The sequence below is a fragment of the Eubalaena glacialis genome, chromosome 11 (genome assembly GCF_028564815.1).
Source record: "Eubalaena glacialis isolate mEubGla1 chromosome 11, mEubGla1.1.hap2.+ XY, whole genome shotgun sequence".
Taxonomy (NCBI): Eukaryota; Metazoa; Chordata; class Mammalia; order Artiodactyla; family Balaenidae; genus Eubalaena; species Eubalaena glacialis.
The window spans coordinates 98,383,723-98,527,901 of NC_083726.1; the positions used below are offsets into that span (position 1 = coordinate 98,383,723).

Consider the following 144,179-nt stretch of genomic DNA (forward strand, 5'->3'; position numbering starts at 1 on the left):
ACCAAAGAGGACCAGCTCATGAGGAAAGAGGAAAACCAGAAATGTGAAGTCCTGGAAGCCAAGTGAAGAAATTGTTTCAAGGAGGAGGATGAGGGTAATTGTGCCAACTGATTGTCAAAATTCTAATGATAAGGACCCAATAGACAAGGAATTGTGGAGCTTCAAGGGAAAGGAGGGCCAATTATTTGTGGTAGAACACTGAAGAAGAAGAAGGTGATGGCATCCAGAGCACTGGTTGAAGAATTTGCCTTAAATGAGTGAAAAGTCCCCACTTCTACAGAAACAAGAGGTAGTAAATGAAGGATGAGGGCAACTACTGGCAAATTTGTAGATGCAGGAGCAGGAGACTGAGGGAGTGCCAATCGAAGGGCTTCTATTTTCACCGAGAGGTTAGAAGTGAGACATCTTTTAGGATGAGGCTGTGATGTGTTTGGAGGCTTAGAGAGTGGAAAAAGTGACAGGTGAGAAGAGAGCTGACTAGAGAAATGAGAAGGCTAAGCAGGTAATGTTGAGTTTCCACGCGGGGTTAGAGATATGAATGCATCATCTAATTCACCAATTGATGTAATTGATGGATTTTCGCTAGCAAATATTTAACAGCTCAGGTGTTGGGACAGAGAAGACAGACAACAGAATGGCTGCACCAGTGATAGGTAAACTTTTTCTGTAAAGAGCCTGATAGTACATATTTCAGGAGTTTGGGTCATGTGGTCTCCATCACAGCTATTCAACTCTGTCTTTGTATTGTGAAATCTGTCATAGACAATATATAAATGAATAAGCATTGTTGTGTTCCAATAAAACTATTTATGGACACTAAAATTTGAATTTAATATAGGTTTCTTTAGTATTTATTTATTTAAATTAGTTAAAAAAAATTTTTTTTTTTGCCACACCATGTGGCATGTGGGATCTTAGTTCCCTGACCAGGAATCGAACCTGCACCCCCTGCAGTGGAAGCACAGAGTCTGAACCACTGGACCACCAGTGAAGTCCCTAAATTAGTTTTTATATATTGCAAACTATTATTCTTCTTTTGATTTTTTTCAACTGCTTTAAACTGTACAAGTAAATATTAGCTTGTGGGCCATACAAAAACAGGCAACAAGTGGATTTGGTCTGTAGGGACCAGAGTTTGTGAGCCTCTACACTAGACAATGTGACAGATTAGAAAAAAGTTGCACCCTTGAAGAAGAACTGCCCCAGAACTTTGAGTAGAGCCGGGGTTGGCTTCCATTTGTAGGGTGCACTTGTACAGTACACAAATGCACCTATGTATGTGATGGTGCTCACAGAGTTAGAGTCTATCCAATGACATGACAACAGGAAACAAAGCATGGGAATTGAGGATATCAGTACAACAATGGCTGAAGTGATGTGTCACTGCAGTGTAAGCTGGATAGGAATGGAAGTGAAGGTGGAAAGGGGCTGACAGACACCCAGGCAAGTGGGTCAAGGGCCCTTAAGTCTTGATGAACCCAAGGAACTGATGTAGTAGGAATGGTGAAAGAAGAGTTGGAAGGAAGATGAAAGTCCTAGAGTGGTGTGTTCGAGCTCAAGATTTTAGAGTGAAAGGTTTTCACATAATAACAGGATGTATGTGGCTCATCCAGGGGTCAAAGTCTGTGATGAGAAGGAAGGAATGACCAAGTTGTCAATAAGTGAATGTACAAACAAAGGTTAGAGGTTGCTACAGCTGATGACGTGAGCCATAAAGGAATAGTGAGGGTGAAAGCGTAATGATCTGAAAATGGTTCAGAGCCAGAGAGAAATCCATCAGTTGCCCTATCGTATGCCTGATAGTCCCTGATCATCCCCCTTCCAAAAATTAGCTCCCAACTTTTTGTTCCAACATCCCAAGGAATTAAGTCCTCCGAGATCCATTTCTTTCCTCCCCAAGAATTGGTCTGGCAGAAAAACAGCAGTGAAGAAACTTAGAGGCTAAAAGGTGAGGGAGTGGGAAAGCTGGGTAACATTTTTTGCTTCATTATATTCATATATTTCAATTCCTACCGGTGCTCCAGCTGAAAGTATCAGAGGCTTCTTAAACTAAGTATATGCCCAAACAGAATTTAATTTTCTCCTTGACACAGTCTCCCAGCTCTACCTACCTAAAATTTGCCTCCCCTTGAGTATACTCTATTAGTGAAAGGCATCACCAACCCTCCCCTGCCACAGCTCCTTTCTTGGTCCTCCTTAATCCCCAACTGTGTTGAGATCCATTGCTACTCTTCTGCTTCAGGCTCTCATCATCTCTTACCTGGATGATGACAACATCCTTTCAATGATCTCCCTAATGACTCTGCCTTTATTTAAAATTTTCATATATTGTTCATCATGGATTTTTTGCATTGTTTTTGATTTTTGAAAATATTGCATTAAAATATCATTGATCTTGTTGACTGAGTTTTTGGGGGTCTCCTTAAATGGTGCACACAAAGCAAGTGCTTCACTCACTTCACCCTTGTCCCAGCCCTAATTAGTATCTCTGTTCTTGTCTCCCACAATCTGTTTTCCATTTAGCGAGGGCAGCCAACTAAAATACATATGTAATCATGTCACATTTCTGCTTAAAGTTCTTCAAGGGATTCCTCTCAGGCTAATTCAACAAGACCTCAGTAAGCTCAGTCTTTTTCCAATTCCCGCTTACTATTTTAGCCTCTTTTCTAGATTTCCTCCTCCTCTTTTTCTCATCATCACGATGGCTAACATTATGTCTCAGTACAGAATGAACAAGTTGTTCTTAAAGCTTTCCATGTATTATCTCACTCTATATGATGAGGTAGGGTAAATACTATTATATTATATTATTTATTTATATATTATATTGTACCCAAAGACACTGAGCTATAAACTTCCACACCTCCCTTCCTCTAGGTTTTTTTAAGCCTTTTCCACATGTTTCCACTGCCTGGAAGGCTCTCCAATCTCCTTTTATGGTTACTTCCTGTGGTAGACTAAATAATGGCCTCCCAAAGACATCCACAGCCCAACCCCCAGAACCTGTTACTTGACATGGAAAAAGACACTCTGAGGGGCTTCCCTGGTGGTGCAGTGGTTAAGAATCTGCCTGCTGGGCTTCCCTGGTGGCGTAGTGGTTAAGAATCCGCCTGCCAATGCAGGGGACACGGGTTCGATCCCTGCTCCGGGAAGATCCCACATGCCGCAGAGCAACTAAGCCCGTGCGCCACAACTACTGAGCCTGCAAGCCACAACTACTGAGCCTGTGTGCCGCAACTACTGAAGCCCACGCGCCTAGAGCCCGTGCTCCTCAACAAGAGAAGTCACCGCAATGAGAAGCCTGCGCACCGCAATGAAGAGTAGCCCCCGCTCGCCACAACTAGAGAAAGCCTGCGTGCAGCAACGAAGACCCAATGCAGCCAAAAATACATAAATAAATTTATAAAAAAAAAAAAAGAATCTGCCTGCCAATACAGGGGACACGGGTTCAACCCCTGGTCCGGGAAGATCCCACATGCCGTGGAGCAACTAAGCCTGTGCGCCACAACTACTGAGCCTGCGCTCTAGAGCCCGTGAGCCAAAACTAATGAGCCCACGTGCCACAACTACTGAAGCCCATGCGCCCAGAGCCCGTGCTCTGTGACAAGACAAGCCACTGCAATGAGAAGCCCATGCACCGCAACAAAGAGTAGCCCCTGCTCGCCACAACTAGAGAATGCCTGCACGCAGCAAGAGAGCCAATGCAGCCAAAAATAAATAAATAAAATAAATTAAAAAAGAAAAGAAAAGAAAAGACACTCTGAGGATGTGACTATATTAAGAATTTTGAGGTGGGGAAATTATCCTGGATTATTTGGGTGGCTCCAATGGAATCACAAATGCCCTTACAAGAAGGAGGCAGGAGGATCAGAGTGGAAGAGAATGTGACATAGAAGTAGAGGTCAAAGTGATGCCGTTGCTAGAAGGGGGACGTGAGCCAAGCAATGCAGGTGGGCTACAGATATAGGAAAGGACAAGGAACCAATTCTCCCCTAGAGCATCCAGAAGGAATACAGCCCTGCTGACACCTTGACTTTGGACCTCCAATGTCCAGAACTGCAAGATAATAAAATCATGGGTTTTGAAAACTGAGATGTAATTGACATAGAACATTGTATTAGTTTCAGGTGTACAATAAAGAAGATGTGGTATATTTATACAATGGACTATTATTCAGCCATTAAAAAGAAGGAAATAATGCCATTTGTAAAAACATGGATGCATCTAGAGATTATTATATTAAGTGAAGCAAGTCAGAAAGAGGAAGACAAATATCATATGATACTACTTGTATGTGGAATCTAAAAAAAGTGATACAGATGAAATTATATACAAAACACAAATAGACCCACAGACATAGAAAACAAACTTATGGTTACCAAAGGGAAAGTGGGGGAGGGATAAATTAGGAATTTGGGATTAACATATACACACTACTATATGTAAAATAGATAACCAATAAGGACCTACTGTAGAGCACAGGGAATTCCACTCAATATTTTGTAATAACCTTTAAAGGAAAAGGATCTGAAAAAGAATAGACATATATGTATAACTGAACCACTTTGCTGTACACCAAAAACTAACACAACATTGTAAATCAACTATACTCCAGTAAAAAAAAAAAAATATATATATATATATATAAAATGATTCAATATTTGTATATAATGCAAAATGATCACCACAATAAGTCTAGTTAACATCCATCACCACACGTTACAATCTTTTTTCTTGTGATGAGAACTTTTAAGATTTACTTTCTTAACAATTTCCAAATATGCAATACAGTATCATTAACTATTGTTGCCATGCTGTACAAATGTGTATGGTTTTAAGGTACTAAGTTTGTGGCAACTTGTTACAGCAGCAATAGGAAACACTTCCACAGGGAAGCCTGTTTTGATGCCCCCAAACTGAGTTAGATGTTCCTCCTCAATGTCCTCTCCCCTCCCTGGCCCTGCCTTCCTCATAGTACTTGCCTTGCTGCATTGCATTTCTGGGCTAGGAGTATAGAGGAGCAAGGCTTGCTAACCACAGATGTCTCTTTGGCATGAAAACCATCAAGGCCCACAAGACTCAGGAAGAAACTTTGACCTTCCCCCAACTGCCTAAAAGAATTAGATAGAGAACCTGTTTCAGGAAGGGAGCTATCGTCATAGATAATTATGGTATGAACTAGTTGTGTAGACAGAGAGGAACGTAGCAAAGTCCGTTTGTTAAAATTTCTCTCTGGGTCTCATTGTCTCTGCATGACCCAGCAAACATTTGTTTACCAAACATTTGCTTTTCCATCTCCGTGTCAATTGCCTTCCTCCACTTTGAGGTCCCAAACCACTCCCCACAACATCCTCTTTTGTCTTTAGCTGAAGATGACATTTCAGGTGAGGGTTTCAGCCATTTGGGTGGGTTACTCTGTTTTCCTGGGTTTCACCCTCATATACATGTTATTAAACTTTTGTTTGATTTTTCTCCTGTTAATCTGTCTCATGTCAATTTAATTCTTGGACCAGCGAGAAGAACCTAGAAGAGTAGATGGTCCCACAGGGGACCATCTCTAACTCTAGACTGTAAATTCCTTCAAAAGAGATCATGCCACTCCTTTGTATCCCCAGAGCCTAACTTACAGATACAAAACTGCAGCTTAAGAGATTTGTTGAGTGAATGAATGAATGTGACTTCTCAATCAAAGAGGGCTGAGATTACGTGTCAACTGAAATAAAAACACACACCACTGGATAAACAACAAGGTCCTACTGTATAGCACAGGGAACTATGTTCAATATCCTGTGATAAAACGTAATGGAAAAGAATATGGAATATATGTATGTATATATGTATGTATATGTATATATGTATAACTGAATCACTTTGCTGTACAGCAGAAATTAATGCAACATTGTAAATCAACTATACTTCAAGAAAAGAAAAGAAAATAAAACATAAAAATTGTGAGTTAAGCTTTATTTGGGGAACTTACTGAAGACAATAGCCTGGGAGACAGCCTCTCAGAGAGCTAAAGTGAAGCAAAGTGTTCTTCACCCAAAGTGAAGAACCTGATAAGAGCTCAATGAGAGATGAGCAAAAGCTCTATGTAGGCTCTTCCTCAGCTCAAGTCAGCTGAGTTTCTAGATTTCACAAAGTGGGTAAATTATCTATTCATGCTTTGGAATTTGTGCATTGTTTAGAAGATTAGAAATCCAAAGATTTCCCAAAGTTTCCTTTATCTTATGCAGAGAACCAGGATTTTTAAGCAAAACGATTGTGACTTTTGTGACCACGTGCGTGATAGAGAACGATACAAAAAAAAGTGTAAAGCACCGAAAGAGCAAGGTACCTATTTTCTCCTAGATACTGTTTCTGTGGTTTCAGTTACCATCACCATGTGATGAGCCCATAAATGTATTCTTCTCTGTGGATAGGCTACACTCGAGGCGAGAAGAGAAGAGAGCTGAAATGAGCCTTTGATTCAGTTAATTATGATTGCTACTGTAAAAAGTATTTAAAAGAACTATTAAGTTTTAGCTTGTTACTTAATGAAACATCTAAACAAAAGCATCATATTCTAACATTGACATCAATCTCTAACTTATTTATTTAATTTGACCCCAAGCAAAAATTTTCCAGGCAAGTTCCAGATGCTGTTCACCAGCTATTTTCTCCTCACATCTTCGTTATTAAATCCTCATGCCTCATTACTCCAAGCCTGTAATAATTGAGGTCATTGACGAAGGTGTCCTCACTCTGCTAATCCCCGCTTATTTTTTCCCAAATTACTAATCTTCAGGGAATATCTCAAACCATCATTTCTATTTCTGAGTCAGAAAAACAAAAAGTGGAGAAAGATATGGATGACAAGGACTCTTGGAACATTAGACTTTAACGTGGGCCGTGTGACAATCTCTCCTTTACCTGGAAAGAGATAGATTTGATACACTGTCATTGCAAATTCAAGGTGCCCCAAAGCTAGGATTATTTTATTCTCAATACATAACTTTCAAAAACTAAAACAAGATCTAAGGAAAGAGTATGAAGGATGTTTTTGTCTTTGTATCTTTCTCTTTGTTATGAGAATTTTTGTGTACATGTGTTGAGGAGGGGGAACTTTCCCCCTCTACCCTTTTTGCATTCTTGTGGCTGGACTAATAATAAAATTGACACAAGACTGGTTAATAGGAGAAAAGGAAACAAAATTTAATTCATGCATATGGTGGACCCATAGAAATGGGATATAAGAAGTGACCAAAGGAGGCAGCTTTTATATTTTTTAGACAAAGAAACAATAAATTTGTGAGGAATTGACTGGACAAAGAAACTTAGGTTTGGGGTACCCAATTAGTAATCTAAACAGAATTTGGGCTGGGGGTAGTAAATTAAAGAAGTTGCCAGGTTTGTTTATACAGGCTTCTCAGCCCCAATTCCCTGTCTCTGGTGATAAGGGTGTCCTTCTACCTCCAGATGAAAAGAGGGCACCTTTCACATAAGCCATTTATTTCCTGCTTTCAGGGAGACAGAGAGGAGGGTCAGAGTGGCCCTATTGCATTGGTTGTTTCTTTTTTTTTTTTAATTAATTAATTTATTTATTTATTTTTGGCTGTGTTGGGTCTTCGTTTCTGTGCGAGGGCTTTCTCTAGTTGTGGCGAGCGGGGGCCACTCTTCATTGCGGTGCGCGGGCCTCTCACTATCGCGGCCTCTTTTGTTGCGGAGCACAGGCTCCAGACGCGCAGGCTCAGTAGTTGTGGCTCACGGGCCCAGCTGCTCCGCGGCATGTGGGATCCTCCCAGACCAGGGCTCGAACCCGTGTCCCCTGCATTGGCAGGCAGATTCTCAACCACTGCACCACCAGGGAAGCCCCTGGCTGTTTCTTAAGTAACTTTAATTCAAAATAATCAATATGCCATTGAGGTACATTTTGGGGCGGCCTACTCTGAACCCCAACGCATGTAATGCTTCAGTTAAAAGAAGCCTGCCTTTCAAGCCCCTAAATATAAAAAAATAAAATGTTTTAATTTGGTGTCACTTTAGGCATCAAGGTCACTTTACAAGGAAAGAGGCAACTAGGTCATGACAATGGGTCCTGACCGTAGATGGACTTTTCAAACTTTGGAGACAATTAAGGCAAGAAATTTCAGCAGCAGGTAGCTTTTGCCCTACTGGAATTCTGCCTGAGACTACCATGTTAGAGCTAATCTAACCCGCCATAGGATGGCAGGCCATCTCAGGAGACCTGAGACCTGTCGCTGACAGCCAGTGCCAAACTGTCCGTCTTGTAAGGCCACATTCCCCCCCGGCCAACCTACATGCAGCTACATGAGTGGGCCCAGCAAAACTGACAGAGGAGCCATCCAACCAACCCCCAGAACTGGCATAAGAAATCCTTGTTGTTAAGTCACCAAGTTTTGGGGTGGTCAAAACAGATTGGAACAGTTGAGGAAGACATCATGAAATTCAACTAAAAAGAAACAACAGGCCCCAAATGGAGTCATTTATGCTAAGTCCACATCACCAAACCAAGACTTAATACCTAACCTAATTGCTATCTCAACCCCCTCAGAATGTGACCTTTAACCAGTCAACCTGGAATTGCCTGTCAGCACTAATAGAGGTAATTTGCCCAATAGGTACTTTCTTTCCCCTTAGGAAGGTGACCCTGCCTGAAACTGCAGTCTTTGTTAATAATTTTCTGATTCTGACCCCCTTTTTGCCTTTAATAACCTTTCCTTTTCTGTAACTCAAGGGAGCTCCTATCTATTTGCTAGGTGGATGCTGCCTGATTACGAACTGTTTAATAAAGCCAATTTGATCCTTAAATTGACTCCACTGAATTTTTGTTGTTTAACAACATGTACAAAACTAGACTCAATTTTCTTGACTTTCAGAGTCCACTTTTTCTAGTAATAGTGCCTTCATTTCTATTCCATTGTGTCTTGAAACAGAGGCATGCTTTTTCCTTCATTTTCTTTATTTCCCTCTCTAATGTACAGTGTGTAAGTCTCATCAATTCTTCCTTAATAATTTCCTTCTCCATTTTCCCTTCTTTTAACACTGTTACCATGTTTATGTTAATTTAATAACTAAAGCACAGCAATGATTTTTTGTTTTTGATCTTTAGCAGTTCAGTTTATCCTGAATCCTCGTGGAGCTGTCATTGTAGTAAAATATTTCTCTAATTATGCTTCTTTCCTCCAAAAAATCCTTAAATGGCTTCCTTTGCTAACACAACACCGTTCTTGCTCCTTTGCTTTATTGATTGAATCACCTCCCTCCCAATTCTGGTTGCCATGTGTAGTCCTGGGCATAACCTATCTTTCTTCCAAGCTATCACTTTTCTCCAAAACCCCCAATTCCGGCCCAATAACACTAGCTATTATTTCTACACTATTCCATAAGCATTCTTTCTTCAATACTTTTGCTCTTCCCTGACCATTCTCAGATTCTTTTTTAACTCCTTTAATATTTTGTCCAAACCATGCAATTAACACCCACTATATAGTCATTTATTATAGTTACATTTTTCATATGTAATAAATGTTCTATCCACACACCTAAACTGCAAACTTCTGGAGATCAAGGTGCATACCTCAGACCTTGTATAAGGATAAAGTGTTGTCAGGGTAAAGAGTGATCAGTAAGGAGTGACTGATACTGAAGGAAGCAGTCAGATTTGGGTAGGTGGGCAGAGAAAGGGCATTCGAGAGGAACAAGAGGAACAAGAGAAAAGGCACTGCTTGTTCCAGAGACTGGAAATATGATATCAAATAAAGGGTCAATTTAATTCCTTAACAACAACAACAAAAGCAGGGCTCAGCTATTCTTCTTCCCCTTGCTTACTTTTCTCCAAGGCACAAGGGTGGTCATTTTTGCGTCAGGACTTTTGCACTTTTACACTTGTTGTGGAAAATATAATCACCAAAATAGAATTTTAAAATTACTTTGTTGTTTGCAAGAGCCGTGTTACAGGAAGGAAAGAGGGGGAGGGTTCATGAACTGTAGGCAAATTACCACCATACCCCAGTTCCTTAACATATAAAATTACAGGATCTATTTTATCCAACCCGCCCCCGCCCCCGCCATCCCCCAGAGTTGCCTTGTGGTTAGCAGGGGGGAAATGCCTCCTACACCCAGCAGGGTGGAGGAAGGGAGGGCCCTGTAGTCAAAAGTTCCTGAGAGCTCTTTAAAACGGGCACTGTTTGCATACATTTGCGGGTTTTTTTAATTTTTAATTTTTAAAAAATTTTAAATTTTTTGGCCACGCTGTGCAGCATGAGGGATCCTAGTTCCCCAACCAGGGATCCAACCCATGCCCCCTGCAGTGGTCCTAACTGCTGGACCTCCAGGGAAGTCCCTATCTGCATATATTCGAGAGGGTCACACAGTTGGTCCAGTAAAACACTCAGGAACCACCATTTACACAAGCCCTTAACTTCTCTAACAACTGATACGTAGTGCTGTAACCATTCAACAAACTCATTTATTCAACAATTATTCTCTGAGTACTAGAGAATATTTGAGATAAACACTGTTCTGGAAGAAACATGTCTCACAATAAACAATATACAAAAATTATATATGCAGAAGTTTTATGAAAGAGTAGGGAAATATACATACCATGAGAATACTGACCAAAAGAAAGCTGGTCTAGCAATATTAATATAAGTGAAATACACTTTCATGCAAAAAAATATGACTAGCAGTTCACTTTGTAATGTTGAAATGATCATCAGGAAGACATCACAATTTTATCTCTGTATCCTCTGAAAAACAGCCTCAATACGTATAAAGCAAAAAAGTTGACCGAACTGTAATGGAAAATAAATCCACAATCTTAATAGATTATTGGGGAGAAGCTAATTTCTTTACCATCTCTTCTCTCCCTACATCTTTGCATTGCGTATTCCTCTCCTTTTTACCTGATATTATCTTCTTAGAGAGCTAGTTTCAAGTTATTCTATTTACAATAATGCCTCCCTATTATTTTTTTCATTAAGTTATTATATAATTTAGACAGTAAATATGGTCTATTTTTGCTTCTTTCCAATAGAATACATTTGATCACATTTTTTTTTAATACAGCAGGTTCTTAATAGTCATCCATTTTATCCACATCAGTGTATACATGTCAATCCCAATCTCCCAATTCATCACTTCACCACCCCCAATCCCCCGCGGCTTTCCCCCCTTGGTGTCTATACGTTTGTTCTCTACATCTGTGTCTCAATTTCTGCCCTGCAAACCTGTTCATCTGTACCATTTTTCTAGGGTCCACGTATATGCGTTAATATATGATATTTGTTTTTCTCTTTCTGACTTACCTCACTCTGTATGACAGTCTCTAGGTCCATCCACGTCTCAACAAATGACCCAATTTCGTTCCTTTTTATGGCTGAGTAATATTCCATTGTATATATGTACCACATCTTCTTTATCCATTCGTCTGTCGATGGGCATTTAGGTTGCTTCCATGACCTGGCTATTGTAAATAGTGCTGCAATAAACATTGGGGTGCATGTGTCTATTGGAATTGTGGTTTTCTCTGGGTATATGCCCAGTAGTGGGATTGCTGGATCATATATATGGTAATTCTATTTTTAGTTTTTTAAGGAACCTCCATACTGTTCTCCATAGTGGCTATATCAATTTACATTCCCACCAACAGTGCAGGAGGGTTCCCTTTTCTCCATACCCTCCCCAGCATTTGTTGTTTGTAGATTTTCTGATGAAGCTCATTCTAACTGGTGTGAGGTGATACCTCATTGTAGTTTTGATTTGCATTTCTCTAATAATTAGTGATGTTGAGCAGCTTTTCATGTGCTTCTTGGCCATCTGTATGTCTTCTTTGGAGAAATGTCTATTTAGGTCTTCTGCCCATTTTTGGATTGTTTGTTGTTTGTTGTTTGTTGTTTGTTTTTTTAATATCGAGCTGCATGAGCTGTTTGTACATTTTGGAGATTAATCCTTTGTCAGTTGCTTCATTTACAAATACTTTCTCCCATTCTGAGGGTTGTCTTTTCATCTTGTTTATGGTTTCCTTTGCTGTGCAAAAGCTTTTAAGTTTCATTAGGTCCCATTTGTTTATTTTTGTTTTTATTTCCATTACTCTAGGAGGTGCATCTAAAAAGATCTTGCTATGATTTATGTCAAAGAGTGTTCTTCCTATGTTTTCCTCTAAGACTTTTACAGTGTCCAGTCTTACGTTTAGGTCTCTAATCCATTTTGAGTTTATTTTTGTGTGTGGTGTTAGGGAGTGTTCTAATTTCATTCTTTTACAAGTAGCTGTCCAGTTTTCCCAGCACCACTTATTGAAGAGACTGTCTTTTCTCCATTGCATATCCTTGCCTCCTTTGTCATAGATTAGTTGACCATAGGTGCACGGGTTTACCTCTGGGCTTTCTATCTTGTTCCATTGATCTATGTTTCTGTTTTTGTGCCACTACCATATTGTCTTGATAACTGTAGCTTTGTAGTATAGTCTGTAGTCAGGGAATCTGATTCCTCTGGCTCCGTTTTTTTCCCTCAAGACTGCTTTGGCTATTTGGGGTCTTTTGAGTCTCCATACAAATTTTAAGATTTTTTATTCTAGTTCTGTAAAAAATGCCATTGGTAATTTGATAGGGATTGCATTGAATCTGTAGATTGCTTTGGGTAGTAGAGTCATTTTCACAATATTGATTCTTCCAATCCAAGAACATGGTATATCTCTCCATCTGTTGGTATCATCTTTAATTTCTTTCATCAGTGTCTTATAGTTTTCTGCATACAGGTCTTTTGTCTCCCTAGGTAGGTTTATTCCTAGGTATTTTATTCTTTTTGTTGCAATGGTAAAGGGAGAGTTTCCTTAATTTCTCTTTCAGATTTTTCATCATTAGTGTATAGGAATGCAAGAGATTTCTGTGCATTAATTTTGTATCCTGCAACTTTACCAAATTCATTGACTAGCTCTAGTAGTTTCCTGGTGGCATCTTTAGGATTCTCTATGTATAGTATCATGTCATCTGCAAACAGTGACAGTTTTACTTCTTCTTTTCCAATTTGTATTCCTTTTATTTCTTTTTCTTCTCTAATTGCCGAGGCTAGGACTTCCAAAACTATGTTGAATAATAGTGGTGAGAGTGGACATCCTTGTCTCGTTCCTGATCTTAGAGGAAATGCTTTCAGTTTTTCACCATTGAGAATGATGTTTGCTGTTGGTTTTGTCGTATATGGGCTTGATTATGTTGAGGTAGGTTCCCTCTATGCCCACTTTCTGGAGAGTTTTTACCATAAATGGGTGTTGAAGTTTGTCAAAAGCTTTTTCTGCATCTAGTGAGATGATCATATGGTTTTTATTCTTCAGTTTGTTAATATGGTGTATCACATTGATTGATTTGTGTATATTGAAGAATCCTTGCATCCCTGGGATAAATCACACTTGATCATGGTGTATGATCCTTTTAATGTGTTGTTGGATTCTGTTTGCTAGTATTTTGTTGAGAATTTTTGCATCTATATTCATCAGTGATATTGGTCTGTAATTTTCTTTTTTTGTAGTATCTTTGTCTGGTTTTGGTATCAGGGTGATGGTGGTCTCATAGAATGAATTTGGGAGTGTTCCTTCCTCTGCAGTTTTTTGGAAGAGTTTGAGAAGGATAGGTGTTAGCTCTTCTCTAAATGTTTGATAGAGTTCACCTGTGAAGCCATCTGGTCCTGGACTTTTTTTTGTTGGAAGATTTTTAATCACAATTTCAATTTCATTACTTGTGATTGGTCTGTTCATATTTTCTATTTCTTCCTGGTTCAGTCTTGGAAGGATGTACCTTTCTAAGAATTTGTCCATTTCTTCCAGGTTGCCCATTTTATTGGCATAGAGTTGCTTGTAGTAGTCTCTTAGGATGCTTTGTATTTCTGCGGTGTCTGTTGTAACTTCTTTTTCATTTCTAATTTTATTGATTTGAGTCCTCTCCCTCTTTTTCTTGATGAGTCTGGCTAATGGGTTATCAATTTAGTTTATCTTCTCAAAGAACCAGCTTTTAGTTTTATTGATCTTGCTATTGTTTCTTTGTTTGTATTTCATTTATTTCTGCTCTGATATTTATGATTTCTTTCCTTCTGCTAACTTTGGGTTTTGTTTGTTCTTCTTTCTCTAGTTCCTTTAGGTGTAAGGTTAGATTATATATTTGAGATTTTTCTTGTTTCTTGAGGTAGGCTTGTATAGCTATAAACTTCCCTCTTAGAACTGCTTTTGCTGCATCCCATAGGTTTTGGAGGGTTGTGTTTTCATTGTCATTTGTCTCTAGGTATTTTTTAATTTCCGGTTTGATTTCTTCAGTGATCTCTTGGTTATTTAATAACATATTGTTTAGCCTTCATGTGTTTTTTTTTTTAACGTTTTTTTCCCCTGTAATTGATTTCTAATCTCATAGGGTTGTGGTCAGAAAAGATGCTTGATATGATTTCAATTTTCTTAAATTTACTGAGGCTTGATTTGTGACCCAGGATGTGATCTATCCTGGAGAATGTTCTGTGCGCACTTGAGAAGAAAGTGTAATCTGCTGTTTTGGGATGGAATGTCCTATAAATATCAATTAAATCTATCTGGTCTATTGTGTCATTTAAAGCTTCTGTTTCCTTATTTATTTTCATTTTGGATGATCTGTCCATTGGTGTAAGTGAGGTGTTAAAGTCTCCTACTATTATTGTGTTACTGTCGATTTTCTCTTTTATAGCTGTTAGCAGTTGCCTTATGTATTGAGGTGCTCCTATGTTAGGTGCATATGTATTTATAATTGTTATATCTTCTCCTTGGATTGATCCCTTGATCATTATGTAGTGTCCTTCCTTGTCTCTTGTAACATTCTTTATTTTAAAGTCTATTTTATCTGATATGAGTATTGCTACTCCAGCTTTCTTTTGATTTCCATTTGCATGGAATATCTTTTTCCATCCCCTCACTTTCAGCCTGAATGTGTCCCTAGGTCTGAAGTGGGTCTCTAGTAGACAGCATATATATGGGTCTTGTTTTTGTATCCATTCAGCAAGCCTGTGTCTTTTGGTTGGAGCATTTAATCCATTCACGTTTAAGGTAATTATCAATGTGTATGTTCCTATGACCATTTTCTTAATTGTCTTGGGTTTGTTTTTGTAGGTCCTTTTCTTCTCTTGTGTTTCCCACTTAGAGAAGTTCCTTTAGCATTTGTTGTAGAGCTGGTTTGGTGGTGCTGAATTCTCTTAGCTTTTGCTTGTCTGTAAAGCTTTTGATTTCTCCATCGAATCTGAATGAGATCCTTGCTGGGTAGAGTAATCTTGATTGTAGGTTCTTCCCTTTCATCACTTTAAGTATATTATGCCACTCCTTTCTGACTTGTAGAGTTTCTGCTGAGAAATCAGCTGTTAACCTTATGGGAGTTCCCTTGTATGCTATTTGTCGTTTTTCCCTTGCTGCTTTCAATAATTTTTCTTTGTCTTTAATTTTTGCTAATTTGATTACTATGTGTCTTGGTGTGTTTCTGTTCGGTTTATCCTGTATGAGATTCTCTGCGCTTCCTGGTTTTGGGTGGCTATTTCCTTTCCCATGTTAGGGAAGTTTTCGACTATAATCTCTTCAAATATTTTCTCTGGTCCTTTCTCTCTCTCTTTTCCTTCTGGGACCCCTATAATGCGAATGTTGTTGCGTTTAATGTTGTCCCAGAGGTCCCTTAGGCTGTGTTCATTTCTTTTCATTCTTTTTTCTTTATTTTGTTCCGCAGCAGTGAATTCCACCATTCTGTCTTCCAGGTTACTTATCCGTTCTTCTGCCTCAGTTATTCTGCTATGGATTCCTTCTAGTGTAGTTTTCATTTCAGTTATTGTATTGTTCATCTCTGTTTGTTTGTTCTTTAATTCTTCTAGGTCTTTGTTAAACATTTCTTGCATCTTCTCGATCTTTGCCTCCATTCTTTTTCCGAGGTCCTGGATCATCTTCACTGTCATTATTCTGAATTGTTTTTCTGGAAGGTTGCCTATCTCCACTTCATTTAGTTGTTTTTCTGCGGTTTTATCTTGTTCCTTCATCTGGTACATAGCCCTCTGCCTTTTCATCTTTATCTCTCTGTGAATGTGGTTTTTGTTCCACAGGCTTCAGGATGGTAGTTCTTCTTGCCTCTGCTGTCTGTCCTCTCGTGGATGAGGCTATCTAAGAGGCTTGTGCAGGTTTCCTGATGGGAGGGACTGGTGGTGGGTAGAGCTGGGTGTTGCTCTGGTGGGCAGAGCTCAGTAAAACTTTAATCCGCTTGACTGCTGATGGGTGGGGCTGGGTTCCCTCCCTGTTGGTTGTTTGGCCTGAGGCAACCCAACACTGGAGTCTACCTGAGCTCTTTGGTGGGGCTGATGGCAGACTCTGGGAGGGCTCACGCCACGGAGTACTTCCCAGAACTTCTGCTGCCAGTGTCCTTGTCCCCACGGTGAAACAGAGCCACGCCCCGCCTCTGCAGGAGACCCTCCAACACTAGCAGGTAGGTCTGGTTCAGTCTCCCCTGGATTCACTGCTCCTTCCCCTGGGTCCCGACGTGCACACTACTTTGTGTGTGCCCTCCAAGAGTGGAGTCTCTGTTTCCCCGAGTCTTGTCAAAGTCCTGCAATCAAATCCCACTAGCCTTCAAAGTCTGATTCTCTAGGAATTCCTCCTCCCGTTGCCGAACCCCCAGGTTGGGAAGCCTGACGTGGGGCTCAGAACCTTCACTCCAGTGGGTGGACTTCTGTGGTATAAGTGTTCTCCAGTCTGTGAGTCACCCACCCAGCAGTTATGGGATTTGATGTTGCTGTGATTGCGCCCCTCCTACTGTCTCATTGTGGCTTCTCCTTTGTCTTTGGATGTGGGGTATCTTTTTTGGTGAGTTCCAGTTTCTTTCTGTCGATGATTGTCCAGCAGCTACTTTTGATTCTGGTGTTCTCACAAGAGGGAGTGAAAGCACGGCCTTCCTCTCCACCCCTCCCTATTATTCTTTATTGTATATATACTTGTCTGAGTTACAGAATTCATTTACTTACATATTAATTTCTCCTCTACTGAAGTGTATCCCATGAGGGCAAAGATATGTTTCTCATTCACCATGAAATCTCTGGTTCCCTGAATGGTTTCTGCCACATAAAAATATTTGCTGAATAAATGAATAAATAAACAACAGTTAACAATTGTTGGATACTTCTGTGTTCTAGAAATTTTAAATGTGTTATTTTATTCTCCCGACAATCCTTAATTTTACAGAAATCCTTAATTCTCAGAGTAATTTACTCAGTCTCACACAGTTAGTAAATGACAGTTACTATTTTTTTTTAATTAAAAAAAATTACTTATTTATTTATTTGTTGGTTGTGTTGGTCTTCATTGCAGTGCACGGGCTTCTCACTGAGGTGGCTTGTCTTGTTGCAGAGCACGGGCTCTAGGTGCGCAAGCTCCAGTAGTTGTGGTTCGCGGGCTCTAGAGTGCAAGCTCAGTAGTTGTGGCACATAGGCTTAGTTGTTCCACAGCATGTGGGATCTTCCTGAACCAGGGCTCGAACCCGTGTCCCTTGCATTGGTAGGTGGATTCTTAACCACTGCGCCACCAGGGAAGTCCCAGAGTTAAGATTTGAATCCAGGGATATTGTCTTCTTGCAAGTCCTTGGTAGTCCATTGAACTTGGGAATCCACCAAAAGCTCTTCTTACAGAGGGGTACAACAGTTTATTCATTCAGTAAAAAGTGTTGAATTGCCTACTGTGCGTAATGTGCCAGATATGCAATGATGAGGCAGAAATGGACAGTGTTTGATTTCTCAGGGCTTATGAAGTATTAGGGCAAAGTCTTTAAACAACTACTTACATAATTAATTATTTAGTTACAATTATTTCAGTATCAGAAGTGGTAACTTAAAGTACTATGACACTACACCACAGGAGACAGTAACCTAATCTGGGAATTCAGGGAAGGTTTCTCTGAGGAAGTGACATTTAGAGTGAAACTGATTCCTACTCATCTTTCAGATTTCAACCTAGATGTCATGAGCACCCCAGACACAGGATGATAATTCATGGTAGAAGAAACTTTAAAAGAAAACTTTTATTATTTTTATGTATTTCTTGTAAGGGCAAAAAAAATTTCTCTTCTAGGTTCTTTGGCTGGTCTAATAATTAAGACAGAATAACAGGAGAAAAACACATTTAAATACATATGTACAGGAGCCCCTCAGAGACAATGAGACTCAAAGGAGGTCAGGAAATTGAGGCTTATATACCATCCTGAGCTGAGGAGAAGGGGGTAGGGGTCTGGGGCTTCAAAGGGGAGGAAGACAAGTCACAGGAAGAGAAGAGTGGATGTTTGGTAATCAGGTATTTGCCCCACCATGAAGGTAAATCTTTCAGATAGAAAAGTTATCTCTGGTAATAGCTCTCTCTCTGGGCCAGGCCCCCTATCTAAATTCTTTTAGACAGTTGAGAGAGAGAGAAAAGTTTTTCTTGAATCTGTTGGGTCTTGAATGCCTTCAGCTCAGAATAATCCACATATGCAAAGGGACATATTTTGGGGTGGTGTATTCTGCTTCCCTTCACTCCAAAATACCAAGAGTTAAAATAGCTATGACACTGTTATTATGCCTAAGAAACTTGATAATATTATCAAATTTCTGGTCAAAATTAAAATTTTCCTGATTGTTTCAGAAATGTTCTTGCAGTTGATTTGTTAACATAAGTATCCAATTAAGATGCATACACTACATTTGGTAGAATTGGTTCTTAAATCCTTTAAAGTATATAACATTTTGTCACTTTTTTTTTTTAAACAATATGTTTGTTGGAGAAATTGTTCTATAGACTTGCCCTTAATTTCGGATTTTCCTGATTGCAGCCCCATGATGTTATTTAACATGTTTCTTTGTCCCCTGTATTTTCTGTAAAACTGGTAATTAGGTATAGAGATTTGATCAGATTCAGGTTCAATTTCTTTTGGCAGGAATACTTCACAGATGTTGTACACATCCTATGGTATCAAATCAGGAGATATATAAGCCTAATTGTCTCTCCTTTTGTGATGTCAGGAGCCATTGATCACCATTGCATAAATCCAGGATTTCATTAGGGTTTGCAGTCTGGTAATATTTTTGTTGTTGTTTTTTAACTTTTTAAAATTGAAGTATAGGTGATGTAAAATACTGTATGCTACATGTGTACAATATAGTGATTCACAATTTTTAAAGTTATACTCCATTTATAGTTATTATAAAATATTGGCTATATTCCCCATGTTGTGGAATATATCCTTGTAGATTACTTTATACCTAGTAGTGTGTACCTCTTAATCCCCTACCCTTATATTGTTCTTCCCCCCTTTCCTTTCCCCACTGGTAACCACCAGTTTGTTCTCTATATCTGTGAGTCTGCTTCTTTTTGGTTATATTCACTAGTTTGTTGTATTTTTTAGATTCCACATATAAGAGATATCATACAGCATTTGTCTTTCTCTGTTTGACTTATTTCACTTAGCACAATGCCCTCCAAGTCCATCCATGTTTCTGCAAATGGCAAAATTTCATTCTTTTTTATGGCTGCATAGTTTTCCATTGTGTATATGTATATATATATATATATATACACACACACACACCACATCTTCTTTATCCATGCATCTGTTGGACACTTAGATTGCTTCCATATCTTGGCAATTGTAAATATTGTTATGAACATTGGGGTGCATGTATCTTTTCAAATTAGAGTTTTTGTTTTTTTCTGGTATATACCCAAGAGTGGAATTGCTGGGTCATATTGACAGTTCAGTTTTTAGTTTTTTGAGAAACCTCCATACTGTTTTCCACAGTGGCTACACCAATTTATTGATACATTCCCACCAACAGTGTACAAGGCTTCCCTTTCTCCACTACCTCACCTACATTTGTTATTTGTGTTCTATTTGTTGATACACATTCTGACAGGTGTGAGGTGATATCTCATTGTGTTTTTTTTTTAATTGAAATATAGTTGATTTACAATGTTGTATTAGTTTCTGGTGTTCAGCAAAGTGATTCATATATAGTTTATATATATATAAACTATAATGGAAAAGAATATATACATATAAAGAATATAAAGAATATATATATAAAGAATATATATATATTCTTTTCCATTATAGTTTATTACAAGCATTGAATATAGTTCCCTGTGCTATACAGTGCAGACTGGTAGTATTTTAATATTACTATTCCATCTTCAATTATGAACTGGAATACATCTATATAGAGAAACTTTCCCTGATAGACTATTCCCTCAGGTTATACTGAGGTGCAGTTCTTCCAGGAAAGGCAAGATAAATGCTTCATTCATTCTTTGTTTAGTTTCTGTCTTCAGAATAGTGTGTTGGTTTCCTAGCATTCTCCAAAGGGAACAATGAGGCTTTTTATTCTATTATTGTAAATATCACTATGACTTTTACAAATTTGAAATGTTCCAATAAAAGTATACATACATTGATGTGGTCCAAGAATAAATGTATGTATATTACATACATGTATACAACACCAATATTATTATTAACAATTTGATCACAGAAAACAGATTAAGATTTCTTTGCAGTAATTTTTGTCCTTAGGATACTTCTCAGTAGGGATATATAGACAAATTCCTATGTTGTAAAGACATTTGGAATAATTTTTTTCTATGTGATTAATCTGCCATCTTTCTACGTAATTAGGTTTATTTATTTTATTTTGATTTCAATTATTTTTTAAATTTTACTTTGCTTTAAACTTACATATTTCCAAAGTCTATGCTACAAAACAAGGTACTTTTATAAAAAGATTAGCTTCTTTCCTATCTCACACACCCTGTCTTCTCTATCCCCTCATGGCTAACCATTTTTATTAGTTTTCACTTATTCTTCGTTTAAAAATAATATATGTGAATACATTTCTCTATATTATTATTCCTCCCCTTCCTTAGATAAAAGATACCTGGTGTTTTATTTTTTTTCCTAAACATGTTTGTTTTCTAAACATGCTTGTTTTTCACGCTTAGCCAGTATATCCTGGTAATTACTCCACAGTAGTATACAGATACTGTCTTTATTCATTTTACAGTTGTGTACTATTTAAATATGCAAAATAACATAGTAGTTTATTCAGCCTGTCTTTTCATGATGGGCATATATGTTGTTCTTAGTCTTTTGCTGTTACAAAGAGTGCTATCATTTATAGCCTTGTGCATTCAACTTTCTGTGTTTTTGTTAGTGTTTCTTTGGGATAGGTTTCTGGAAGTGAGAGTTTTGGGTCAACACAAATCCATTTGTACTTGTCCTGAATATCACCACGTTCTCCTCCATGTGGGTTATGTAATTTTGCATTCCCACCAGCAATGTATGGTAATATCTGTTTCCCCACAGCCTTGCCAACAGAGTATGTTGTCAAGCTTGTGGGTTTTTCCCCACCTGATATGCAAGAAATGGCAACTCATAATGGTATTAATTTGCATCTTTTTTTTTATTATGAGCAGCTTTCTATATGGTCAAGGATCATGTGATTTTTTTTTTCTGTGAACCATCTGTTTCTATTTCTTAACCATTTTTCAAAAGCTCTTTTAGATGTTCTTTATACATCAGGGATAGTGCTCCTTTGTGATACAAGTTCCAACTATTATTATGTGAGGAGCATGTACAATTTTTCCTTTTCCATACAGCTATTCAGTTATCCCAACATCAGTCATTAAGAAATGGAACATGGCATTGTTTTGCAGCTGAAAGGGGACCACTGTAGTTGGAATAGGTCAGTGGGAGAGTCATGAAAATAAAGCTAATAAAGTTGGCAAGGGGTAGATTATATAAAATTTTACAGTACAGATTAGAAATTTTCATTTTTATCTTGGTAGCAGTAGATAGACACTGAGGAGTAGTATATGTCAGGGGGTTTTTGAGCAAGCTTCCCTTGGCTGGGGGTGGTGGCAGTGGGTCAATTTCTTTACCCAAGTTGGAGGCAAGACAAGCCACAGAGGTTAAGTAGTAGCAAAGGTCCCAAGGTATATAGCTGAATCTATACTTGGAACATTTATTCAAATCCCAACATCCTTAATATTAAAAGACATGTAGTTGACTTTTCTTGTTCCAATATGGTTCCCATAGGTATTGCTAAAATTTCAACTGGCCGCATCTGAATTGCAGTAGCTGTCTGCGTGGATGGTGCCTGTAATGTGTGAAGCTACTCCCTCCTGTGGGAAGCAACTCAACTACAGCAGGTCTAGAAATCCCTTATGCAACTGTCTGGAACAGACTGCATAGGCATCGTACCACAGTGGGCTATACAGGGATACTAGCCATAGATTCGGCTCACTTCTGTTCTTCCCATCAACTGCAGTAATTACTAACTGCCCCACTTGTTAGCACCCCTCCTCTAAATAGTCCACAGTGAGTTCAGCTTGGAAGCTGAATCTTGCTCAAGACACATTTAGTAAATATATATCTCTAGCTTTACTTTTCAAGGTACATTGGATACATTATTGGACAGCCCCTCTAACAAAACGAAAATATTGGAAGTTAACAAAGCGGTTGGGAAATTATGTATCAGTGTAATCCAGTCAATGTTACAGTCAGTGTCTTTGTGAAGATAATGGCCTATAGCAGCGGTCCCCAACCTTTTTGGCACCAGGGACCGGTTTCGTGGAAGACAGTTTTTCCATGGACAGGGGGTGGCGGGGTGGTATGGTTCAGGCTGTAATGTGAGCGATGGGGGGGATGGTTGGCGGTAATGCAAGCAATGGGGAGCGATGGGGAGCGGCATATGAAGCTTCGCTCGCTGGCCTGCCGCTCACCTCCCGCTGTGCGGCCCGGTTCCTAACAGGCCTCGGACTGGTACTGGTCTGCAGCCCGGGGGTTGGGGACGCCTGGCCTATAGCATCCTAAAAACTCTTAGTGCCACCTAACTGGCAAAGGAAAAATCATGTAAATATAGTGTTGAGTTAAAACTTTTAAGGGTCAGGTTTATAACTTGTAATGAACTGAGGTGAATTGGGATCTATTTCAGTTTGTATATACTGAAATGAAAAAATTCATTTGAAAAACAATCCCCTTGAAATGGAACAATCTAGCACTAGGTGATAGGTTAACACAGGTGGAGAATCATGGTTTGACTTTAAACAAACCCAACAAGGCAAAAATTAAATTAAAAACCCACTTCTGACGGATGCCCTTCTCTTTAAGTTCTGAACATTTTTACTTTCTTATGAAGAAAAGGGTCTGACAAGAATAAAGGGGCGTCACCTGGTCTTTGGCAAAAAACTCCCCTAAAATAGAGTGATGCAAATATATTCACTATTTAAAAACATCACTTTGGCTGCTTCACGGTGAATGGATTAGAGGAAAGCAAGAGTGGAAGTGGGGATACCAGTCATCCAGGTGATAAACAATGGAGGAAAGTAGATGGATTTGAGAGATGTTTAGGAGTTATAAACCATAGGACTTGGTGATTCACTGGATGTCATGGGTAAGGAAGACGAAGAGTCAAAGGTAATTGTCAACTGTGGCTAGACTTTTCCAGATAGACCTTAAATACACATAAATGGAAAATCTCTCAGCTTTGCAGTACAGACACTAATAAAGGGAGCTTGTCCTGGTGCTGGCACGATAAGAGAGTCAAGGCCTGTAGCCTGCTTATTACACTTGGGTGACATGGCTCACTGAGTGCATTGTTGGTTACTGACACAAAGCAATGTGTTCCACTTTAATAATCTAACAATCTGGAGAACATCTTACTCAATGTCGTGAGGATGCCCACCATCCACTGGGCTTGGCTTTATGAGATTCAAGGAAACCAATGGGAAGATGAGCCTACCTAGCTGCCTACTTGGCTCATTTTTATCCTTTATGCAGCTGATTTGCTGCTTTAGAAGTAAATCAGGGGCTTCCCTGGTGACGCAGTGGTTGAGAATCTGCCTGCCAATGCAGGGGATACGGGTTCGAGCCCTGGTCTGGGAAGATCCCACATGCCGCGGAGCAACTGGGCCCGTGAGCCACAACTACTGAGCCTGCGCGTCTGGAGCCCGTGCTCCGCAACAAGAGAGGCCGCGACAGTGAGAGGCCCGCGCACCGCGATGAAGAGTGGCCCCCGCTCGCCGCAACTAGAGAAAGCCCTCGCACGGAAACGAAGACCCAACACAGCCAAAAATAATTATAAAAATAAATAAATAAAAGATTACTATTAAAAAAAAAAAAAAAAGAAGTATATCAATGCAAAAGTAACTGAACCGAGTTCAAGTTGTCATTTGTATCTACCCTCAATCTTAAACCAGTGAGTCTCTGGCTTGAGCACTTGACTAGGCATCTGGTTACGCTACCGTTTGACATGGGGACCACAGTGGAGGAGAGCTGGGCCTTTTATTTTGCTGCTGTTGTTGTAACTGCTGTTGCTGCAGCTGTGTGAGAGGTAAAGAAAATAAATTCCGGTTTGGATATGTTGACTTTAAGGTCGCTTTGATATTCCAAATGGAAATAGGAACTAGGCAGTTGTATATATGGGTCCAGATCCCAGAAGAAAGTTGTGCGCTAAAGATAAAAACGTGAGAATCCTTAGCCAAACAGATAGAAATGGAAATTATGAACATGAATGAGATCACCTAGGGAGAGAGTATAGTCAGAAGCGGAGCAAGAACGGGACTCTGAGAGAAACACGTTATTTGTCAAGGACAGAGAGCAGGCTGGGAAGACAGATGCATATAGCAGAATAGGTAAGAGAAGCTTGGGAGACTGTTTCAAGGGGAACGTGATCAACTGTCAAATGCTATGGAGAGTCATGTAAAATGCAAACTGTCCACTGGATTTAGCGAGCAAAGTTTATTGATGGCCTTAAGTGAAAGCTGTTTTGGTATAGCGGTGGTAGCTAAAGCCAGATTGAAATAGTTTTAGGAGTGCCTGGGAGGTGAGGAGAGGACACCAAATATAGACAACCCTTGAGAAGCTTAACTTTGCGGGGATGGAGAGAGATTAACAGATTTTAGGAAGCCAGGAAAGCAGAGAGAGCAAAGTAGTAATAGTATATGTGTTAAATGTTATGTAAATTTAATTCCACAAACATTTGTTGATCACATGAGGGGCACAGGGCAGGGAACTGAGAATTGCAAGATGAAAGAGTAGAAAGCAGTCCTTCCCCTCAAGGTGCTCAAAGTTGAATAGGGGAGAGACAACTAAATAATTATGTATAAGGACAGTGCAATAACACATGTGCTAGACACAATGGTAGCATAGTATGTTTATTACGAAGGAGAACAGGGAAGACATTTGAAGTCACATTTAAACTGAGTTATGAATTCTTAAGTGTTTTCTCGGATGACTATGAGAAAGGTATTCCAGGCAGAGAGAAAAGCATCATTTACTGGAAAACTGCATACAGCCTTTAAAGAATATGGGTTCTTGGAATGGCATTGTCTAGATATAAATCCTGCCTCCAAAATTACCAGCTCTGTGACTTTGGGTAATGACCATACCTTTGCCAAGCCTCAACTTCCTCATCTATAAAATGAAAGCTGATAATTCCTATGTCAGCTTTTTAGGGAGGTATAAAAGCTGAGATGCACCGAATTCAGCAGCTGGTACACAGTAAATATTCAATATACATTAGCTCTTGTTATTACTGTAGGATCTAAAATGCAAAAAGTGTGGCAAGGTATGAAGCTAAAGAAGGTAATCAGGAACCAGATCATGATGGATTTGTCAGGAAATTCAGCATTGTTCCCAGCACTAATGAAAAGAAACTGGTGCAATTATTAGAAGACAAGCTGAAGTCAGGCTTAATTCCACCAAAAAAAAAAAAATCTTCAGGAAGCATCTTAATTATAATCTCCTGTTGATGAAGCCTAAGGCAACAGCTATGTACAAGTACCTCTCAGGCTACTAATTAGGAGGCTGAACTGCTAACCTCTAACTGTGCAATATGCAATTTTTTTTTTTTTTTACATTACAACATCTTGTAACACAATGCGTTATTTTCCATTAAGATTGTTGCTAAACTTCAGTTTTCTAATTCTTCTCTTTATATTTTTTGGTATTTAAAAAGAAAAACTGGTAGTATGGCAACGCTTTGATTTCAGTAAAAAAGCTCTTTCACCTCTACCACCAAAACAAAACAAAACACACTAGGATTAGCTGATCATGTACTATAGCCGACCTTGAGAGTATGGTAAGGGCATTTTTAAGTGTAGAGTTAGACTCCATAAAAAAACTGCAGGTAGATCTAAGGAAATTTGCATTGCATGTGGTCTCTATCCTTTTGTCATAGTTTGGATGGATAAAGGTTTCTCTAGTCCAAGAAGTCAGTGGTTTCTCTTTTAGATTTTTATTTTGAGGTAGTTCAACTTCCCACTTATGTAAGCAATATTCCTTCTGTAGAATAAATTTTTGCTTTGAGAAGATTAATCTGGGTCACCACTGCCTAGAGTACTTAATTTAACCTGTTGAGTAATTTTTTTTTTATTGAGGTAAGATCGGTATGTAACATTTCATTAATTTCAGGTGTACGATATAATAATTTGATATATGTATACACCACAAAGTGATCAACACAGTAAGTCTAGTTACCATCCATACAATTGACCACTTTCACCCATTTTGCCCACCCCCAACTGTCTTCTCCTCTGGTAACCACCAATCTTTTCTCTGTACCTATGAGTTTAGTTTTGCTTTGTCTGCTCATTTGTTTTCTTCTTTAGATTCCACATATAAGTGAAATCATACGGTATTTGTCTTTCTCTAACTTATTTCACTTATCATGATACCCTCAAGTTCCATCCATGTTGTCACAAATGGCAAGATCTCCTTTTTTTTAATGGCTAAGTAGTATTCCACTGTATATACATACACCACATCTTCTTTATCCATTCATCTATCAAGGGACACTTAGGTTGCTTCCATATCTTGGCTATTTTGTAAATAATGTTGCAATTCAAATGCATACATCTTTTCAAATTAGTGTTTTTGTGTTCAGCAAATACCAACAAGTGGAAGAGCTGGACCATATAGCAGTTCTATTTTTAATTTTTTGAGGAACCTCCATAATGTTTTCCATAGTGGCTGCACCAATTTACACTCCCACCAACAATGTACAAGTGTTCTCTTTTCTCCACATCCTTTCCAACACTTGTTAAATTTTCTTTTTGATAGTAGTCATCCTAATGGGTGTGAGTTGATATCTCATTGCAGTTTTGATTTGCATTTCCATGATAATTAGTGATGCTGAACATCTTTTCATGTGCCTGTTGGCCATCTGTATGTCTTCTCTAGAAAAATGTCTATTTAGATCCTCAGCTCATTTTAAAATCAGATTGTTTGATTTTTTGCTATTGAGTTGTTTGAATTCTTTATACATTTTGGGTATTAACCCCTTATCAGATATATGATTTGTATTCCCATTCAGTAAGTTGTCTTTTAATTTTGTTGATGGTTTCCTTTGCTATGCAGAAGCTTTTAAGTTTGATGTAGTCCCACTTATTTTTGCTTTGGTTACCTTTGCTTTTGGAGTCAGTCCAAAGTTTCAATGCCAAGACCAATGTCAAGGATCTTACTGCCTATGTTTTCTTCTAGGAGTTCTATGGTTTCAGGTCTTACATTCAAGTCTTTAATCCATTTTGAGTTAATTTTTGCCTATGGTATAAGATAGTAGTCTAGTTTCATTCTTTTGCATGTAGTTATCCAGTTTCCCACTGTATATTCTTGGCTCCTTTGTTGTTATTTAATTGACCACGTATCTGTGGGTCTATTTCTGGGCTCCCTATTCTGTTCCACTTATCTGTGTGCCTATTTTTATGACAATATCATACTGTTTTGATACTACAGCTTTGCAGTATAGTTTGAAATCATGGACTGTGATACCTCCAGTTTTGTTCTTCTTTCTCAGGATTGCTTTGGCCATTTGTGGTCTTTTGTGGTTTCATACAAATTTTAGTATTGTTTGTTCTAGTCCTCGAAAAATGGCATTGCAATTTTTGATAGGGATTGCATTGAATCTGTAGAAAGTTTTGGGTAATATGGACATTTCAACAATATTAATTCTTCCAATCTATAAGCATGGAATATTTTTCAATATTTTGTGTCTTATTTCTTTCACCAATGTCTTATAGTTTTCAGCATACAAGTCTTTCACCTTGTATTAATTTACTCCTAGGTATTTTATTCTTTTTGATACAATTATAAATGGGATTGTTTTCTTAATTTCTCCTTCTGATAGTTGGTTATTAGTTTAAAGAAAGCAACAGGTTTCTATACATTGATTTTGTATCCTGCAACTATAGTGAATTCATTTATTAGTTCTAACTATTTTTCCGTGGAGTCTTTCTTTATACAGTATCATGTCATCTGTAGATAGTGACAGTTTTACTTCTTTCCTTCCAATTTGGATGCCTTTATTTTTGAGTATTTTTAAAGTTAAAAATATCATCCCGATACCTTCATTTGGGAATTTTCCACTCCTGATGAAGCCAGTGGTATAATCTTTTTACTGGAATGGTTAATGCTGATTTTAGTATTTGATATGGCATGTATTGTTATTGCTACTTTTGATGCATGGTATGGAGTGATTTGTGTTACCTCCTGCGTGTGTGTGTTTCAACTTCCCTAATTTTTTTCTGATGGTCTGAGCTTATAAATTAGGCCTCATTTTAGCATGTTTATGTATATATACAATTGGGTCGATTCTTCAAGATGTTTAATCAAGCTTATCTGGTCCAATTTCCTATGGTAGGAGGTCCTGAACTACTGCCAGCATTGTAGGTCTTATCTTTAGGTTTGCAGATGTTTAATAACCACATTGAGATGATCTAAGAGTGCAGGGCAATTTCTTTCAAGCAGTGGCTTTGGATTTCAAAATTTTTTGTTTTTGTTTTTTCCCCCAAGATCTACCTTAACATCTGTCACCCAGTACACGTGTACATGACTGAATAGAGTGTTAACTGCAGAATAATTACGCGACTATCCGAGAGGTTCCTTAAATTTTTCACTCTGTTTCAGATATAAGAAAAACTGTTCCCTTTCCAGGTGGAAACCAGTTAAGCTGATTTCACGAACTACTAGTGGGTCGTTAAAGGCAGACTGAAATCGCTCCTCTAGCAGTCTCCGCTGCTGCTCCTTCTGTCCCAGCCTTTTGGAAATGCATTGCAGAAGTTACCGAGCCGCAGCTGCGCTTCGTTTCTAGAGGGTGGGCCGGTTTTCTTCCCGGGAAGCAGCAGGGCGCCAACCTACAGCTCCAGACTCGGTGGATGATGCGGGGCTCGACCCGTTTCCCTGCCTACCAGCTTCCTCGAAGTCCGTCCCGCCTCCTTCATCTGCTCTCGGCGAATTTAGTGCCTCCCCTGAGAAGTGGGCCGAGCGCCGAGCGATCGATGCCTCCTCCCCTCCCTGGGAGCCGCCATTTTGGGGGGAGGAGAAACACTCGTAGGGGCGGCTGCGGCTCAATGGGATGTTGACTGGCTTCTCCTCTTGCCAGCGCTGTGGAGCCGGGTCAGAAGCCTCCACCGGGGCCGCTCCTCCGGCTGCCTCTCCGGAATGAGGCCTCAGTTCCCGCGCAGGACGGCTCCCTTTTTCTTCCGAGAGTAAGTAGCGGCCGACGGCGCGGCGCGCCCCCGCGCGCCCTCCGCTGTCAGTTACCCCGCGCGCCCCCGTCCCTCCCCCGCCCCGCTGGGCGCTCGGCGCAGACTCGCTTGTTTATTTCTGCAGGAACCCAAGGAGAGGCCGAAGCCGAGACGATGCCTGGGAAGCTGAAGGTGAAAATCGTGGCCGGGCGCCATTTGCCGGTGATGGACCGAGCTAGTGACCTGACTGATGCCTTCGTGGAGGTTGGTGCAAGGTCCTGCCCCTCCAAACACAGGGAGCGTCGAGCCCTGTGAAGGATCTTAGCCACCTCGCCCGCTGCCTCTCAGCCCATTCCCCTGTCGACCGCCCTGCTGGGTGCCGTGCTTGTCCAGCCCTCCCTGGAGGGCTGCCTGCCGACACTGCAGCCCATGTGACGGGGGCACTGCTCGCAGGCGTCCGCGGCGCGCTCTGCCGCGCGGGGAGGCTTTTACTGCTCTGCCTGCAGGGTGACCCTGATGTCAGGACTCCTAACAGGCCACCTGCCAGTCAGGGCATCCCAAGGTGTGACCACGCGGCCACTGAAACACATACAGACACACACACACACACACACACACACACACCCTTCTTTGGTGGGGGGAGGGTAGCTAGCTTTTAATGCTACGGTGATGGAGATGATGTTTAAGAATGTAGATACCGCCCGTTATGGGCACTGGGGGAGCTGCAAGGCGATCTCCTCTTTAACATAGTATTTTCTGAATCATCAGTGTGAGTTCTAAGACCCAAGTGCAACACTTTCCTTCTCTCGTATAGACTGGTAGGTCGAGGAGCTGTTTCAGGGTGATTTAGTGCCTTGTGGTAGGAAGCCAATTAAGTGCCATGGATTTAAATTGCAAAATTGCTTTTTAAATCTAATGATTAGTTTAAAACTCATGCTAGTTAGCACAGGCCCCGGAAAGTAATAATCCAGAGAAAGAAGCCAAGTAAGATTGTAATAAAAATTGTCACGGTGAGCCAGAGCATTAGAACGATAATCGTTTGGGCTGTTAATGCTTAGAGTTGATAGATACATGATAATATACAGCCTGATTTCATATCAATATAAAATACTGTTGATGTTCCCTAAAGATTCTCTGACCTAATCAGACATTGCCATTACAGTTCTCAGGCTCAACTTCATTTTTATGTGAGAAACAGTTACTGGGTGTGTTCTTGGGCCAGATGATAGGTCATGGGGATACACAGATTGCCAAAGCCTAGTCTTTGCTTTCCAGTATCTCAGAGACTGACCCACACAGTTTAGGTTAATAAATAATAGCTAATATGTAGTGAGTCTCATTATTGCCAGGTCTGTGCTAAGTTTTTTTCAATTCTTAGTCCTTATAACAGTCCTGCTATTGTATTATTTTCCCATATTGTAATTGAAGTACCTGAAAGACGCAAGTTTTTTGTTTGTTTTTTTTTAATTTTGTCATCAAGGTACCCAAGAGGTGCAGTGGGTACACAGAAGACTTTTTTTGTTTTATTTAAAATTAATTAATTAATTAATTTATTTATTTTTGGCTGTGTTGGGTCCTCGCTTCTGTGCGAGGGCTTTCTCCAGTTGCGGCAAGTGGGGGCCAGTCTTCATCGCGGTGCGCGGGCCTTTTCACTGTCGCGGCCTCTCTTGTTGCGGAGTACAGGCTCCAGACGCGCAGGCTCAGTAGTTGTGGCTCACGGGCCTAGTTGCTCCGTGGCATGTGGGATCTTCCCAGACCAGGGCTCGAACCCGTATCCCCTGCATTGGCAGGCAGATTCTCAACCACTGCGCCACCAGGGAAGCCCCTGTTTGTTTGTTTGTTTTAATATCACATGGACTTTTGTTTCCAAGCAGTATATACATGTAATCAATCAAAACATATCTGAAAGGAACCATGAAACCTGAGAACTGCTATGGGAACTTGCTGGTAGATAGGAACCTAGCAAATTCAGGAACCACGGGAAAATGTTTTGAGATAACATTTGCGTTGTCAACCTCTATTGACTGTTTTCACAATTAAAAATATTTTATAACTTAAAAAAAAAGCCTAGGAACAGTAAATAATTTGCCCAAGGTCCCTTAACCTTGTAAATCTCCAAAGCCTAGTGGTCTGTTAATCCACCGTGCAAATACTGCCTCTCCAGACAAGATGATGAGTGTTTCTGTAGACTGTGGAAGCTTAATTCTGTCTCTGAAGGTTTAAGGAGGCTTCCTAAAAAAAGTGACATTTGAACTGGGCCTTGTAGGGTACCCAGGATTTTACCAAGCAGAGGGAACATCAGAGGCACAGGGTGGGATACACGGTGTGTTAGGAAACCATCTTAGTTTGGGATGTGTCTGGAGTCAAAGCCGATGTGTGCGTAGTGGAGGTTGTGAGGGATAAGGCTGGGAAGGTAGGTTGGCGCCAGCGCCCTTTTCTGTGTTTTTTGTAAATAGAGGGTAAACGGGGGAAGTTCTTCAAGCAGAAATGAAGTAAGATCATGTTTGGATTAGGTTGTTTCTTTGTAGAATGACTTGAATGGTGATGTTATCGATGGACTGGATAGATGAGAGATGAGGCAAGGAGATCAGTTAAGAAGGTGGTAAAATTACCCAGACAATATGTGCACGTTTAGAATGGCAGTGGGAATGGATTAAAGGGGAAAGATTTGAGGGACATTTCTTAGGTAAAATTCTCAGGCCTTGGTAACAAATGGCTTTTGCTGGTGAGGGAGGGGTTGGATTCAAGGGTGACTCATTAATTCCTTCTTTCAACAAATAGTTACTGAGTGTCTGCTCTTTGCCAAGCCCCATGCTAGTCACCGATCTAGCTGATGCATATGTGATGGTGAACAAAATAGACTTGGTTCCTGTTTTTATGGAGTTTATATTTTGGTGGGAGAGCCAGACATTAAAAAGTAAAGAAAGAGTACATTTATTTATTTATATTTTTATTTTTTATTTATTGGCCCTGTTGGATCTTCGTTGCTGTGCGCGGGCTTTCGCTAGTTGTGGCGAGCGGGGGCTACTCTTCATCGTGGTGCACGGGCTTCTCATTGCAGTGGCTTCTCTTGTTGCGGAGCATGGGCTCTAGGGAGCGCGGGCTTCACTATCAGTAGTTGTGGCTCGTGGGCTCTATAGAGTGCAGGGCTCAGCAGTTGTGGTGCACGGGCTTAGTTGCTCCGCAGCACCTGGGATCTTCCTGGACCAGGGATCGAACCCGTTTCCCCTGCATTGGCAGGCGGATTCTTAACCACTGCGCCACCAGGGAAGTCCCAAGAGTACATTTATAATTACAAGTTGTGATGAGTGCCATGAAAGAAAACGATAGAAAGAGAATCTCAGGAACTTTAGGTTGAATTATCAGGGGAGGCCTCCGAGGAAGTGCCAGTTAGGCAGAGACCTGTGGACGAAAAGGAGCTAGCTGCTTTTCACACAGGAGGAGCTGTGTTTGTGTGTGTGTGTGTGTGTGTGTGTGTGTGTGTCTGTCTGTCTGTCTGTGTAGGGGAGGGGCCGGGCAAAAGAGGCTAGAGGATAGGAGAGTCTCAGCAGAGGGAAGATCCTGAGGGTTTGCTTTGTTTTAGGAAGTGAAGGAAGATGTGTGTGCTGGCATGTAGTAAGTGAAGGGGAGAGTGCTGTAAGGTAACGTTGGAGAGTTAATCAGGGAGCCAGTTGTGCAGGATGCTAGAGGCCATGACTGAAGGTTGGATTTTATTCTCAGTTCAGAGGGAAGAAGCACTTGTTGAGATGAGCACTCTTGTTGCTGTTTGGAGAATGGACTGCAGAGGGGAAAGAGCTGAAGCAGGCAACTAGTTAGGAGATTCCATTATAGTTCAAAAAAGAGGCAGTGAGGGTCAAGGTGATGGTTTTGCTAGTAGAAGTGGATGGATTCCAGATATGCTTTGAAGATAGACAGTAGAGGATTTGTTGGTAGACTGGAGTAGGGATCAGGGAAAGGGAGACTGAAAGGTGATTCCTAGCTTTCTGGAGTCACTGGGGCAATTTTCTCAGTCTCCATAGGGTTGAGAGAGATTGAGTGGGTTGAGAATCAACTTCCATTTGGGCATGTTAAATTTGAGATGTCTTTGGTTCCTTTAATTGGAGTTGTCAAGGAGAAAGTTGGATTTGTGAGTATGGTGTTTTGAAGAGAGGTATGAGTTAAAAATAAGCTCACACAGGCCAGTGCTTCTCAACTCTGTGAGACCCGGTCCTGCCTTTATATAGCAGGTATTTTGAAATCTTCCCTCTACTATCTTGGCATGATATCTATAGCTAATATAACCTACCTATGCCCACAGTTTAAAAAAAATCAATATAATGCTCTAACTGTAATATGATAGAGAAATAAAAGTATTTTTTAACGTGTTTCAATATGGAAGTGCTTGTTAATGACCACAGAAGACATGAAGTAATCAGGTTGCGCCCATGATATTTACTGAGCCTTTGTATATATCAGATACTATACTGGCTGTTGTACAGCATGCTGGGGATAGAGCAGTGAGCAAAATGAAAGTTTCTGTAGTCACGGAACTTAGGTTCTAGTGGAAGGAAGGAGTTAATCAAAAAAATAGTTAAGTAAGAGATAAAGTATGCTAGATGGTGAGAAGCTCCCCATGTGGAGAAAATAAAGCAGAATTCAGGATAGGAAGTACCTCACCTCCATGTAAAATCACGTGAACATGACTGCTCCTCTCACAGAGTGAGACAGTTGTGTAGTTTTGGCATCTCGGATGGGCCTTCACTGCCATTGGTTATCTGATTTCCCAAAATACACTATAGTCAACTCATGGGAAAGAGAGTTGTCCATTAATTTTCACAGTGGTTGCATTTCTTGACAGTTAAAGTGTATTAAAACCCATCATAATATTCTGTCTATAAACCTGAGTTAGGGTCTAGGTAGGTTTTTCGCCCATGTGGCTATCTGGTGTGGATATTTGAAAGTCATGACATGAGACAAGTCTTCATTGTTGGGGACTGTCTCTTGAATTGCAGGACAGCATCTCTGGCCTTCCTTACTAAATACTATTATTATTCGTCCCCAAAACGAAACTTTTGAAATTTAGAAATTATTCGTTCCTAAATTTGCAAAGTTTCTCTAGAAGTTGGTTCTGTCCCTTTTGCAAACCATTGACTTAGGGGAGAGAAGAGGGAGCGAGAAGAGGGATGGATCCTTGAATGAACATGACATTAAGAATTTATTAGAGGTGGAGGACTAGGGGAAGGAAACTGAGATTGTTAGCCAATGGGTGGGAGAAAAATCTGGAAAGTAATGTCTCAGAAGGCAAGGGAGGAAGTTTCTAGAAAGAGGAAATCCTCAACTGTCAGATGGCACTGAGAGGTCAAGTAAGGGGACAGAGAAATCATTGGATTGGACAACATAAGGATGTTAAGGGTCCTGGCTTGAGGAGTGACAAGGACGGAAGCCCATACTGTAGAGATTTAGAGGGTTAAAGTACACGGGAGTAAGGAAATAGGAGAGGCATGAATAGGCAATTGTTTCAGGAAATATGGCTGTGAAGGGAGAGGAGAAATAATGTGGTATTTGGGGGGAGTATGCAGCTTTTAGTACTTAAAATAAGTTGGAAGGTATTAGAACATACTTGTGTGCTAATAGGAATAACCCAGCAGAAAGGGAAAGATTAATGCAGGAAAAAAGGGATAATGAAGGATTACAATATAATAAAGGGATAAATCTTGTGATATGGACTCTAAGTACCATATAAGCTCATAGGAAAGGGACATAATGAAGCCCGAGCTGGTGATGAGAAATCTTTGTGCTGGGCTTGAAAGATGGTGCCATTTCCATAGGCAGAGAGGAAAAGGGGGCATTTTTTGGATGAAGAGGATAAACGATAAAAGCAAAAGGATGGAATATAGCACATGTAATTGAAGGGAGGGTTCTTGTTGAATAGAAGTGGGAAATAAAATTTGGCTGGGTAGAGAGGATGTGGATTACTAAGTGGTCTGAAAACGATGGGGAGAAGTCTGTACAGCAGATGCTCTCTTAACCAGTTTCTACTAACTGCCTCATTACAGTGCCCAGTGCTCTGCATTTCTGCCATAAACACATTCTTGAATACCCCATACCGTTAGATTATACTCCAGTGTGCCTGCTTCTCCCATCAGTTGGCTGATATGCTTTACCAAGAGGCAGTTGCGTTTATTCCCTAACCTATTTATGCCAACACTATTTGTTATTGTTATTTATTTAAATCTTATACAAATCAGTGAAATAAGTGGGATAATGAAGTTGATAATGCTGTGTAAAGCATTATGGATACAGTTGCTAAAAATTGTTCTTGAATTAGATGAAGATTGTAAAGAATCTAGGATTCTCTATCCATAGTTATTTTACCAGTGATTTTAAGTTTTACCACATTTTAAAGAAACCCAGACTGGCAAACACAGATGATATGTTATGAGTGTGGTTTATGCAAAAAAGATGACACAGAACTGTCAACAGTGGACCCTTACTCAAAGAAGAGGCTTCAGTCTTACGATAAAAGATAGAGGAATGAATATTTATTTATATGTTTTATTTGAAAATGTTTACTGTTTGTATCATTTTTAATGATTATCTGATCTAACCAGATTATTTGATTGACTAATCAGATATTGGTCCTGATTGCGTTGGGGTTGAGGGAATTTCTACTATATATGATGTGAGGAGTTTAGGAAGTCAGTGAAGACCAAGTAGTACTTAAGGATGATTATTGTGGGAATCTCCAGGATGAACAGGATGGGATTCTGTACAAGGGGAGTATTAATCAAAATATATCCCAATATTAATGTGCATGTTACAAACTGTTCCGCTAAACTACATTATCATTTTGTTTATCCAGGAGCCTTTGAGGGAACAGGGAGAGGAAAAGAAATTAATATTTAATGAGCATTTTCTACCAGACATTTTGCTAAGTCTCTACATACATTATCCTGTTTAATGCTTACAGCAACTCCCCTTTTCAGAGGAGGAAGCAGCTTTAAATAACAGGTTAAATAACTTTCTCAAGGTAATTTAGCTAATGAGTGGGGAAAGAGACTGCGTTTACCTTACTAGGGAATCTTGTTAAAATCCCTGATGTTCTTTAACTAAATTGTAAGGCATTCATTTAATTGCTGAATAATAAAATCTCCTTCGAATTAAATAAGGCCAAATGAACTCTGATTCTTCTTTAGTAGAAGGGGAATCACCACAATGTTGGCAGAACATACACTCTAGCCTTTTTCTTCTTCTAAAATCTTGTCTTTTGCTTGTTTGTTTAGTATAGTGTGGGGACTATCAGATTTTTACTATATCTAGAACGGACAGTTGACCAAAAAAAAAAAAAAAAAAAAAAAATCACAGTATAGCACTACATTATAATGGGACAAAACTGAAGAGGGCTCTGAAATCATAGCTTAAGAAATGATATGCTGTTTTTGGCAATTGAGCCAAAATCCTTAAGTACATTTGGCTTTTGAATGGTTTTGAATGCTTTTATGAATCCTAACGACATTTTACTTCAAATAAAGCAGTTTTTAGGTAAATTAAACGATAAGTATTTCTTTGATATTTTGAATATTCAAATGTAATGAAAACTAGATAGGTAAATGAGCAGATTTCTTCCCAGGTTTCTTTTTCCTTGTTTCATTTCTTTAACATTTGTGATTTAAAAGTAAAAAAAAAAAAAAAATTATGCAAGTAATACAGTTGGCCCTTCGTATCCCTGGGTTCTACTTCCTCGGATTCAACCAACTGCAGGTAGGAAATATTTGGGAAAAAATTCCAGAAAGTTCCAAAAAGCAAAACTGGAATTTGTTGTGTGTGGCCGCTATTTACGTAGTATTCACATGGAATTTACAACTATTTACATAGCATTTACATTGTGTTAGGTACTAAAGAGATGATTTAAAGTGTATGGGGGGTTGTGCATAGGTTATATGCAGGTACTGTGCCATTTTATATGAGGGACTTGAGCATCCATAGATTTGGGTATCTGTGGGGTGGGGGTGGGTGGGTGGGAGGAGTCCTGGAACCAATACCCGTGGGTACTGAGGGATGACCGTACATGAATAGCTCCTGTTAGAAAAGATTCAAATACTCAAGTAAAACTTGAAAGCCCCTTACTTCTTACTTACAACACTATACTGTGTTGTCTACACCCTTATCAGTCCCTTCTTCAGAGATAATTGCTATCACTTCTTTTGGCATGTATTCATCTACTCCTTCTCCCCTGCTTTAAAAAAAACAAAAAACTTTTACATATTTTTGAAAACAAATATAATCATACTTTTTATATTCTACTACTTGGTTTTTTCAGTTATTATGCCATTGACCTCGTCCCCTGACAGTACATGTAATCAACTGCATTCTTTAGTAGGGAGCATGTGATTTATTTAGTCATTTTCTTGTTGTCACTAGGTTTTTGTATATCTTTTGGGAAGGGGCCATATGTGAAAGTACTTCAGGATAAATTCCCAGCAGTGAATCCAGAATTTTATAACTGAATCAAAACAGTTTTTGCCATTTGAATTTTATTTTAATTTTTGATGTTCTTGAATTTTAAATAATCCATTTAAAAAATAGGTAATATATGTGCATGGCTCAAAATTCAAAAGGTACAGAATGAGTCAGCCTCTCATCGCCTTTCCTTTAACCGATCTGTCTTGTCGTTTAGTGGCCACTGTTAACATTTGTTGTGTATCCTTCCAGAAATAATCTGTGCATATATAGGCATATATCATATGCCTGCCTTATAACATTTTGTCATTTTTTTCCCTCCACAAAGAATGCCGTACACACTGCTCTGCAGTAGAGGGATGTATCTTGGACATTGTTCCATACTAGTGCACGGAGAACTGCTTCGATCTTCTGTATAGCACTGCATTGTGTGGCTTTCCCATACTTAATTTAGCCAGTTCCTGATTGATGGACTTCTAGGTTATTTCCAATCTTTTGCTACTATAATGCTGCTTATATATGTCATTGCGCACCTATGTATGAATATAAAGGGTGTAGGCATTTAAAATTTTGATAAGTGTTGTCAGACTGCACTTTGTGAAGATTGTTCTAATTTTCATTCACAGCAACAGAGTATGAGAGTGCCTCATTCACACTGTGTTTTCAAACTTTTTGATCTTTGCCAACCTGAGTAGTAAAAATGTTGGTTTAGTTTGATTTCTCTTAGTATGGATGAGGTTTTCAGCTTTTGATATACTTAAAAGACATCTATATTTCCATTTCTTTGAATTTCCTTTGTTTGGTTGGTTTGTTGATCTTTTTCTTATTGCTTTGTAGGAACTTGTTAGAAATTGAAGAAATTAGCTGTTTGTGACATATTTGGCAAATCCTTTTTCTCAGTTTCTTATTTATCTTTGACTTTATCGTATTCCTTACCATGCAGGAACTCATTATTTTTATGTAATTTCTTAAACCTTTTCAACCCTCTGACCAAACTGCCTAGGTACCAAATGGTTGGTATCATTCCTTGATAATTCAAATTGCATGATAAAATAACTAGAAAAATGTACAGAAGATAATAACTATAGGTTTGGGTATTTTGCTTTTAGAACATTTTCTGGACTGATTAAACATTAATATCTACAAATATAATACCAATAGTAGGGTTGTAGGTCAAGAAGGAAAGGAGATTTCATAGATTATCTGATTGAACCAGCATTTCCTAAGTGTCTACAACATGCAAAACTCTTTACTGGGTATCGGGATAAACCTTTAGTGAATTTTGAGGTTAGAAAAGATACTTCATGGTGATAACTGATAGAATTAGGGAAGAGCTTAGAGAGATCAAATTTAGGAAAGGTGAGACAATCTAGGAAGTAGTTTCTTAACTGTTTTGCTCTTAAGCTTCCTGACCGCTTCTCAAGTCCAGCCTGAGGTTTCACAATCTCCATTCTTTCTTAGAAGCAAGTCCCAGGGATTTAGCCTCCTTTCTGCCTTCTTCCTTTTCTTCTTATTTACGTTTGCATTTTGATTTAGTGTCTGCCAAGACTGGCTATGAAACGGTAGTCTCCCCATTCCAACCCCTTTTATTGTCCCTGAAGATAGAAACATAAAACCACCATAGTTTATTGCTGATCACTGTGTATGCACAGGTAAGGATTTAAAAAGTAACAAATACTGAGGAAGTGAGAAAATATGAGGATATGTTACTAAGTTCTTATAATAATGGGCTGTAGTTTTGGATTCCCTTGATGAGATGGTAAGAGTCAGCTGTCCTTTCTACCTTCTGATTATATTTTGCTGGTCCTCCACCCTTAAGACTTTCACCTTTTGTCTGAGCTCCTGTTTAGTGAAGGCCATGTGATTACTTTCTCCACACTGACATAATGGTCTGATTTTAATTTCCCTGTAGAGCTAGTCAAGCAGAACAGTGGGTGATCCCTTGTTCCAGGTGTAGTTTATAAACTTGCCTGGACCCATCCATACTTTCTTTCCTTTTGTCTCAGGGGACAGTTGTCTTTTTTCCCCTGCATGGTTAATCCTCCTATTGTTTAGCTGACGTTAAATTTTAATTTTATTCACATTTTTTATATTTTTATTTGAACTGTTCTTACTTGTTTTTAGGTAAAATTTGGTAACACCACCTTTAAAACAGATGTGTATCTCAAGTCCCTCAACCCTCAGTGGAACTCAGAATGGTTTAAATTTGAGGTAAGTTTTTAAATGTCAGCATTTTTGCATGTGTATTTTGAGGTGACCCTTTTTTCCCAGGAATGATTGGACTACGTTTTATTTCAGGTATAGTAGTTTTCCTACACCATAAAAATATTTCCTAAGAATATTGAGTTTTCAAAAAATTATGTTACAGTTCAGAAAATATCGTATATGAATAGGAGAACCCAGATTAAAAAGGTATTATATTATTATATAGTAATTTTCTCTGGATTTTAGCATATACCAAAAATCACTTAAGAATAATGTACAGATTAAACATTTTTTTGAATTGTGATAAAAATACATATCATAAATATTGCCATTTTAGCCATTTTTAAGTGTACAATACAGTAGCATTAATTGCATTCACATGCATACAATGTTGTGCAACCATCACCACTATTTCCAAAATTTTTTCATCACTCCAAAGAGAAAATACTCATTCAGCAACGACTCCCCATGCCCTCCTCTCTCCAGCCCCTCGTAGCCTCTAATCTACTTTCTGACTCTGAATTTGCCTATATAAGCATTTCATATAAGTAGAATCGTAAGTATTTGTCCTCTTGTGTATGGCGTCTTTTCACTTAGCATAATGTTTTCAAGGTTCATCCATGTTGTGTAGCATGTATCAGAATTTCATTCCTTTTTATGGCCGAATAATATTCCATTGTATGAATATACCATATTTTGTTTATCTATCTGTTGATGCACACTTGGGTTTGTTTCTGCCTTTTGGCTGTGGTGAATAATGCTGCAGTGAACACTGGTGTACCAGTATCTGTTTGACTCCCTGTTTTCAGTTCTTTTGGGTCTATACCTAGAAGTGGAATGGCTGAGTCACATGGTAATTTCTGTGTTTAGCTTTTTAAGGAACTGCCAAACTTTTCCACAGTGGTTGCACCATCTTACATTCCTACCAGCATGTATGAGAGTTTTGGTTTTTCCATATCCTTGTCAATACTTGTTATTTTATTTTATTTTTTTAAAAAATGTAACCCATCCTAGTAGGTCTGAAGTGGTATTCACAGTATAATTTTAATGTGCATTTTTATTATGAATGAGGTGAGTTTGACTTCCTATGGCTAAGGACCATCTGCATTCTTTTACTTTGAACTGTCTCATATTTAAACCACCTGAAGAAGGTATTTAGGTTTCGGAGGTTGACTTCACCAGACTTGATGACCAGTTTAATACAAAGAATGTAGATGTGAGGTGTTACCTAATCGGTTTTGATTTGCATTTCCCTAATGACTAATCTCTCTACCTTTGCTTAGAGATAAATCTATAAGGTTTCTTTTCCTGGAAATAAGTAATCTTTTACATTTGGTATATGTATACATTTATGGTAGTGAAGATTTTTAAATTATAAGATTTAATTTTTAAGATATACTTTTTTAGGTGGATGATGAAGATTTACAAGATGAACCTCTCCAGATCACAGTTCTTGACCATGATACATATAGTGCAAATGATGCCATTGGTAAAGTGTACATTGACATTGATCCTTTACTCTACAGTGAGGCTGCAACAGTCATCTCAGGATGGTTTCCAATTTATGATACCATTCACGGTAAGCAGTTCATTTTAAGAAAATAAGTCACAGTCTTTTAATTTATCCTTAAAGACTTTTGTGCTGTGCCTGGTATTTTTAAAATACGTATCTTCAAGAGATGTCTTCTCTTTTAATAGACATGTGGTAGTATGTATTGTTGGTAGGATTGTAACTTTTCTGACCATAATTTGAAATAATGCCTGCTAAATTTGTACAATATAGTAAGCAAATGCATCATTTGAAAATCATCTAATATTGCTACTCTGTTTCTAAAACACATTTTAAAATGAATAATCTTGAAACTTTTCTGCTTAGAAATTCTTGAAAGGAAAGAAAATTCTTCAAAGGCTTTTTGTTGCCTAAAGCAAAGTTCTCAAAGTATGGTCTGGGGACATCTGTGGGTCCATGAGATACTTTCACAGGCTCTGTGAAGTGAGATGAGAACTGTTTTCAGGATAATACTTATATGTCATTTGCCATTTTTAGTCTCACTTTCTTACAAGTTGTACAATGGAGTTTTCAGAGGTTTTATGATGTATGATGTTACCACACATTGAATGTAGAGCAGAAATTAAAATCTAACTATTTCATTAAGCTACACACTATAGAGATTGGCAAAAATGTAATGTAATGCCACTCTTATCACTAAAATATTTTTGTTTTTCAAAATAATTATTTTTATAACAAATGTTTATTTTGACATAAATCGATTTACTACTACTTTAAATTAAGTAATAAGTAAATATTTGTCTAAATTCTCAAATTAAATTTATAATATGGTAAATATTGAAGGTTTTGACCCACATAGAGAAAGACTCTTTGAGATCTTCAATAATTTTTGAGATTTTAGAGGGGTCCTGCAATCAAAAAGTCTGAGAACCACTAGCCTAAAAATATGTCATCTCTTTAAAATGGCAGATGGACCATTATGGGCATAAGGAACTGGCAGATGCTTCTGCCTACAGTCTTGCATTTTTCTCTCTATTTTACATTTTTGACCTGGCAATTCCATTGATAGTAGTTTAGTATAAGAAGATAAGATGTTTGATGAGATTTATGTGTATTATGACATTATTCATATACTCTATTATTTATTGATGTTTAAAATGGTAAAATAAATTGGAAAACAGGATTTACTTAAATAAATTAGAGCATCTATAGAATGAAAATAATTAGGAAACAAAGTTAGCATTGCTGTTATGATATGTTATTTTTAAATCATTAATTATTTGCCTGATTATTTAATTATACTTTATTTTCTTAAGGTAGAAACTTGTTTTTCCTTTTGAAATTATAGGTATCCGTGGGGAAATCAATGTAGTTGTCAAAGTAGACCTCTTCAATGACTTAAATCGATTTAGGCAGTCGTCATGTGGAGTCAAATTCTTTTGCAGTAAGTAAATATATTTTATTACTCATTTGACAGGAAATTTAATAATTGTTAAATATGAGAAATCAAGTTAATGTTTCAGAAGTCTAATGGAAAACCTATTATACCTTGGTCTTAATGCCAAAGAGAAAATTGCGAATTTTTCAGAAATAATTACTGTAGCTCTAGGAACTGTTCATCTGATTTTAAAGTAAATGATATCTAATTTTTCACAAGTTCATAGAAAGTTTTTTTAGAAAAATCCAGTGGGGCATGTGTGTGCATGCGGTCATCATGACAGTGACACTGTGGCCCACAGGGAGGCTGCCTCTGGCTGTTTCCCACATGCCCCCTTCTCTAGTCTCTGTGCCAGCCTCTGCCCGCAAGGGTGTGATGAGAAGGAATCACGTTAATCATTGCTGGTTACAGTCACTTAACTCCAGTAGAAAGAGGAACAGGTGAAGATTTGGGGATCTTTTTCAGAATTTTTAAAGAAGAATCCATATATTAATGAGACAGTATTTACATAAACCTTATGTTTAGTGATACTGGGTCTGAGGTGGAGAATTGATTGTTAAAGCACTACGTAAGATTACAGCTCTGAAATACTTAAGAATGACTAGAAACAAGATTGAAAATAAAGGTGGAATTTTTTTTCCTGCAATGCAACAAATCATTCATCCTTAGAGAAATTAGATATGGGAATGCAAAGTGTGCATTTGTAGGTGAACTGTGCATTTGCTACAGTCCTAATTCAAAACCCAACAATTAAGGGAATAAACCCAAACGGACCTATACAGAAAGAGTCCACAATTCATTTAGGCCACATGTTGAAAGAAAATCACTGCATTGTTAAACTAGGTATGTGTCTGCATAATATAAAACATTGTGATATGAAACAGGTGATACACTGTATCCGAACAGTAGCCTATGCTACTTTGATGTCAGCCGGTTGTCAGAGGTTAGCGACAACATAGAGGGAGAGGACTTGTCACACTTTCTCAGCCAATGAAAACAAATCCCATTAATGTCTACATTTGGGAAACAAATTTGATGAGGCTACACGTGTGGCGTATTCAGACTTAATTCAAATGGGCTCTTCAAAACCAGGCAATACAGACGTGGAGCCATTTGTGGTGGATGGACGTGTATATCTTGCAGAAGTCTCAAATGGCTTTAAAAAGCAGAATTATTTAAAAAACATAATTACTGGACAGTAATTTATAGAGAAGATTGCAAGCTACTCATCTAATGTAGGTTTTACTCTTGTACCAGTAGGTCAACAAAAGGTTAAAATAATTTTCATGTATTTGTCTTACTTTATAAAGGTTAATATTTTATTGCCTATTACATTTCTTTCAAAAGTTAGAACAAATTACTTTTGTCAAATGCGTAAAAGATCTGACTATAATTAAGCTTTGAATAACTGTCAAAAAAAGAAAAAGCCAGTGGCATTTTATGCTGGTATAGGATGCTGAAAGATAGGAGTGGAGCACTAGAGGCGGCGCTGTGGTACTATCCACAGCGACATAAGCATCTACAGGTATGGAGCCCTGCGGATGCCATGAAATATGGGTCACAATTAAACAGATCTGGGCAATTCATAGCCAGCCTGGACTAATAGGGTTGAAAACTCCTAAGTAGTTGAGTTAGTTTCAAGGCATGAATATAGTTTGGTATAGATGTTCTCACATTCTCCCCTTTTTAATAAATCCAGTGACGTTTGTTGTTCTATGTATTGAATGAGTCTGTTAAGTAGTATAGTGACTACTGAACCAATTGGCCTTATAACCATGGATTATTAGAAACTACAGGCCTGTATGACTTCTCAGATTATGTCAGAAAGGTAATGGTTTGGTTTTTAAGGCTGCAGTATGTGGTGTGCAGAACTTTTTCAAAGGGCTTCCAATAATTAGAGTGTTTTGGTATTCATTATCTGCTTTCTGATTTTTTATATAATATCAGCTAGCTCACTTTAATTTTGACTTTTTTACACTTTGTATTGAACGCTATTTAAGATGGTCTGTAGCTGTTTTCTAAATTATAAAAATACAGTTTATATCTACTATGCTTGCTTGAGAAAGGCGAGAGGCCTCATGAAGGAAAATGATTATTTCTAAGAATAAAATGGAACTTAGAAGACTGTTTGATTGAAAGTATTATTATGATTGCATTGAGGTTATCACAGTAAAAGATGTTCTTGTACTATGTATCCAAAAGGTGAGAACTTAGTTGTACATTTTAAAAAAGTTAAATTTAGCCTTGTGATAAATAGAAGCATAATAGATAATTTTTTTAACAGCGACATCTATTCCAAAGTGCTATAGAGCTGTAATAATTCACGGATTTGTAGAAGAACTTGTGGTCAACGAAGACCCAGAATATCAATGGATTGATCGAATTCGCACACCAAGGGCATCAAATGAGGCCAGACAGAGACTCATTTCTTTAATGTCAGGTATTTTAAAAATAATAATAATAACTTCATGGCTGATTGACTTAATCCTCCAAAATTCTTCACTTCCTTTTGACATGCTACTAAAACTTTACAATGAAGACTATGAATTGTTAACTGACTGATTCCCTATCCCTGGTCCCATCCTCCTGAACACATGTGCATTGCCATCTTATAACAAGACGAAATCTGAATCAGAAGCTTATAGTTACTTCTTAACTAAGTAGTAAAAGGAAATTGTGCTTATGAAGTGGCATAGTGGAACGTGCCCTGAACAAGGAGGTAGGACACTGAGTTCTAGTTTTCCTCCTTGGAGTGTGTATTTGTAGTCAGAGCTTAGGTAATCTCTCTAAGGTGTTTTGATTAAATGTTGCCTTTTCATAGTCCTTCTCTGACAACTTGTACCTCCTTTTACCCCTACTCCCCTGCCACTCTTACCCCATTATTTTCCTTTGAAGAACTTATTTCCATCTAAAGTTTGTATTTATTATGTACGTATGCGCGAGTGTATATATACACTCGCGCATACATACATACACACCCACACACTCTCACACAGATATATCAGATAATAAATATGTTATATTTATATTTAATAAGTACAAATGTTATATTTATAATAAATTTATGTATTTAAATAGAAAATAGAAATATTTATACTTATATTAACATGTTAATTATATTTAATATTTATAAATACATAAAAATGTTGTATTTATATTTAACATAATGTTACACTTAATATATTAAATAATCTATGATTTTCTGGATTCTTTCCTCTTACCACCATGTCCAGCTTTGTATTATGCAACATGCAGATAAGAGGCCGACTGTGTTTTCTTCCTTTTTTCGTAGGTGAACTGCAGAGGAAGATTGGCTTGAAAGTACTTGAAATGAGAGGAAATGCAGTTGTTGGGTACTTACAGTGTTTTGATCTGGAAGGCGAATCTGGGTTAGTGGTACGAGCCATAGGAACAGCGTGTACACTGGATAAATTAAGTAGCCCAGCAGCCTTCCTTCCTGCATGTAATTCCCCATCCAAAGAAATGAAGGAGTAAGTATGAATCGATGAATTGTTCTTATGGAGCTTTTTATCTTTCGCCTACATATTTTCATTTGATTTGAAACATTTTAGTAGAATTGTTCAACATACATTTTTTCCTGCAGCAGTTTTCTTATCAGAGATGACTATCAAAATTTGAAGCTTAAAACTATTTAGATATTCCTAATATTTTATTTATACTGTCATGAAATTCAAATTAAGTAATGTAAAATTAAATTTGTTCCACATCTTTAGACACTGTATATCTAAAGCACAAAATGAATGTTTATGCATTCTGAAGAATTTTACTTGTTGTCTGGGGAATGCTTAATACCCTATATCTGATAATCCAATTGTGCCTATTATTAGCAACACAGAATAGAAAGCAGGAAATATTGACCTGTGCAGGGGTCTCAAACTCCAGTGTCTACAGAGGCCAAGCAGTTTATATAAATAAAACAGTTGGGTATAATGGAGAATACTGGGGACTGCATAAAGCAGATGTTGGCAAACTTTTTCTGTAAAAGGCCAGATAGTTAATATTTCAAGCACTGGCCATATAGTTTTTATGTTTGTTAACCAAAAACAGAAAAAAGGAGTTTGCCGATCTTGATCTAAAGGAATTTAAACTCTTACATTTTTTTAAAAAGTATTTGTGATCCAACAGAACACTTCTGTTGGCTCCATTTGGCTAATGTGTCATCATTTGTGCCTAAGGCAGAGATTCTCAACATGGTGTTGGTGGTGCTATCGACAAAGAATGCTTGAAATGAAAACTTTCTGTCATAATGCTTGGGGTGAGGGGGATGATTCTATTGGGGACCAGAAATGCTGACTGTCCCGCACAGCTAGGGACAACTCTGTACAACAGAGACTTGTTCCATACTAAATGCCAATAGTACTTCCATTGAGAACCATTGCTCTAGAGATTCTTCTAGATCAAGGGTCAACAAACTTTTTTGGTAAATGACCAGAATGGAAATAGCAAGGACTTAACTCTGCAGATGTTGCATGAAAGCAGCCGTTAATAGTATGCAAATAAATGAGTGTGTCTTTGTTCCAATAAAACTTATTTATTTTTGAAACAGATGGCAGGATGGATTTGGCCTGTACTGTATAGTGTGCTGACCTCTGTCTTGTCATCAGGAGGTCAGAGTTCTGTAGTCAGAAAACCCAAAATGTTTCCCATTTCAGCAGTAGTCAAGAGAGGTTGCCTAGAAAGCAATCACAATTTGTTTTTTCAAACAGTCTATGTAAAAGTGAGATTCTTTATCTCAACTTTTTCTTTTTGTTTAATTATTCCTTTCTGCTGGCCTTTAGTTATTTGGGTTAAATTTTAGTCACAAGAGGGAGCACAGTATTACATACATTGCCTAATTTTATTTGGAAATACATTGATAAGTGAAATATTTGTTTTAAATGATTTATTGAGTGAATTTGCTTTATCTTCCATTTAAAATCTGTCTTAAAAAAGATATGAACTGCTTTCTGCTACAGGTGAAGTCAGATTGCAGGTATAACTTTTTGAGGGATTTAGATTTTTTTTCTCTTTTCGTAGCAAATTTAAGTAAAGACCTGGGTCCCTCTTCCTTCTGCCACCCTCCAGCTTTATCTGTACTACCTGAAGGGGCCTGGCCTTTGCAACTGTGATGTCTGAAGTTTTCCTCTTTTCACTGAATTACTTAGTGGAAAGAAAGCTGCAGTACCTGTTGGTGCCTTAAAGTGATATATGGATGGTAGGGGAATACATTTCGCCTTCATTCAGGAAGAGCTCCATTAATGTAAATCTGAGCTTGTCTAAGTTTTCTTTTTCTAATTTTGTTGTAGCCATTTGCCTTAAATTGTCAGCTATTCACACCATGAAGAATTTAAGTGGCTTCATTAAGATTTTCTAATGGCATCTTACTGCATAAGTCATGTTATTTAAAAAAACAAAAACAAAAACCTCAGGCTGCTTTATTTCAACCAGCTTCTTTGTATTTTTGTTAATGAATCAATTCGGGCGCTAGTTTAAAATTGTTTTATGAGTCACCTGATTATAATTATTTTGGTATTTAATTTTAACATTGTTGAATCTAGACAGGGATTTGATAAAGGTAGTTTGGATTATGTTCTTGCCTGAATAGATTTAACGTTAGAAATACCACTAGGGTATTCTTGTAAGGCAACCTTTCATGCAAGGAGATTGATATGAATTAGGACTCAAAGAATACATTATGGTGATGCTGTCTCCATTGTGCTTGGATTTTAATTTGATGTCGTAATTTGAACATTTAATGATGTTCATTTTATTTTACTTTTATTGATGGTGTGTTCTGCTCCATCAGTTTGTGTTTTCCTTTTAGGTATTTAGTGTATTACGGAGTATAAAGCTCTTTGGTGTTTCCTAGCTGAACTATCTTGATGGTAGAAAGTGCATTTAAATATGGTTTATTGATTCTCTACTTTAAAAAAAAAGTACTTTCTAGGAGACATTAGTCATAGTTTCTCCTCTGTACTGCACTGATTCTTAGACTTTTAAACTCCATTAGCCACTTACTTCAACAGAGAAAGAAAAAACAAAAATAAAACCTCACCCAGTTGCTTGTGTAGAAATTGGTCACCGATGAGATATTTGATTTTTACCAGTTAAACACTTTAAAAATTTAAATTAGCAACAAAAGCAGAAACATTTGTCCTATAGTAAAAGCAGTGATATTTTCAGAAAGTAGATGGTCTTTAAAAGACCATTATTGCCAGTTAACGAAAACTCATGTTTGGATCTTGATAAATTGTGATTATTGGGAATGTTCACTGGGCAGCGGAAAAGGAAAAAAGGCCAGGAAAAGTTGGGCTCTCGATTACTTTTAATTTGAATTCTAAAATATGGGAGTATGGTAGTTTTTCAGAGAGTAGTCACTTAATTCATTTCCCCTCATTGTGCGTAAGGGAAGGCATTGCACAATGAAATAGTTGCTAATATGAAGTCCAGGATTCTTAATTATATAATATACCTTTTTTTCCCCATCCACTATAACTATGCTCTTTCAGCTAAATTTCTTTGTGAAAATTTTAAGTGCCATAGATGAATATATATCTGTATCTGGTCTAAGTATCCTTTACGCGTGCATAGATGTGATCTATTGCAGGATATTAGTTGATATCTTAACACAGTTTCAATTTAGAATGTAGTTTAACTAAATTCTGTTTAAGTTTAATAATCTATTCTGTTTGAAAGCTACACAAAAGTCATTATATTGCTTAATTAATGTTTTTTTTTATAAAGTGGTGTCCCTTTGCTTTGTTTTGTCCCCAGTGTAACGTGGTTTTAAGCTATATACTTGGGGTGCTGAAATATGGAATAATTGGATCTAGTCATATTCATTCAATTCACTCATTTCTCTTTATGCTGTCATTTTTCATATTCTTATGTAACTCTGTCTTGATATGCTAGACAGAAACAGTTCTGTTAGTTAAACTTCCTTTGTAGAAAAATATAATTAATTATATCAGCAGTTATTCATATCTCACTCTCAAAGTAGTATAAGAACATCATATTTGGCTTTTCATTTTTATGTGTGTTTTCTTCCTGAAATATTGTTTAGTGAGCTCTGTGGTGATCAAAATAATAGCAAACATTTTAAAGTAACTGAAAATCCAAATTTTAATCTTTTTCTTATTTAATTCCACTGGCAGTTCTGCTTGCTATTTTTCTTATTCACATTCCTAATTTATTAATCTGATTCTTTGTAACTATTTCTTAACAAATTAATATTTAGCTCTTTTTTATCTCAACTTGTTTTGTGCATGCTAGGGATTAAAAAATAATTCCTCTACCCTAACTAAAAGCTCCTTTGAAATTATTTTAACATAACTTTGCTATCTCTTGTATGTATTGTTTTCTTTTCTTCCACTTTGACCACAAATTCCCTCAGGTCTCCGCTGGTTCATCCTCCAAGCCATGGATGCCGCTCGACTCACAACAGCCCAATTCACACTGCTACTGGCTCACGACTTACTCAGAACTTCTCTGTGTCTGTTCCCACTCTCATCTATACTGGTACGAGACTGCTCAGACTCCAGAGCTGGGGAAGCAGGCCACGGGCAGAGTGGCTGCAGAGGGCAGGCAGGCAGGTAGCGTAGGCAGGTACCACAAGTCTTTGCTTCCTCCTTTTCTCACTCGTAGTCCAGCGGCACTGAAGAAATCCTGTATTTAGCCGCCGCAGAGGCTCTAACTACATGGAAGTGAAAGTGTTCTTCCAGCTTCCAAAGTCTCTTCCATAGATCCTCTAAGAACCCTATCTTGTATATGTATGCTGTGAGTTTTTAGGAGAATCCTCCAGTATGTATTTTTGCCATTATTTCTGCAGTTGGTTAGAAATAAAATTGATGATTGGACTCTAAGTGAAATAGCTGCCAAAGCTTCTGATTTGCTTATTTTCTTTATATACAAAACTTGTTACAGTAGGGTCTGTTTCATTCTGTGGAAGAGAGCTGTTGGAAAACAGGTAAGCGACTCTTCTGCATAAAATGCAATGTTTCTGTGTAGCCTATATTGATTTTCCACTCTGCTGTGTTTTTAGCTGTGGCACTCTTGATGCTATAGGATAAGGAAACATGTTTTTCTTTTCAAGATATCTGTGTGTGCAAATATAAAAATTGTGAATATTTACACACACCATTTTCAGTCATCATTTTTTCTTTTGTAATTTAAAAAAGCATTGTTTGTTTGAAAATATTTTTATTCATGTATTTATTCTTTTTGTTTATTTCTTTTAATGTTTTTTTACCCCCTTAGTCTGCCATTTCATGCTTTTTTGCTTTTTTACTTGGCTTATTAACTGTTTCAATGCAGATAATTACTTATCTGGAGAATGATGAATGGTTAAACAGCAATTGGATGTCTTTGGCCTCATACCCAGCTCCACACTTAAGAAATGACTGCTGGCCCTGCCCCAATACTTTCCTGGTGTTTAGATCATGCTGCCTCCGTCAGGTCCTTTGGCACATGATTACTTAATATTTCTCCACCTTCTTCTGGCAGGATTCCCTTCAATGAAGATCCCAATCCCAACACTCACTCATCAGGACCCTCAACCCCTCTGAAAAACCAAACTTATTCCTTTTCACCTTCCAAGTCCTACAGTCGACAGTCCTCTTCTTCTGACACAGATTTGAGTTTGACACCCAAAACTGGTAAGGCACTTCCACTCACTTTTTCTCTTTTTCTTTTTTTCCCAAATTTGTTTATGTTCCTTATTAGCTTTCCATCCAAGCCTTTCTTCCTGTTTTTGGCATTTAAGTTAAAAGATAATGTGAATACTGATCATTTTCAGTTACTACAGTTAAAATGTGAAAATTTTGTGTAGTTCAGAAGTTACCCTGTTCAGAGAGTGACATTTTGTTGATTTAATCATAGTGTAGCTAAGAAGGCCAGGATTTATTTTTGCATGTAGTCATTTTCCATTTCATGCTCAAATTAAGAGGAATAACATCGTAAAGCATTTGGATAGAAAGTAACACTAGTAGCTTGCAATCCAATTCCTCATGCAGTATAAGCATTTTTGAATTCATTGTTTCTATTTTGGAATTTAATTCTAAGATTTTATTATGAAAAAAATCTTATAGCTGATATGGTTACTTTGGAGTACATATATCTGTTTATTAGCTTATTATTTAAAATATTTGGTTTTGCTAGTCTTACTGTCTAGGTTAGAAAATAGCATTTTTGCTTTACTTATTCTTGCATATTTGCCAGTGTATGAAATTTATAATTTTTCCCTCTCCTATTTGTATTTTGTTAATCTCTGAGTTTTTGTGAATATGTTTTATGACAAAAACTGATTAAAAAATCAAATTAGTTTCTTACGCCTTAAAATAGAATTAGCTTATTTAAATCATTGAATTATTATTCTTAAGAAAAATAAAAAATAAATAAAACATTTAAAAGTTAATAGTTTGCAATTTTTGCAAATAGCATTTTTGTCTGGGAGTTTCCTTGCCAGATTGATGAAAACATTTTGCCTAGTTTATTTGCATTATTTTTAATTTATCATCTTTAATAACTTTATTTTTGTGTTAGACAAGAGATTTAGAAAATGACCCCAGATTTTATGAAAACAATGAAAAGAACCAGCACTACTTCCAAAGTAAAGAAAGGGCATTTTAAAAAATCCTATAGACATAATATCTATTTTTATAAATGTAGTCACAAAATGTAAAGAAGATAATTATTAACACCTAATTCTTTGAAAATAATTGCTTTATTTTTACATGTATAATTATAAATAACAACTTAAAATAATGTGATATTTGATAGTAATGGATGCTTTGGAATATGGCATCTTCACCATATTTCTGTCATAAAAACTGAACCATTGAAATTGTAGTGAAGTGGGTTTTTTTGTTTTGTTTTGTTTTTAAATAAAGACTGAGATTCTGGCCTTGAAATTCATAACAATGAAAACAATAAAGACCTAGGATAGCATTTGAAGAGTAAGTTTTCTTAAAAATATTTTTGAGGCTTTGTCCACTGGTTGTTTATTTGTGTATTCCAGGTCACTTTTCAGTATTTCTTATCTTCCTTTTTTTTGCCATACTACAGACACATTTTGAAAGTATTTCCTTGGTCTTTCTGTTTCTTTTTTTTCATTCACCAGAAAATCCAAGTCTAAAGAAGATTGTCAAGTAATAAATTAACTGAACGAGACTTCTCTTCCCTTAGCTTTCTAGTAGGCAATCAATTGTACTATCAATGAAAACTTTTTTGCATTTTATTTTCTAGCTCCAAATTTTTAGTTTTTAAAAATTAACTTACAAAAGAGGTATTATTCTCATGTATTTCTATATTTATAAGCTGTTGCTAAATTAATCATTTTGTTTTCCTATAACTATTCAGTACCTCAGTCGCATATTTATAGGATATTAACAATTTTTAGTTGTTTGGCCTTATCGTGGGTCCCAAAAAAATCTTTGAATACTCCTGAGGAGCATTCCTATTTCTCATGGAGATTTAAAGTGGCAAAATTATGAATGTTCTAAAATTTCTAGAGCTGTAGTTCAGCATGTATTTCATGATAGATTAGTTGTTTATGATTGATTTATTATAGGTAAATTGGAGAGCCAAAAAGAGAATGGAATAAAGTTAATAAAACTTAGACTGAGAAAGTTGTTTTTCTGTTTGTAGTTAAAGCTATCACCCACCTTCAGATGGGTCTTCAGATGGGTTTTTTAAAAATTTCATATTGATTTAAATATTTTTGTAGAGTCTAATTTTTGACATTTTACAAGGTTTTATTTTCATTTTTTTTTTCAAGTATTGAACTAGTAGGAGTGGAATTTTAGAATGCTGGTGTTAGGATATTGATGTGACAACTGACTCAAGTCAGTTTTTACTTTTTTTTGGTCAGGCTTTTTGCCATGTATGTTTTTTGTGATCCAGAGGGTATTTCTTTGGCTCTTAGGTACTCAAATCTTTGTAAATATAAACAGTACTGTGATAGGATTTGCGTATTTAAAATTTTAGAGGAAAAAGAAAATCATTAATGTACATCTCAGAGATGGACAGAAAGAAGTTAATATTTTATTTATTTAAACTTAATAATGGCGACTGTCTGCTTAATGTGGTAGCAAGTGTTGATTTTTTTTTGAATGGGTATTCAATTCAAATACTCATAAGTGGTATGTTTTAGTTAATAACATTTGAAGAACTATACTTTGACCACTTTAAATAAGTTTTTATATTTGAGACAACAAATTTCTGGCTTTAAAAAATGTGGTACATTTTAGCTTTACACAGTCTTAAGCAAAAAATGGCAGGGAAGTCAGCTAAAAGTAATTAGAATGGCATAAAATCCTATGTTAGTGATTTAAAAGATTTTAATGAGGGCAGAGTTTGTAAAGGTTTTGTTGGGTTTTAGACTCTGCCTTTTATTTATACTATGTTGAATAGATGATCTTGCTGATGACTTCATATGCTTACTTGATTTGTGTATGCATTTTACAGTTCATTTCTACTGTTATGTTTTGCTTCATCATTGCTTTCCTTATCCTGCATTTTCTGGTCATCTTCTGAACCTGCAACTTTTCTCTGCTACTTTCCTCCACAGCACCTTACCCACAGGGGGCTAGGATTTACCTGTGTCCCAGCTCCCCCTCTCTCTCTTGTGGTTCCCTTCATCTTAAAAAGTCCTGTCTTCTCCTCTCGGAATCTAGCCTTCCCCCTCATCCTTCTAGCCTTGTCAGCCCAGTTCTGAGGAAAAGTGTTTCTTTCAGTGAAGAGCTGTTCCTGGCTGCTTCTGGTAGGATCATATTATGTCAGCTTTTTAATCCCTTTATTTTAAATCATCTTTGAAAAAAATTAATTATTTCATACCATATAGAAGTATTGGGTGTTTTACACAGGATGTACTTCTTATTTTTCTTATTGGCAGAGTTTAATGGTTAGAATTATTATGAGGACATGATTGAGGATTACTTGATGGATAATTATGAATATTCTGCTAAAAGAATTTTATGTATTAAAAAATTATATGTCTAAGGACACATAGACCTGCATATTTCCAATAATTATTAGATTCTCATTACCAGAGTTTCTGTTTTAGATGCTTTACTTTCTTTCCCTTCACACCAACTCCATTCATGTTGGACCTATACCATCATGTTGCTAAACCATATGGTTACATTAGTAAATTATTCTGTTTGAATCAGTTTAAGTCTCATTTTGGTGGTATTCTTTCATTTTCCTTTTTTTTTTTCTGTCCATTGCATTAATTTTCAAGTTATTCTGCTCTATTTTCTGATATTTCATTTATCTCTACAAAATTACGTTTTATTTTATGGCTTTCAATATGCTTCATTTAAAGATCTTAGTTTCATTTCTGTGTTTAGTATTGTATAGTCTCTAAAAATTATGTTTAGGTTACTACAAGAAAAATACATTTCTTTTTTATTTTTAAAGAACAGAATGGGACTATACACATGCTAACTTTTGTTTCCTTATCCAAGAACAGCTAAAAATATAAAAGTAAATTAGTTCCTTTTTTAAGTCATCGTAGTAAATCTGCCTGCATGTATCTTCAGTTTTAAAAGGTGGGACTAAACTATTAACTCTAGTTTGTAGAGTACTGGCTTCTCACCTGTCCCCTGCTTTCTATAATTCTTTGACCATAATTGGTCTATTAGTATTATCAAAAGAATAAACTAAGATAGGGAAAGAAATTTAAAATTAAGCCTTTAAAAAAATACATCTAAGAGCTTGGGAAATGTAATTCTTTCATCCATGACTGTGTACATTTGTGAGGTGTCTATTATATGTCTCTGGTTTTTTAAAAAAACTCTTTATGTTAATTTTTGCAAACGAGTGTTGAAAACTATGATATGAATATTAATACTGTTTTGTCATGAATGTTATGTTTAGGAATGGGAAATTATCAGAAAATAGTTTGACTATATTTCAAAATTGCCTGAAATTCATGCTCTTTAGAGAATTTTGGAATATTTTAAATAAGCCCAATTAGTGCTTTTTCTCTCTGTATATTTACTTTTAAACAAACATTTAATTTTCTCTTATTTCTTTTAGTACTCTTAAATTGTTAGCATGGTATAAATAATTGGTATTATATTGATTATTTTTTATTAGAAGATTCAACTTTTAAAATTGAATATTATATAAAAATTTATCACCTTAATATAATTTTATAAATGATTTTTAGAACAAATTAAGTCCAAAGCTTGCTGTGATCAGTAGGACTTTGGCATCTTGCTTCTAAAGAAAACTTTGTGAATAAAAAAAGTAAAATATGTGCTTAGTTGCCATCACAAATACTTTAAATGTTTGGATTGTTTTTAACAGATTTTGACTCATGATATTTATGAAGATGAATGCAATTAAGCTGTCTGTTTCTCTAGTTGTTTTTTGGTTGTTATTTATGTACTGATGTTCTGTAGGAATGGGAAGTGGTAGTGCTGGAAAAGAAGGGGGGCCCTTTAAAGCTCTTTTAAGACAACAGACTCAGTCAGCATTGGAACAGAGGGTAAGAGTCACTCAACATTCTTTATTCTTACACTGTTAATATGATTTTATTATCATGCTTCCATGTACTTATAACTTATTTTTATAAACTAGTTTTGGTCATGTATCTATAATACTATAATTTCAATCCAAAATATATTTAAGGTATCAGAGTAATTCATTTATGAATAATTACTTTTAATTTGGAATAATTCTATAAATATTTTTGTTTTATCTTCCAATATTATATTAGAAATAATCTATTTGGAAATATCCATTGAATGATGAAATCATTTCTGATTTTACATTAAAGTTATAATATGTAAAGGAAAATAGGTAATTTTCTAGAAAAAATTTTATTGATGTTATATTAAAAATAATTCTTTAGTATATTAATATATTTATTTTCTGAGATGATTTTTATCACTGGCCAATGTCTTTGGGGTTAAGAAATGCAGATTCCATATTTCTACAGATTAACATAGATAATGTGGTTGTTCAGTACGTGAATACATCACTTTTAATTACTATAAATTTGTTTTATTAAATATGTTGTATGGAACAATGAATAGTTAAAGTTTTGGGATGATTTTCTCTTTTTATTTTTTTGTATAAACTTCATTGCTAAGGGAGGATCACCTCATAGGTTCTGTAGAAGGCGGGTATGTTTCTGAACCTGTGTGAGAGCCTATTTCGTGTATCGGTAGCTTTTGTAGTTTTAATCTTGATCATTTAAATTTTATTTAAGCTGTTAACAAATGTTGCCAGCTTTTTTTCTTTTCATAATGCAAAGAGTTTTTTTTTAATTTAATAGCACTATGAGGCTCATTTTTTTTTCTGCTTAACTAATACAGTGCATGATTTTATATGTCATGTCAATTATTTTAAGGCATAGTTCCATAGCTTTCATTATGTCTGATTTGGAAGTTATAAGCGTTTACAGAATTTTCTTTTACATGTTCCATTTTATACTAGCATTAAATTAAAAAAAGATGAAACATAGTGAATGCCTGTAAAAGGATATATTTTATAAACCAAAGGTATTTCTTTTCTAGAGGTTGACTTTTGAGAAGAGTGTTTTTCAGGTCCTATTATTATAAATAGTACAATAAGTAATTTATTTAGACTTTCTTTCCTGGTGCTGAAAGTATGTGTACGCACTGTTTGCCTTTTAGACGAGGCTGGAGATAGCAGAGCTGAACAAACAGAGCAATGGGGCTTTAGCAATACCTAGTTCTTTGCCTTATGCTGTCAGGCAGCAGTTGCCTTTCAGCTACTCTCACATCTTGCAGGCATACCAACTACTGCCATCAAGTAGCCCACCTAAACATTCAGACTGTGCATTGAAACCAAACATAGACTAACAACATGGGGAAGAGGGTCAGATAAAGGTGTGTGTGTCACTTAAGAGTTTTTAGGCCAGAGAGCTCTTACCGCCTCCCCACTCCCAGTTTTACACTCTCTCGAGTCCCGTACACTAGGAATATTTCCTGTAATCTAATTACCATTCTAGAAATCACAGGAACAGAAAAACTTGAGTTGCCTTGACATTTGCTATAATGAGATTTTGCTTGTATGTTAAGCCCATGACTTTACTCTCTGTACTAAGAAGTTTGAAGAGCACCTAGCTTTAAAAGAAAAAAAAATACTAATCAATGAAAATTGTTTTGGATTTAGTTTGGATAATATTTATGTTTTCAAATATGCTTTCAAAAATTCTTAAAATTTTGGACACATTAACACATTGGGCATACATTACTAGATAATCCTCGTGGCATTAACAGCAAAGGTGTGGAGAACTACAGTTTTCACTTACAACTTTATAAAACCTCAGTTGGCAATATATTTACATTACCGAACCTTGCAGTGGCAGTTACTTGAATTTGTGAGCCTCCCTCTCTACCCTGTTTACGTAATAAATAGAAAAAGCATTATCTTGTTTGGCTTTCCCACTTACCTGTGGTTGCCATTAGTATCGGAAAAATACGTACAGAAGTATGAAGAATTCTCCCTGTGTGTGTACAGATACGCCTTAACTCTGCCAGGTTGAACACTCGATCAAGTTGAACACATGATCTACTTATCATTTTATATATTCATTTTAAAATACTCATTTCTACCCCTTGCTACCTTTAATAAATTATATGACTTTTTTTTTCTTATGGAAAAGAGAAGCTTTATTTGTCCATCATCTTTTATTTTATGAGTTATTCAAGTAGCAGTTCTCAAAAATAAAAGTGTTATTATTTTTTTTCTCTCACAAAAGCATTAAAAAATAAGTTGACAAGATCTTGGTAATAGGTATCAGATTATTGGGAGATGAGAAATAGAGACAAAACTTTTACTTAGATTTAGGTTCTGCCTATGAACTATTTGCTGTAAAGCAAATAGATTTATTTTTTCAATATGATTTCTTTTTCACTTGTAAGAAAAATGAAGTTACTTTTTAGATTCCGGGATGTATATTTTTCTTCAATAAAGAAACCTAATTGACTTAGTTTAACCTAGTATTTCCCAAATATATTTTACCATGGAGTCTTCCATTTAAAGAAAGAAACTTTCTTTAACTTTGGGAAACTTAGATATAAAGCAAAGTCTTTTGACAAATTATCTTTTTAGAAGTGGGGATAAAATTATATTATAAATCATAGTAGGAACATGGCATGGAGTTTTATATCTAGAAAGTTTACTCTGGTGTCTTGAGATAATAAAAAGAATCTCTGATTTCAAAACAAATTGCTTAAATATCTTCTAAGAAAAATCCTATTTAAATCTTAAAAAAAAAATCCATTTTGTTCTCAGAATTTTCAACTAGCCTGTCTTTGAGCACATGCTATTAAATGATTTATGCTGCATGTACTTGGCTTATGTCAAAGTATCAACATATGAAGTCTTATCTAGGCTCCACAGGGCAAGATTTTTTTTTTTTTAATGTATTTATTTATTTAGTTAGTTATATTTGGCTGTGTTGGGTCTTCGTTGCTGCACACGGGCTTTCTCTAGTTGCAGTGAGCGGGGGCTACTCTTGGTTGCGGTGCGTGGGCTTATCATTGCGGTGGCTTCTCTTGTTGCGGAGCATGGGCTCTAGGCACGCGGGCTTCAGTAGTTGTGGCACGCAGGCTCAGTAGTTGTGGCTCGCGGGCTCTAGAGCACAGGCTCAGTAGTTGTGGCACAGGGGCTTAGTTGCTCTGTGGCACGTGGGATCTTCCCGGACCAGGACTCGAACCCGTGTCCCTTGCATTGGCAGGCGGATTCTTAACCACTGCGCTACCAGGGAAGTCCAGGATATTTTTAATATAAGGGCTTTCCAGAGAAAATGTCTTCTGTAGTCCCTGGCATTCCGATCTGGACATTGAAAGCAGGGTGTGCTTGGGCTGATCTTAAGGAAGCTGTCCTTTTCAGTGAAAGAGAACCTATAGATTCATCAAGTATAGTAACAGACTAGAGATTAAAATCAATTCTTTAACTCAGTGTTTTAACCAGAAATGGCAAGAAGCCAGGTGATAAAATCTGTGGTTCAGAGAGAACCTAGGCCCTCTTCATCTCAGTTTTTGACCTGAAACATGGAGATGATAGTACCTCCGTCTCAGGGTGTGGGAAAGATTGTGAAGCATAGTTTTAAGCTCCTGTGCACAGGACTGGCACGCTGTAGGTGCTCCATCGTAGTCACTGGTGATGGGAGTGGGAGGATAGGTATTTAACAGTCAGCTGAGATACTGGCAGTAGCTCTTCTGAGAGAATTGTCTGAAGATGCTAGTTTAGGTTGATTAACGATGCCATTTTAATTGTAGGTTAAATTTTGTGTGTTAAACTGAGGGAGTGTGCTGGATGAACTGGGGACAGTTAGGACAGAGTTTAAGTTGGTAGGGTGGGTCTCCGCCTCTTTGGGCAGCCATTCCCCTACATTTTCTGCTGTGACCGGCTCTAGAGTGATGCTTTCCCTCCTGTCCCTTTATCCCATCTTCTGAAATCTGGGGAGGAGAGTCAAAGAATTCTGAATAGAGAAATCATTTAGGTTCATTTTTTTCATACTTATCTGAAATCTTATATGCAGATGGTTTCCAGCATGGAATTTACCTAACTTATTTCTCAATTTTCGGTGGAAGTACTGTTTTCCATTTAGCTTACAAAATTTTCATTTTCAGTGTCTCTTACCCAGAATATTTAAAATGTTAGGTATCAAGATTAAGTGTAAAGTGCTTTTTTATACTTGGCCACAGTAGTTTGAGGAAATTTAAAAACCTCCGTATTCTTAAAATTGAAAAATCTTAAAGATCTAACTTATTAGGTAAAATACTAACGTTTCCAGTAACATAAGCTTACCTGTACATTTCTCATTTAAAACTTATATTTTAAAAAATTTAGATGGAAATAAGGAGCTATCTTGACTAACCATTTTATAATACTTTTAAGTAAAATTCTCCTCCCGTCGTCTCCCTTCTCTTCCTTTTCCTCTTCCTATCAGCTGGGCCAAACCTGTCCACTTCCATTGACTGTTTTTTTACTCCTTTTTTATATAGCCTAGGTTTTTCTTGCCCTTGTTCAAGATTACTTTTAAATTCTAATGAATTTATTTCTAAATATGTATGTGTGTATATGTATACACACACATGCACACACATATTTTTTAATACTGTATCTCACGGGTTATTGAGGTATGCAGGACTGTTTGCCTCTGTGGTAAATGGCTCCAAGTTGCTATGCTGTGTGAGTTATGCTTTGGTCAGTTCATATTCTCCATGCTTTAAGCAGCCAGTCAGTAATCTTGCTGTGTTTAATGTGCCTGCTTCTAGTAGTATTCTGTATCTCTTTATCTCCCAGCTTTTATTTGCTGCCTTTAATCTGCTGTGGGTCCAGAAAAAAAGATACCAGTAGATTTTAGAATATGTTCCTAACATTATACATTTATAATTACCATATATCATCGTATGAATATGGTCTGTGGGGATCTCTTATGAATGAAGTACCTGAAGTTTAGTACTTGGAACTGTAACAGTTGTTTTGACTGTTGAGAGCCCTGATTTGCTTATTAATCCAGTTCTCAGTTACGTTCTGAATAGATGAGACTACTGGTAAGTGACTTCTGGTTAAGTGAGCTGCATTAATCTTGCAGCTAGACAGGTTGGATATTAAGTTTCCCTTACTTGCATCCAATTTGTGCAACGTGAGAGGCTTCTGTATTTGGGCAACCACAGGAACTCCCCTTTCTTTCTGGGTGTTGTTTCAATGAATTTCCTTTCTCTGCTTTACCATTTCTCTCTTGCATGCTTCTCTTTGTCTCTAAATTGACAAGTTTGATATCCTTGAGAGAGAAGGGGAGAATAAAGCCTAAAAGAACTTGTAGAATTTTATTGCCCCCCTTGCTGTCATCTGCATACCTCTCCCCTTTCTTAATACGCATTTATGTTTTTACATTTTTTTCCTGCTGCCCCCATGTTGATAGAGTAAATAATCTCACACAGTGATTCTCTGCCCACCTGAACTTGACATTGGCTCTTCTCTTCACCTTTCTATGTAGCTCTTAACCTGCTCTGCTCATCTCTGTCTCCTCCTCCCTGAGTCCCCCATTCTTTTCCATCTCCTGCCCCAGACCTTCAGAGTCTTTACCAGTAGCCCGGGATAGGGTATGTGTGTTGAGGGAGAGTCTACGCCCACTGAGAAGTAGATGTGGGGTAGCGGGGCAGGCAGATTCCCCCCCCTCCCCACCCCTGTCTCATTGCCACCTTGCATCAGAATAGGAGATTGAGAGGAAGGAAGAGTGTGTTCAAATATCTTTTTTTTTTTTTTTTTGGGCCACGCCATGCGGCTTGTGGGATCTTAGTTCCCTGACGAGGGATTGAACCCGGGCCCTCAGCAGTGAGAGTGAGGAGTCCTAACCACTGGACCGCCACGGAAGTCCCGTGTTCAAATATCTTAATTTGGAACTCTGAGAACGTTTTTTTTCCTCATTTAGAATTCATAAAAAGAGTGTTCGGACTTTGTATAACATATGTGGGAAAATGGATTCGGAACTCTAACATCCAAGAAAACTTTTAATTACAAAGCATCTGTAATGCATAATTGGTAGCCTTTTGTAAGGGCTAGAATTCATTTCCTTATGACAAGCTTTTTAACAAGCATATTTTTTGTACTTCACACATGGTCAGTTGTTTTCTTCCCCCGTTCTTTCTACTAGGAATTTCCATTTTTTACCTTGACGGCGTTTCCTCCTGGATTCCTCGTGCATGTCGGGGGAGTTGTTAGTGCACGCTCTGTGAAGCTTTTGGATCGTATCCACAATCCTGGTATGTTCTTAAGAAGTTTGTTTTCGATGTTTCATTTACTTACATTGTGATTATTAACATTGATTTTTATAATTTTTTAAGCCACATCTATCCAGGAAGAAAAATGACAAAGTATGAACTGACGCACGTTGCTCTAAAATATTTGCAGTAATCTTAATTAAAAATAATTAAACTAAGTAGAAGTATATATTTTAGTTACTTTTGTATACAGAACAAATCTTGATTCATCTTTGGCCAAGGTGTATCACTTTGAGGGAATCCTTAAGTCACTTTTGAGTCAGCTATTTTCTTTGACCCATGCAGATAACAAATTTTACAATTTGATCATTGTGGCCATTAGCTTAAGATGTTAATTCTTTTCACTAGCAATAGCTCTTTATGGATTTTGAGTAATTTCCTTATTCATAAAAGAAGTATTCTTTTAAAATGTAATTGTAAACATTGTGTAGAGTACCTAAGAGTTTAAAAAAGGCAACTGTTCTCTTTGGGTCCTTGGTTTCTTTTATGTAGCTATTTGTTCCATATAAGTGAACAAGAAAAAATAATAGCTCACTTCTTTAAAACACGGGGTCTTGATTATAAAAGAGAAGAGGCATGGAAGTCCTAGTAATTTCAAGCCCTTGGATTAAAAATGCTTTGATGATTTTTCTAAACCTAAAATAAGCATGATAAGTATGGTAGGAACTTTCCTATGTAATCTGTTCTCGCATCTCTCATTGACTAGATGCCCAATAACTTGCTCAAATCACTTATTATTTTGATGACATACCTTAAACCTGAAGTTATATTAATATTCTTACTTGGCACATATACAGATATGTTTTTGAAAATTTTAAATTGTCACTTCCAGTAACCTCTTCCTGGGGCTTGTACCGACAGCTATATAAAAGAGAAAAATGCTTTGAAATTATTATATGCAAAACACAAATAGTAATTTTGAGGATACAGAGCATTACCATTCTTTTAGATTTTTAAGAAATTTAATCTGTGTCCCATGGTTTGATGTCATTTGAGTTAAGCAGAATGGAATTTTTCTAGACCCTGAACAGGATTTCAGAAAAGCAAGATTAGCTAGGATTATTTAACTCTAAAGCTGAGCAAATACATCTTTTAAGCACCAGTCTTCTCTTTTTCTTCTCTGGTTTATTTTTGTTTTCCCTGTTCCTTACTTTTTGGGTCAATCTAAGATCTTATCTTCATGTAGTATTTGCGTATTCTGCAATAATTGAAAGGCATGTTTAGACTGAGGCCAGTTTACTGGATTGAGACCTTGAGGACTATGCCAAGTTTCATATCTATGTGTTTAGGAACTTGAATTATTTGGAAAGTGCAGGGAAATACTGAGTTAATACTTGACATTAACTGGGTGACCCAAGGCCAGTTACCTGTGTCTCTGTGGACCCTTGACTCAAATATTTTGATAGATGGCACCCACCCATGGATCTAATAGCTCCAAAAATTCAGGAATATATTCAGTTGTTGGTGATGTCTTCTGTTTATTGAAAACATTTTGATGTCATCGTTGCTTCCACGTACTCTGAGTAAGCTGTAGAGTCTGGGAGAACAAATGAAGGTTACTTAACTAAGTTTAAGTAGAGAGCCATATTTTACATGGCATTACTTAAAAACAACAACAACTGCTTTTGGGGGTTTTCCATACTTGCCAGTTTATTCTAGCTGTGTAAGAAATGTAAGAATCCAGACCCAGGGAAGAAAGCACAAATCTTCCTTATTACAGAATATGTTTTGTGTACTGTAACTACAGCTCATCCATTCTCTTCCTTTTCTTCTCTCTCAGAATATTTTTTCAATTCACATGGAGAAATTCTCAGTTACTAATGTATTATTTCCCAGAAGATTGTGGGCATATATATATATAAATACTTTAATGATATATAAGTTGTATTTCAGCTTTGTTTTATTTTCAGTTAAACACAAATCAATTACATAGTCTAATGGTCGAGTTATTATATTATTTTGATATAGTTATCACATTCTTTGGATTTTTTTTTGTATGTGTATTATGCATTACAAAGGAACATTTGCTTAACATTTTCTTAATCTCCAGGCCCCTTAAGTAATTATTTATGAAAAAATTTTAATTTTAAAAAGAGCTGAATGTTAAAACAAAACAAAACTCAGTTAGCATCTACCATAATGATGATGTATTAATTTTATGACACTGAGTTACTCTGCCGAGAGAAAATTATGATGGGTGAGGTGCATGTGCTAATGTTAAAAGTGCTGTATTGGACTCTCAGATGAATCTTGCAGCTATTTTTTGACTAGTGAATATGGGAAATTTTCTTTTCACACTGAGTGTAAAAGGAAAAGTCTTATTTTAAAATCACAACCACCTACTAACTCTATGGGTTGTTATTTTGGAGTTATTTCTTTTAGAACTTCCTCTTTTTAAATATTAAGCAAACAGGGTCATACAATAAGGGAAAGAATGGGGTGGTTTTGAAAAGGTAATTATCTTTAATTAGACTTTAGTTTAGATTATGATAGCATGTTCCTTCTTCTCTATCTATTTCTACTTCTTATTAACTCTGCTGTCTGTGTCTTTCTAGTTCCTGTCAAGTGGTGTTGTCAATTGTGTTCTTATTTGTAGTGTTTTTTGGTTTTTTCCTACTATTCTGCACCTAAAACTGATCTACTAATTTGCTGTTTTGAACTCAGCCTTTGTCGGAATTATGGGTAACACAAGATCTTACAAACTGCTAGACTGGAATAGTTGCAATTCAGGTATTTTAATGGTCATTCAGTACTACATATGCTGACAAAAATTATGGCAGCTCAGTGAAGTTTTTAGAAATGTTCTAGATTAAATAGGCTTAATGTCAGTTCAGTTATGCAGATACATTTTGCAATACATATGTGATAACTTTTGTAATCTCCATGGAAATGGCAAACATAAATATGTGTTAACTAAAATGAATTAATCAAAACCATAGAAATACCATAAATTATGAATGACTTCTGTTAGGTGATTAACTTTCAGAATGATAATTTTAAATTATATTTATTACATTTTGGACAGTTTTTTCATATCAGGTAAATGACACTGGCATTAGCTTTGTAATTAAGGAAATATTAATTGTTAAATATATATTATAAGTATTCAATGACTAGTTTAATAATCGTAAAGTATATTTAAACTTCAATTGAGATTTGATTATAATATATTTAGTGTTCTATAAATATTATAAAAGTATAACTTAGCATTTTTATTTATAATTCTAGAGTGTTCCAAAATTTGGTAAGTAAGAGCAGATTTTGGGGGGATTAACAGCTTTCATAAGCTTTCCTCCTTCCCCTTCGACATGAGAATACATTTTTTCTTTTTAAGTAATTTTACATATGAATATAGTTTGTAGCTTTTAAAGAAACTAAACTAAGATAGCTTTACAGCTGATGATGTGGTTTAGAGTCAAAGCCAATTTTTCTTTTTGATAAAAGCATGTTCTCTTAATATAAATATCTACATTTTTATGTTATTTCTATTTTAGATTTAAATTAATTAATAGAGCCATTTTGATTTAGTATCAGAAACTGGTATTTTCCTGTAGAACTTTTTCAGTTAATTGTGTTAGAAAGTACATCTATTTACAGAAAAACAAAAACAGAAACACCAGGAGGCTTAGCATTTGAGATAATATCCCATAATCTTTTCAATATTGTAAACTTTTTTTGTTCTTAGGAGTCCAGGATGTAAGTTCTGATGTAAGTAGTGCATGTTTGACTATGAAGTAACCCATGTTCATCATGTAGATTTACCTAAAGTCAGTCTAGTACACAGTCTGATCAAGTCCAACCTTTGCAGATTTAGACCGACATCAATTGGTAAACCTTTGGGGAAATTACCTCTATTTCCTATCCAAGTTTTTGCCAGCATGTTAGCACATTGATTAGAATTAATCATTTGTAATGTCATGCTTTATACTTGATTTTTAGTGAGAAATTAAAAATACCCTGCTGGATTCATTTAATAAAAATAAGAATATATTTTTAAAACATAGGCAGATCAGGGTAGTGGGCAGAGAAAAAGGCTAATTACATAAGAACAGGACATTGAGGGCATCAATCGTTAATAATATAAGGAGCCTGAAACCTTGTGAGGGCAAAGATGTTTAGAATGAGAGATGTATTAAATGATAGAACAGTTTTGGAAAAGTGGAAAAGGCAAAAGTTAAATCTTGTAGACATAATAAAGACTTTGTCCCATGTAAGCAGAATTACAGAATTTGGCAAGGAAAAACATGGTTGAGGAAGCAGTATATCTTGCCATCATTTAAAATAAAGTCCGGTAGTAAGTATATGAAAGAAAAGGTGGATATGTTATAGCATATTAAAAGATGACGCTTTTAGTTTAATGTGCTCATAGTTGTATGCTTTGGATTGAGGTGTTAGAATCTTTTGATTCTAATTGAGGTGTTAGAATATTTTGGTAATAGTTGGCACATATTCAGAAACCAGGTTTTTTCGGATACTAGTTTCAGAAAAATAACTTGATAATTCTGAAAAAAAGTGATTTATTTGGTAAATATATTCAAATCATTTATATATTTTTCTCCATCATTAGGGAATATTTAGCCACTCCTGTCCTGTATTACCATAGAAAATCAAGAATTGAGCACATCAGTAAGAAAAGTAGTTGTTGATACAGTTTCTATTAATGCTAGAAACTGTTCATCAATATTGTATTTTCTGGACTCTCTGAATACCAGGTGTTAGATGCCTTCCAAGAGAAAAAAGAAGGGAACACATGGTAGTCAAACATACTTACTAATTTTAGACATTCCTATTTCAAAAACATTAAAATGTGGAAAGATATAGGAAAACATTTTATATCATACAATAGTATTTCATGAAATACGATATATCATGCACACATTTATTAGAATTTATTTTGTGCCATGCAGTTCACTAGATAATAGGTGTGCAAAGGTGCCAGTCCTCCTATTTTCAGAAAGCTCATATTCTGGGAGGATAGAAGAATATGTAAATGGCTTACTGTGTGTTATGGAGTGACACAAGATAAGAGTTAAAGAGGAAGGCAGGATTAACTCTATGTGGCAGGGAAGCTTATAGAGGTGGTAATTCTTGAGCTCAGTGTTGGATGGTATATGGGAGATTCACGCAGATTTATATTTCAGACAGTGTATTTGGAGCCATGTTAATACATTCTTTGAATGTAGTTCTGAAACTTCAAGCATTTGCAAAACAATATCCTAGCCATTACTCATTCGATGATGTTTATTACATAGCTACTTCATACTTATTTTAAGTTTTTTGCCATTAATACAGAATGTCTTGGTTAGTTTACCTTTTTTTTTTCCTGCCCCCTTTTCTCCTGCTTTGTTGTCTTAGTTTGTGTTAAGTACAAGTGATAGAAAATATTTTTATAGAGCAGGAAGAAGGGAACTCAGTATCTGAGAATTTATTTAAAAATTATTACCTTATCTTACCTTGTTTCTTATTTTTTTGGCCTGATAACAGACTTTGAGAAAGACAAGATGAATCTTGCTGCTAGGAAGGAGGATGTAACATTTGCAGATCTGTATGTGACATGCCAGGGACAGGAGGTGCATAGGAATAAGACAGGGTAGCCCATGGCCACATTTGCATTAAATCATTGACTAGAGGTTGGAGAATGGATTTAAAAGCAGCAAGACTAGAGACAGGGAGCCCAGTTAGTAGATGCAGTGGTACTGGCCAGATAAGTGACCTAGGATTTGGTGGTAATGGGAGAGCTAAAGGTTTATAGTGCACTTACTATGTACTACATACTCTTCTAAGTGCTTTATGGTAGTAGGTCATTTAATCCTCAAAACACAACCCTGACATAGGCATTATTCCTATTTTGTAGATGAGCAATATGAAACGTAGCAGTTTCCCCAAAGTAAAATAGAAAGTGACTGAGCCACAGTTTCAACCTTACTACTTTGGCTTCAGGACTTACACTCGTAACCATAAATTTACGAACTATTTATAATGTAAAATCCACAGGACTTGATCATTAGTAGGATGTGGTGAGTGAAACAGGCTCTTGGCAACTTTCAGCTGAGAGAGAAAGATAGATTATGGTTATTCCACATGTCTACAAGTCTGACATCCCAGGGGGCATGTGGAAACTCAAGTCTATTTGAAAGTTCAGTTGTAAACTTTTAAGAGTAGATTTTCATAGCCCTAGCTTATTGTTTCTCAGATGGCTATGATCTTTTTTTTTTCTTCTGAGTTTACCACTAAAAGTATTTCTGAATAGCTCACATATACATGTTTCTTAATTAGTAATAGTCTCAGTGAGTTGAGGAAAATTTGTTATTCTTTCTTGTGTAGGATGCATGTCAGCTTAGATAATTTTTTCAGGAAGTGACAAGAGGAAATATAAAGTAGTTATATAATGTGGTTTGAAAAGTACTAGTTTGAAATAGCTTATAAACTTAGACAATATTTTTAAGAGTGTTTTTAAGTCCTGAGTTAGTAAAACAAGGTGTTTGAAACTAAGTAACTTTCCTTTTGTTTCTGAGAATGTTCTAAAAAGTTTTCTTTTTTTTTAAGTTTTAGATTGTAGATTTTAAGACATATTAGACTGAAGATTTTCTCAATCTTATAGTAAATGAACTTTGACTAGTGATAATGCAAGCTCTAGATTAGTGGTCTGAATTTAGAAAATATTACTCTTTTTTGTTAGTTTTTAGAACTGCAGTTGTTTAGAAATTTCACTTTATTTTGGGGGCAAAAATTAATAGTTAAAACCTAAGAAATGTATAGTTACTGCTTTAAAAATATTTAATTTTAACAAAAAATGTCAGCTAATATATAAGGAAATATTTATAGAATATACATATCAGTCTGATCATGCAAATATTTCTTCAGTGGTTGTTTGTGGAGTGCCCACCATGTCTTGAGCACAGTGCTGGGGATTGGGAACACCAGTGTTTATCCAGTGTAAATCCTCATCCTTTTTACATACCTGGTCTAGGCTTTTTCTTATATTATTTTGCTCTGTGTGTGTGTGTGTGTGTGTGTGTGTGTGTGTGTGTGTGCGTGTGCGTGTGTTAGTTAAATGAAGATAGGCTTTCTTGGAACTTGAATTCTGCTGATGATCTCAGCAACTATTATTTTTCTACGTCTGAGAGACACTCATGAGCAGCTGTGCAAACTAAGCCTAAAGTAGTTAAGCAGCTTTTGGTTTTCAGTATTTTAATAAGGTTTTCAGGAAATAGATATATAGAGTTCAAGAAGACATAAATATAGCATGCGTGATATGTGAGCTTTTCTTTATAATGTGACATATAACTAATACATAATTTTCTCTCTATACATAATGTAACGATATTCATTACTTTTCATTCTTTACTATCTGTTAAAAAAAAAAGTCAGATGGGTAATCTCCTTAAGTGTGAAATTTCACTCTTTTCATATATATGTATATGTAACGTGTAACTGGATATTCCGTTACATGATTATAATGTAACATGTAAATGTAATATATCATTCTCTCTCTGTATAAAATAATGTAACTGATCGCCAGTTACATTATATATAAAGAGTGAAATTTCACAATCAAGGAGTAGATTACATATTTGACTTTTTTTTTTTTTTTTTACAAATAGTAAAGACTCCAGTTTGAGCCAACATGGATTGTATCCCAGCCACCATACTAACATTCTAAATTACTATGTCTTGAAGTTTGCTCTGACTTTGCACATCACTTCTTCTATAATGAGACTCTTCTTTTTAGTCTGTACTGAATCACCACCCAGTTTAAGGTTGTATACTCCCTTGAACCTGCACTCTCTAATTTCTATTTCATTAGGGGAAATGTATCTTCTTCAAAAGGTTGTTTTGGGTTGGAATATTAATTTCAGGTATTTGAGAATGTAGCTTTTTGTGCTGTCCATTAACAAGATACACTATCATTGTACTGAAAATCCTACCTAACACTTCATCTTCTCTTGCTTATTTAAAAATTAGATAGAGTAACTATCCATTTCCTGTTTTTCTTTCAAACTAGATTAAAAAATTCCCAAGGACAGAGTTATTCTCTTCTAGAGCTATGTAAAAATAGAACTAAATTGAACACTTTAGGTAGTCAGCATTTCTTAGTTGCAAGTGTGTAATTGCCTAAAATCTCAAAGGGATTCAGTTTTATAAAAGCATGTTATGTTGAGTTGTTCACTTCTTTACTTTTTGAGATGTAAACTATTACTGTCATTTTAGGAATCTTTAACAGTGTCACCTGTACTTCAAAAACAAGATAAAATGCTAAAACGATGGCAAGATATCAAGCTATGGCCATGCTCTAGACAAGTAACAGTAGTAAAATGAATTGACTGTGGTGTCAACCCAGGCGTGAAGACATTACCCCTAAAAAAGGCATCAGTGAGGTATTGATCTAGAGCTCAGTTCATGCCTACAATTAAAAGGATATAGTAAAAGATTTGTGATATTAGCAATGAAGAGTTTTGACCCTTAGAAGAAAAACATAGAATAGTATGAAATATAGTTTGAATAAATAAATAACTTTTAATATCTCCTAAAGTGATAATCTTTTTATAATTATAAATAATTCTATAGATTATTGGGAGGAGCATGGTATTTAAAGTGAAAATATTTTTTTCTTGACATCTCTGAAATGTTTATTTGCAACCCTCGCATCTCAGCTGTATATCCTTCAAGTGACCAGATTGTATCGTTTCATATATGGCATGTATAGTGGCCAGTAAATTTTTAAGCCAGATTCTTTGTTTTGCCTTTTATATAAGTATGGTAAATCCTTAGTTTTTACTTTTGTAGGGTGAATAAAACACTTCAAATTCACTAGTGTGTTTCCTGTAAGAAATGTAATTAGCTGTTTCTAAGCTTTAAGAATTCCATTAATAGGGATTAAATACTATGATATTTCTGAATTTTCAGTGGTAATAAGTTAGGCTGAGTTATGATTACTACTTGAATTTTCTCTGGCTCATCTCTGGCATTAAGTATAAAATAGGCTTTGAAGATAAATTTAATTTTTCTGTAATATTAAATAAATTGATTTATCCTAATTTTATCTTAATTAACCCCTAAATTTAATAGCCGAAAAGTTCCTTTGACTTCTTGCTTACAGTTGTAGGTAATTATTGTTAATCCAATTACTAGTTTGTGATTAAGTGCTCCCTACTGTATGCTTGCCTTGCTTTCACCTAGAATCTAGGGCCATTACTTTCTGTAACCATTTCAGTGAGCTGCCATAGTTTTCAGTCTGCACTGTCACCTGATCCAAGCATGCGCCAAAACATCCACTGTTTCTGGCTCTTGTCTGCTGAATCTGCTTTGCAAAACCCTTCGTTCTTTGAGCTTTTGCTTTAGCCAAAAACCAAATTTAAGAAATTCTTTGGAGTGTGGACATATGCCATTTGCTTCCTTAGCCCCCCTGTTATGTAACTCTTTAGCTTTTATTAAGCTTGTAAATACTTTATTAAGTACAACAGTGGCATCCCCATGTGTAATTGTGTGGCTCATGTGTCAAAATAAAGGCTGCTTGTGAACTTGTCAGAAGAGAATGAATGCTCTACTTGCGCTGCATTCAGCACTTTTTCTTGTTTGTTTTTGTTTTGTTTTGTTTTTTTTAAATCAGCCACTTATTCTTTCATAGTGTTTGGTTTAATTATCTGATTATTTTATGTATTATACCAAGGTAAGTTTGATGTAAATAAACTTTGTATTCTATGTGGTTACATGTATCTCATAGTAATTATTAGTGCATATTTTTCCATTTAGGCATGCTGGCCTTTCTAAATAAATAGATCTTGAACTTAAAATAAGTAACTTCCTCCAGTTTTCATTAATTTAAACAACAATATTGTGGATTACTTCCTGTAAAATTCATTTTTAAAACAGAAAAGCTACCATGTATTACTTGCAGCAAGATGTAGGCAAACCTAATGTGAGAAATCTAAAAACGTAGTATACGATTATTTGGTTTAGCAAGTAATATTGTAAACTTCCAGAATGATTTAAAAAGTAAATAGCACGTTCTACTGTTAAATTTTAGAAAAGTTAGACTTTTTATTTTACATAGTTTTTCAGGAAAATAATTATTTTCTAAACTGAGATATATTTCTCTTATTTGTGATATCTATTTTCGAAGAATCATAAGTACTTTGATAGATTGAGCAACTACTTGAATAATAGTTCGTCTTACGATATAAAATTTCCCTATTAGGAAAGGATGATGTTAAATAGATATCCAAATTGGTCTGGAAACATGTATGTCCTAAAAAGAATGGATTTGAAAGTATATTTGTGCTGTTGACGTCTACATGTCATTTAGGAATATGAAGAAGTTCTTTAACATAGTAGTGTATGTGCAAAATAGGGCCACCTAATTGTCTCACACATTTCTTAATTCATAATATTGATTGCTAACACCATATTGTAGTATTTTCTGTTTCTTTTCCTTCTTTATTTTATCTCGTACTCTGATCTTTTCCTGAGTTTCCTGGAGTTTGCATTTCTTTCTTTTCTTCTGAAGGAAAGTTTTAGGGTAGCTCTGTATTGGATCCAAAACTTTAAATCAAGAACTGGCTGGCATCATTTGTAGTTCTGGCTTTTATCTCCTCATTTCTCCCCTTTGCTGATCTCCTCCCTGCGGAGGAGATCATAGGAATGGGAGCTATACCAAGCCTTTTAACCTTTCTTTACTTTGCTGTCTTCAGTATTTCACTAGTGAGTATGATTCTACTTATTCTACTTATTTTGAAAAATGTATTTGAAAACTGCATAAGTTCTGAAATTCAAGAAAGAAGGCTTTTGGATTGTTTGATTTTCAGTCGTAATAGTGCCTTTTATGTGGAAAATTTACAGTAAGAACTTAGCATATTATTTAGAGTTGTTTTTTCTATTCCAAATTGTTCCCAAACGGAATTGCCACAAAAAGAAACAAATTAGGATATGCTGATTACAGACCGTTTCTGTTTTTAACATCTTTGCACTTAAAAAGTTACTATATATGCAGCTGCTGTTCACCAGTAGCTAAATGCAAGTGATTAGGAAGTATGTGTGACAGATGCTCCATCTATAATGCTCCATTACAAGCAATATTGGACTCCTCTATGGTAATAGAATGCAATTCTGTGATTCTAAAGCATTTTCTTAATGACAGAGCCATTTATGGAGTTACAGTGTTCTATCCGAAATTTGTCCTTATATACATTAACCAGATTCTTTGTATTAATCTTTTAAATGTATTTGCTTTCCTTATTTTGCATTGGCCAGTCCCTTTATTTCTTGCCACTTTGCTTCAGGACCCACATCTCTTTATAAGAATGGCTACAGATGGCTTTCTGCTTTTTAACATTGACAAATCTTTGCCTTGGAAAGAACCCAGAACATAGCGCATTATAAAAAATAGGTACCAGGAAATGAAATCAGAATTTAAGTTAAATTTATGGATATGACTCATAAGGTATCCACTCAGTGAGGTGAGACATAGGATGTCCTTTTAGGTTAAGATTGGAATCTGGAAACTCTGGGTCTACCTTTCAAGTTGTATCTAATAAAATACATCCCTATAGATGTCCCTTAAAGTAATAAAGCAAATAGAACTAGGTGGTTTATCTTCTAGCAATCGAGTTTAAGATGTTAAACTTTTTGAGAAGTAGCATTAAATTAAAATGTTAATAAGCTTTTTGAGAAGTAGCATTTTAAAGATGTGAAGTTTTAAAAACTGTTGTAGAATAGTACTTCTTTGCCTTCCAGAGCATGCTTATTTTAAACATTTCTTGTTCAAATAGACAATGTGCTATTGAGTAGTGAACTGATTTAAAATTTATTTTTCAGATGAACCAGAAACTCGAGATGCATGGTGGGCAGAAATCAGACAAGAAATAAAATCACATGCCAAAGCATTAGGCTGTCATGCTGTAGTGGGCTACAGTGAATCAACTAGCATTTGGTAAATGAAAACAACTTGATTTTGTAGATGCTGTAAGTTACAGATTGTCATCTGAAAGGGGGAAAGCTTTATGCAGATACAGGGAAAAGAAGAATAGTGGAGTGGTCCAGGAGCATGGGCTTTTTTAGAGTACATCACACCGAGGTTCATACGCCATTGTTACTACTTAATTAATGTGAAACTTTGGGAAAGTTACTCTACTCCTGTGAACCTCAGTTTGCACACTGAAGTGGAGATGATAACTGCCTATCAGTTAAGGTTATTGAGGGATTAAATGAGAATATAATACTGGCACATAGCAAGTATTAACTCTAGGCCTACTTTACTCCAGTTTGTGACTCCACTAACTCCTCTGGGATTTTGGAACCCTTGATCTATTGTAAATGAACTTGCCATGTGTCTTTAAAGTTCATTGTAAACTCTTTCTGCCTTCTTTTACTAACTGTAACTTAACTTTCTCCTGCCAACAAATCATCCTTTCTAACTCTACCCAGTTAGGAAGGGACTTCCATACTTTTAGTTCTCAATCCACTTTTCTTCTACCTTTCATTTGGAGAGCCTCTCCTCCTTTAAAGTCCATGCCATTCCACAGTTCAGAATTTTCTACCTCCAAAACTTTCTTCTGCCTTGTTCATTACTGCTTGGCCCATCTCCTCCAGTTAAACAAGGTTATCTCCCTTCTAACAGCCTGGCATTGTACTTTCTCATTCTCAAATCCTCTATCCCCACGTGACTTTCAGCCTTATTTTGGACCTCATTGTCGCTTGAAACTGCTTCTCTTTAAAAATTTGAAACCATAAAATTTCCCTCTTGGATCACAACTTAATATTTTCCACCCATCCCATTTGCTCATTTACACCTAGTTTGTTTTGACCCTTATCCTAACCAAGAGTTTTCCCAGTTCCTTACATAGGTTCTGACTTTACTTGCTATCTGCCATCCTTGAACCCTACTTTCCACTCGTTCAGAAGTTTGTAGTGGATATCATCTAGAAACTGTTTGACCTTCTGCTGTCTTATTTTTCCACCTTGTGTTGGATAATTCTTACTGCTAGCTATTACATGGATAACTCTCTTGTGGTGGTGGCGATCATTTTTGTTAGAGAAAAAATGATTAGACTGTAGTAAATGAGGATGTTACAGAGCCATGCTATTTCATCTTCTGAGGACCCTTTCTTTTCCTTTGCACACCACGTATTATACCCTTGAACTGCTGTATTCCCATAGTAGCTGTTCTACTTTTGTTAAACTACTAACTTTGTTATGCTTATCCTGCCTTACTCCCCAGTAGGTAGTCTTGCTTATTCATGGATTTCGTGTCATGCACTCTCCGGTCTTAGGGATATGGTTTTAAAAGACATAGTTCTTGCCACCAGATTCACATTCTCCTGGAGAATTATGACAAGTATAATATATTTTATGATAGAGACATCCTAGGATGCTTTAGGATCTCAGAAGGCTGGAGGTTAGAAGTAGGATTGGAAGAAAGTGTTAATGAAGTAACTGAAGCTTGAACTGAATCTTGGGAGATGAGCATGAGCTATATCAATGAAGAGAAAAGGCATAGGGAGGGTCTTCAAGGCGAAAAGACTAGCATGTGGAGAAGGCCAGAGGTGTAGATCAGTGGCTGGAGATAAATCACAGTTGCAGGAGCCTATAGAAATGAGTTCAATTAATTATTAGAAGTTTGCGTTCACCTGATACAAACTTCTCTTTTCCCTCTAGACCTCAAAATATCTTTGTCTTTAAATCCTGTCTTTACTAGTTTTTTCTGTTCTAACCCGTCCTACTTACTATTATTGGATTCAGTTCCCTGCAACGCATACCTTGAAATGCACGCCTGCTCTTGCAGCTCCTTGATTTGGCGCCTTCTGTGGCTCCCCGTTACTTTTTCTGACGTTCTCAGTGCCCACTTAAACATTGTAAGCCTGGCCTCTTACAGATCAAGTGACCATTTCTTTTATATCCTTTCTTCTGGTCCATTTACTCTTTGTTTCCAGCATTTCGTCCCTAGGCTGCTACTTTTCTCATTAGCTTTGGGTGATCTCATTCAATAATTATGTTGATGGTTTAATTTTTTTTCAAGCTGGGTGGTATGTAATCAAGAGTTTCAAAGAATTCTTTTGAAAATCAGTTTTTATCATACATATAATGATGTAGCATAAGCTCTGTTTAGTTTATTTTGTATTTTATTTGTTTCAGATATCTTTTTATTATTAAGTTTGAATTAAGCTATAACAATATAGATATTTACATAGTTGTGCTTTTAGAATAATTTTAATAAAATTCAATATACACTTAAAGAGTATTTTAATACAGTTTGATGGGTTATTACTGGATTCAGCAATATAGTTTATCACTACCTTTATTTTGAAACATTCCAGTCTTTATCAGCTTTACCATATTTTAAAGGAATCACACTGCTATATTTAAAATAAAATGCCTTTCCATGAAAAAATAAAAAAATAAAAAACAAACAAAAAACAAATAAAATGAATCAATTGTCATTAATATTATGCTTTATCTTTTACAATTTTTAAATAAGAAAGAATTCTTATCCTTTCCATTTTAACAACATTACTTCTGTTTTCTATTCTAGGTTTAGGAGGTAATCCTGTGATATTAATATTTAGTAGAGTCTAACTTTAAATTTAAATTGTCACCCTTGTAATCACTTTGATATTTAACATTTTCCAAAGTTAGATTCCCTGAAAATGTTAACTTGTTTATGTTTTTTTCTTTTGTAGTGAAGAGGTCTGTATTTTATCTGCATCCGGCACGGCAGCTGTACTGAACCCTAGATTTCTGCAGGATGGCACCGTGGAGGGCTGTTTGGAACCGAGGTTGTCATGACAGCCTGGCTTATTTTCCTTAAGGGCAGAGAAGGGAGAGGTTGACTTTCTTCCTCTCAGAGCTGGGCTAGTCCTTCTCTATGAGGGTGGGTTACAGGCGTGCAGTTTTGAAATCAGGACCAGGCACTTTACTGATTTTTACTTAATCCATAGCAACAAAGAAGTGTTGGGTTCTGCACTGTATGACACATCATTATTTCTAATATCTTGATAAATGACACATATGATTACCAATCGAAGGATTTCAAGTATACATTTTTTTGTTTGCTACAGTGTAGAAATAATTTATTTTATTTGAGTTTTCTCTTCCTTTCCTTTTCCTTTCTCTTACCTCCAAAACAGGAAAAGGTCATGAAACAATTTTCATAAAATTCTTAATTTACAAAACAATCAAAACACTATGTTATCCGAAAATTACGTATAAAAGCTTCAATTTTGTTATAAAAGCTTCATGAAATATAACTTTAATATATGTGAAAGAGAAAGTAAAAATGAAAGCATTAGGTAAAATGAGATTACTTTTTGTTTTATTTGATTATTGGTCCCTTTAATCTGTTAGCTTCCATAAATGTCATAAGTATTTTCCATAAAACGATGAAGTTATCAAATATATATACAAAAAACTATTAGTTTGGTACCAGAGTTTTCCCAAATAATATAAATTTTAAATACACCTTGCCCCACACTATGCATATTTATTTTCCCCCAGTATTAATGTATTAGTGTATATTAAGGAAGAAAGCAAAAAAAATTCTGTATGTGATCAAATTTAGTATAAATTTGCAAGTCTCTGTATAGCAAAGAAAGATATGCTAGCTCTGGTAGGCACACAGAAGACCTTGGTCAGTTTATTCTTTTGTCAGTATTAAAAATGAATTTTGACCATAATATATTTCTGAGCATTAAAAGTCATGGTAAATAGGAAAGTGGAGGTGGGACATTTTGAAGTATATTGAGCAATTGGAATATTCCTTTGAGAAAACTGACTTTGCCATTGAGTTGTCCCAGTGCTGTCATATAGTTCTCGCCTGTGGCAATAGATTCCATTGTTCACTAGATAGGAGCCTAATTAAACAAATAACCTTTCCCATCTGGCTTGGTTGTTTCGGTATTGTGGCTTGGATGGACACAGTGAGCTCTCTTGAATGGCAGTCTGATGCAACAGATACCATCCCTATTTGTAAAAGAGGAAAATGTCTTTTTCTTTCTGCTATGAAATTATTAGTGCTTACTAGAGAAAATTTGAAAAATGTAGGAGAGTAGAAGGAAGAAAAAAATTCCCTAGGGTATGAGTATTCAAAGATAATGCCTTTTGTACATTTCATATTTCAAATGCTTTCATAAATTTTAGCACTTTTATCTTTTATGCCTTATGATGTTACACCACTTATGTTCAAATTTCTGTGAGGTGTTTAGTTAAAAATTGCCCCAGTTTTCATCTTTCTGTGTCCCCTTTTAACACATGGGCTTTGGATTCAAACAAACTGGCATAAAAATCTGAGGTCTGCTACTTAGTACTTAGTGTGACTGAGCAAGTTACTTAATATCTCAGCTTGGTTTCAGGCCAAGTGGAACTAGTTTTTGTTGCCCTCTGTTGGGTGTTATATTACAGGGGGTGAGTATTTAGCTATAGTTTTCTTACTTAATCTTCAAAAAAACAAAAAAGACCCTTTCTAGGTAGATAGTGTTGTTGCAGTTTTATAGAGGAGGCTCTGAGAGGTTAAATGACTTGCTCAGCATCACACAGCTCTGCCCAGATCTGTCTGATTCCCCTGTTACTTCTAATAGGCGAGAATGCCATCTCAACAATAAAAGAATAATATCTGGGAGAAACTTAATTTGATTTAGAGGGTTATTGTGAAAATTCAGTGAAATAATGTATACAAAGAATCTACAGAAAGCCTGACTCCTGGTAGGTGTTGTATGAGTTTTCTTTTCCCTTTTTAATGTGTCTACTTGCCAAATTTCAACTTTTAAAGGGTTGCTTTAGATGAAAGGGATTTGAGAACCCACATCTTACCAGAGCCATAGAAGATGTGGCTGTGTGAAAGCTGGGATTTCTCCATGGAGCTTCCCTCTGTTTCCCTTCCTGTTCTCCTCATTTCCTCATATTTAATGACTGAGTAAATACTTAATCATTCTAAAATGATTTCATAAACAGCACAGTACAACAGACATTTTACAATGAATGGGGAGGTTGTGGGTTGTTCATTTGTGCTTTATGTATGATGGATATTCATTTCTGAAACACCGGTGTTTTGGTTTCGCAGAAATGCTAAAACAGTCATCATAAATTAGGAACTTTAGAGTATGCCTAGCTTTAACTTACATTTTTTCCTCTTAAATAGATTTGTTTTTAACCATAGATTTTTTTCAAATTGTTAGGTTGGTTAAAAAGTTTTTTTTCTTAGGAATTATTTTGTAATTTTATTTGTGTTATCTTTGTCACACAGTAGAAAAATGTCACGCTTATTGTCTAGCCATTTGTTTTTATGTTGTATCCCAAAGGAAAAACCATTGGAATGATAGTGGTTTTTGTCAGGTGATAAGTCATCAGACATAAGAATTGATGCAAAATGACTACTTGTATAAGCCTCTTCTTTCATAGCACAGTGCATGGTTCTGATTTCCTGGTCATTTCTTATCAGTCATAGTGGTACTTACTATGGTCGAAGTTGTGGTGTAGTTTGTATACTAGTACTGGATATGTAATATATGTTTTTGAAAAAATGCATAGAATTTTCAAGAATACCTTTTTTTTCTTAATGTATTCTTAATAGGCTAGAAGAAAATTTGCCTGCAGGCTGTGGATTTTGCCATATACCATATGATGAACTGAATATGCCATTTCCAGCTCATCTCACATATTGCTATAACTGCAGGAAACAAAAAGTTCCCGATGTTCTCTTTACAACTATAGACCTCCCAATGGATGCAGCAGTTATTGGAAAAGGTTGTCTCATTCAAGCAAGGTATGTTTGTGAAGACGGTATTTGGGGTCCTTGAAGGAGTATAGGGTATGGAGTCAAATAGACGTATTTTCAAATATCTGCTCCTTCCTACCTGTGTGATCCTGGGCAGGCTTGGCAATTCTATCTGAACCTCTTATTTTACTGTATGGAAAATATGGAGGAAAAATATCCTCTTTATGAAACTCAGATAAGTTTATATGCAAAAGCAGTTTTAAACATTGAAATTCTGTACAAATGTGTATTATTATGAGGATTATTAATTAACCTGTTGCAGGCTGGGGGTGTGACTCAGTATACTTTAATGACATTAAGTATCTAATACATTGTGGAAACTGACTTTTTCGTCTTCTTAAGAACAGTGCTATGTGGTGTTTCCTTTACAACTTCAGTTAGCTGTTAAGAGTTCCTTTTAAAGTGTACTGGAATAGGAAATGCTAAATTGTGGTTGGCACACAGGAAACAGCTGCAGCTATTTAGGTCACCAACAACTGCCAGGCTACCAAATCCATTGAGCATTTCTGTCCTCATTTTACTTAACATCTCAGCAATAATCACACACTTGATCATTTTCTCCTTCTTGAAACTTTTGACTTCACAATGCCACACCTCCTCCTTTTTCCTACCTTTATGTATAGTCTTCAGTCTCCTTGTTGATTCCTCCTCATTTCTTGTTCCTTGAGAGCCGTGAGTTTGGACCCCCTTTCAAAGCTTTCTCCCTAGTTGAACTCATCAACTCCTATAAGTCTGTATGCTGTCTGTAAGTCTAGGACTCCCAAATTTATAGGTCTAGTCCAGAACTTTCTTCTGAGTTTCAGACCCATATACTTTCCTATCTGCTTTACACATCATTTCCTTAGGCATCTCATACTTGTTCCAAATTGAACTGCTGATTTTCTCCATTTCTTTCATATTGGTCTTTTCTGTTTTAATAAGTGATACTTGCTCTATCCAGTTCTTTCTTCCAGATATGGTATTCTACCTCCCCATATCAAAGTTATTACAAAGGCATGTTACATCTTCTTCTAAAATATGTTTCTAATCCATTTACTTTTGCTTTCATTCCCTGTTGCATCTTAGACCTTCCATTTAGGATTGCTTTTCTTTTTTTTTTTTTTTTTTTTTAGGATTGTTTTTCTTTTGCTTGAGTTATCTCCTTGAGTATTTTTTTTGGTGGATCTGCTGGTGGTGAACTGTCTATTTTTACTTGTCTGAAAATGAGTCTATTTTATCTTTAAAAGATATTTTGGGCTGGCAGTTATTTTCTTTAAGCACACTGAAGATACCCTTCCACTGCCTTCTGGCTTTCATTGCGACTGTTGAGAAATAACCTATTAGACTAAATGTTATTCCTTTGAACTTTGTCTATGTTTTCCCCTCAGGCTGTGTGTGAGCTATTTTATTTGTCTTTGGTTTTCTGCAGTTTCCCTATGAAGTGTTAGGTATGGAGTTCTCTTTATCCTAATTGTTATACCTTGGGCTTCTTGAATCTGTAGATTGGTGTCTTTCATGAATTTAAAAAAATTTTTAGATTAGTTCTGTGTTTCATCTGTTCTCTCTTCTTGATACTCCAATTAAAAGTATGTTAGACTTTCTCACTGCCTCCTCTATGTCTGTTGTTTTCTTGTCTTATGTTTTTTAATCTTTTTGTTTCTTTATGTTATATTTTGGATATTTTCTTATTTATCTTTAAATTCTTTAATTTTCTCTTCAGCTGTCTTTAGTATGCTATTACACCTAATAATTGGGTTTTTAAATTTTTGATAATCTGTTTTTATTCCCAGAAGTTTTATTTTGTTCTTTTTCAAATATATCATATACTATAGTCTATGATTGATTCTGTAACTGATGATTTTAATATCTAAAATCTTTTTTTTCTGTTGTTTCTGCTGGTTATTGTTCATTGTGTTTTACTTGCTTTGACTCACAGAAAGTTGCAAAAATAGTATAGAGTCCTGTGTACCCTTCAGCTAGCTTCCCCCGTTGGTGACATCTCATACAGCTGTAGTATAGTATCAACTGGGAAATTGACATTGTTATAATACTGTTAACTATGCTACAGACCTTATTCAGTTTTACACTTTTTTAAACTTGCATTCATTTATGTATTTGTGTATATATGTATAGGTCTATGCAGTTTTATCCCACAAATAGATTTGTGTAAACCACCACCACAGTCAAGATACAGAACTGTCCCACCACCACAAAAGAATTTCCTTATGCTACCTCCTTATGTTTGTACCCTGCATTGCTCCTTGCCCTGGTCCTGTGATGCTTTTAGGTAGATTTTTAAAGATATAGTTTATTCAGTTTTTTTTTTTCTGTTTTAGGTAAGAGGGGATTAGTCTTCATCAGCAGTTCTCAGAGTGTGGTACCTAGACCAATAGCATCACCATCTTTGGGGGACCGTATAGAGATGCAAATTCTCAGGTCACATGCCAGACCTGTTGAATCGGAAACTCTGGGGATGGTAATTGTTTTTTAACAAGCCCTCCAGGTGGTTCTGATGCAAGGTAGAGTTTGAGAACAATAGCCTGGCTTGCCAGTTTGGGGATCTTTCCTTCATCTTCACAGCTACCTTTTTTAGTCCAAGCTCTCATTGTCTCTTACCTAAATTTAAGCCTCTTGTCTGCCATCCCCACATCAGTTCTCTTATCTTTACTCCATTCTCTGTGTAGCAGTATAAACGATGTCCTAAAATATACTTTGGATCATGTTACTACGTAAAAGCTATGTGGGGGTTCCCATTGCTGGCAGAATAAAATCAAACTCCTTACCATGACCCGAAGCCCCTAACATGCTCATGCCCATGCTTAACTGCACCCTCATCTGTGCTACCCTCACCCTTGCTCACTTCACTTGACCTACAGTGGTCTCCTTTTGGTTCTTCTAATATGCCAGCTCCATTCCGTCATTGTCTTTTTCCAGCGCTCCCAATTCCATCGTGCTTTTAAGATCCCAGTTCAGGTGTCATCTCTGCTGTGAGGCCTTATGTCGAGTTATTCTCACTTTTCTTCACCTGGTTTATTTTCTGCACAGACTGGATTCTTAAGCATTATCTGTGCTTGCCTTGTTTCTTTGTTTATTCCTACTCCCCTCCCCTCTGCCCCCACTGGAATATAAGCATGAACAGGGACTTGGTGTTTTATTCATTGATCAGTGCCTTTGTGTTTTATTCATTGATCAGTGCTCACCACCTAGAACAGTGCCTGGCACATGATGTATACTCAAGTAGGCTTTGTATTCTTTTAATGAGTAAATTAAGTTTTTTCCTTTGCTATCCACCCATTATATGATCACAGGGAGTTATGAAACCTAAGATGCAAAATTATATTCTCTAGTGATTTTGATCAGTATTTATTTCATTTCCAGAGATTTTGAGATTTTTTTTCCTTTTTATTCAAATAGGACTTTTAGCAAAAGTATGTACAGTGAAAAAAATGGCAGAAAAGATTATTGATAAAACTTAAGAAGTCCGTTTGAAACAATTAAATGTTTTATCAAGAACACTTTTAGAAACGTTAAAAAAATTGGACATTTCTTAAGATTGTACCAAGAACACTCTCCACTGACTAAATTATTTTCCTTAACAGGTTGTGTCGCTTAAAAAAGAAGGCACAAGCAGAAGCAAATGCCACAGCTATCAGTAATCTGTTGCCATTTATGGAATATGAAGTGCATACTCAGCTAATGAATAAACTAAAACTCAAAGGAATGAACGCTTTATTTGGACTGAGAATTCAGATCTCAGTGGGTGAAAATATGTTGATGGGCTTAGCGGTGAGTTTCGATGTTTTGGTTTTGTTTTGTGATTCCTGTAGTTGTAGATTCTGTTTTATGTGATTCAAAGAGTCTTCTAAAAAGACTTATCTAAAGATCTGGCATTAAGGCTTTTAAGGCTTTAGGGACATTATAAGAAGTAAAAAAAAATCTAGTGATAGGCTTTCAAATGTTTTTATATTTATAAGATTATTATTTGAAATTAAATTAATAAATTATTATATAAATTTATTTATATTATACTATTATTATATTTTTGTATTCTGATCATAATTTCTATGGTCAGATTTCTAAGAATTGCCATGTATAGTTTGTTTTGTAGTTGGCCACCACTGTTCTGAACTTTATTATTGTTTGTACGTTGCTAAAACAGGGTTTCTCCTTCTTGGCACTATTGACATTTGGGGCTGGATAACTCCGTTATATTGAGCTGTCTTGTTCATTGTAGGATGTTTAGCAGCATCCCTGGCCTCTGTCCACTAGATGCTAACAGCTTCCCCACAGTGTGACAACCAAAACTGTCCCCAGACGTTACCAGATGTCCTTTGGGGGACAAAATCACTCCTGAGGGGGGAGGACCACTGTGCTAAAAGAATCTTTAGTTTTAATGGAGAAAATCAATACATGAGAGAATGTGCACCAGTGCTCAGCAGTGCAATGTGCAATAAAATACGTGTGTTTCTGAAGTGCTGATAAACTGTGAGGCAGTGAAAAGCTCTTTGTCTCAGCTTCATGTTCACCTTGGCTTATTAGAAAATAAGTTCCGACTAGAAAGTTAGCAGTGGGGAAAGTGAGAACTGCCTTTTTAAGTAGGCTGAGACCCAGAGAACTAGATACCTGCAAAATATTTATGGAAATTCTCTCATATTCTCCACACTTTGCCAGCCAGAATTTTTGTCTATGTCACCAGTACTTTTCAAATTGGAATTCTCTGTCATCTTTCTGAGACATGCATAGAAATTTAATTTTAAGAAATTTATGGGGGACTTCCGTGGTGCTTCAGTGGGTAAGACTCCGCACTCCCAATGCACGGGGCCCAGGTTTGATCCCTGGTTGGGGAACTAGATCCCACATGCCACAACTAAAAAGTCAGCATGCCGCAACGAAGACCCAGTGCAGCCAAAATAAATAAATAAATAAATAAATAAAACAAATTTATGGAATTTGGTTTCTTTTTCTCAGTATGCATTTGTAGATAAAATGCTAAATTGTTTCCTGCTTCATCTGTTCTTTCTATAAAAGCAAATTTCTGTATGTAGGGGATAATTGTGTTGATGATTAATTAGGAAATCTCACTTTTTTAACAAGAGGAATTTGCAGTGATTAATAAAGGTAATCTGATTCATATTAAAATACTTGATATTTAGATTAACTTGGGGAAAAGAGTGTTCATTATAATTCACCCATCTAAAAACTCACAGGCTTAGCGAGGGCATAACATAAATGTGTAGTCAGGCTGAATACAGAACTGTAGTTATTAGTGGGTGTCTTGGGAACTAAAAGCTTGGTTTAGATTCAGAAGTTTAAAGAACATTGTGCCAATTGTAGCAAACGCTTTTGATGGTTGAGCCCCAGGAAACTAGTTTGTGACCCTGGTACAATTCTTCAATGCCTGCCTCAAATACTGCCTTTTCTGATTCTTACTAATCTTTTCTTCTTGATCACTAGTGACACTCATTATAACTGTTTGAGCTTTTGATCTTTGTGCTGTTTTAGGCTGTGCAGTTAAATCTCAAGGTCCCAAGAGTTGCCTCCATGATAGCTAATCTCCGACGAGTGCCTCCTGGGTGTCCGGCACTGGGCTGCTCCAGAAAGAGTGTAATATTATCTTCACTTTATAAGATGAGGAAACGGATGCTGTGATAGGTTGAGACTTGTCCAAAGTGATATGGTTGTATGTACCGGAACTCAGTTTCAAACTCAGGCCTGTCTAGTTCCGGAGTTTGTGTTCTCAGCCATTCTGGGCTGTTGCCTCATTAGTGAATGCAGTTAGGAAAGTGTTAGAGATGGGGCACTATGGCGCAGAAGGTGTTCTGAGCTTGAGCTTGAGACTGGGTGGTGAGTGCAGTCATGGACACATGAACAACCCAGGAGAAAGAGCTTCTGGGGATCACTTTCATCTGCTGCACAGACTTCATCATAGAGTACTATACCCTTTCTAGGAAAGACTTTTACAAAATTGGCAATTGTGTAATAACAATAACAACAACAACAAATCTAACAATTCAGAATACGCAAATATCCAGAGTTAAAAGAATTGTCTTCTCTTTTCTCCATTCCACTCCTTTGATGTTAACAATTTGATGTTTGTACTTTTATACATTTTTTTTTTTTGCTTTGCTTTACTTACAGAAGCATATTTAAACATATTTGCACATAGGTGTGTGTGTGTGTGTGTTTTATCTTGTTTTGTATTTCCCCTAATAGTTTTTCAGTACTAATGGCATGTAGTACTGTTACAAATTCACAATTTAGTAGTTATTTAATTAAATATTTAAAATAAGTCTGTATCAAGTTTTCTCTCTTGGTGATTATGGAGGCAGGATGGTATAGTGGAAAGTTCTTGGTATTCGGAGTCGGAAACAGATTCAAGTCTCTTCCCCACATTTATTGACAGTGTGATCTTAAGTTTCCTATCCTTTCTGAACTCAGTTTCTTTACTTGCTTTGCATGTTTCCCTTTTACTTTTGCCACTTTAAATGTAAACAACTCATTCATGAAAAATTTACTTTTTAACAACTTTCAATCATATTTTTATAAGCTGTTTTTTTCAGTGCAGTTTTTTACAATCATAACAAAAAACTTTAAAGTCCAGTTGGGTATGCAGTGAAAAGTAAATCATCCTTTCACTGCTGTCCCCGACCTACCCACAGTTCTTGCTGGAAGTAACCAACCCCTGTTACCAGTTCTGATTTTCTGTGCCCTTCCACATATGTCCTATGCAAGCACTGGTGCTAATTATCTTTTTCCTCCAGGGCAAGGACCACATTCCTGAATATGAAAACTTAAGGACTATTATTCTTTAGATATTTTTTTCTGATTATTTCCCCATTATTTTTACCAGTCAGCCACAGGTGTGTATTTAGCAGCTTTACCAACGCCTGGTGGTATTCAGATTGCTGGGAAGACTCCTAATGATGGCTCGTACGAGCAGCATATATCTCATATGCAGAAGAAGATAAATGACACGATTGCTAAGAATAAAGAATTATATGAAATCAATCCTCCGGTAAGTGAAATAAATCTCCACTGTGAATATATAAGTTGCTATTTAGATTTTAGTATATTTTTAGGTTCTCTTAAAGATTTTTCTGCCACTGTCTAGATTTGCTCTCCTCATTGCTCATTCTTTCACCTCCCTTTACATCCATGTTCAAATGTCTTATTTTTTAGGGAGGCTGACTTTGACCACCCTATTTAAAAAATTAACTCTCCTGTCAATTTTTGGTACTTCCTATCCTCCTTCTGTGTTTTATTGTTTTCTGTTTCTCTTATCTCTGTGTGTCTTTGTGTGTGAAATATGTTTTTGATGTTTGTCTATTACTTGATACTCCCAATAGAATGAAGCTCCATCAGGGCTGTATTCCTAATGGCTAGACCAGTTCCTCCTGGTAGTAGCCACCTGATAAATACTTGTTGAATGACTAAAGAAATGGCTTAAAATGTTCTTTTTTAGTAAAAAGAAAGATTGCTTATCTGTGGTAGAAATGTTCAAGAATACAGAGTCTTTTCTTTCTCATTTTGTAGTCACTGTAATAGGTACCCTGTCAGATTTATCTAGGGCAGGTTAATGGGGAGTGTAAGTAAGATAAATGGATGCGAAGGTGCTGCAGAGGTAGCTGTGTTATGAAACTGTGGTTGCAGTCTTATGCAAGGTATGCCCTAGCAATGAACATTGAAAACATTTTTGAAAAACCTTTTTTTAAAATAATCCTTTTTTTTTTTTTAAAGATAGTTCTGTTACACCAACAACAGGCTGTGTCTTTTACATTTGTGCTTACATACCCACATTCTCTTGATATTCCTTGTGGCCAGCAGATATTTAGAACCTCTGATTAGCTGTGATCTTTGGCTAAAAAATGGGTAAAAGCTTACTAACCCATATAAGATTGTAGCCTATACTGACCTCAAAAAGATCATTATTGTAACTATCAAAGTTTATTTAACTAAATAAGTTGCATAGCAAATACATGTATAATATGTATATTATATAAATATACACATACATAGATACATGTATCATATTCCACATTTTACTATGTGAGGCTTTGAAAAATTACCACTGCATAAGATATAAAAGATTAGAATCTTATTTGGGTACATAAATCTTTAATTCTTTATAGGTTATTAGGACTTTTAAATGCTGAGTAGAAAATACCTTCTGAGCTGGAAGGACCGCCAATTCCCTACTAATTGTAGTGTCCTCTTTGTACACTAGATGTCAGTGTTGCCTTGCTGTGTCTGTGACAGTTTCTGGATTAGTGTATGAAGGTTGCTATTATCAATTAAAGGAAATAGCTATGTACTCTATAAAAGGTTAATTAGTCATAAAGGTTATAATTAAATATGGACTATGAATACATTTTACATACTCCCCTCCCCCCCTGGTAGTTTTCTGTTAATATAAAAATGTAAAACCAGACTGAAGCATACAAATATCAAATCATTATGTTGAACACCTGAAACTAATATGTTACATGTCAGTTGTACCTCAATAAAAAAAAAAATGACTGCAGTTTACAAAAAAACCCCAAAACAGAAAAAGACAGTCATATGATATAAAGCAATTATATTTCTTTTAGGAGATATCTGAAGAGATTATAGGATCACCCATTCCAGAACCTAGACAACGCTCAAGACTTTTGAGATCTCAATCAGAAAGCTCTGATGAAGTTACGGAATTGGACCTTTCACATGGGAAAAAAGATGCATTTGTTTTGGAGGTATTATTGCATTGGACTAATTTCTTAAAGTTTTTGGAAGATAAGATATATATGTTTACAGTCAGGTCCTAAATTGATGTGATATTTTTGTATCATTACAACTGTTAAAAATATCAAAAGAATATTTTATTATAGAAATTACAACAAACTTGGTAATATATCTTTTGTTTAAATAAAAGTTAAAAAAGTTTTGGAAAACTTTGTTTTGGAAAATTAGTTTTGGAAAAATTAGTGTTTGGGTTGAAATATAATTAAAATATTAAACTTTTGGAGCTTTTTTTGTAAACTTGGATTAATTTCAATAAGAAGGTTCTCTCTTTCACTTAGTCTAATTATTACCTGCTTTATATGTCATAACATGTTACTATAATTATAACATTTTTACATGTAACACAATAATATAAACACTGTGAATTCTGAGTGTAGTGTTTTTTTACTGAATTCAGAGGGTGTAATTGAATTTTCATTGTAAAAACGCATCCAGAATGAACTAACTTTCTTGGAGAATAAATGTGACATGAAAGGTTTATGGAGCCTGTGCCCTCACAGATCTTCTTCCCATGCACTCCCCTGTAGAATGGTTAGCTTTGAAAGGATAGACGATCTTCCTTTGATATTGAAGGAAAGGAAAATAAATGAGGATACTTAGAAATGTTTTCTGGTAAGGTGCCAGTTGAGAGAAAAAATCAGATGCCTGGATCTCAGTAAAGCAGGAAGGTGACAGTAGAATTGTATTGGGATGGGATTGGAGGTTTGAAGAGTCTAGAATAGTGCCCTTGAATGTGATCAGGATGTCAGCTGTGGGAGATGCTCAAAGCTTAACTGAGGTGAGAGTGTTACCTTGTAGAAAACTCAAACTATATGAATTTGTGCCTCTTTCTCATAATCTCTACAGTCTGAGAATGGAGAAGAAAAGTGGAGGTTGGTAAAAGGTTAAGGAGTAAAAAGTTCCAGGGTACAGTTTAGAGCAGTTGTACTCAAAGTGCCCTGTGATGGAGGCATCAGCAACACCTGGGAGCTTGTAAGAAATGCAAGCTCTGGGGCCCCTACTTCAGACCTAGTAAATGAAAATTTCAAGATGGGGCCCAGGAATCTGTTTAACAAACCCTCCAGATGAGGGTTATTTTCACTTTGATCCAGAGCATTTTTCATATTTTCTGATCCAAGGATCCTGGCTAAGTAGAGAACAGAAGTGCTTGGAGTATGGGCAGAAGAGGGCAAGGTGTAGATTCAGTAAGAGAGATGGGGGTTATAGTTGGAGAATGCTGGAGATCTGAGTGTAGAATGTTTTGGGGAATACCACAGTCGAGTTATGACCGTGACTGTGAGTGGCTAAAGCAAAGTGGAAGTGAAAGTGGTTCTTGACATCTCGGGTGTAAGTCAGGACTTAGATCCCCAATGTACAGATGAATGTCAATATATGTCCAGTTGGATATGTTCATTACTTATAATTCACAACAGAATATTGTGATGTAGGAAAAATGGAATTTGTACTTATTCTTTTAAGACATGCCTTTAAATTTATCCCTATGTAATTTTATTTTAAAGCAGTTCTGTATTTAGTCAGAAGATTTTTTTTAATTGCACTTTATTAATGTAAATAAATAGAGATAATGATTGCTTGTTATCTTTGTAAATCTTTTGAAACATGCCCTCATAAAGACTTGAGAAAAGGCTCGTTTTTTTTAAACTCAGTATACTTTATAATGTAAAATATTTCTTTTAGAAGTATTTGTAATTACTGTGGAAAAATTTATAGATACTAGAAAAATTTTTTCAAGTTTTATATTTTAACTTAGGGAAAAATGGCCCTACTTTTCCTTGACTCTTATGTTTTCTATTTAATAAATAATAAAAACAATTTTTAAAAATTTGAAACAATTATATATTTACTACTTATGTGATAGGTTCAATCTTTTCATTTTCAGATCGATGACACAGATGCTATGGAAGACGTACATTCTCTACTCACTGATGTTCCGCCTCCTTCAGGTGAACAGAGAAAAATTACCTGGAGATGAGACTAGTTTTGCATATCAATATTTCAGTTCATAATTATTATAGCACTAACTTTATTTTAACGGCTTTATCAGTGTTACCTTCTGTCATGTTCTTTGCTGCTCCAAGATTGAAAACACATCGTTTAAAAATATTTACATTAGAACTTAGGTGAACTGATTTTTAATCCTTTTATGTTTATGCATTACAAAAAACCCATGATAATTTATTAACATGGTCTAAAGTTTCCCAGAGGTATAGAGTTTTAGAAAAAAAGAATGAATGGATCTTACAGTTAGAACTTCATGTAATAATTGAAAAATGTTATTCTTTTTTTTTTTTAATTTATTTATTTATTATTCATTTTTGGCTGCATTGGGTCTTCGTTGCTGCATGTGGCTTTCTCTAGTTGCAGCGAGCAGGGGCTACTCTTCGTTGCAGTGCGTGGGCTTCTCATTGCGGTGGCTTCTCTTGTTGCAGAGCTCGGGCTCTAGGCGCGTGGGCTTCAGTAGTTGTGGCACGTGGACTCAGTAGTTGTTGCTCGCGGGCTCTAAAGTGCAGGCTCAGTAGTTGTGGTGCACGGGCTTAGTTGCTCCACAGCATGTGGGATCTTCCCAGACCAGGGCTCGAACCCGTGTCCCCTGCATTGGCAGGCAGACTCTTAACCACTGCGTCATCAGGGAAGCCCAAAAAATGTTATTCTTTAACACAAAAATAAATGAAATGTTATCATATGTTTTACCTATAATTTATTTTGACAGGCTTTTATAGTTGTAATACAGAAATTATGCCTGGTATAAATAATTGGACATCTGAAATACAGGTAAACCTTTTATTCTTAATTTTAAGCAAATATAGCATATGTGATTTTAGCAAGTTTTTTCTTAATATATGTTTTCTTTTTGGCCTCTTTACTGCAATTAAAATCTTATCTTTTAAAAAAATACCACAGTAGTTATGATTGTTTATTTTCTGTTACAGTATTTAGTTCAGAATAATGAAATGACATGCCATTATATCTCCCCATATTTAGATGTTCACATCAGTAAGAGTAATCCGATTAAGCAGCCTTAATCTAACTAATCAAGCCCTCAATAAGAATTTTAATGATCTCTGTGAAAACTTGCTCAAGGTAGGAACCTTTTGACTAACTATACTTTAGCTAAAACTCCTCAGTATCATGAAATTAAAGAAGAAAAGTATTTATATTGTCTGGAATACCTTACACAGTTGTATGTCGAATTATTTTTATTTACTTATCAATCTTAACCTGCCATCAAGTAAAATGCTAAAGACGTCCTCTCCATCTTAATATGCCACACTATAAAAGGAATATATTTTAAGTTATTTCATAGCGTTAAACTTCATAAAAATCTATATTTGTAAATTTAAAAAAAACCTTATTTTTTTATGACTTAGAAATATGACTAAATCTTATTGTCTGCTTAGATATTAAAAATGTACTCTTAATGAAAGAATAGACGAAACAGAAGTGTTTTAATCTTCTCAACTTTATTTGCCATAGTATAATGTACATTAAAAGATCAGTTTTTATAAATTTTTAAATTAAAAGAAATGATATTACTAATATTTTCTTTTGTGTAGAGCCTGTATTTTAAACTACGGTCTATGATCCCCTGCTGCCTTTGCCATGTAAATTTTACAGTATCTCTCCCTGAAGATGAATTAATTCAGGTAACTAAGGTTCAGTCTGTTATTAAAGAAGACTTATAACTTTGGTCTGTTTTAATATTATACATTTGCCATAATGAAAAAAGTATAAGCTGCTTTACTTCAAAATATTTTTAAACGTACTAGTATGAGTCAGACCTTGTCTGTCTGTTTCACTTTTGTGAACTCTAGTTATCTGAAGGTGGACTCATATGTGTGTTCCAGTGTATGTACACTAGAAGGTGTGCTTCTGTGTGACTTCTCCACACCCCATCTTTTAGAGAAGGTTTTTGAGCTCTTTCTGGAATACCTACATTTAGGTGTACATGTTGGGCTTAGTTGTAGTCTGAATGTCTGAGTTTATGTGCAGTTCTGATTGAGAATCTTAACCAGGAAAGGCAAATTAGCCAGTTTGTATAAGTTGTTCCATGGTACTGAAAAAGATTTATAAGAAGCTTATTTGGGGAATGATTATTTTGCTAATCATATTGTTTCTGTGGTTCTAGGTTACAGTCACAGCAGTTGCAATAACTTTTGACAAAAATCAGGCTTTACAGACCACAAAAACACATGCTGAGAAGTCATTGCAAAGAGGTAAACCTATGGTAGATGCGAGCATAGTTCGTGTTTGTCTGTGTTGTAGTTCAGTGATAAAATATAGAGGATAGGTAGAGTAAATAAATGACGTGTTTCTTGACAAGATACTGTCACTTTTTCTGTTTTCTTTATCAAGATAACTGTGTGGATAAGCATATGGCTGATGATATTTTTCACACATGAATAGGTGTTTGGCTGCTATTTACATAGAAAATTGTGCTGTTTTTTAGAGTTAGCGTATAACATTAGTTCTGCAGTAATTTAGAGGCTCCTATCCTAGGAACTCTGGGGAGGTCCTCAAGGCATCTGAGAACCAACTGATGTAGCAAGCACCATGGGTTTTTCTCAGGAAGGGTCCCATAGTGTTCAGCAGATTCTCAGAGTTGTTCTTTATCCAGTAAAATTTAGGAAGTACCATGCTTAATATATTCCAAAGAAATGCAAAATCTTAGAAACCATTTGTGTGTTCTGAAAAAAAAGAAGAGGGAAATAGTATACTTTCTAAAGTTTAATGACTTACTGGCTAAATAAATATTCATGATTAATCTAAAATTTTTTAAGTTGAATATATCCTACATCTATAACATTGAATTAATGTCAGATAGATATATTAAATGATTATATGTTCAGATATTTATCAAAAAAGATAGATAAAAACTGGTTTAAGTGTCATAGAACTAGTGTAGTACAAAAAGTAGGATAATAATAATCATTAGTGAGTGCTTATTCTTTGCCAGGCACTGTGCTAAGAGATTTATATACATTATCCTTTCTAAATCTCACAACAGCCCCACCAGAGAAGATAGCAACCACTCTCAATGTCTGCAGGTGAAGGATCCCCATGGGAGAAAGCAAGGACAAAACAACCAGAATTAATTGAGTTGGGGGGAAATTTATATGTTATCCCAGAGTAATTTTTAAAAAATTAGTAAGAGATCATTACTAATTAACTTGTGCTTTTCCTGCCTCTCAAGCCTCTACAGATAATGAAGAACTTCTGCAGTTTCCCCTGGAACTCTGTTCAGATTCACTTCCTTCTCATCCTTTTCCACCGGCTAAAGGTTGGTTAAGTAAGGGAAATGCAAGCACAAATACTAGTTTCTAGATCCTTTCACTTGCTTCTTCACTGTAGGTAATCTTAACTTAATTTTGAGATGGAGATTTATTCTTCATTTCCTCATTGTATGTTTCTTCATGTTCATAAAAGGGAGAGAGTAATGTTCCTTTTATTTTAATTTCTCAAGTAAACTCATCATAACTTATTAAGGTAATTTTTTGTATGATATTCCATTCTTGTAACTCAAATGTATTAAAGTTTTATTTTCAGAGATTTGGATTTCCCAAAGTACTCACATATGGTATATTTTGATATTTATATTATATCTGGTAAATTTTTTTCTAGCAACACTAACCTTCTGCAAAAATTTTTAGATTTTCGTAGACAAACAATACTTATTTTCTTCAGAAGCTATGTGGAGAGGTTTTGGGTGGAGGTTAGTACAAGTGAGAAAGGGATGAGCTTTCTGTCTTTTGGGTGTCTTGGTTATATTTGAGGAACATTTTTTCAAATGCAAAATGATTGTCCCCTAATTCAGTAGCAGTAGATCTACTTAGATCTGTACAATCTTTGGAGAAAAGTGGGAGGTGGTTTTTTCCATTTCTCTTCTGATTTCAGTGTAATTTTTATTATAAAAATTTCAGAATTACTGTACCTTATCTTGTAGCATTACATACACAATAAATGTAGTTTGTGTTTTTTCCTAAATTTTTTTTTCTGAGAAATGATGCATTTGTTATTTAAAACCAAATTGGCTTTTCTAATTTTTCCATTTTACAATACAAGTGACATTATTTTATGGTTTCTACTTGTCAGTTACTTTATCTGATACCATATTAGTTATAATACAGCATGGTTTTATATTCACATTGCCTATATATCAATAGAGTCTTTACTAAATCAGTGCAAGGCCTGTGTAGATAAATAGATCTTGTCTCATATTTTGAAGCTGAAAAGAAGCTACTTTCAGATTCTGAACTTTCTAACATGGTAACTGTGGTTCTTTTTCCTTTTTGTCTAAATTAAAATTCTAATTTAGAACTCCATAGAGAATTTCTTGAAAGAATAGAGAGGAAAAATCAGATCCAAAGATAATCTGAGTTCAGATTTATAACTTAAACATAGCTTTCAGAACAAAAAGCAGAACAGTCTAGAATCTTTCTTGAACTGACTAGATAGGATTTTTTTTTAAACACCTACTTTCTACAGAAACTTATATTTAACACAGGGTTAGTTCCAAACCACTTTTAGGTATCACTTCATTTATCCTTACCCAGCAGTGGTGGCGAGGGGGAAACCAAAATCAAAAACCCAATCAGCAACAGCGAAAAAGTTTGATCAATTGCTAACCTATACAAATATTTATTTGTGGATTTGGGGTCCCTGTTAGCTCAACTTTACATGTTGTTAATAGCTACTGAATTCTGCAGAAGATTAGATTTAAACTCTGTAAATTGGCCATATCTATATTGATAACTTACAGTTTCTGCAATAGCTTTCAAAATATTTTCAAAGGTAATGAGAACTAGTGCTTTTTGAAGTCATCAGTATATTTTGCACAAATAGTACTCTGAACTTAAAAAACAAGGAAAGAAGAATTTGAGTAGAATAAGTCATATCTGAACAGTCCCTAAAATATTTGCAATTTATTTTAAGGAGCATGGAGAGGGGCCATAGGTGGAATAATAAACCAAGAGACCTGGCTTTTCTTCTCAGTTCTGCTACTGATAAAGTGTGAGAACTTGGGCCAGGTAACCTCTAATTAAGCCACTTAAGTCTTAGTTCCTCATTTGTAAAATGTGAAAGGATTAAGATTCTCTCTAGCCTTTAAAATTCTCTGATTTCTTGAGTTTCTATAGTTTATGGTTCTTCAATTATTAACATGTCCCTATTATTAAAAACATAAAAGCTAAATTATGCCTGAGGTCACACTGAGCTTCTGTTAATTAATTTTCCAAATAACTTCAAATCAGTTAAACCAATGGTTTTTAAACTCTGTTCCTCCAAACCATAGAGTTTCTTCAGAGGTGCCTCATGACCTTCCAGGAGGCAAGGTGTGGGGGGTGAGAAGATAGGTCTCTAGACCCCCTACCTCTGAACTAGAGCAGCTTCAATGCACTACGCTTTATGTATCAGCTTTCTATATATGATTTTGTTGGAAGAAAGGGTTTCAAAAAGTTTGAAAATCACTGAATCAGATCATGCCATCCTTAATCATCGTCATCATCATCATCGTCACCGTCACCATTGTCAGCTTCATAATGATCAATATCACATCTAATACTAATATGTATAAAACTTTAATACTAAGTGCTTAACTATAAAACTTATGTGCCTTTCCTTGAATGTTACATTTTAAAATCATCAATGAACACTAAAAAGTTTATGTTTATTTTTTTTTAAGTCGTGTAAATTGTGGTTTACGTTGCATGCTTATGTATTGTCTTTGCTTCCTCATGTCTTTCCAGGAGAACACGGGCTATGATGTATATATTAGAAAAAGTTATCTCAAAGTATTTTGGAAAATTTGAGGATAGAATGGGTTTTGAAAAGGTCTGAAAAGTGTAATAATAGAGTGTTATATCATGAATGTAGTAATTGAACATTGTAACATGAAGGAAGGCTTTGAATAGAGAATAGAAATATCTGGGAAAAGTTAAGCTTAGCAGTTTAGAGGAAATAGGTGGGAGAGAGAAAGGTGAGGGTGAGGAATAAATGCTCAGAGAACTTCTCTACTTTCTTATCTGCAACCACAAGAGGTTTAAAAGTTAACTACTAACACTGATAAGTAAATAAATATATAGTTTTTATAGTTTTGTTAGGTCAGTTAGCTAAGCTGATCGAGATTTATCTTTTTTAATTCTGAAAACTTTGAATACTAATTTATTTTTCATGTTCTTATCACAAATGGGATAATATATTAAAATTTTTAATTTCCTTTTATGTTGACAGAGTAGTCTCAAGAGCTATGCACAGTATGTTTATTAATACTTCCATCTTTTCACTTGTAGATAAACCTTTCCTTATCTTTTTGTGTTATTGAAAATGAGTGAATATTATGTGAAGAAAAGATGCTTCAATAACATGTTTCCTAATTGACAGTGTAGAGTAAGCTTAGGCCTGAATTGTCCATCCATGCTTAATTTTTTTCCTTCCATCTTTTGTTATATTAGTTATATATTTTGTTTCTCAAGGTAATAGAATAGTTTGATGTATGTCTCAAATTTGTGGTTGATTTGGTGTTACCTTGATGGTTATCATGATGTTTCTGATTTGAAATATTAAAACATGCTGAGCCTAAGTAATTTCTTAAAGGACGTTATCATGTGAAGGTCATCAAAATTCTTTGATGACTACTATGAGGAACAGAGATGATGTGGCATCACCATAAATTACTTTTTTTTAAATATGAAACTGTGTTAAGAAAAAAGATGACTATAGCAAATTTTTTGTACCACTTTCATAATGTTTTTTCCTCATCATTAACATCTACATGTCAGCTTTCTGAATATCTGTCACTTCACTCTGAAGTGGTTTTTTAAGAGGCTTTAGAAATGATATATATGTTTATGAAATGAAAATGAAAAAAGATGGAGCAAATGTAGTAAAAATGGGGAATCTGAGTGAATGTAATCTGGGTAAAATTTTTTTAAAAATCAGTAAGATATTTCTCATGAACTGTAATTAATCTTAAAATTTTTATGCATGTAATTTTTATAAAAGGTTGGCATGTTACTTTAGATACATGTCTAAAGACCTGAATCTCGAGATATTTGATACCATATTGTGGGACTTAAGAACTTATATTAGACAAATGTGTTTGAATTATATACCACTATAAATAGATCTCAAATACTTTATAAATCTAATCTATAATAGGATAATTGCTTTCATTAAAATTCTGAGAGTTTAAGTCTATAAAAGGGTTTAATTAAGTCAGTTTTAGTGTTTATATACTATTGGATGAAACTGTATAGAGGAAAAGCTTTTTATACCACCCTTGTTTCTGTGTTCATTTTGCTTTATGCTGGGGTGGTATCCTCATGTTCAGTGGCATTAGCTATAGCCTGGGAGAAGTTCTCTTTTCACTGAGCAGTTGCTGACGAATAAGACAAATATAGGTCAAATTCTGGATTTCAGTAAAAAAGAAAACAAGTTTGCTTACACCCTCAATATATTATACTCCATATTTAGGTATACACATTTGAAGCTTTTTTCTTTATTTTTATGATAGGCTATCAGAATTACTTTTTGTTAAACCAAATTTGATTTTAAAAGATAGTTTAATTTTTTAAACTTAAATGACTTGCCTCACATTATTTTAAACTTGTATTAGAAATATAAATCTATAAGAACTACAAAAGTTAGCTTTTCCTTTTTCCTGCCAACTAATGGTTCTGAATTCTTACAAGTATATATAATTCTTTATACTAACTAAAAATGTTTTTATTTATTAAGAATTCATTGCATGTCTGTTTTCTCATTTTTTTAAGATATATTTTGTCACTGTGACCAAATGGTAGCAACTATAAAAAATGCTAAAGTTCTTCATGTTATCCGTGGCCACAGCAATGAGTGAGGGGTCCTGAAAGGAGAAAAATGCTGAGGGGAAGGAGAATGAGAGGAAAACAGAAACTAAACAGTGGAAAATGTGAAAACCTCATCCAAGAAGTGGGAAGGAAAGAAAGAGTTGATGGAGAAGTAGAGATAAGGAATCTTAGCTTCTCCAAGAGCTCGAGGGCAGTGAAATCCAGAGTCAGAGGAAGAGGGAGTGAAAAGCAAAGAAAATTGAATTGGGTAACTGACCCAAAACAAGGATTATTTGGAAAAAAGGATACAAAGGATGGGAGTGAGAGGAAGAGTGAATGATGGGGATTGAAGAAGAAAAGCAAGTGAGTTAGGATGTTGTACACCCGGGGTTGGAAGCTTTAATGACTCAAATAGGACAGCTAATTGTCTTTTGTCATCTACTGTATGTATTACCTGTGTATTACCTGTGTACCTGTGTAGTTGAATTTTTTTTGTTTGTTTTACTAGTGGAATATCCAGATCGAAGCAATTTGTGTCTTTCTCTATGCCTTAGTAATTTTTAACTATAATATGGCAATTTCATTATCAATCCACCAATATTTAAAGACCATTATGGACCAGATTTATACTGAATGTTTATGTACATCATTTGTTTAACTCAGTCATTAAGCCAGATTTTATAGTTATAAGACATAGCTGATCAATGCATTATAGACTGATGGAAATGCTTAAAGGGACATAAAACCAAATTTTGATCATAATAATTTAAAACTAAGAATGGTTAAACAGGAAAATAAAGCATACAGTTTAAAGACTCCAGATTGCATATATTTTAATCTGCCAGAGAATCCTTTCAGAATTTGCGGGAGTTTTTTCAAATTTTGTAATTTTCTTAGGGTGACTGGAAAAGATTATCTCAAATACTTTTTAGTTATTCAAAGCAAGGGTGATCTGTAAATTTTAATGGTAGAAAGTAAGTTGTTAGAAGAGTAGTCATTGTAAAGCTTTATCATAGCTAACCCATACCTTTGTCATTGGTTATTTAGGAGAATGGAAGCATCTCAAACTTCGGAAGCACGGGCAGGTGTATAATTGAGGGAGGAGGAATTCTTGCCACATGTTTTTCCTGTTTTTCATCTATATGCTCATTTCCCTAAACTGCTTTAATCTAGGTTAATCCCCCTCCCCACTCCGCTAAGGCCTGTTAAAAATTGCTCAAGTGTAGTAAGACTAGTCAATCTGCATGTTCCGTTTGCCTCAGTAACTTTCTAGGGTTGTTTTTTGAGGGATAGTGCAATTATCAGTAACTGGTGACTTTTTAAAAAAGCAAAATTGTATTCAATGGGAAAGGAAATGGTAAGAGAAGTGGGCTGCTGGGTGGCTTGCTGTAGACTATCTTTGCAGCTACAGTGGGGACCTCGCATACGAAGTATTTGTGTCAAACTCTTCCACAGAGATGTGCAAATAGCCAGAACTGGGTGCCAGCTCCTCAACAAAGCCCAAAGGACTTTTAATAAGATTTCTACCCCTGAGTATGAAATATGTTGTCTTTTTTTAAGTATTGGCTTAGAGATTGCATACGAATTTATTTATTCTTAAGCAGAATTACTGCTTTGTCAATGAGCCAGACAGCTAATATCTGCAGTACCTTCTCTTTGGAAAAGCCTGTTATTACCTGGGAAGCCAAACTGTAATCAGAGGGAGCAGAGTGACTGAGAGTCTGAGGTCATTAGATACTTGAGGTGTTCAAACCAGTCCGAGGTGCTGATGTCCAGTTGCTGCCAGGACCAGCTCCTCTTGGGCCTTTTTTCTGAGAGAAAAAATGAGCATCCTGGCAAGCGTGTTAGGAGATGAACCTGCTCTCCTTCAGTGAGGTCAGTAATCTCGTCGCTCAGCCTTTCCCTCCACGTCTCTAATTTAAAAGTTTTGTTCTTTTCAAATTTTAATTCAAACACATTCATATTTGAAGGCAGGGAATAAATATTTTCCCTCACTTGTTTCTCCTCTACCTTTCGTAAAATTTTTTTTGGAAAAGTAATAAGTGTACTTATTAAGTGTACATGGTGAAAAATTCAAATACTACAAAAAAAAATCACATTGTCCAAAATAAAGCTTCCTTCTCCCTTCGTTTTCCTTCCCAAGAGGCAGATACTCTTTAACAGCTTATTGTCTGTCTTTGCAAAGATACCCTATCCTTTTTTAAAAACAAATATTCTACTGATCATTGTATACCTTTGTTTTTTTCCACCTGACATATTTAGAGATGGGAACAGATACCTTCTACATGTTTAAGCTCTTTTCATGGGTACTTGTCATTAAATTATATACAGTTGCTACTAGAGAATTCCATATTACCAAGATAATATCAAGGTATAGGGGACAATTTTAGTAATTGTCACTTTTTCTTTTAGTTTCCTCCCCCTCCTTCCCATCCCCACATTTTAAAAACTTTCACAGAATACCTAATGCCGCCTATATTTTCTGTGTCTATACTTACCGAGGCTATACTGCACAGGGCATACGAGAGCTCTGGGACCCTCCTCGGATGTATGAGCCTGGGGTGGGCTATTTACTGTCCCAGCTTCTGCACTGGGTCTGTTTCCAGGCTGAACTGTCCCTAGAGATCTGGTAAGCCTCTGAATGTCAGTTCTGTTCTGGTCTTCCTCCTGTAGGTCCCATTGCTTCCTGGGCTTCCATTGCCCCTCAGGATCCTGAATCAGGAGGATGCTCCCTCTAGAACTACAGTCTGAGGGCATGATGGTCAGGGCACGTCCAGCGTGATCTCCTCATAGTCATTTTATGGACCTCACCTAGTGATCCCTTTTATTGGACAGTTCTGTATTGTAAGAGGATTGTCAGCCACTGTACACTCTCCAGTGTTAGCTTGTGGTCATTGCCTTAAAAATTGGGGGGTGGGGTGGGTGCGGGAGATACTTCCATTGCACCCAATTAGCAGAAACATTCTATATAAATCCAATTTTTGAAATGTATAACTTTTGCTAATTTAAGAATATTACCAAAAGATCAACACATTAAGCAGAGACAAAAATACATATATTTACTTAGTTTATAATTTAAAAAAAGACTGGCTGACCTAAATTATTCTTAGTGTTTTTATGTGTTATTTCTATCTTGGCCACACTATATTCTCAGTTCTGAAATTCTTTGAAACAAAAATTCAAATAATGCTAGTGTGGATAGAGCCTGAACATTAGAAATAGATTATGAAGTTTTCTTTTTTTAATAGTACTGTTTAAATTTGTACAATGACTTAAATATCTATAGTAAAAATATAAACTATCAGGGAGAATGCAGGATGCTGCTTTTATGAGCTTACTGTAAAGGGGATTCTAGTTTGGGATTCCTAGTTATTTCCGTGGAGAGCAGTCACCTTTTAGTTCCACAAAGTCTGGATAGCTCCAGAAGGAGCTGTTGAAAGCGAAGGCCTTGAATGAAGGGGTTGCTGGTGAGGGGGCGGGTCAGGCTGAGGTTTGTGTTTATCGGTGAGACATAGGTCATTGCCTTGTCTGTGATTTTTAATCTTACTGGCTCTTCCGCCACAAATATTTCCCTTCTGGTTTTCATTTCAGATTTTCTTCCCAGTAGGTTGACCCTTTTCTCTGTTCAGTTTTCTCACGTCCTGCTTCCATCCCACTAACATTTGTTACTGTGTTGATATTTTGTGTGTAGAGTTTCTGAAACTTTTTGTGTTATAGTAACCTTTCTTGGCATGGTATTTATTAATGGAGCTAGTTTTCATATATCAATAGAAACTGCGTTTTAAACCTAAATACTTCTATTTGATTTACTTTTATAATGAAGCCATAAAGATTTCCTCCTATTCGTCTGGCTTTTAGAGAGTATTAACCAAGAGCAAAGAAGAGATACTGGCTTATACTTAGCACCCAAGCTAATGTTGTTCATATTGTCTTATTAGAACACCTGGAGAGTGCAAGTTCTAACTCAGGTATACCAGCTGCACAGAGAGGTGAGTTTGTCTAATTAAGCAAATAGTCTCCAAAGGTGTGAAATTCTAGTGTGGTGATTCATAAGCGTACAGACATCAGAGAAATGCACTGGACGATGGAATAGACACCAAAATGTGGCTTTATTGTAGTTAGAATGTGTCTTACAAAATAGTAATTAAACGAATATTTACATTTTTAGCATTTTAATAGTGTCCCACCTTCTAAAAATAAAGCTTTAGCTTTTTAACATTGTTTTTTAGCTCAGCAGTAGTAAAAGTTATTCTTTTTAAAATGAGAACTTGTTAGGCTCACACTTGCCCCTCACCCCATGTTATCAGAAGCTTTGTCGCCAAAATCAGACGTGGAAATAGAATATTGACAAAAATGACCCTTTGGCTTTGCTGTTACTATTGGTAGAAAGAAGATATTTTAACAAAAGATAAGTTAACTAGTGATTTTTTTTCATGTATTCTTCACCATCTGATTCTCATTATTTTTATTTTTGATTTCAGGGTAAAAATAGGGCAAGGAATTATTCACAAAGTTCTGATTGTAAATTAAAGCCCTGAATATAAACAGCTAAAACAGTGTGAAGTAAAAAGAATGGGAAATGAAGTTAGTTAAAACACAGCGTATGGTCCTTTCCCTGATCTCTCTGTTAGACCCGCTTCCATTCCCCCTAAGAGACCACACAGCTGTGACATCACCAAAGATGCTCAGCCAGCCGAGAACTTGGTTTTGGACAAATCAGTGTCTAAAGCTTGACTCTTTACTATCTCTCTTACCTGACTTGAAAAGGACCACTTTTTCCCCTAAGTTACAGTTAAATTACATCATCGGAAGGAGTGTTATGACGAGTAAGAGACGTCATCCATATTTTTTCTTTGTTTTTTCTTTTGTTTTCTGTCTGTGTTTTCAGCAACGTCAGTTGATTACAGTTCCTTTGCAGACAGATGCAGCAGCTGGATAGAGCTCATTAAACTGAAAGCTCAGACCATAAGGCGTGGATCAATTAAGACAAGTAGGCGGATGTTTCTACCATGTTACAATCTGAGAAGCATATCCTTGATTTCCCAGTGGTGAAGGCTAGACCTGACTACTCAGTAATAACATTGCCAATCAATCATGTATTGGAGTGTGAAAGCTGCAGACTCTAAAGGTCATTTAGCAAAAGCTATTGAAGGGCCTTTAGATTTTTTTAACTTTAACTGTAGGGTTGTGTTTTTAGTATTTTATTTTCGTGAAGGTATTCTTGAAAGTATATAAATAGATATTATATCATCTAGCGTAAGGGAATGATGAGCTCTCTTATTGAAGAGACACTCTTCCAGGACCCAAGGTACTAGGTAGTGTACGGTATTTGTCAGTTTACTAAGAGCGATATCCAGAGTGATAAAAGAATGAGATATTTCCAGAGAGAAAGTGGTCAACTCTTATCTCACTGCTAGACTCAGGATCAGTACTTACATGTTCTTTATCTATACTCCATGTGTTTTGGTAGACTTTGAGGTATTTGAGTGAAAGATTTTACATTAAAGGGAAGGAACTGTGTTTTAGAGGGAAGATCACAAGATATGGAACCAGCCAGATCTGGTTTTGAATCCTAGTAGTGCCATTTTAATAGCTGTGTGACCTTGGGCAAGTTATTTAAGTTTTGTGAGCCTCAGTTTTCTCATGTGTAAAATGGAGATAATAACACCTACGTTGCTGGGTTGTTGTAAGGATTATATATATACATATATGTGTGTGTGTGTATATATATGTATATATGTCTGGTTTATAGTAGTTATTTGATAAGTGGTAGCTATTATTTGTTATTTTATGAACAAACAACTTTTAGACAGCCAAGGTCATTTGTTGAATTTTTTAAATTACGAGTTTGATCGAGAAGGTTTGGAAAAGAAACCTACTACAACTAGTTAAGATATGGTTTATCTACAAGTTGACAATGATGAAGTCGTCTGAAAAAAAGATGGAAAAAACTGCACTGGGAAATGTAACAACTTTCACACTCTCCTTGTAATAATTTGTTCCTACAGCAGATAATTTTTAATGCTCTACCGCTTTTTCTTCACTTTTATAACGATCATTGTGTGTGTAGCTCCACCTCATCAACATTTTCTTTTGCAGGAATGCCATTTTTCTTCCAAAAGATTCCATTCCAGCATTTCCTCTTATGTTTTTCTTTCTCTCTCTGTTTTTAATTGCATGCAGTGCATGATAATTTCTTTCATGACATGGCTTAGCCTCACAGACAGCTGAATGTTGTCACCACTTATTTGGAAACCTTAGGGAATAATTGAGTCACCAGCATATGATCTTGATGCTTTCTCTTCTTTCTCCAATTTTAGCTGTGACAGTCGAAAAAGCAAGTCCAGTGGGTGAAGGAAATTTCCGGAATCGTTCTTCTCCACCTTGTGCAAATTCTACAGTTGGGGTGGTTAAGATGACACCTCTTTCCTTCATTCCTGGAGCAAAAATAACGAAATATCTTGGGATAATTAACATGTTTTTTATTCGGGAAACCACTTCTCTTCGTGAGGTAATTTTATAGTTGTTATTTCATTGTTTTTGTGCGTTTTCTGTGGTTGAAGATATTAGTATCAAAACCAAACAAGTTTCAAATTGGTTGTTTATTTGCCAGAAGTAACACACACACACCCTTTTTTTCATAACCTGTCTGGATTGTCTCTAGCAGCTAGTATTATCGCAAGAGTTGTTTTGGGTTTAATCCCATTTGTTATTAGAAACTCCAGGTCCTTATCATGTGGTAACTAAAACAAATAAATGTATCCATGTTTGATTAGAGGTTTAAAACAGCCCTGAAAGAACAGCTTAGTCTTCTCAGTAGGTATTTGCCTGAGATATATTTAAATAGCAATTTTTAAGGGTTTACATTTAGAAATAGTAAGGGATTGTATCATGGAGAGATGTCTTGGGGATTGTTTATGTCATTTAGCTCTATCGTTTTCTTCCTCTGAAAAAGACTGAGCCTGCTTGTTTTCCTCCCCTCTCACGGTCAGTGTGTAAAAATGTTTGTTCAAGTTCTTACCTCACACTGGCTGGGTATCATTAAACTTTAATTTGTTTTTTAAGTAACAGCAGTTCTAATCTTCTACTTGATGTAGTCAAAGTTAAGAATCAGAGTCAGCCTATTATATTTTGCATTACAGAGGAATTTAAACTCAAGAAAAGATTATATTTCTATTTGTCTTATGTTTTGGAGCAGGACTGCTAAGCAAATTATTGTGAATGGGGAAAATTTTTAATTATTTAGGTGTGAAACCCAATAAACTCTTCAAAATTTACTTCAGCAGTAGTTTGTATTTTTAAAAAGTGTGTTCATTATAAACATGACTTAACTATGCTTTTTCCCCATTGCTTCACTAGCAGTGTTTCTATACTTTCTTGGAAATAACAGCTGCTTATTAATTTTTGATATCATGCTCACCCTCCTGCACCTAGCACAGTGCCTGGTGCAGAGTAAACATAAGTTGTTTTTGTGTAAATGAGGGAGTGACTTCTGACAGATTAACTAATTAGATAGATGTTTCCTTTAAGATAAATTACTTTTTAAAATCATATTCTAATTGTGTTGAGATGGGAAAGAAACTATCTTAAGATACTCTCAAAAACCTTTTAGTGTAGAATTAAAATAGGTGACACTTTTAAGTCCATTAAGTTTGACAAAGAAATTTGAGTGTGAGAAGCTGGCATAGATTGGTGAATTGACCTTTTCCGGTTGCTCTTACTAGCACATGGATATTGTACTATTGAATCCATAAAATTTTATTTCCTAAGTGCCTTCTCTACTGCTTAAGCAACCATACCCCAAAATGTTACTTCACAGTAGATTTCCTTTCAACAGAGATTTGTAATATTAACTGTATGGTATAATATACCAAATTTATTCATTGCTTGATGAATTATTTGCTTACAATTATATAATCTTTTAAAAATTACCCCTCTGTAGTCTCTGTTACTCTGCTATCAGAATTTCTTGATTTGAGATGGAGGAGGAAAACTGATAAAAGTAAAAGAAAAAACTGTCCCGGGTGATGATTGAGTCAGAGGCAGGCTGACACAACTCACTTAATTCCTTAATTACAAAGAGAGATACCTGTACAAAACTTTATGTAGGATCCTGTGGCTTTTCAGAAAGATATGACCTGGACGAATGGTTCTTCTAACAGTGTATTAAATTTTGCCCTTAACCTCCAGTTTAAAGTTGGAAATTTCTTCCTAGACTATAAATAACATCCAGTAAAATTTGTGGAAAACTTAGATTGAAAAGCATTTTAAGCTCTCATTTAGCCTTTGGTTTCTGTTTTGTTTGTTTTTGAACACTGAAAAAGTTCCCCAAACTATTGGATTTCATTCCCTAACTAATATGTACGGACCACTTAGTACGTGCATCTGTTGAAGTAGGTGTTAGCATATGTAGTTGTGAGCACAGCAGAGTCAGCTCCTGACCTGATGGGATTTAGTCTAGTGGAACTCGGGCATGGTGGACAGTAAATAAATGATCATGTGATTAATAGGTAACTCCTAGTAATAGTAAGTCATATAAAGAAATACAACAGGGCCTGTCAGAGAATATAATGGGAGAACTTAATTTAGATCTGATAAGGAAGGTTTCTCTGAGGAAGTCACATGTAAACCAGGACCTGAAGAATTGAGTAAAAATCACCCTGGTGGAAAATTGGGTGTGGAACCTTTATGTGCAATGACCCCGAGGCAGGAAAAGATGTCAAACCTTTGAGAAAGTGAAGAAGACAAGTGCGACTGGAACCTGGTTCATCTGCAGAAAAGGAGATGCGGATAGCAGGGAAGTCTCATTGTTTATATTTACCATCAATTTATTTGAGTGATGTTGGGAACGACTTGATAGAGGGAGGTGCTGAAGATGGAGGGACAGTTAGAACTCTTGCTCTGCCATCTGTCCGCCAGCTCTGTGGTCCTGGCTCGTCATGGGCATGTCACAGATTCTCTGAGCTTCAGTTTCATCATCTGTAAAATGAAGATAGTAATCCCTGTCATAGACATGTGCTCAGTAAAGGTTTGTTTGTTTGTTCATTCGTGCAACAAATCCCCATTACGGAGGGAATTAAAATGATCGTCTGTTATATTAAGATCACTTAAGATGCTTTAATATGTATTCTTTGATGTTTGATGTACATTAGTTTACACATGTATCCAGTTTGGTTTTTTGCGCGTCATCATTTAGGAAGGAGGTGTCAGTGGTTTTCTCCATGCTTTTATTGCTGAAGTGTTTGCGATGGTGAGAGCTCACGTGGCTGCACTGGGAGGGAATGCTGTTGTCTCCTACATAATGAAGCAGTGTGTCTTCATGGAGAATCCAAATAAAAACCAGGTGAGATGGGGTTAAAAACCTCTGATGGCGGGAACCTGTGAATGTATCCCATGGCCTTTTCACCTCCCACCCTCCCTTGAAAAAGAGAATTGCTCCTCAAAGCTCTTTGATTCTAGAGGCTTAAAACATGTTTTAATGAATATGTTGGTAACCATGGTCCTGCATAGGTCAGATGCTGTTTTCACATCCCCAGTGATTAGTTATTATTCTTAAATACCTCTGGAAGTTTTGCTCCTAAATTACTGTTTCCACCACCTTCTTGGTGGGTCTTTGGGATCCAATGATGGCTAACGGAGGACAGTTAAAGATGCCCCCTGGTTTGGAATGTGATGATGTCTAGTTCTAACTGCCCTGCTGGTGAAGAGTACATCATGATGGGGCCACACTGTTTGTTTATTTCTGATAAGTAATATAATTCTGTTAATGGGGACAAGGGAATGTTGCTTAGGTTAAATCTTAGAATAAATTTCTTTTATCAGTTTGTTAATAACTCACAATTGTTAAAGATCCCTTTAAAAACTTGAATAACTAGATTAATGAGTTTCTTTGTTTCCTGTGAATTGCCTTCTTATCCTTTGCTCATTTTTCTCTTGGGTTGTACGCTTTTTCAGCTCTTCGGCACTGCCCCCAGGGTAGCAGAAGAGTATGAGCGTGTTGTTGAGTCTGTGACTGAACATGTCCTGTTGTTCTTATAGGCACAGTGTCTTATAAACGTAAGTGGTGATGCAGTGGTTTTTGTTCGTGAATCTGAATTAGAAGTGGTGTCAACTCAGCAACCTGCTGCCAACTGCCAGCCCTCATGTACTGGAGGAGAAGTTACAACCTGAAGTCAGTTAGAAAGAATGAGCTCCACTAAATGACATTCATGGGTCTCCTTTGTTTTGTCACTCATTTATCTTACTAGACATAAAAAATGAACTTGAGAGAATTGAGGAAGAATTGATACATTCTGAGTATATTTGATTTGTTTGGGATCACTTGGAGGCCTGAGAATTTTCAAATCTTGACATTTTATTTTGGCCAGCCTAGACAGACAGGCCCCGTGGAGCTTTGACCCCACCTCCCCACCCAGGAAGTTCAGATAAATTTCTCTGAGAACTGTAGTAAAGATGGAAGCTATGTATAATTTATGTTGATTTTAATAAAATCATAATTTAGAAAATGAAATGGTAAGATTATCAGTAAATTAGGATAGCTATCCTAGTGTAATTTAGAAAAACTAAGCAAGAAATGAACAAATTGTTAATGAGTAAGTAATCTGATTCGAGGAATGTATAGGGAAAATGGAGAAAAGTTTTCAGAAAGCTATGTGGGTTTCTGAATATGTTATTTTGATGAGGAATTTGGTAACAACTGAAAGGGAAAATTGCTTCAGCCGTCTTTGAAAAAGAAGTTAAAATTCTGCAACTTGTATCCCTAATATGTCCTAACTACTGGAAAAGAAAAGTAATTTATCAGAGCCAGTGTCCTTCCATTGGAAGTTTAAATAAGGGAGGAGGAAAAAAACTACTATGTAACTTCGTTTCTAGCCAAGTTTCAATTTGTGTTTAATTTATCTGGAAGAGGCTTGGCTTCAGCTGGGAAGAAAAGGCCAGTGAATTTTGTTGAAGTAGTTAAAATATAATTGATCTAGAAGGAACATAAAATTATTTTCTAATAAAGTCATACTGTACTCCCACCAAATAAACAGAATTTTAGTAATATCTTAGGGATTTTTGATGGTGAGTTAGACTGTATTTGGCATAGAGTTTGGAAATGTAACTTGAATGTAAATATGCTGCAGAATGTTGAATATATAGATAGAAATACTTTTTTTGTCAATGCCAAATACCTATTACAAATGAACCTTTAAAAGTACATTCCTCCTTTGCACAACAAAAGTTCTTTATAAAACTCATGATTTTGCTCTTCCAGGATAACAACTGCCCTAAAGATTAGGAGTCATTTCCTTGTTATCACAGGTGTCAATATTTTTCTGTACTTTGTTTATAATTTTATTTTTTAAATAAAAAGTTTATAATCTGGAATATTCCTAAATCTCTTTTTTTGCCTCTTTGATGTAGCACTGTCAGTGGTCAGAAATCACTTTCCATCTGATCATCTCCATTCATTTCTTTAGTCAGCAGTCATCTGTTGTGCGTCTACTATATGCAAGGCCCTGTTCTTAATTTGGGGGAAAAAATACATATGTAATTGTGCTACTCTCATTGCCTTTGGTAGGAAACCTACACTATTAAGTGAGAAAATGTGTGTAGCTTGGGATGAAGGTAGCTTCCCCAAGGAAATGATACTTAAGCTCATTCTGGAAAAATAGGCAGGTCCCTGGAATTGACTGACTTGTTCATAGTTTTATTTATCCATCCATCCATCCATCCATCCATCCATCCATCCATCCATCCATGCAGCAGCTATTTTGGGATTCCTGAGTATGTTTCTGAGTCCTTTCTTGACAGGGGATTAATGTAATTATCACAAATTGAGTACCTGTTTTGTGCCTATCGTGTGCATATGCATTATTACTAATTCTTAAAACATAAAACTAGCTGGGTGGCGTTATCTCCATTTTGGTCTGAATATTTGGATACTCAACAGAGGCACAGGCTGATTTCTAGAAAAGCCAGAGTTACAGAACTCAGGCTTGCTGTCTGCAGACCCAGGCCGTTTGCTCAGTGTGGGTTACCTGTGAAGTACAGTCAGCCCATGCCAAGATTGGCTCCTTCCAGAAAAGCTGATGTTACCTGATGCCCCAAGAGTTGCTGCTGTTCCCTGTGTGTGGATTCCCTCAGAAACATCATTTTAGACGTGCTGGGACTTAATCTTTTGGAAATATTGAGGCCAGTTATGGGATTTAACAGCACACCTCATAGTATCTCTTTCATTCTTTATTGATGCTCCAAAGCTTAGCTACATAATTTAACCAATACTTTGCTAGATTTGCTAGACTCACTGTCCCACTTCCTCCACCTCCTACTCTGCTGTAATCCATCACCATCTGGCTTCCATCACCTGATCTACCCCTAAATTTGAACATGCCAAGGATGCAAGTGTTGGATTTCAATATTGCAGCATCAGATAGCTGACAGGCTTCTTCATGCATACACATATAATTTTTCATAAATGCATAAATCGGATCATGTACATAATTTTTAAGTAGAGTGGTTTTATTTTTTACCTTTTCACCTAGATTTCCCCCATCTCATCCCTCCCAATCCATGTTAATAACCTAGTACGTATCCTTCTTACATATTAAAGTATGCTAATGAGGTATAATTTACATTTAATAAAATTTAAGTGTACAAGTTTTGACAAATAGGTTCAGTTGTGTAACCAAGATAAAGTACATTTCGTCCCCCGAAGAGCACACCCTGTTCCCTTTTGCAGTCAGTTCACTTCCCCTTCCATGTAAATAGGATCTTGTGCTTGGTAAATTTCACTTAGTATAATACTTGCTAGATATCTGCATCCCCATTTGGACAACATTTTTGGCTATTATGAATAAAACTTTTTTATTTAAGTTCACACTTTCCTGTGAAAATAGGATTTCTGTTCTATGGGGTTGACTTCTTATTGATAATCTGCCATATGTGTGACAAAACTTCTCTTGATTTTGCTGTCCATCCATGTAGCTTATGGCAACTTTGATCATATCCAAACTTGTAATTTTATTATAGATAGTACGACTTTCCTTCCTTAGATTCCCTGAGTTAAGATGACCTCCCCTCGAGTTTTTGGCTGTCTTGCAGGTTCTTCCAACTTGTCCTGAATTGCTTTCATCTTGGTGGCTCCCCATCAGACTTGCTACCTTCATTATTTGTTATTAGATAAATGCCATCACCACTTGACCAGTTTTAGCTTGAGTCAGACACCTGAGAGATTCAAAGCCCACAATCTTCCCACGATATCCCCCAGCCTCACTGAACGAGATGCAGAAAAATGTAGAAGCATGAAAATGTACGTTATGCGAAAGCAACATATTTATTGACAAACACTTTTGTAGCTTTTTCTTTTTTCAGGGGGCGGGTCTTTCAATGAGTACTTTGAGAATCTGATCTAAGCTCTGTACCTTTGTCTCCAGAAAAATAAGCATACATGTAAAATTTTGCGCACTACTTCAGGAGGTTTATCAAAACCCCTTCATTGACCTCAAGTTAAATCTAGTATAGGCTGAATGGAGGGGAATAAGGAACCAGGCTGAAGGAAATATTAGGAAGGATTGGGTAAATCCTATCCTAAAAAGTTTGACTTTTCTCCAGTAGAAAAGTCAAGACGTTTTTAAGATTAGACTTTTAAACATTAAAAAATGCATATTTATAGTAGGCAGAATAATGGCCCTCCTGCCACCCCCCTCAAAGCTGAATCTCCAGGGCCTGTGAATCTATTACCTTACATGACAAAAGGGGCTTTGAAGTTAGGATCAAAGCTAAAGACCTTGAGATGGGGAAATTATCCAAGGCTATCTTTGAGGGTCCTCGAATCTAATCAGTTGAATCCTTAAAAGTGGAAAGGAGGGGTAGAAGAGTAGATCAGAGAGATTCGATGAGAGGTGAACTCAACCTGCTGGCTTTCAAGAAGGAAGAAGGGAGCTACAAACCAAGGAATGTGGGTGGCATCTGGATGCTGACAGCCAGCAAGGAAACTGGGTTCTCAGTTCTACAACTGCAAGGAACTGAATTTTGCCAACAACTTAAATGGGTGAGGAAACAGATTCTCCCCTCGAGCCTCTAGAAAGGAACAGGGCCGAAGCCAACAGCTTGGTTTTAGCCTGGTGAGACCCACGTCAGACTTATGACCTGTGGAACTGTAAGATAAACTTAAGTCACTCAGTTTGTGATCATTTGTTATGGTAGCAATGGAAAACTAATACAAGTTCTCATAAGTTTAAACTGTAGAGATATAGTTCAAGTATCAAGTTACCATATAGTTATGCCATTTATGGTAACATCTAATATGAAATGCTTCGCAGACTCAAGGTACAATTGTAACTTTTATTTTCCAATTAATTTTTTAATACACATCTGAATAATTAGCAGAAATCCATAATCTCCAGTCTTTGAAGTCATCGTCAATTCTAGGGGCTTGACACAGTCGCCCAGATATTCAATCAGCTTCCAGAACATCTTTGGTTTGCATTTGCTTCTCACTGCCACATGGTGTCGCTGTTGGAATGGGTTCCACATAGTAGAAGCTGTTGGTCTTCTGCAGCAAGGGTGCCAAACCGGCCAAGACTCCCATACAGGTGTCCAGGATTCTTTAGCAGGTAATTTCCTCCATGCCTACTCCATTCGAGGAAGGCTGCCAAGTTTCAGTTCCTAGTGCTCAGCAGCTGTCAATTGAGTTGTGAGAGCTATAAATTCTAGATGTCAGGTTTTTTTTTTAAATACGTATTTTGCAAACATCTCCCCTCAGTCTGTGGCTTATTTTGTGTTCTTTAAACATCTTTTGAGGAAAAGAAGTGTTTAATTTTGATGAAGTCTAATTCTTTTTTTTTTCTTTTTTGGTTTGTGCTGTGTTCTATCTAAGAAATTTTTGCCTGATGAACCTCACAAACATTTTCTAGAAATTTCACAGTTTTTGGCTTTACACTTAGGTACATGATCATTTCAAGTTACGTTTTTATATGGTGTGAGGTAGGGGTCAAGGATTTATTCATTCATTCATTTGCTTGCATATGGATGTCCAATTGCTCCAGCAATGGACAATGTTGACTAGCTTTTCTACATTGGATTGACATGGCATCTTTGTTGAAAATTCATTTTTAGTATATACAAGTATAATTGATTTTTTACATTGATCTTGCATCCTGCAGCCATGTATTGATTCTAGTAGATTTTTCCATGTTTCTTTGGAGTTTTTATGTAGACAACCATTTTATGATTGTACATGGGGACAGTTTTATTTATTCCTTTGAATCTAAATAGCTTATATTTATTTTTCTTGTTCCTTACTAAATTGTCCTTATTAAGTATTACCTTATTAAATTATTAAGTAAATATAATGTAGAGTGATAAGAGTGGATATTCTAGCCTGTTCCAGACCTCAGGGGGAAGACATTCACTATTAAGTATGATGTTATCTGTGGGTTTTTCCAACATGCTCTGAATTTTATCAAGTGCTTATTCTCCATCTACTGAGATGATCGGATGAATTTTCTTCTTCAGTTTGTGGATATGGTGAATTACACTTATTGATTTTCAAATGTTAAAACCAAATTTTCAAATGTTAAACAAAATGTTCCCTCCTTTTTTATTTTCCAGAAGTTTGTCTAAAATTGATGCTATTTTTTCCCATAAATGTGTGATAGAATTTGCCTGTGAAGCCATCTAAGTCTTGAGTTTTCTTTGTTCGAATATCTTTAACTATAAATTGATTTTATTGAATTTATTAACAGATATGGGGCTGTTCAGGTTATCTTTTTCTTCTTGTGTAAGTGTTGGTAGTTTGTGTCTAAGTAATTTGTTTTTTCTGATTTGTGGTTTATTGCTATAAAGTTATTAATACTAGCTCCTTATTTATCTTTGTAATATCTGTGGGAACTGTAGTGATGTATCCTCTTTAATTCCTGATATCGGTAATTTGCGGCTCCTCACTTCTTTTCTTGATAAGCTTGGCTGGAAGTTTATCTCATTAATTGACTTTTTCAAAGAACCCGCTTTTGGTTTTACTGATTTTACTCTATTGTTTTTTCCTCTGTTGTCAATGCTATTTGAGTCTGCTCTTATATTTATATTTCCTTCCTGACACTTGTTTTGGTTTAATTTGCTCTTATTTTTCTAGTTTCTTCTAAGGTGGAAGCTTAGATCATTGATTTGAGGCCTTTCTTCTTTTCTAATATATAAAAGTGAATGTGACACATTTCTCTATATACACTACTTTAAGAGGCTCCCCAAATTTTGATATGTTGTTTTCATTAAATTCAAAATATTTTACAATTTTCCATTTTACTTCCTCTTGGACTAATGGGTTATTTAAAAGAGTGTTGTTTAGGGATTTTTCCAGTTATATTTTTTGTGGTGATAACAAGATCTAGTCTCTTAGCAACTTTGAAGCCTGTAATACAGTATTGTTGACCATAGTCACCATGCTGTGCATTAGAGCTCCAAGACTTACTTATCTACTATTTGCAAGTTTGTACCCTTAAACAACATCCCCCCAATGCCCACCCCATCTTCATCCCAGGCCCTGGTAACCACCATTCTGCTCCCTGTTTTTTACGAGTTTGGTTTTTTTATTTTTAAATATGTATTATTTATTTATTTGATTTATTGATATAATTGACATGTAACCTTGTGTAACTTTAAGGTGTACAACATGTTGATTTGATACATTTATATATTGCAATAGGATTAGCACCATACTGTTAACTAACACCTCTATTTCAACATGTAATTACCATTTCTTTTTTGTGATGGGAATAATTAAGATCTAGTCTCTTAGCAAGTGTTACATTTGCAGTACTACAGTATTGTTGTCTATAATCACTATACTATACAAGTTTGATTTTTTTAAGATTCCACATACTTTACAGTATTTGTATTTGTCTTTTTTTGTCTGACTTATCTCACTTAGCATAATGTCCTCAAGGTCTGATTTTTTAATTTCATTTTATCTTCAATATTGACATATAAACCATGCCTCTTCTTAAAAATGTTTTGATGGTTGTTTAGCCTTTTCAATATATACTTTTAATTTATCATAGTCAACCATCAAATAATAGTATAGTATTTCTTCCTTCAAATAAACTAGCATAATTACTTTGCGGTTTGAGAATATTCCCTGAATGATTGCAATCAATTTTACTTTTTTTTTTCATTTTTCTTCCTTTAGGCTTTATCAGCTTCCTGGGGTGAATACTTAGCTTGTTTATTGTCATTCTTAGTTTCTCATAAGTGTATCTAAAGTTATAAATTCCCCTGCAATTGCTCTTTTATCATCCCACAAGTTTAATGCAGTATTCTTATTTTTAAATCTGAATATTTATAATTACCGTTATGATGTCTTCATCAGTCTATAAATTATTTAGAAGTGTATTTCTAGTTTCCAAATACATGTTTTTTTGTTTTTTTGTTTTTTACTTTGTTGTTTTCTAATTAAGTTGCACTATGATAAAATACTGTGATCTCAAGGACAAGTTCTTTGAAAATTGTTGAAAATTCCCTGGTTGTTTTTCTGTTCAGTTTGTGTAACTGTTTCATATGCACTTGAAAAGAAAATTTATTTGTTACATGCAAGTTATGTATCTCTGTATCATCTATCTAACATCTATCATGAATCTATAAAATCAAGCTTGTTAATTATGTTATTAAATCTTCTACATCCTTACCACTATTTTTATCCACTTGACCTATCAATTTCTGAGAGAGGTGAATGTGACATATTGATTACATTGATGACCCTAAATAATGGCCTCTGGGTAATCATGCATTTAGTATATGACTTTGTGACTCCTACCATCAAGAGGTGGAACCTGTTTCTCCATGTCTTGAGTTTGAGCTGGCCTCCTGCCTTGCATTGGCCAATAGGATAAAGCAGAAGTAATGATTTGCCTACACTGAGCCTAGATCACAGATGTATTATGTGCTTCTGCTTTCTCTCTGGAACCTCTGCCTTGCCATGCAAACAGGCCCTGGCTAGTCTGAGGAACTCCGTGAAGCAAAGATAAGTCATCCTAACTGGGTCCATCCTGCACTTGAATTAATTAACTGAAGTGTTGATTCATGAATAATAGCAAAGGACAATTATTTTAAGCCAGAGAGTTTTGGGGTAATTTTTATGAAGGAATAGCTAACTGATACATAGCATTAAAAATTTCCACTGTAATTATGCAGTTGCCAATTTGCCTTTATAACTTTGGCACTTTTACCTTTTATATTTTGAGGCTACGACTTTAGGTGCATGATATTTTACAATTTTCATATCATTTTTGTTGTTTATATCGTTTACCAATATAAATATCTGTTATTAATGTGAAATGTATTCCCACTAATGCATTTTTTAAAAATCACATTTATATTTTGAACAATATGAACACCGATATACCAATTTTCTTTGGGTAATTTTGCCTGATATACTTTTTCCCCAACCCATTATATTTTTAATTCTCTGTGAATTTTTGTTCTGATTGTGTCTTTTCTGTGTGGTCCACCATTCCTTTGCTTGTTTTTTCTTTTCTCTTTCTCTGTTTTCTGTTGAATCGATCAAGTCCTCTCACTTTTTTTGTCCTTATCAGCTAGACAATTGAGATTTCAAAAGCGAATGTTTAATATCCTGCTTTCCTCTATGTGTGTTCAGAAGCAATTGAGAGATGGACAGGAGGAAGGCAGATGGCGATCAAATGCCACCTTTATTACTAATGACGGTTTTGGGGAATGTGACTTTAAGTCTACCATCTCTGCATTAGACAGACTTACCTGGTCCCTAACAGTGTTGAAGGACCACAGGACCCCTTCCTTACGGAGGAGCAAAGCAGAGCAGAGCAGAATGCATGGTCTCTGCTGATAAGCTGATCCCAAGACAGGTAGGAGATTAGAAAGGACTGAGCTGAGTGTTCAGTTGTTGGAAGAGATCATCAAGAGGATGTGACCGCCGTTTGACCCCCGAGCTGGACCAGGGCAATCAGAAGCTCCTCTCCCCCTCCCCTCCGCTTGGAATGTATGTTCTGCCCACCTTTCCCACAGCCAAAGCCATTTTCAAGGATGCAGCCTTGAGAGAGTGAGGTGTTGTTGAGACCATCTGGAGTCTATCTGTGACTGAACCCAATTAAGGTCTCTGCATAGACTTTTAAGATTCTGTTGGGCAGGTGCGGAGATCTACTCAACTTGTGGTCCCAAGATGAGCCTCCTAAGTAAGTAAGTTCCATGATAATTACACCTGCCACCTACCAGTCTGGAGTGGTCTGCCTCTTTCTTTGGTCTCTCCTTGCCCTCTGTGTGCAGGGTCAGTTTGAGAACCAACAAGTTGCCTCTCCCAACCATCATTCAGAGAGGTAATTTTGTTTTTACTGGACAAGAGTGAGAAGGTGTGGCCTAAGTGCCCGGGAGTACTATTTTAATAAAAATCACCCCTAGAAGCAGAAGAAGGAGAGGCATAAGTATTCTCCCCAAATAAGTCATATATTCCATGTTTATTCTTTTAGTGATTACCCTCACATTCTTCATATATCCATTTCCTACAGCTGCTGTAACAATTAGCACAGATTAGGTGGTTTAAAACAACACACATTTATTCTTTTTCAGTTCTGGAGGCCAGAAGTCTGAGAGGATCACTGGGCTGAGGTCGAGGTGACAGCAGGGCTGAGCTCCTTCCAGGCACTCTAGGGCGTAAATCTGCTTCCTTTTTTTTTCAGCATCTAGAGCTGCATTCGTTACATTTCTTGGCTGTGGCCCCTTCCTCCATCTTCAAAGCCAGAAATTTAGCATCTTGCTTCAGTCATCACATTATCCTCTGGCTGTGCTACCATCAAATCTTTTATGTGGACACTTGTGGTTACATTTAGGACCCACCTGGATAACCCAAGATAATCTTCCAGTCTCAAGATCCTTAATCCCATCTGCAAAGTCCCTTTGCCATATAAAGTAATATTCACAGGTCTGGAGATTAGGACGTGGCTATCTCTGGGGGCCATTATTCAGCCTACGACATATATGTTCTTAATATGTGATTTCTCTAACAAGTCTAAGCTTAAAGTGTCTCTATCCTTCTCCCAAATAAGCAAAGAGTTAATGTTGTTGTCTATGATTTTTAATTCTCACATTTTAAAATATATACAACTTGTGGTTTTTCTTTTTTTTGACATCTTTATTGGAGTATAATTGCTTTACAATGGTGTGTTAGTTTCTGCTTTATAACAAAGTGAATCAGCTATATACATACATATAGCCCCATATCTCCTCCCTCTTGCGTCTCCATCCCACCCCTCTAGGTGGTCACAAAGCACTGAGCTGATCTCCCTGTGCTATGTGGCTGCTTCCCACTAGCTATCTATTTTACATTTGGCACTGTATATATGTCCATGCCACTCTCTCACTTTGTCCCAGCTTACTCTTTCCCCTCCCCGTGTCCTCAAGTCCATTCTCTATGTCTGCGTCTTTATTCCTGTCCTGCCCCTAGGTTCTTCATAACCAGTTTTTTTTTTTTTTTTTAGATTCCGTATATATGTGTTAGCATATGGTATTTGCTTTTCTCTTTCTGACTTACTTCACTCTGTATGACAGTCTCTAGGTCGATCCACCTCACTACAAATAACTCAATTTCCTTTCTTTTTATGGCTGAGTAATATTCCATTGTATATATGTGTCACATCTTCTTTATCCATTCATCTGTTGATGGACACTTAGGTTGCTTCCATGTCCTGGCTATTGTAAATAGAGCTGCAATGAACAATGTGGTACATAACTCTTTTTGAATTATGGTTTTCTCAGGGTATATGCCCAGTAGTGGAATTGCTGGGTCGTATGATATTTCTATTTTTCGTTTTTTAAGGAACCACCATACTGTTCTCCATAGTGGCTGTATCAATTTACATTCCCACCAACAGTGCAAGAGGGTTCCCTTTTCTCCACACTCTCTCCAGCATTTACTGTTTGTAGATTTTTGATGATGGCCATTCTGACTGGTGTGAGGTGATACCTCATTGTAGTTTTGATTTGCACTTCTCTAATGATTAGTGATGTTGAGCATCCTTTCATGTGTTTGTTGGCAATCAGTATCTTCTTTGGAAAAATGTCTATTTAGGTCTTCTGCCCATTTTTAGATTGGGTTGTTTGTTTTCTTGATATTGAGCTGCATGAGCTGCTTGTAAATTTTGGAGATTAATCCTTTGTCAGTTGCTTCATTGGCAAATATTTTCTCCCATTCTGAGGATTGTCTTTTCTGGAGGGTTTTTATCATAAATCGGTGTTGAATTTTGTCAAAAGCATTTTCTGCATCTATTGAGATGATCATATGGCTTGTCTCCTTCAATTTGTTAATATGGTTTATCACATTGATTGATTTGCGTATATTGAAGAATCCTTGCATTCCTGGGATAAACCCTACTTGATTATGGTGTATGATCCTTTTAATGTGCTGTTGGATTCTGTTTGCTAGTATTTTGTTGAGGATTTTTGCATCTATGTTCATCAGATATATTGGCTCTTAGTTTCCTTTCTTTGTGACATCTTTCTCTGGTTTTGGTATCAGGGTGATGGTGGCCTTGTAAGATGAGTTTGGGAGTGTTCCTCCCTCTGTTATATTTTGGAAGAGTTTGATAAGGATAGGTGTTAGCTTTCCCTAAATGTTTGGTAGAATTTGCCTGAGAAGCCATCTGGTCCTGGGCTTTTGTTTGTTGGAAGAATTTTAAACATAGTCTCAATTTCAGTGCTTGTGATTGGTCTGTTTATATTTTCTATTTCTTCCTGGTTCAGTATGGGAAGGATGTGCTTTTCTAAGAATGTGTCCATTTCTTCCAGGTTGTCCATTATATTGGCAGAGAGTTGCTTGTAGTAATCTCTCATGATCCTTTGTATTTCTGCAGTGTCAGTTGTTACTTCTCCTTTGTCATTTCTAATTCTCTTGATTTGAGTCTTCTCCCTTTTTTTCTTGATGAGTCTGGCTAATGGTTTATCAGTTTTGTTCATCTTCTTAAAGAACCAGCTTTTAGTTTTATTGGTCTTTGCTATTGTTTCCTTCATTTCTTTTTCATTTATTTCTGATCTGATCTTTATGATTTCTTTCCTTCTGCTAGCTTTGGGGATTTTTGTTCTTCTTTCTCTAATTGCTTTAGGTGTAAGTTTAGGTTGTTTATTTGAGATGCTTCTTGTTTCTTGAGGTAGGATTGTATTGCTATAAATTTCCCTCTTAGAACTGCTTTTGCTGCATCCCATAGGTTTTGGGTTGTCGTGTTTTCATTGTCATTTGTTTCTAGGTATTTTCTGATTTCCTCTTTGATTTCTTCAGTGATCTCTTGGTTATTAAGTAGTGTATTGTTTAACCTACATGTGTTTGTATTTTTTACAGATTTTTTCCTGTAATTGATATCTAGTCTCATAGCGTTGTGGTCGGAAAAGATACCTGATACGATTTCAATTTTCTTAAATTAATCAAGGCTTGATTTGTGACCCAAGATATGATCTATCCTGGAGAATGTTCCATGAGCACTTGAGAAGAAAGTGAATTCTGTTGTTTTTGGATGGAATGTCCTGTAAATATCAATTAAGTCCATCTTGTTTAATGTATCATTTAAAGCTTGTGTTTCGTTATTTATTTTCGTTTTGGATGATCTGTCCATTGGTGAAAGCAGGGTGTTAAAGTCCCCTACTGTTATTGTGTTACTGTTGATTTCCCCTTTTATGGCTGTTAGCATTTGCCTTATGTATTGAGGTGCTCCTATGTTGGGTGCATAAATATTTACAATTGTTATAGCTTCTTCTTGGGTTGATCCCTTGATCATTATGTAGTGTCCTTCTTTGTCTCTTGTAATAGTCTTTGTTTTAAAGTCTATTTTGTCTGATATGAGAATTGCTACTCCAGCTTTCTTTTGATTTCCATTTGCATGGAATATCTTTTTCCATCCCCTCACTTTCAGTGTGTTGTGTCCCCAGGTCTGAAGTGGGTCTGTTGTAGACAGCATATATACGGGTCTTGTTTTTGCATCCATTCAGCCAGTCTATGTCTTTTTGTTGGAACATTTAATCCATTTACATTTAAGGTAGTTATTGATATGTATGTTCCTATTACCATTTTCTTAAGTGTTTTGGGTTTGTTATTTTAGATCTTTTCCTTCTTTTATGTTTCCTGCTTAGAGAAGTTCCTTTAGCATTTGTTGTAAAGCTGGTTTTGTTGTGCTGAATTCTCTTAGCTTTTGCTTGTCTGTAAAGGTTTTAATTTCTCCGTCAAATCTGAATGAGATCCTTGCTGGGTAGAGTAATCTTGGTTGTAGGTTTTTCCCTTTCATCACTTTAAATATGTCCTGCCACTCCCTTCTGGCTTGCAGAGTTTCTGCTGAAAGATCAGCTGTTAACCTTATGGGGATTCCCTTGTATGTTATTTGTTGTTTTTCCCTTGCTGCTTTTAATATTTTTTCCTTATATTTAATTTTTGATAGTTTGATTAATATGTGTCTTGGCATGTTTCTCCTTGTATTTTTCCTGGAATGGACTCTCTGTGCTTCCTGGAATTGATTGACTATCTCCTTTCCCATATTAGGGAAGTTTTCCACTATAATCTCTTCAAATATTTTCTCAGTCCCTTTCTTTTTCTCTTCTTCTTCTTGGACCCCTATAATTTGAATGTTGGTGTGTTTAATGTTGTCCCAGAGGTCTCTGAGACTGTCCTCAGTTGTTTTCATTCTTTTTCTTTATGCTGCTCTGTGGTAGTTATTTCCACTATTTCATCTTCCAGGTCATTTATCCATTCTTCTTCCTCAGTTATTCTGCTATTGATTCCTTCTAGAGAATTTTAAATTTCATTTATTGTGTTGTTCAGCATTATTTGTTTGCTCTTTAGTTCCTCTAGGTCCTTGTTAAACCTTTCTTGTATTTTCTCCATTCTATTTCCAAGATTTTGGATCAGCTTTACTATTATTACTCTGAATTCTTTTTCAGGTAGACTGCCTATTTCCTCTTCATTTGTTTGGTCTGGTGGGTTTTTGCCTTGCTCCTTCAACTGCTGTGTGTTTCTCTGTCTTCTCATTTTGCTTAACTTACTGTGTTTGGGGTCTCCTTTTTGCAGGCTACAAGTTCGTAGTTCCCATTGTTTTTGGAGTCTGCCCCCACTGGCTAAGGTTGGTTCAGAGTGTTGTGTAGGCTTCCTGGTGGAGGGGACTGGTGCCTGTGTTATGGTGGTTGAGGCTGGATCTTGTCTTTCTGGTGGCAGGACCACGCCTGGTGGTGTGTTTTGGGGGTGCCTGTGACCTTATTATGATTTTAGGCAGCCTCTCTGCTAATGGGTGGGGCTGTGTTCCTGTCTTGCCAGCTGTTTGGCATAGGGTGTCCAGCCCTGTAGCTTGCTCATCAGAGTGGAGCTGGGTCTTAGCGTTGAGATGGAGGTCTCTGGGAGAGCTTTTGTCGTTTGATGTTATGTGGAGCTGAGAGGTCTCTGGTGGACCAATGTCCTGAACTCGGCTCTCCCACCTCAGAGGTACAAGCCTGACACCCGGCCAGAGCACCAAGACCCTGTCAGCCACACGGCAGTCTTTTTCCAGAAATAGAGGTCTCAAATTATTAATATGTGTTTGGAGCAGTCCCTCAGAGGAGATGCTGTGTCCCGGGCTTAAGTCCTCAGTTTTGTCTCCAAACTCCAGAACTCCACACTCCGGAGGCCCTCCTTTGGACGTGCTGCCACTCCGCCTCCATGTGTTGTGGTTGTTTTTGTATTGTAGGTACTTATTTAGATTAACAATGTACTTTTCTGATTTCTGCTTAGCATTACTTTTTGTGTACCATCCCTTTCTTTTGGGTTCCTTTTCCTTCTTGCATCGCAAGTATATTTATTAGAATTTAGTTTACTCAGGTTCTGAGTATGTCTAAAAATTTGTATCCAGAATTGTTTTTATTCCACCTTCACTATGTAGTTTAGTTGACTATATAATTCTAGGTTCACAATATTTTTTCCTCAGAAGAGTGCCATAGTTCCTAGCAGAGCACCAGACACCTAGGGATGAATGAATGAATGAACTTTACAGATATTAGAACAGAATAGTGAAAATCATCCTGGACTAGGGGTCAGAAGTAATGCCAGATCTTCTACTTATTACAGTTTGGCTTTGGCAAAGCCACTTAACATAACAATCTCACTTGAAAATGGGAATAGTAATCTGTGCCCTAAATCACAATAGTCTTGTGAGTTTCAAAATAAAAAGAAAATAATGGATTTGAAAAATTCTTTGTTAATTGCAAAAATTTTTACAGTTTCTGAGCAATCAATTAATTATTGTAAAAGAATTAATATCAATTGAGAAACATTTCCAAAATGCTGATTTAAATCTATATCCACTTATTGAGCTTGATAATGTCTCTTGCAAATGATTCAGAATTTTTGATAAGGTTGGTTTCTTTTTCATTGCTAAACAAGAGAATCATTTTATAATGTCTCACAGATGTAACTTTTACCTGTGAGATTTAATTACATCAATTAGCAAAAAGTATACTGCCACAGCAAAAAATATTATATAGTTGAAGATTCTCCTTCAGTATATCAATGTACGCTTTCATTGTGATGATTTTTGAAGTAACTTTACATTTACAAGGTTAATTGGAAAACTTGATACTCCTAGCAGTAATGTTTTCTTGACAGGAAATTATTTATCTGAGATTAAGGGAATTGAGTAGATCTGTAGACAAGATGACAGATGAAGCTTAGAATGAATGATGACCCAGAGAGTGGTTAGAAAACTTTTTCTCCATTTACATTGCAGTCAGTCACACATAGCATTTTATTCTCACAGATAAGATTTTCAAGGAAACTGCTAGACTTCAGATTGAGGGAACAAGAAGGATTCTTTTTGGCATATGGATGAAGTTAACTATTTCATACCTTATAAGACAAAGGCACACATATATGTTTTAACAACAGAGTCATCTAGTTGAATTATTCTTGTCTGCCTTGGGTGGTATTTGCTAGGCATATTTAGAGAAACGGATCTATTTACAGACACTCCCATCTCTTTCGCACTCTCTGAAATCGAGGAAACTGAGGAAAAATCCTTTCTATGTTTGCTTGGACACACTCAGTTATGTTTGATGGGCCTTCATCAAAATATAAATTGATCAGTCTCCTAATCCTCCACTTTGAAATAAAGTACTCAGCCATTATTGGCTCCCAGAAATATTTATTGGCCCGTAAGGTTGTCCTCCACACATTGGCACAAACATCTCATTCCCCAAAGTGGTTATAATGATGGAAATAAAAGCTGAAGCATCAATTTGTAATGGGTGGAAGGAGGTGGGGAGCAGCTGTGTTCAGTGGATTGATTGCTATTTGTACCCTTGGGCATTTTCCAGAAAGCCCTTTCATATTTATTCTTATCATGTTTCAGAGGCATGAACCTAAGGGACTGCCACTTAATGTCTGTAGTTGGGAAACTCGAGACCAATTTTCTTGGATGCTCAATGGGATGGACATAGGTACCACTTTATCCCTCAGATTTTAGGTCATAAATTATTAATAACCTCTTTGCAATTGCTTTTATTTTGCGTCAGCTGAACTTGGCATATTACAAAGAGTTCCACAACCAACCAAGAGTTCTTGGCATATTACGAAGGGTTCTTAGCACATAATAAGGGCAGAGTAAATATATATTACAGGTAAAATGAATGAAAGCTTTTGTTTTTTCTTTAAAAAAACTGAAATGCCATTGTTTAGGGTTCAAGATAAACTTTTAAGCATAAAGCTGTTTAAGATAAAAACCAGTTAATTCTCTTAGTGCTTATAAATCTCTAATAGCTTTTACCATTTTAGTGTCATGCTCTCTGAGTTTTAATCTATCCTAGGAGTTACCTTGTTTGTCTTTTTTATTAACATTTTATTATTTTTTAATCCCAGTGTTTCAGGAGCTTTTATTTTATCAGGTTTTTTTGTAGGCTTGTTTTTGGGATTTCAGTTTTCGGAATCTCTGATATTTTAAAACTAAATTACTGGCCAAGAACCTTTCAGTCATTCTTTTATAAACATTCTGGTTTTAAATACCTACCATCTAAACAGCAATCAATCAAGAAAAGAATAAAAAGCCAATGAGGTCAATTATTCTTCTGTCCAGACTCCAAATTGATAGTCTTCAATTCTTTTTTTTTTTTTTTTTTTTTAAACATCTTTATTGAAGTATAATTGCTTTACAATGGTGTGCTAGCTTCTGCTTTACAACAAAGTGAATCAGTTACACATATACATATGTTGCCATATCTCTTCCCTCTTGCATCTCCCTCGATAGTCTTCAATTCTGATATCGGTTTTGTCTAATTATTTAAAGCTTTGGCAAACGTTTTGACAGGAAATTTGATGTTAAGTGTGTTATTCTCCCTTCGTCCTTCCTTCCCTCTTTTTCTTTCTTTCTCTTTCTCTCTCCATCTCCCACCATTCTTCCTTCCTTCTTTCCTTCCCTCCTTTCTTCCTGCATTTCACAGGGATTTTCAAGATTCATTCTCCTAAGGTCACTTATTACATAAAAAGTTCAATGTGTTTATTTTTTTATTATTATTATTTTTAAAATATTTATTTATTTATTTGGCTGTGCCAGGTCTTAGTTGCGGCATGCGGCTCCTTTAGTTGCGGCAAGCATGTGGGATCTAGTTCCCCGACCAGGGATCGAACCCGGGCCCCCTGCATTGGGAGTACGGAGTCTTAACCACTGGACCACCAGGGAAGTTCCCAATGTATTTTAATGCATAAAACACCAGCCATCTAGGGCAGTTCCATTTAAAATGACGAGGTGAGGAGTAGTTTGCTCTAAAGTCCACATTCACTTTGAAATAATAATTGTGCCTCCAGAGTGAAAAAGAACTGTGAATAGGCTTTGGCACAGTAATTATACTATCAGCCTGCAGAGGTATGTTGGCAAAGGTGCTGGTGTTCAGGAGACTCGTCTAGTCCTGGATCTTCCACCCACCTAGTATCATTACTTCTTCTGCTTAAAGTCACCTCCATGGGGTGAGAAACTTGATCATTTAAAGAAGCCACCCAATCTCTCTCTTGAACATCACCCAATCTCTCTCTTGAACATCACCTAATGCTAATTCTCCACATAGCCCTCACTACTCACTACTTGATATTTTCCTTGTTTGTTTCTTTTGATTATCCTCCTGGAATTTAAGCTTCAGAAGCTTTATGTCTTTTTTTCTTTGCTGAATATCCGGCGTCTAGAAGAGAGCCAGGAATGTACCATATCTCACTGACTAGCATGACATCAACTGTAAGATACACCATCATTTTACATTTTACATATGAAAAAAAATGCCACAATTTATGCTATGGGACAATGCCTTCTTGTCACTTTAGTCTTTTAATTTTAATATATTGAAGAGCTCTTTTAGATTTATTTAGAAAGAACATACATTTATCATACGTAGCAAAAATAACTTGGTTAAGCTATTCCTGAAACAACTTCTTACTCAGAATCCGAATCTCCAGTATAAATTTTCAATGAAAGTTGCCAGTACACACATTTTTCCACACAATATCATGGTCTGTGTCATCAAGTGCATCAGTGAAGCAGTATTTCTTAAAAGATTGCTCCATTATTGTCTTTGTGATTTTCTTCTCAGATGGTGACACTCGCTCTGCAAGTTTTGATGCTTGTGGGAAGTCAATGCCTGGCAGACAGCAACTCTAAGACTCAGCCAGATTTCAGAGATGTCAAAATGTGAGAAACTGTACATCCACGAATTGCAAGAATAGGGTTGTAGATACTCAATAAATAAATGATTTTTGAATACTTAAAGAAATGACTGTTGTCAACTCTCTCTGTCTTTGGGCAAGCCAGTTTATTCCTTGAGCCTTACTTTTCTCATTTAGAAAATTAAGGTGTTAGACTAGAAGCCCTCTAAGATCATTTTTGCTAAAAGAAAAATTGTAAGTGCTTTGTAAGTGGCTGTAGTTGTATAAGACAATATAGTGTTGGTGAACCATTAAAAAATACTCTGTCCAACATGGTCTTCAAAGGTTTAAGGTTCCAGTTCAAACAGTAAGAATCCCACCCATCTGTCCTTTCAGATAATTGATGGGAGATGCAAGCTCAGCTCAGAAGGTATAAGGTCTGTGGAGTGTGGACATTCTCACCACACTTAGCTGGCCCCTTTCTTTATGTGCCTGGTTGTGGCTGGTGAGTGAGTATACAGCACACAGAGCACTGCCATCAGAGAGAGAAAAACTAATCATTGAGAGGATTTACAGACAGGGAGAAATGTATGCTTAACCTCTATATGGCTCAGGATGTAAGGAAGGGATGACCTCTGGACCCTTTGCCAAGGTTAGAAAGTACTCGGAGGGGCCAAGCAGAGAGCAGGACTCAGGTTGCAGCTGTGGTAAGCAGACTATCTGGCCCGACTGCAGGTGACCCAATTGGGCAGAATTTAAAAAATCTTGGTTGTCAAGTTTTGTCTTGGTTCTCTCCATACACAGCCCTCAGAGTCTTGTATCTCCAGATGTGGCTGAATGGACACTTTGTGAATACAGAATTGTTCCTTCATAAGCCTGAAGTCAATGCCTACAAATTTGGGGAGCAACTCCATGAACCACCAGATAACCCGTGTATGTATGCACAACATCCAGCTAAAAATGTCTATAGGCGCTGCCCGACATGACTACCTACACCAATTAATCTCTATGGCCTTGAACTTGCTATATACCTTGCTATGTTTCAGGAGGCCCTATCTTAGACACAGTGACCTCCTGCACGTCAGTGAGAGGATTGAAACTAGAATAAGGAAAACTGGGATTGGTTTCTCCTTTGTTTCTTCTATTACTGAGAGTATCCGACTATTGTAATTAATTGCTTCCTGCCTGTTTCTTTCCCTAGGTTATGAGATACTCCCCAGAGAACTGAGGAAGAACAAAGGAGTACATTATTAACTAAAACCAGCACATTCCTTTTTTTTTTTTTTTTTACCATCCTGGAATAGATAATTTATCGTAGTTTGATGCCTCAGGAAACATTCCATTTTGGTTACAAGACACAGAAAGAGGCTGTCTTAAACTTGCCTCACAGACCCCTTCATATACTTGGCATGGTGCTAATGCCTCCTACTGCCGCGGGATTTGTTCCTTCTCAGCGTAATTTGAAATTCTCCTTCCAGGTCAGAATCAAAGAAGGATTAGAAAGAAGTCCATTTCAACATTTAAAGACCACTTCAAGAATACTTATAATATCCTGCCAGTTATGAATATATTACATTTACTAAAATTTGCTAAGTACCCTGCCAAATTTTTTCTTAATATTGTAATCAAAAGTATTTAGTTATTGGTATTTCTGTAGCCACTGGAAATGCCAAGTAACTATATACAGAATATATTTTCTCCTTTGAAACTGCAAAGCCCCAGAGGTTCAGAGTATAATGGCCACACTCTTCCAGATACATTATTCATTATAGACTAGCTCTCAAGAATCCTACATTATAGAAAACTAATTACCTGCTACATTTTAAACCACCATATGCTAATTTACATTATGAGCATTTTGAACAATCTTTCACTCCAGGTCAACTTTTTTTTTTTTGTAATAATAAAGGCACTGAACATTTTTTGGTAAAGCTTAAAAAAATAAAAAAAAAACAAATTAGGGAAATTTGACTAGCGAAGAATTTGACAGAATTCATTATTAGATGCATGATAAACAAGTATATTGGAAGATGGGTAAGAGATTTATGTTCTGGGACAACTGTTTAAATATAAGTCTTTATTGCTTTATGATTCTATACAGATGCTAAGGCCTGAAATGGAGGTGATAAGAGATGTGTCTACCTATTGAGGATGTGAAAGACACCACTTATCCGTTTGCAGGCAACACCTCGGAGAGGATGAGGTAGGATGCTTTTTCTAGGTGCCCTGCTTCCCGTACATGGAAGCTTCCCAAAGGATAGTATATGGAATTATATGCCTGGTAAATTTGGGTTTACAGTAAGTCCCCTACATACGAACTTTCAAGTTTCGAACTTTCAAAGGTGCGAACATGTGTTCACATGTCCAATCACATAAGTTAGCTCACGTGTCTGGCGTGCATTCTCTACAAATGGTTGTGATTTTGTGTACTTTACAGTACAGTACCGTATAGAGCACAGTAGTACAGTATCTTTATTTCAAGGCCAGGATGTCTGGAAGCAAGCATAAAAGCAGCCGTGATGTAGCTGGTATGGCTAAGAAGCGCCAAGCAATAACAATGGAAACAAAAGTGAAAAAATTGAGAGAGTGGGGCGAGGCGAAAAGAGGTAGACGTTGCTTATAGCAAGAATTGTTCAACCATCAGCACGATTCTAAAGACAAAATCATGGAACATGTGAAGTCTCCTGTGCCATTGATGTCGACAGTAATATTGAAGAAGTGTGGAAAAGTGATGGAGGAGATGGAGAAACTTCTCAGTGTGTGGATGCAGGATCAGCATCAGCATCGAGTCCCGCTCAGCTTAATGCTGATTCAAGAGAAAGCTAAAAGCCTTTATGAAGACTTGAATAAGAAACATGGCAAAGAATCAGAGGGCGCATCTTTTAATGCCAGCCATGGCTGGTTTCATTGGTTCAAGGCTAGAGCCAAACTTCACGACATAAAAGTAAGTGGTGAGGCAGAGTGCAGATATGGTAGCTGCCTGGGAATTTCCTGAAATGCTTTGAGAAATTATTGATGAAGGCGCGTATTTACCTGAGCAGGTTTTTAATGTGGTTGAGACGGGACTGTACTGGAAGAGGATGCCAAACCGAAGTTATATCAGTAAGGAGGAAAAGTTGATGCCAGGCTATAAAGCAGCAAAGTATAGGCTAACTCTTGCTTGGTGGCAATGCTTCCGGCGATATGAAGCTGAAGCCTCTCTTAGTTTTTCAGAGAACACAAGAACCCTTAAAATCGTAGCCAAGGGCTCTCTTCCTGTTGAGTGGCAGAGTAACTCCAAAACCTGTGTTACACAGACCATTTTCCAGTACTGTTTTTCCACCACTTTATCCCAGAGGTAGAGAAATATTGCTTGGAGAAGGACATCCCATTCAACATTCTTTTGCTGCTCGACAGTGCTCTGGACCACTTCCCATTCAAGGACGACTTTCATCCCAATATCAAAGTAGTGCATCTGCCACCGAATACCATGCCCCTCATCCAACCTAAGGACCAGGGAGTTATAGCGACTTTCAAGAAATATTTATGTCACACTTTTCATCAGGCAGTAAAGGTGAGTGACGAATCAGGAACAACCTTTTGACAGTTTTGGAAGGACTATAACATCTACAATGCCATAAAAGCATTGACTTTGCTTGGCATGAGGTTACGGCCATCACTGTGAATGGGGTTTGGAAGAACCTTTGCTTGCTGTTTGTTCACGATTTTTGTGGATTTGAGAAGGTGGATGAGGAGTCCAAAGAGGTCTTCGGCAACTTAGTGACCCTCAGTGAGGAGCTGGAGCTAGATCTGCAAGAGGACGACTTCACTGAACTCCTCGTGTGCAACACGAGGAGCTTACTAATGAAGACCTGATAGAATTGGAGGCCCAGAGAAAGGAAGAAGAGAGACAAGAGGAAGAAGTAACTGAAGAACAAAAGAGATTCATGATGCAGGAAATGGCAAGGGGATTTTCTTTATTCAAGGAGGCACTGTTAGGTTTTGAGGCACAGAACCCGAACGTAGAACAATACACGAAGGTTGCAGCAGCCATTCAGAATGCAATCCAGTGCTACTGTGTCATCTATGATGAGAAAAAAAAAAGAGCTACTACCCAGGCATCACTGGATCATTTTTTCAAGAGGGTAGATAGAATTGAATTCAGCAAGGAACCAGACCCTGTGCCATCAACGTCAGGCGTGAGTGAAATTGCAGCTTGCCCTCCGTCTCCTACTGCTGACGATCCCTCAGCTCTACCATCTCCCACCTCCTCTCCCTCCTCCAGTCAGTAACTCTTCTTGCCTGTTCACGCGATGCCAGCCCCTGTATGCCAGCTCTTGTACTGTACTACTGTACTTTTCAAGGTACGGTACTGTAAGATTAAAAATGTTTTCTTATTTTTTGTGTTTGTTTGTTTTTTATGTATTATTTGTGTGAAAAGTATTATAAACCTACTACGGTACAGTACTATATAGCTGATTGTGTTAGTTGGGTACCTAGGCTAACTTTGTTGGACTTAACAAACAAATTGGACTTACGAACCTGCTCTCAGGACGGAACTTGTTCCTATGTAGGGGACTTACTGTACCCAGACCAGTCTGCTGTCCATTAAGTTTATTCTTTGCTACAGTTTTTAGGGAAGGATATTCAAAACTCGTCTCATGTATAAGTGTTCAAAAACCCTGGGAAGGCCTGGCATATTATCACATACAGAACAACCACAGAGAAAACTTCAACAATAACAACAAACCAGGCACGACTGTATTAGTGACACCTAGAACACAGAGCTTTTCAAGTCAAGCTCTCTCCATTAACCCCATCACTCTGCATTGAAGTCTCATTCATTTAGAATGCAATTAAATTCCTGCAAGATTCTTTATGAATTGTCCCCTGCTACCCTCTCCGATGGCAGCTCTTACTGCTGTCTCCCAGACATCCCAGCTTCCTCAGCTTTAAGGGAGCTACAATGTCTCTTGTTCAGTGTTTCATAAGTATTTATACAGGTCTACAAAAAATATATATATAGGTGTACATATATATATGTAATTATTTAAATAGCAGTGCTTTATAGTTTTCAAAGTACCTTTACCTTTTTTCTTTGATTTCTATCTTGTTTCCAGAAACTTTCTATCAGTTTCTACCAGTTTTCTAAAAACTCTCCTATACTTGATATTAGATTATTAAGATATTGATATATAAACTATATCAATTACTTTCAGTAGAAGTAATTGATAACATAAACGAGTGAACCAGTGTGGCATGTTGGTGCCACTGAAAAAGTACAGCAAAAGATGGGAAAAGCATGTTTATTTGCTGTCAGGAAATACATGAAAAAGTCAGTGGCACTTCAGACCCAGGGACACATACAGAATGAAAGTGAGGGGATGGAAAATGATATTCCATGCAAATGGAAATCAAAAGAAAGCTGGAGTAGTAGCAATACTCATATCAGACAAAATAGACTTTAAAATAAAGACTGTCATAAGTGACAAGGAAGGACACTACATAGTGATCAAGGGATCAATCCAAGAAGAAGATATAACAATTATAAATATATATGTACCCAACATAGGAGCACCTCAATACATAAGGCAACTGTTAACAGCCATAAAAGGGGAAATTGACAGTAACTCAATAATAGTGGGGGACCTTAGCACTCCACTTACACCAATGGACAGGTCATCTGGGCAGAAAATTAATTAGGAAACACAAGCCTTAAATGATACATTAGAGCAGATAGACTTAAATGATATTTATAGGACGTTAGATCTGAAAGCAGCAGAATACATTTTCTTCTCAAGTGCACATGGAACATTCTCCAGGATAGATCACATCTTGGGTCACAAATCAAGCCTCAGTAAATTTAAGAAAATTGAAATAATATCAAGCATCTTTTCCAACCACAATGCTGTGAGATTAGAAATCAATTACAGGAAAAAAACTGTAAAAAACACAAACACATGGAGGCTAAACAATATACTACTAAATAACCAAGAGATCACTGAAGAAATCAAAGAGGCATAAAGGCACATGAACCTCAGTGCTCATTGCAGCACTGTTTACAATAACCAGGACATGGAAGCAACCTAAATGTCCATCAAGAGGAATGGATAAAGAAGATGTGGTACATATATACAATGGAATATTACTCAGCCATAAAAAGAAATGAAATTTGGTCATTTGTAGAGATATGGATGGACCTAGAGACTGTCATACAGAGTGAAGTAAGTCAGAAAGAGAAAAACAAATATCGTATATTAATGCATATATGTGGAATTTGAAAAAAATTGGTATAGGCAATCTTATTTACAAAGCAGAAATAGAGACACAGAAGTAGAGAACAAACGTATGGATAACAAGGGGGAAAGGGGTGGGTGAGATGAATTGGGAGATTGAGATTGATATATATACACTATTGATACTATGTATAAAATAGATAACTGGGACCTCCCTGGTGGTCTAGTGGTTAAGAATCCGTCTTCCAATGCAAGGGACGTGGGTTCGATCCCTGGTGGGGGAACTAAGATCCCACATGCCGCGGGGCAACTAAGCCCGAGCACGGCAACTACTGAGCCTGCACACCACAAATAGACAGCCCATACACCACAACTACTGAGCCCACGTGCTCTGGAGCCCATGTGCCACAACCAGAGAGAAGCCCGTGTGCTGCAACAAAGAGCCTGTGTGCCGCAACGAAAGATCCCACGTGCTGCAACTAAGACCCGATGCAACCAAATAAATAAATAAATATTAAAAAATAAAATTAAATTAAACAAAATAAAATAAAATAGATAACTGATGAGAACCTACTGTATAGCACAGGGAACTCTACTCAGTGCTCTGTGGTGACCTAAATGAGAAGGGGATATATGTATACGTATAGCTGATTCACTTTGCTGTACAGTATAAAGTAACACAATATTGTAAAGCAACTATACTCCAATGAAAATATTTTAAAAAGTCAGTGGCTCCAGTTAGAGAAGGCAAACTGGAAGAAAGAATTTTAGCCCAGTCCTTCTGGAAGCAAGGTAGCATAAGGTGTACAGATGCAGAACAGAGTGACTCAGTGAGCTAGGATTCAATTAGTGGAAGATAAAGAAGCTGCGTTTAGGGGAAAACTTGTGAATCATAGACAACAGCCTCAAACCAGAGTGAAAAGTCACGCATCCTTAGATTGGAAAATCTGTCCTGTTTTTATGCCTCTCTTGTATGAAGGTGATAATAGCTCTTTCCATCATGGTGCCACTTAATGAGAGTAGAAAACCTGGGCTCACATGCCCTCAACAGCAAGAATAATTAATACGTGTGTTCAGATTCTGTTTATGCTTCTGCCATGAATGGAAGTCATCTTCTAGGTTGAATGAAAACAATATTTTTTAAAAATTGGAGTATAGTTGCTCTGCAATATTATCCAAGTTACAGGTGTACAATATAGTGATTCACTATTTTCAAAGGTTATACTCCATTTATAGTTATTATAAATTATTGGCTACATTCCCTGTGTTGTACAATATATCCTTGTAACTTATTTTTATACCTAATAGTTTGTACCTCTTCCTCCCCTAACCCTATATTGCCCTTCCCTCCCTTCCCTCTCCCCACTGGTAACTACTAGTTTGTTCTCTATATCTTTGAGTCTGCTTCTTTTCCCTTATAGTCATTAGTTTGTTGTATTTTTTAGATTCTGCGTGTGGGTGATATCATATGGTATTTGTCTTTCTCTGTCTGACTTACTTCACGTAGCATAATGCCCTCCAAGTCCATCCATGTTGCTGCAAATAGCAAAATTTCATTCTTTTTTTATGACTGAGTACTATTCCATTGTGTATATGTACCACATCTTTATCCATTCATCTGCTGATGGACACTTAGGTTGGTTCCATATCTTGGCAACTGTAAATGATGCTGCTAAGAACGTTGGGGTGCATGTATCTTTTTGAATTAGTGTTTTTATTTTTTCCGTTTGAATGAAAACACTCTTACCTGCCTCATCCTAGATCTAATTCCAGCCACTGAGAACTGGGTATTGAACGAATGGGCTGTGCTCACTTGCTCAGCTCTGAGCTTTCCCCTCCTTTATTCAGGATATGACAAAACATCGACAGAAAGTACTCGTGTGTATTTGACAAATCTCCAAGGTTTTGAGGTGTGAAGCTAACTGGTTTGGTTTAAAAGCCAGACCACTGAAGAATGTTGAATAAAGGCGCTGTAAGCAAAAGGGAGGGTGATACACCCTTCTCCCTCCCCCAGTAAGCTTTTCAAAGAGACACTGGCCTGGCTCACAATGGGAGCCTCCTGCCATGAGCTATTGTATGGCAGACTGTATCTCCAGTTCCACATGCTTTTCAGAACTTTGCCTTTCCCCACCAAGAAATGGGGTAATTCTTTTCCACTTGAAATTGGAAATAGAATCCAAGGAATAAAGAAAGTAGAAGAGATGTTGGCCAACTTCTGAGGCTACATTATAAAAAGGTGATACAGTCAGTGCCCACCACCCCCCCCCCCCGCCCCATCTCTCTCTCAATACTAGGCCTTGGAATCTAGCCACCATGTTTTTTTTTTAATTGAAGTATAGTTGATTTACAATGTTGTGTTAATTTCTGCTGTACAGAAAAGTGACTCAGTTATAAATACATACACACATGGTTTATCTCAGGATATTGAATATAGTTCCCTGTGCTATACAGTAGGACCTTATTGTTTATTCATTCTGTATATAATAGTTTGCATCTACTAACCCCAAACTCACAGCTATGCCTTCCCCACCGCCCCCCACATTGGCAACCACAAGTCTGTTCTCTATGTCTGTGAGTCTGTTTCTATTTTGTAGATAGGTTCATTTTTGTCATATTTGAGATTCCACATATAAGTGATATCATGGTATTTGTCTTTCTCTTTCTGACTTCATTTAGTATGATAATCTCTAGTTGCATCCATGTTGCTGCAAATGGCATTATTTCGTTCTTTTTTATGGCTGAGTAGTATTCCATTGTATACATGTACCACATCTTCTTTATCCATTCATCTGTCAACCTAGCCACCATAGTTTGAAGATTAAATGTGAGGAGACCACATAAAGAAGCCATCAACCCCAACAGCCAGCATTACTGCCAGACATATGAGTGAGTTTTAAGCTGATTCCAGCCCTCACTTTGTTATGCAGCAATTGATAAGTAATACAGATTTCAAGTTCTTTGCTCACTGACTTTCATTTTGGAGGCTCACCATGTTCAAATTCTACGTGGTTTTCTTTGGCTTCTGCACGTGTCATACACTTCACTTGGAGTGCTCTTCTTCTGAGGAAATACGTATTCTTCATTTTTTGTTCCCTAACATAACTCAAAATCTCTTTTGAGACTATAGGGACTATTGCTGTTCTCTTTATTCTGCATATCCCTACACACAATTATCTCCTTTAGACTGTATTTTCATTCATGTTCGTTTTGTTTTTCTTTCTCTTTGCTTTCTTCCACAAAGTCAAGTCCTGAATATTGTGAATATTCAATTAGACTGCTAATGACTGGAATTTACTGGAGGGGCTGTGTGGTGTGGTAGGTTAAGAGCATTGGTTCCAGACCCAAACCACCCAAGTCAGGATAGTGGCTCTACCACTTACCAGCAGTGTGCCTAGAATAAGCTACTTACTGTCTGTATCAGTCAGGGTTCTACTAGAGAAATAGAACCACTAGGAGATACACATCCACACCCCCACCCCCCGCCACCACAGATTTCTTTCAAGGAATTACACAACTGTGTGGTTTTGGCTGGGCAAGCCCAAAGTCTGTTTTCTTGCCACACCAGCTGACCAGATCCCAATCCTAGGCCACTCTAGCCATTTACCCTTTTCTTGCAAATTGGTGCTGGAACAATCTCTGTTTGACAGTAAACCATGTGTAGGAGGCCTCATCCAGTCTTGGGTCTGCTCTCTCTCCCTTTCCTCCCAGTAGCTATTTCCAACCTTGTCTCCTCCTCTCTACTTTGTCAGAGGAAGGGAAATCCCGTCTCTTTTTTTCAGGCTAGTTTCTGTACCTCAGTTTTAAGTCACATCTGTGTAGTTTCCCCTTAAAACGTCTCCAAATTCTAGTCCCTCTCTTATTTTCAAGCTTTTCACTCTGCTTGTTCTTGATCTTAAAATATAAATGTGTTCCTACTCTTCCCTATGTCGGGCTTTAGCTAGTGGGCCTTCCTTTGTCAAACAAAGTTCTTTTTTCTCCCAGCTTTATTGAGCTACAACTGACATATAACATTAACATTAGGTAAGTTTAAGGTATACACATGTTGATTTGATACATTGCAAAATGATTACCACCAGGGGTTAGCCTACACTTTCATCATGTTACCTAATTACTATTCTTTCTTCCAGTGAGAACATTTAAGATTTCCTCTCTTAGCAGCTTTCAAGTATTTAATACAGTATTGACTATAATCACTATGCTGTACTTCAATCCCCAGAAATTATTCATCTTATAATTCAAAGTTCTTGAGAAAGGCATATGATTTGCTCTTTTTACATCCTCACTTGTCATTCACTCTTCCATGCACTAAAATCTGACTTCTACCTCAACCTTTCCACTGAAACTGCACTCACAAGGTTGATGACCTAAAGCATGGATCCAAGAGATGACTAGAAAGCATCTTCAGCAATCTTGTTCAAATCTCTGTAGCTCTAGACAGTGCTCACCACTCTACTCTGCTTGAACGCCTCTCTTTTCTTGGTGTCCATGGCACTCTTCTTATAACACATATCCCGTTAATATTTATAATTGCTCAGTCATCCATTTGCTCATATCAATAAGACTTTGTGTATTTTTCTCATATTCTCCAATCAAATGTGGAAGAACCTGCACTTAGTCCAAAGGGGCCAGTCCCATGAAGTGTCAGGTGAAAAAAGAGCTAAAGACTCTGATCAATCCATTGGGAAACCAGTTTTTCAGCTGCTATTATGTCTGTCACTGCCTCTCAGCGTTAGTGTGGAAAACCCATGAGACGTGGAGCCTTCAGTTCTCTTCCGTGAACAAAGAAAATGCTGACCTAGTTGAAAAAGTGGGTTTACCTAGACATAAAAGAGGTTGGGAACTTATATATGGCCAATTAAAAAAAAAAAATCTTGCCTAACTGGGCATCATCACATTTCATGTAGAAGTTATTTTTCAATTACAGGAAAATATAAATATTTCTCAGAATTTAGTCACTTCATGTAGGTTGGACATATAAAATCTATGTTATTTTATATATTTTGGGGGGCAAACTAATTCTATTAGCATTAACTCCTTTGTTTATTATTTATTGACTGTGATTTCAACAGTTCCTGGCTTATACAGTGTTATTGGTGTTAAATTTGTGGGCTGTAAGCTTAGGGGATACATTTTGTAATCCACCATCTGCTATGAAAATATATGATAGTTTAGGGATGTCAAACTATCAAGTATAGAGGAAGCTAAGGGGCTATATAACCACTGCCTCAACTGGTTAATGGGTAGCTGTAAAGAAAATGCACTCAACAAAAGGGGGTGTGAATGCCTCGAGGTAAATAGGATGAGCCAGTAGTTTTCCTGAAGACCAAACAGGAAGAAATACACTGAGATCATAAGAGAAGGTAGGACACCAGCTCCATGTGTGTTGTTCTTCATTTCCACTTGAACAAACCACAATAAAAACAGCTGACATTTATATCATGCTTCTTATATACAGATACTACTTCAAAAGCTTTACATCTATTAACTTTTTAATCTTCATGCAACAATCCTGTGAAGGACAAATTTTACTCTCCTCATTTTTTATTTTGTGGGCTCCATGAAACACAGAATAATGAACTCTTTTCCCCAAAGTCACACAGCTAGCAGTGGCAAAACTGTCATTTCAATTTAAACTCTCTGAGCACAACATTGCAATAAACCTGGACAAAACTCTCTGAATCCATTTCCGCAATATGAGTGACGACAGCTGTTTCTGTTTTTCTTTTAATACCTTTTTTATATCACTTCCTCTTTTGCCACAAAAAGGGCAAGTGATATTCTAGAACAAGGAAGTGCTTCTCCCCTGGGTACTTCTTATGATCCCCAAAGACAATAAAAACAAGAAATTACTGCTGCTACTCCAGGGGCATCAAGGAGGTGCTGGAGGGCAGTGGGGTGGCTGGCGGGGGAGCCAGGGGAGGGGCACGTGAGAGGGTCGGAGTGTTTTGAGGGCTTCTCCCAAGTCAGCGGTATTTTGGGTATTTATAATCCTTAGAAAAAGAAAGATACACATCTTCTTCTATTCCACTCTAGATTACTGGAAGCTGCTAAAATAGAAATAACTGCAAAAGCTCAGCAAATGTGGAAAAAGAATCTTCCGATGGCCTTTTACTGGCTACATGTAAAGTCGTGTCTTGCTGATACTCCTTGTGGAGACTGAGGTGCTTTGATATTTATGTTGTTGAGGTTATAAAAATAAAGAAGTGGAAGAATTGTAGAAGTGAATCAACAAGACCACTTCCTAATATGAAACATATTCCCATTCTTATGGACAAAACTGTTTTTTGAATGACATGATTTTTCTTCCACAGATCCAAAAGACTTTTGTCTTTTTGCTCTTTGGACTGTAGATCTTGGAAAAGGGGAATCTATTTTCACATTTCAATAATAAGCCTCAACAGCCTCTGTTTAAATACTTCCTGTGACAAGAATGGTACTACTCACAAGACAGCTTATTCTATTTTAAGAAATACAACTCAAAGTATGAGAACATTGATATTGACAATCGGTAATTGTCAGAAAATGTTTTCATGATGTGTAAGTACAAAATATTCCTCATGGTCTGTGGCTGAGAAAACGTCCATCTGACAGAGGTGTAGTCAGAATGTTGTTTGGGGTCTTTACCAGTTTAAAGGACTCCTCAACTCTTCCTTATCTCCCCAATCCGTGTCTGGCCCCGTGGTTGCCCCCGAATACTAGTGTTCATTCTCCATGCTCACCCCAAACTGGGACCTGAATCTAGTGACACGTTTTACTGCAGTTCCGTACTAGGCGACACCACCCGGCTGAGTTCTGGCATAGAGCAATTCTTCCAGTAGAATGTTTAGAATAGCAAACCTCTGAGATGCTATTTCCTAATTTTCTACTTGAGACAGCTTTTACTTTTTCTGACTTGAAGAGCCAGACCTCTAGCACAAAGGGCAACGTTGTTTCAAAATCGCGTTGAAAAACTGTACTGGTAAACAAGAAAACTTCCCCTTTTAATTATATACTGACACGAACAAGTTAAAACTCGAATGAGACAAGAGTTATCTTTTTAAAAATAAAATAGCCACATTGAAGTTCCCAATATGGCTCCATGACAATGGATACCACTCAACACTCGTCTGGGAAAAAGAGCCGGAGAAGTAATTACTAGAAGTTGATTGTGTAATACTGGATTTGAAAATCATCCAAGATGTGAGTGTTGTCCTGGAATGGAAAGTTATGATAGCCCCAAATACCACAAGGTAATATTTGTTACAAGTGGTCCTGAAAGAATATGTATTGGAAGGAAACATTATCAATATTTTTAGCTGTTTTCCTTCAAGAGTGAGAGTGTAACAGATACACACTTGAAACAGTAAAGTGATGTGTTTTTCTTCCCTTTAAATTGTGGTGTCCTGGGACTTTCCACCTAATGAACCAGTGGGTTTCAGTGCTTCGGAGAAAGGACAGAACACACTATTTATTGCTCAGATGCATTTAGGACTCTTGTAAAAGCAGGCTCCTTAGAAGCAAGTTTTGTAGAGAGAGAGAGAGAGAGAGAGAGCGCGTTTCTACATTTGCAAACTCCTTAAAGCTTGGTCGTCTGAACTTCAACTTTTACTAGGGATCGCAGGAAGAGGGGGCAGACAGACTGTGATATAGGAAGGATGTTGATCGCATAGGGAAGAATGGGAGATCTCCAGGGGTGAACGGAGAAGAGGAAACAAAGAGGACATGGTCAGATCTATAACTTCTTCCTCCCTGCTTCACGTCAAGGCCTGAGAGTGAGACGTTAAAAACAACCAGACAAGGTTTGGGCATATGGGACGAGGGAAGATTTCTCTCCATTTTCCTGGGCACAGGCTGGAATTTCAAGTCCCCTTACAGAAAGAGAGCAACTAGAAAGGTGCCTCCAGGTGACAGGTTAGAACAGTTGAGGGGAGCTCTGTTGAATTCTCTTCTGTCCAACCAAGGCCAAGTTCAGTCATCATGGAGGCACCAGCAAAAGGATCTGGTCAGGAAAGAGAAAAGACTGCAAGTTTTCCTCCCTGTGACTTTTAACAGAAGATACCAGAAAAATGCCCAGTGTCCAGGCAGGATGAGAAACAGCCTCAGAGAAGTCAAGGAGGGCCAGTGACACAGTGCAGGACCCACTCCCAGACCCCAGGATCCTTTTCTCCTCACCTCCACACCCATGCATCCTCTGATAGGGGAGATACTCTGAATGCCTGAGCAATTACCTGAAATAAAAGAAGATAAACCCAAGTAGACTTTTAAAACTTAGGGGAGCCCAAGTTATCTTTAATTGGCAAGTTTAATTGTCCTTTTGTTTCAAGGCTTTGCAGATCAAGATGGGAAAGCCTTCTTCATTCTCTAGAAAAATAGTGAATGCTACACCTTTCTTGTTTTTTTCCCTCATTTGACAGTAATGTAGAAATGCTGATTCCTCCACACACACAAAAACAAAGCTCTAGATGTACTTGTTAACCTTATTTGGTCCAGGCGCTAACTCCAATTGAGTAAATTCTAAAATTCCAAAAATGATTTCGTATTTTTCATTATCACACCAGGCTGGTGGACCCTGACAAGCAGATCCCTATATCCTTTTCGAGACCTGTTTCCTTTTTCTCCTGAGCACACAGTTAAATAATTCTCAGCTTCCTGTTAGTAAGGTGGGGTCATACGACTACACTTGAGTCAATGGAATGTGGATGGAAGTGATTTATGCTGCTTCCAGGCCTGGGCCCTAGAACCTCCTATACAGTCCCTCTTAGTCCTTCCCTCACCTGCCAGTTAGATGCTGAATAGGTGGGTGAGGACTCTGGCTGGAAGAGCTAATAGCTAGTATATGCCTGGATCCCTGAATGATTGTGTGGAACAGAGCCCCAACTTCCACCTGTCAAGAATTATGAAGGATCTGGGATTTTACTCTACTCATAAGATAACAAGTGTTATCTGTTATTGTTAGTGTTTCATGGATCTTGGAAGAAGACACAAAATTCCTGAGTCAGAAACAGAAGACTATTATTCCCGACAAAAGTGATAGCCAGAGCTTCATGTTGGTTTGCATCTATTCGTCTTGTCTCCCAAGTTCCATTCAGTCAACTCAGGACACAGGAGAGATGTCTCCACATGCAGTGGGCAATATTACAGGTGAGGACCACTGAGCTTGGGGAATTCACCACTTTTATTGTAAGCAGAAGCAAGCCTGTCCTTGCCCATGGGGAAGATGTTACTTCATCCTTCAAGGCTGATCACAGTAACTATAACCCTGGGAACGGCCCTGGTAAAGAATGTCAGGGTCTTGACATGACTAGCTGAAACTTGCAATGATGCTCACAATCCAGGCAGGACTGGGTAGTAAACAAACTTCTGCAAGGTTAAGCCACTGAGATCTTGGGTTGCTGTTGCAGTTAGCCTATTCTACTTGATACATGGATTCACCTGGAAAGAACCTTCTTTGCTCATCCCAGAAATTTAGCAGTAATTCCTCTTTTTCTGCCTCTTTCCATATGCTTCATTTTCTCTATCTACATCTGATAAGCAGCCAGGGGCTAGATTTTTTACACTAAAGAAAGTATCCATTTTTTCTAAGGTAATTTTTTTTTCTCAAAAATTATGACTAGAATACAAGTATCAAGGTTTCAGTTTAATTAGATTCAGTGTTCATTTTTTTATTTAAACATCTACATTTGAAAAATTTGATTAGTAGCAATTTTGACAAATTGGCAAAGATTTTCAAGGTATCCCAGTTAATGAGCCATCACTAAAGATAATAAATAAATACTATTACTTTTATTATACTGATATTTATATACTAGTGGTAATAGTATTTACACTATTACTATTATTATTAAATTTTTTGTTATTAACTTTTTAATAGTTATTTCTTTAACTCACAAAGGAAAAGTCAAGTGCTAAAAATATCGTAATGACAAGTGTTATGGAAAAGTACTGACAGAATGACATTTTGTAATATCAAGGGCAAAATCATTAGAATATATTTCTTCTCCATGAGCTACTATGGTGAGTTCTTTTAATGTTTAATGTTGAGCTAGGGAAATTCCAAAGAATACACAGTTTTCTGTGTGAGTTAAGTTGTTACTAGTTTCCACATGACATATTGGGCTGGCCAAAGGCTTCATTCGTTTTTTTTTTTTTTCC

The 144,179-nt window shown here is 36.5% G+C and overlaps 1 protein-coding gene and 1 pseudogene across 6 annotated transcripts; both read left to right on the forward strand.

The window, feature by feature from the left end:
* Window positions 1–29,370: 29,370 nt before the first annotated feature.
* C2CD5 (C2 calcium dependent domain containing 5) lies at window positions 29,371–110,485 on the forward strand. Of its 6 annotated transcripts, none has more exons than XM_061204486.1 (27): window positions 29,371–29,539; window positions 29,664–29,782; window positions 40,082–40,168; window positions 41,570–41,741; window positions 43,021–43,116; window positions 45,395–45,550; window positions 46,403–46,601; window positions 51,613–51,764; window positions 56,517–56,602; window positions 62,756–62,864; window positions 74,697–74,811; window positions 77,558–77,653; window positions 80,443–80,634; window positions 84,225–84,411; window positions 87,476–87,640; window positions 89,214–89,354; window positions 91,283–91,346; window positions 92,114–92,175; window positions 92,386–92,484; window positions 92,958–93,047; window positions 93,530–93,617; window positions 94,595–94,681; window positions 103,145–103,195; window positions 104,095–104,196; window positions 105,527–105,717; window positions 108,403–108,549; window positions 109,245–110,485. In XM_061204486.1, exons 2-27 carry the CDS (start codon window positions 29,693–29,695, stop codon window positions 109,374–109,376), a joined length of 3,156 nt encoding a protein of 1,051 aa, XP_061060469.1. In that variant the 5' UTR covers window positions 29,371–29,539; window positions 29,664–29,692; the 3' UTR covers window positions 109,377–110,485. The 6 variants fall into 6 exon arrangements, with proteins under 6 accessions (XP_061060469.1, XP_061060470.1, XP_061060472.1 ...); XM_061204487.1 differs by having other exon boundaries at window positions 89,217–89,354; XM_061204489.1 differs by lacking the exon at window positions 104,095–104,196.
* LOC133101308 (leucine-rich repeat-containing protein 34-like) lies at window positions 43,203–44,312 on the forward strand (annotated as a pseudogene).
* Window positions 110,486–144,179: the final 33,694 nt, after the last annotated feature.

What these genes read in the sequence shown, in the direction of transcription:
- C2CD5 (XM_061204486.1), top strand. Translation starts at nt 29,693, where the DNA reads ATGCCTGGGAAGCTGAAGGTGAAAATCGTGGCCGGGCGCCATTTGCCG. An exon ending in ACTCATTTCTTTAATGTCAG is followed by an intron (nt 45,551 to 46,402) that starts GTATTTTAAAAA and finishes CTTTTTTCGTAG; the next exon opens with GTGAACTGCAGAGGAAGATT. An exon ending in TCTGTGAAAACTTGCTCAAG is followed by an intron (nt 92,485 to 92,957) that starts GTAGGAACCTTT and finishes TCTTTTGTGTAG; the next exon opens with AGCCTGTATTTTAAACTACG.